The 127463-nt window shown below is 50.2% G+C and overlaps 4 protein-coding genes across 4 annotated transcripts; 2 read left to right on the top strand and 2 right to left on the bottom strand.

Annotated features, from left to right (window-relative positions):
• The first annotated feature begins 2873 nt into the window (after positions 1-2873).
• Adam8 (ADAM metallopeptidase domain 8) lies at positions 2874-15991 on the top strand. Its single transcript, XM_051145555.1, has 24 exons — positions 2874-2928; positions 3862-3965; positions 4963-5039; positions 5163-5241; positions 5326-5402; positions 5887-6070; positions 6294-6356; positions 6438-6506; positions 6710-6876; positions 7044-7125; positions 7386-7534; positions 7620-7797; positions 8093-8182; positions 8291-8480; positions 8567-8642; positions 8900-9065; positions 9433-9510; positions 9875-9968; positions 10461-10575; positions 11176-11335; positions 12339-12404; positions 12657-12707; positions 15154-15231; positions 15798-15991. The coding sequence occupies exons 1-24, from the start codon at positions 2889-2891 to the stop codon at positions 15846-15848; spliced, it is 2484 nt and encodes an 827-aa protein (XP_051001512.1). The 5' UTR covers positions 2874-2888; the 3' UTR covers positions 15849-15991.
• Positions 15992-16016: 25 nt separating this feature from the next.
• LOC127189044 (sperm flagellar protein 1-like) lies at positions 16017-25735 on the top strand. Its single transcript, XM_051145554.1, is given in 8 exon segments — positions 16017-16773; positions 17150-17261; positions 18271-18427; positions 18950-19108; positions 19443-19550; positions 19552-19571; positions 19654-19750; positions 24548-25735. Coding segments are annotated over 8 exon segments (930 nt in total). The 5' UTR covers positions 16017-16637; the 3' UTR covers positions 24689-25735.
• Positions 25736-58064: 32329 nt separating this feature from the next.
• Positions 58065-59308, bottom strand: Utf1 (undifferentiated embryonic cell transcription factor 1). The gene is made up of 2 exons (XM_051147016.1): positions 58708-59308; positions 58065-58598 (listed from the first exon to the last, which is right to left on the bottom strand). Exons 1-2 carry the CDS (start codon positions 59261-59263, stop codon positions 58138-58140), a joined length of 1017 nt encoding a protein of 338 aa, XP_051002973.1. The 5' UTR covers positions 59264-59308; the 3' UTR covers positions 58065-58137.
• A 1797-nt stretch (positions 59309-61105) lies between these two features.
• Kndc1 (kinase non-catalytic C-lobe domain containing 1) lies at positions 61106-114775 on the bottom strand. The gene is given in 31 exon segments (XM_051145553.1): positions 61106-62374; positions 64111-64268; positions 65239-65298; positions 65386-65508; positions 68888-69038; positions 69307-69389; positions 70007-70213; positions 70869-71048; positions 71156-71303; positions 71821-71934; positions 74252-74472; positions 74693-74790; positions 74874-74967; positions 79046-79213; positions 79215-79456; positions 80505-80590; positions 81739-81883; positions 82178-82791; positions 82870-83032; positions 83610-83703; positions 84276-84353; positions 85516-85674; positions 93646-93707; positions 93882-93953; positions 94848-94962; positions 98077-98813; positions 100003-100120; positions 100520-100666; positions 107243-107301; positions 108138-108336; positions 114166-114775. Coding segments are annotated over 31 exon segments (5229 nt in total). The 5' UTR covers positions 114268-114775; the 3' UTR covers positions 61106-62142.
• Positions 114776-127463: the final 12688 nt, after the last annotated feature.

The following is a 127463-nucleotide window of genomic DNA, read 5'->3' as shown; positions in this document are numbered from 1 at the left end:
TTCCCTTTTCTAAAGTGATACTATCTATCATGTGTGAAACTGACATAAGTCTAACCAGCACCTCACCTACATAAATGTTGAGTGTGTTGGAACACTTGTGTTTTGCAACGCTGGGGGTGGAAGTAGGTAGGTTCCTGGGGCTTACTGCCTTAGTCTAGATGAATCATGAGCTCCAATTTCAGTGAAAGACCCATCTATTTATTTACAAATAAATAAAAATTTAAAACAAGGTGGAGTGTAATAGAAGAAATTATCTGGTGTCAGTCTCTCACCTCCACATGCACATGCACACACACAAATATGTACATGTACTAAGAAAAAGAATAAAAATGGCCAGGCAGTGGTGGTGCATGCCTTTAATCCCAGTACTCGGGAGGCAGGCGGATCACTGTGAGTTCGAGGCCAGCCTGGTCTACAAAGAGTCCAGGACAGTCAGGGCTACACAGAGAAACCCTGTCTCGAAAAACAAAACAAAACAAGAATAAAAATGGAAGCTGTACCAGAGGAAGGTCTCCCCGGACTTAACTGCCTTTAAAATCCAGTCTGTACAAGGAGCAATATAATTAGAAGATGCCAAAGGAGGTGTGGCCTGGGGTTGGGACTGTTCTCTACATATTTTGGGGCTGCCTTTGTGTCCAGCACTAGGGGGCAGCATTATTCCAGACTGCAGACACCCTCATGTGGCCAGGGTGTACCCAGCCCTTCACCAAGAACCCTTAAGGGGTATCCTCTGAGAACCATCCTTGGAAACAGGGTAAGCTTCAAGCTGGAAGCTACTCTTGCCTGACCCAGAGGCTGGACGCCCTTTGTCTGTTAGATGCAGGTCTTGGCTTTTGAAATTACTCAGCCAAGTGGCTAACAGGTTTGGTTGTAGCTGCCTTGTCTCAGTGGCTTTCTGCTTTAGGCCTGGAGTAGACAATATGTCTATCCTTGATATGACACTCCCCTGCTCCAGGGAGGCCTGCTGCAGCTAAGCTGCCCTTCCTGTAAATAGATGTGACCTTTTCAGCCCCAGGTGGGCTTGGGGAGTGAGGAAGTGTTCGGAGGTTTGAGAACCAGAGGCAGATCTCTTGGTCATTGTCCTTGAGTAAATGATAAGACTGGATGGCCCAGTCAAGACTGACTAGCTAAGCAGAGCCCCCCTGGGGTGCTTGGTTCTTCAGCCACGTTTTGTTGAGGGTGTTTTGTTTTGTTTTGTTTTTCCTGGTCTGTAACATGTGCTGGCTTGCCTAAGTAAATGTCCTTCTGCCAACCCAGTGTTGTTAGAACACATGCCAGACAGAGCAGTGGAACTTACTGGCCTGTCTCCAGGAGCGCAGAAACCCATGCCTCTAGCCTTTGACTTGCAGCTCCGAGGTTTACGTGGAGCCCAACTCCAAACCCTCCAGAGCACCTGCTGGCTGAGGCTGGGAATAAGTTGCGTCTGTCTTGCATGATGATTTGAGTAGCCATCACTTCCAATGCATTTCTACCAGTGTAGGACTAAATTGTCCCCACTTGGTCCTGGCTTTTGATTATACTCTGTTTTCTCGCCTTCACTAGGCATGGTTGGGCTTAGAAGACAATGGTGTGTACTGGCAGCAGCTGTTGATTTTTGCCCTTGAGTAGATTAAGAACACATTGCCTTGAACCTTCACAGTCACCTAACTTGCAATCTAGGAGTATTTAAGATCCTATGCACGGGAAAATCAGCCTGTTGCCTATGGCAGCCTGGTGTCTGCTCTAGCCCTAAGCACTGTGGGCTGACGCCTCAGGTAGCAGTTTGGTGGTGAGATTCCCATGCCATTGCTACATGGTATGACCTTATCTCAATCACAAGGGCAGTGTATGACAGTATCATTTGTGCCCCCAACTTAATAGGTACAGTCCTCAAGATAGAATCCAAGACTCCAACCCGGCTAGTTTCCCTTTCTGCCTGAGCTGTCATTCTGGTAGTCTAGGGGTCACTTCTTCCTCATGGTGGGGTGGGTCTAACCGCATCTGTGCCCACAAGGATGTGTCGTAGAGGGGAACGTTACCACAAATGACAAACAGGCTTGACCACGTTCCCCAGAGTCCTGGGTTCCCACAGTAACAGACCTACCTGAAGAAGCTGTGAACCAGGCCATGGTAGGGGTGCTGAAAGCTCTGGCTCTGGGACAGCCCTACCCCTGGGACATGAAGAAAAGAATCCAGAACCATAGAAGAAGCCTGGTACATCCAGATCCCTTCTGTGACATTAGGATAAGACCTCAAAGGATCAGTCAGGCCCTATCACTAGGTGACTATAACTTGGTCACCGGGGCCTAGACACCCATCTTTCTGTGTTCCTCCCTGCATCTCTCTTCCTCAGAAGCCTGGTGGAACTGGGCAGGAGCTTTGAAAGTATCAGCTCCCACAGGCTGGTCCTGGGCCCACACTGCCCCTCCTTTCCTCTTTCGGTTGCCCAGGAAGACAAAGCCCCCCCCCCCAACCATCTGAAGTTTCAGGCTCACAAGTCACTTCCCCTCTAAAAGTCACCTTCCAGCTTGACTCCACCCAATTAGCACTCCCAAGCTCAGGCAGGGCTGGGAAGCGAGGCCACAGCTTAAGTTGGTCTATTTATCATTTCCAGCTCCCATTAATTTAGTTTAAAAATCATGGAAGAGAAAGTAGGAGATGCAAAGCACCCAAAGGCTGCTTGAGAGAGGCCTCGGTAACTCCAGACTGTTCTGGAGGGGGTTGCTGCCAGCAGGGTGCTGGTACAGAGGTGTACATGTTTTGCCCCGCCTTGCCCCACCCTGCCCCGCCCCGCAGCCCAGTGATTGGCCAGTCCTGATATTTAGGAAGGACTCTCAGAAGTACCAGACCAGTGCTCAAGTCGGAGTATTTTGTGGAACCTCTAGAGTCAGTGTGCCCAGGATCCTGTCATGCTTGGCCTTTGGCTACTCAGCATCCTATGGACACCAGGTAAGTGATGATTATTTGATTTCAAGGAACCCATTCAGAGTTTGGTGTCTGCCTAGTGGCCACTTAGCCTGGGCATGGAGAAAATAGGTAGATACAGAAAAGGTCAGCATTGAGATTTTTCAAAAGTGAAGTGTAAGAGAAGTTGGCTCCTGGGACTTTTCCCTTGAGCTAGTTACAGGAACCGTGACACCACTAGGTGTGGCACCCACAGGGCAGCTTTCCTGGCTGCTGTAGGAGGCCCACATAGCAAGGTTCATCTGTGAGTTTATGGGGGATGCAAAACCCTCTTGCTAGGCAGGGACAGAAGCCCAGAAGTGCAGTGGGTCCAGCTCCCTAGCAACATGGGGCCTTACCTCCTACTGGAAGGCTTGATTTTCCTCTGTCTTGGGATGCCCCTGGCTGGAGGGGTCTCTCCTCTTACCTCTCAGTCCTGGAACTCTGGGGTTAGGAAGCTGCACCTCTTGTCTATGCCAAAGAGGACAGTCCTTTGGGGGCAGTTGGTCTCTAAAACTGGACCTGCCTATAGAGGGTCTGTTGTTGGACAGGAAGTTTTCTGTTGGGAGAGAAAAGCCTGAGGGAGAGGGTGCTTTCTCCATCAATTACATATGAGCATGTAACTAAAGATGAGATCAGGTCAACTCTAGATGTCTGGCAAGCAGACCAAAGGGCCTCTATGTATTCTCCATGGCTAGGTCTTCCCCAGATAGGCACTGGGGAAGGGCAAGTAAATGGGAGGGGGAGGGTTCCTCTGGGTACTGTACCTGGTGGTGTTTTAGGCACAAAGCTCTTCTTACCGGGACCACAGGACTAGATCCTGTTGCTAGCACTGAGCTATGTAGTGATTTCCCAGATAAGAGAGATAACACTGGCTAGACACCGCTTCAGGTAGGGTGGTCCCCGCTGTGCCTCTGATCCCCTTTCTCTTTCCTGTAGCAGTAGCCTCTGGACCTCCTTTGCCCCACGTAGAACAGTATGAGATTGTATGGCCTCGGCGCCTAGCGGCATCCCGCTCCCGCAGAGCCCTGCCCTCCCACTCGGTGAGTCTCCCCATTAGCCTGGCCACATGACCTATTTCTGTAAAAGGCCCAGTAGACTCTAGGGGCTGCCCTGCACAGCTCAGGGACTTAAATCTGTCAGTGTTTCAGGGCATGACTGTAGTTCCTCCTTACTGAGCTTACCACTTCCTGCCTCCGGCTGCCACCCTGAACCAGAGCCTAGGGTCTCCAGGCTAGGCTCTAGGACCCACTCACTGCCTCGCTCCTTTCGAGACCACTGGCCCAGCCTGGAGAGGCCTCTCAATCAGCAGCTTGTGCTGCCCCAGGCCACTCCCTAGTTTCAGTTGGCAGTGGTTTATTAGATTAGCTAACAGCTGCTCACCCTACAGCTATGTGAATGCATTGAGCTTCTCTCAGCCTGGGATTTCCTGGGGGCTGGGAACAGAGAGTAGCCTGTAGACCTCCAGGAAGATTCCTGGCCCTGTCCTTGTTTGGATCTTCAGGAAACATCTCCGCTTGGGTTTTCCTCTTTCCTGCTGTATGCTGTCCCTAGGGCTAGCTGGTTGTACACGTGGTGTATGAGTGAAGGGTCATAAAGCGTGTAGCACACACCTGCCCTGAACCTTGAGATGGACACTATAGCCTGCTGTGAAAGAGTGGTACTGAGGGGGAGGGGTCTGTGCGCCTTGCCCACCCCCATGTTGCCCTGGATTTAGTGGCGATCTTACCACTCCTACCCTGCTTTCTCTGGAAAGGAGTGTCGTCATCATCAATCTTCATCACCATCATCATCACTATCATCCTTGTGAACGGATGAGGAAATGATTCTGGGGACCATGGAGTGCTATTGTTTTCTGCTTTATCTAGGAGAATGCTTTCCCTGTTCCTCCCAAACAGTTCAGCCTGGCCCCGGCCATCTACTTCCTTGCCTGAAACTAAGGAAACCCCAAGGTCTCCTAGGAAGGTTCTTCCGGGAGCTCTCTGCTATGCAAATTCCTGGCCTTAAGCTGAGGCCACTCACCCTTGAATTCTCACCCAGGGCCAGTACCCAGAGACTCTGAGCTATACTCTTGAGACCAGTGGGCACACTTTCATCTTGCACCTTCGGAAGAACAGGTAAGCAGTCCTTGGGTCCAGGAGGAAGTACAGGCTTCTGTGTGTCAGGATCCTGGCCCAGGTGCCCTGTGGTGGCTGCTCAGTGTGGGGTGGGACCAGGCAACTTCAATGGTTCTCTTCCAGGGACCTGTTGGCCTCAAGCTACATAGAGACCTACTCAGCAGCCAATGGCTCTGAGGTGACAGAACAGCTGCATGGGCAGGTATGGTACTAGGATGGCCTTCCCTAGGCCAGTGAGACCATGGCAGCAAGACCTATGACTGACCCTCCCTCCCTTTTTTTTCAGGACCACTGCCTTTACCAAGGCCATGTGGAAGGGTACCAGGGCTCAGCTGCCAGCCTTAGCACCTGTGCTGGCCTCAGGTATGTACAGCAGGAAGCAGGAAGTCTCCTTCTACAGAAAGATAAACTGAGGCAGTGAAAAAGGGCCTTGGCATGAGACTTTGAAAAAAAAAATGACACTGGGTGTGGTGACACACCCCTTTAATCCCAGCATTCAGAAGGCAGAGGCAGGAAGATCACTGTGAGTTCAAGGCCAGCCTGGTCTACAAAGTGAGTCTAGGACAGCCAAGGCTATACAGAGAAGCCCTGTCTTGGAAAAAAGGGGGGAAAAGTCTTTCCTGCTCTGTGTTTGAAGCGATTGGAGCTCTTGTTTAAGCTTAATTAGCAACTACAGGCCATACCACACCCATGTGTCTTCTTGCCTTCTGTACCTGCAAACCTGCTCATCTCCCACAAGGGTGGAAGGTGCCTGTTCTGGGGCAGTAAGCATGGAGCACCTGTCCTCCCAGACGTCAGTTAAGAACAAGCTGACCATATCCTCTGCTCACCTGCTTCTCCCCGTCAGGGGCTTTTTCCAAGTTGGATCCACTGTCCACTTGATTGAGCCCCTGGATGGTGAGGAAGAGGGGCAGCATGCAGTGTACCAGGCAAACCACCTGCAACAGAAGGCTGGGACCTGTGGGGTCGACGAGACCAGTCTGGATGACGGAGGGCCGAGGGCCTTAGAAATCTACAGGTCTCAGCCCAGGGTGAGCATCATCATCCCCTGCTGGTCAGGCCACAGACCCCATGCTTAGGCCTAAGCATGGCTATCTGTAGCCCTGAAGCAGGCCCCATGCCGGGTGGGTGGGCCTGGCTCAGCCCTGCAGCTACAGAGAAAGCCCACTACACTGGAGATATCTCCCAACATAGAGATGGGCTCTAGGGTAAGTTGGGGTCAAGGGCAAGAATGCTGACTGGCTTCTTTCCTAGAACTGGCTAATACCCAGAGAACCCCGCTATGTGGAGTTGTATGTGGTCACAGACAGCCAAGAGGTATGGGATGCAGGGGTTGAGCGGGCTGGATGACCTAGGATGAGGTTGCCAGGCCCCAGCCAAAAGGTCCTCTATTTCCAGTTCCAGATGGTGGGGAGCAGAGAGGCCGTGCGCCAGCGAGTGCTGGAGGTTGTAAACCACGTGGACAAGGTGGGTTGCCCCAGGGGTGCTGACACCTGAAGGGAAGGTACAGCTGTTTAAGGTGGGAAGGGCAAGATAGACAGTCAAGATGGGGGTTGGTTTGGTCGGGGGTTCTATACTGAGCTCAGGACCTTCCAGTGGCGAGATGCACATCATGCCCCTGTCCATCCCCACCCCTGGACTGACTCCAAGGGGCCTCTCATATTCTGCAGCTTTATCAGGAACTCAATTTCCGTGTGGTCCTGGTGGGCCTGGAGATCTGGACCACGGACAAGTTCTACATCAGCCGCTATGCCAATGTTACACTGGAGAACTTCTTATCCTGGAGGGAACAGAATTTGCTGGGGCAGCACTCACATGACAATGTACAACTTATCACGTGAGTGGGTGGGCACACCCATCCACCACAGTGTGACAGAGCCAAGCCCTAGAGATTTAGCCTCTATACAGCCTGGCCTCCAGAGCACGACACCTAAGCAGAGCTGTGCAGGGATGAAGCAGGGCCAGCAACCATGTCATGGGCATATATGTCATATCTGTTTCTAGGGGCATTGATTTCATTGGGACCACTGTTGGACTGGCTAAGGTGTCTGCTCTGTGTTCCCGGCACTCAGGAGCTGTGAACCAGGTAAAAGGAACTCTCACCCAAGTTTGCCAAACTGTATATATAGTACGGCCAAAAGTAGAGCCTGAATGTGGGGTAGAAAGTGTCGATCTAGGTCCCTAAGACACCAGGAAGCAGCCACCTCCTCTGGGGGATGGATTTGAAATCTGGTTTTATGTTAGGTTGTTAGCAGGAAGTAGCATCGTGCCTATGGGCACCTAGAGGTGGCAGAGGGCATGTGGGTAGATGGCAGTAGGATCGAACTAATGAGCTCATCCCCATAGGACCACACCAAACACTCCATTGGTGTAGCATCTACCATGGCCCACGAGCTGGGCCACAACCTGGGCATGAGCCATGATGAGAACGTTCCGGGCTGCTACTGTCCTGTGCCACTTGAGGGTGGTGGCTGCATCATGACTGGACGCTTTGGGTGAGCTCTCGCGGGGCACGCTAGGTGGGAAAGGACAAATTGGCATGAGGCTCTTCCTCCTAATGGTGACATCTCTTGCCCTTAGCTCCAAGTTCCCCAGGACATTCAGCAGGTGTAGCCAGGTTGACTTAGAGTCATTCGTGGTGAAGCCCCAGACAAGCTGCCTGAACAATGTCCCAGATGTCAACCGGTTCGTGGGTGGCCCTGTGTGTGGAAACCTATTTGTGGAGCGTGGAGAGGAGTGTGACTGTGGCACACCTCAGGTCTGTCTCACCCTAACCCTGCCCCTTGCTGGTCAGACTCACCATTAGTGTAGGGGCCTCAAGCCAAGGTCCTTTTGGTTAGGCTGGCCTCTCAGGCCTGGCATTGTTTGTATGCCTATACCACATGTGGCCCTTGGGATCACAAGCCGCTACATTTCCTTTTGAGCCCCTAATAACCTATAAGGGAGTTGGAGATAAATTGGCTGCTGCCTCTTGCCCAGAGAGCACCAAAACCCAATCTGCCCTGGAGCCAGGTCTGGCTAGGGTATAGCTGCTCAAACCATTGTCCTCCCAGGACTGTCAGAACCCTTGCTGCAATGCCACCACTTGCAAGCTGGCCAAGGGGGCAGAGTGTGCTTCCGGTGCCTGCTGTCATGAGTGCAAAGTAAGTTGGACTTCCCCCAGGATCTTCCCCAGCCAAACCCAGGGCAATAGGATACCTGTAAAGGCATTATGTGGGCCTGCTGCACAGTAAGCTTCTCTGTGGGACCAGGTGAAGCCAGCTGGTGAGCTATGTCGCCCCATGAAGGACAAATGTGACCTGGAGGAGTTCTGTGATGGCCAGAAGCCAGCATGTCCTGAAGATTCCTTCCAAGAGAATGGCACCCCCTGCCCAGGGGGCTACTGCTTTGATGGGAGCTGCCCCACACTGACACAGCAGTGCCAGCATCTGTGGGGGCCAGGTGAGGCAGACAGGAGCATAGAGGATGGGGGCCAACTTGTAGAGCGCCTGTTACCTAAGCCATGCTAACTTCTCCTGGCCCCACAGGCTCCCGGGCTGCATCAGACACCTGCTCTACTTTTACCATCCCTCAAGGCTGCAATGGCAGGATGCTCCCTGGCAGGTAAACATCAAGGCCAAACTGTTGGGTGCTGGATGTAGTACGTGTTCAATGGCAAGGCTGGTCCACAGAGACTTCCCCACAAAGGAGGCCTGGTCTGTGGGGCAGGTGGCTTTTCTGCAGTCTGGCCTGCATCAAGTCATCAGACTGAGACTGTCATCCTTGAGGAAGGAAAGGTCCTGGGACCATCACATGTAGCACCCAGGCCCCTGAGCACATGCCCAGGATACGCATGACCACAGACTACCCCCTGTCTGCAGGATCAACCGATGTGGGGTGCTGTACTGTGAGGGAGGCCAGAAACCCCTTGAACGTTCCTCCTGCACTTTCTCCTCCCACTATGGAATGTGCCAAGCTCTCCAAACGGACAGCAACACCGGCAGCTATGAGCTGGTACTCCCAGGCACCAAGTGTGAGGAGGGGAAGGTAAGCTGAGGAGCACTTGAAAGCCATCCGGGGCTGTGCCCATATGACTCTCTGATAAGGGCCTATACAGACAGTGTTGGCTGGGGAGGCAAGTGGAGACACCTTCCTGGAGACCACCATACCCAAAGTGTCTGCAGGGTCAGCCAGTCCAGTACCACTCTCACGGTTGAGGCGCATGCACACACACACACACACACACACGCGCGCGCGCGTGCACGCGCACACACACAGACACACACATAGACACACACACACATACACACGAGGGCATAGCTGTTCTGTAACCTGAGTTTAACTTTGGATTTGAGGATAGTAGGGTTGGGATTGGGTCTAGGCCAGCTACCCAAGAGCCCCTTCTACCTTCCAGGTTTGCATGAATGGACACTGCCAGAGCCTCCATGTATACAGATCTGAGAACTGCTCTGCAAAGTGCAACAACCATGGGGTATGTGTAGCCTCGGGCCGCAGGTCATGGCATACCCATTGTCTGGTGCCCTTGAGCTAGGTGGCTGCCACCTGTCTGATAGAACTTGTGACAGAGACCCCTGTGGGTATAGCAATGTGGGCTCTAACAAGCCTGTATCCTTCTAATGGAGGTATCAACAAGCCCTTTCTGAGGCTGAGGTAGGGCAGGTGCCCTCCACTGATCTTATGGCTGTTGGACAGTGTGGCCACTGGGGAGAACCCCTTATAAGCCCAAGACTGATGTATATGGGTACATGGAAGGGACCCTGTGTGTGCTGCAATGTGCCCTGCTGCCCTGTGGGGTACCTGTCCTTGAGGCCCAGCTTCACACCCCCCCTCCACAGGTATGCAACCACAAGAGGGAATGCCACTGCCACTCAGGCTGGGCCCCGCCCTACTGTGCACAGATGCTGGCAAATGTACCAGAAAAACAAATGGGTAAGGTCCTGAAGACCACAAGAGCTGGTATGTGTGGGTGCCAGCCCTGAGGGTGGTTAGGATCACATATCTCTACTTCCCAAAGGTGACGCAGGGTGGTGTCCTGTCCAAAACAAGGCTAGATAGCTTTGGCGCAGGCATCCAGGGCCACTCCCCAGAACCCCCACAGTGTCTTCCTTCCCAGTGGCCACTGAGCCTGCAGCTGTCCACAGCACCACAGCCTCGGGGAACTGGCTAGGCCTCAACAGTGACACTGTGGGGCTGGGACTCAGCACTACCACATCTCCTACCCCATTGCTGGAAAGCCAGAAGAGCTGCTGTAATGTACTGGACCCCCTGCTGGAGTCCTCAGGCACTCAACCATATATGGGATGTGGGACCCAGGTTGTGGTCAAGGGGGACTGAGAAGGCTGCATCTCCCAGGGGCCCTCCCTAACTCTTGATCGCGCTGGTACCCAGTCCTGGATGATCATGTGGCCATGTGTTCCATAGCATCTAGGAGCCTCCCAGTCAGTGTGACGGTGGTCTTGGTGATCCTGGCGGCTGTGATGGTCACCCTGGCAATTGTCATCATCTACCGAAGGCCCCAGAGACAAGTCCAAAAGAGGTGAGGACATGGTGGTTGCAACATATCTCCATGTGAGACACTTCTTGTACTCAGCACTTGAGAAATGGCTTTGCTGTTACTTAAGAAACAAAAATCATTGCTTCTGTCAGCAGGACCATGCAGAAAAGCACTCAAGGGGGGACTTGGGGTTCTCTGGGTATTGGACAGGCCTGGGTAGGAAGCTCAAGAAATCCCCAGGATCTCTGCTGCTTCTCTTCTTCCTCCTCTCCCTCCTCCTCCTTCGAGGCTGTAATGGGACAGTGTGGCAAAAAATAGGGGTATGATAAATCCAGAGTTGAGATAGCCTCCCCACCCCCAGCCATGGCCACATATGCCTCACTAGGTTCCATTGTGCCCTGCACCAAGGCCTTGACCCCTCAAGCTGATTGCCAAAGGACAGCTTTTCCCAAGTCCTCCAAGCACCGCCCTAGCACAGCTGTCAGGGGACTTGCTCCTTGTCCTCCTGTGCTCACACATGTGCCTGTGACTACAGCTTGTATCCTATGTGGCTTGCACCAGCTTGAATTGGGGAGCATACCCAGGAGTCCTGCATTCTCTGGCTGGAAGCGACTACACCATTGCTTGTCTCTTTTTCCCTAGGAGTGTGGCACCCAAGCCTACCACAGGGCTTTCGAACCCTCTATTCTACACTGGGGACAGCAGCCTGCCAGATAAGAACAGGCCTCCAGGCCCTCCAGAGATAGTTTCTACCAGCCAGCCCCCAAGACCCACAATGACACCAAAGAGGCCTCCTCCCGCAGTATGTACTGTCCTCTGTCAGGTTCATGGGGCCAAAGTGAGGGAACCTCAGGCTCTCCATCCCTCAACACCAGGGTGTGACCCATTAGGGACAGTGGAGGGACCCATTAGGGACAGTGAAGGGACCCAATAGGGACAGTGAAGGGACCCAATAGGGACAATGAAGGGACCCAATAGGGACAGTGAAGGGACCCATTAGGGACAGTGAAGGGACCCATTAGGGACAGTGAAGGGATCCATTAGGGACAGTGAAGGGATCTATTAGGGACAGTGAAGGGACCCAATAGGGACAGTGAAGGGACCCAATAGGGACAGTGAAGGGACCCATTAGGGACAGTGAAGGGACCCATTAGGGACAGTGAAGGGATCTATTAGGGACAGTGAAGGGACCCATTAGGGACAGTGAAGGGATCCATTAGGGACAGTGAAGGGACCCAATAGGGACAGTGAAGGGACCCAATAGGGACAGTGAAGGGACCCAATAGGGACAGTGAAGGGACCCAATAGGGACAGTGAAGGGATCCATTAGGGACAGTGAAGGGACCCAATAGGGACAGTGAAGGGACCCAATAGGGACAGTGAAGGGACCCAATAGGGACAGTGAAGGGATCCATTGGGACAGTGAAGGGACTCATTAGGAATAAGGAAGCCTTTTTATACAAATTGAGCCCTGCAGTAGCCTGGAGTCTCAGAGAAGTATTACAGTCACCCCAAGGGAGGGGGAGGGCTAAGTGAAGACCTGTCTCCTAAGGCTCTATATTTGGAGTTTGGACTTGAACTTAAGGGTTTGAGTGCTCTCAGACCTGAGCTGTGAGAAGAGAATGCCCCTTGCAACACCATAGCTGGGGAAAGGGTTGGGCCATGCAGCTAGCCTAGGGTCAGCAGGAAATATGGAGGATGCCCTTTGGGAAGTGTAAGAGCCTTGAGTCCTAAACCATGATGGGCATGCAACGGGGTCTTAGCATTGCTTCTTGGGCCCAGGCTCACATCTCTGTCCCCGGAAGCCCCCAGGTGCCGTGTCCAGCCCACCACTCCCAGTTCCTGTTTATGCCCAGAAGGTACCAGATCTGGTAAGTCTTGGGAAATAGCCATGTGTGTTCTGGGGACACGGAAAGCTCCTAAGAGGTGGTATGTGGTGGCTGACTCTGGGCCTGGAGCCCTAGGGAATCATGCTGTACAGGGAAAGTAACTTAGCCCTGCCTAGCTAGCATAGTCAATGGAACCCAAGGGTTTGTTTTCAGGAAGCCTGTGAGGGGGAAGGTGCTTCCCTAACCTGAACTGGTCCAGTCTGTGGATCCTGACTCAACTTTTTCCCCCAACAGCTTAGCCCTGTTCCACCCACCAAGCCCCTCCCAAAGCTGAAACCTAAGCAGGTAAGGGGGCAGCCTGAACTCTGAAGAGACCCTCTCCTCCTGCAAGCTGAGGCCCTTTGCTCCAGAGAGCAGCCATCCTACCCTTTCCCTTGGGGGAGGCTACAGGGATCTAGAAGGTCTCAAAATGCCACCGACAAAAGCTTTGAAGGCAGAGAGTCATTCCAGTTCTTTCTTCCCCAAGGTGTTGGAGTCCTTCCCAGCAGGGCTCCTCATCTTTAAGTGATGGACACCCCCTTTCTTAGCCCTAAAAGCGGGCTCCTACTTGTGAGAGCCTGAGGTGGCTGCTCTGGAGTCGTAGCTGGACTGGTAGAGACCCTGGGTATGTGCACATGGGGTTGCCTGTCCCAGCAAGCAGCAGGACAGGCTTGGACTGGCCCCTGAGCTCTGACACAGTCCTTAACTGAACAGGTCAGCTGCCCACTTAGTGCTGTTGACCATCCTCCTGGGCAGGCCTCTCTGCTTCTCTGAGGCAGGGCTAAGGGAGTTTTTGGTGAGCAAGTGAAGTCTGAGAAGGTCACAGAGTGGTGGGCTTTAGGGAAACCCCCAAGGGTAGCTTGTGTGTGACCTGGAGCGTGAGTTCTTGTTCCTTGTTCTGTTAGGCTCTTATCTGCTCCTCTGGGTACTTGTCACTTTCAGTGGGTTTCAGTCCACAGTTCTCAGTGCTAGTTTCGACATGAGAATTAGTTCAAGTTAGTTTGTCTACTTCTTATGTTTTGGTTGTAAGTGGATGTGGGTGGTACTTTTAGAAGGAATAGCATGGAGAGTACTGAAGACGGGATGGGGGTCTGAATATCTATGATTTCCCTACTGTGAGCTATCTTTGTACTGAATGAACTGATGCCTAGGGAAAGAAATGAACAAATGCCTGGGAGACGATCTGGAAACTCCTGAAACCCTACATCTCCAGAAACTTTGACACTTGACCTCTAATAGTTGTCACTGTGCTTGGCTATCACAATGTTACCTTTCTTCCTTTTTGTTTTCTTTATTTATTATTGTGTGTATGATGGGGGGGTGATGTATGCCATGGTGCATGTGTGGAGGTCAGAGGACCACTTTGTGAAGTTGACTTTTACTTGGGCTCTAGGGATAAGGCTCAGGTCATCCAGTTTGTGCTGCAAGCATCTTTCCTGGATGATCAATCTCAGTGGCCTTTGCTGATTATGATTTATTATTATTAGGGTGGAGTGTGTGTGTGTGTGTGTGTGTGTGTGTGTGTGTGGTGTGCAGCATGCCACAGCATGCAAGAGGATATCAGAGAACTTTATCGCATTGGCGCATTCCTTCCACTTTTTTTTTAAAAGATTTTATTTATTTATTTATTAGTTATACAGTACTCTGCCCCCATGTGTGTCTGCATGCCACACATGCTGTGAGCCACCATGTGGTTGCTGGGAATTGAACTCAGGACCTTTGGAAGAACAGCCAGTGTTCTTATCCTCTGAGCCATCCCTCCAGCCCCCCTTCCACTTTTACATATGTTGCAGAGATTGAACTCAAGTCACCATGCTTGCACTGGGGAGGCAGAGGCAGGTAGATCTCTGAGTTCGAGGCCAGCCTGGTCTACAGAGTGAGTCCAGGGCAACCAAGGCTACACAGAGAAACCCTGTCTCAAAAAACAAAAACAAAACAAAACAAAAAAACAACAATAAAAAAGGGGGACTGAAGAGATGGCCCAGCGGTTAAGAGCACCCTTTGCTCTTCCAGAGTATCCGGGTTCAATTCCCAGCACCTACATGGCAGCTTACAACTGTCTGTAACTCCAGTTCCAGATATGTATGCAGGCAAAACACCAATGAACACAAAATAAAAAATAAATAAATAAAAAGGAAAGGAAGAAAGAAAAGGAAGGAAGGAAAATAAAAAGGAAGGAGGAAAGAAAAGACAAATTCATCCAAGGAGCAGCTCTGACTGCGGAATGGGGCAGGGCCCAGGGATGGGGCAGGGCCCAGGGGTGGGGCAGGGCCCAGGGGTGGGGCAGGGCACAGGGATTTTCAGGCAAGGATTAAAAGAAGCTGGATGAGGAGGAAGGCCAAAATGTGCCTCACCCAGGAGGAAAGCTTAGCAGATAATGCTGAAACCCACCAAATGCCAGGTCTCCATCCTCTCTAGGAATATGGAAGTGCACAGAAATGTGTAGATGTGTGTTTCAGTAGTTATCCTTTTCTTCTGAGGTGCTGAAGACCCATGTTTTGAAAATTTAGGAACCCTCAGGGTAATGTGGGCTACTGGCAAGGCTGCAAGATGGGTTGGAACAGCTAGTGAAGAAGAGCAGCTCTGCCAGGTCTAGGCTTTAGCAGTTGAGTGGTGCAGCCATGGAGCTGTGTGAAAACAGAAGCCTTTGGGCCTAGTCTGGAGCTGAGAACAGCCTTAGGAGGACAGAGCTGATGCAGTGATTGGCCTACATAGGAGATACCCTCCATCAGCTGTATCTGGTTCCTCCCAGGTCAAGCCAACCTTTGCACCCCCGACACCACCAGCCAAGCCTGGCACTGGAGAGACCACCATGCCTGGAGTGACTCAGGTGAGCCCCACAGGAGGAGTCCATCTTTCAGGAATCTTCCTGCTGACTGTGCAGCACTGCTCTGGAGGGCGGGTGGGTGTTTGTGTCTTGTTAACGGCTAAGTTTTGGTGACATCTGAAAAGGAAATGGGCAAATGTTCAGGAACAGGTTTGATGTCTGCTTTATAATCTGCTGGATCTTTTTGGCACTTGCTGCTTTCGGGGCTATCAAGTTTCCCTCGTATGGCAAGTCTACACCATGTATGAGATGTTAGTACAGCCATGTTGTGTGGGCAGGGCCATTAATTCTATTGGAGGAAGTGAGGATTTAAATGTAAAGAACGTACATTGGAATAACCAGCTGTACTTCTTTTGTTGTTGTTTTGTTGTTTTTTGAGACAGGGTTTCTCTGTGTAGGCTTCACTGTCCTGGACTCGCTTTGTAGACCAGGCTGGCCTCGAACTCACAGAGATCCGCCTGCCTCTGCCTTCCTAAGTGCTGGGATTACGGGCGTGCGCCACAGCGCAGCTGTACCTCTTACAGCAAATCAGACGCTCTTTAACATCAATTGCCTTTTCTTCTTGGCAGGAAGCTGGTGGGCCAAAGGTTGCTCTGAAGGTCCCCATTCAGAAGAGGTGACCAGCTAGGGCACCTCAGGGCCATCGTAGGCTTGTGGAAGTTTGGAGATACCAGTGCCCCTATGGACATGCTCCTTCAGCAACAGCCCCCACTCAGACTGGACCTGCACACCGTTTCTACCTCAGGAATAATCTCTGCGGCTCTTGCTGTCCAGCGGCCCTCCTGAACCAGTGTCCTCTCACTGGCCTTGGCCAGCTTGGGCAATACAGTCTACAATCGCTATGCTAGGGCAGCGTCACCTACAGTGTACGTGGTCGTACCAGTCTTCTGGTGTGGGCAAGATGCTGAGCCTCCTCCCGGCAACCTCTGCACCCGCCCACACGCAGTGATCCCTCCCCAAGGCCGGGGCTGCTCTGTACAGTAACTATCTACAGCCCACGTTTGAGATTTAGGAAGGAAAAGCAGACGTTCTTGGGGATGTTCGGACAGGAGTCGCCGTCATTTCCGTGTTGGGACAGAATGGTTGCTGAAACTTCTACTAACACTGTTCATTAATAAAGATTCTAATTTATCAGTAGACTATAGACCACATTCTAAAGGGCAGTTTGTTTGTTTTTTTATTACACTAGACCAAGTTATTTCACCAACCTTCTCCCTTAATTTTAGCCTTCAGCCTTAGTTAAGCCCCGTCTCCTGACATGTAGGAAGACCAATCCTACCTGGGATCGAGGGCGGGCCGGGTCAGGTACGGGCCCCGCCCCTTCCGGATGTGTCTCGTCTCCCAGCAACCGTCCAAACTCACCAGCTTTCTTCCGCTGAGTTTCGCTGCTACAGATTCACTCTTTTACGATGCTCAGTGCTTCCAAGCGGAGCTCTTCTGCGCTCTCGCCAACGCCTGGGGATATTCACAACCTCTGCGCTTGGCTGGACCAGCTCCCACTCAGCCGCCCCAAGCGCCACCTGGCTCGGGACTTCAGTGATGGCGGTGCGAGGGAGGGAGAGGCGCTTTGGGACGAATGATGACAGCTCAGAGCTGAGGGCCGCCCTTGCGTCCAGCCCCCTAGTACGGGTGGGGGTGGGGGGGATGAGGCAGTTCTTGAGTCCAGACTCGTTCTGCTTAGGAAGGGTAGTTGCAGACACGACCTCCCGTGGCTCTCACGCTGTGTTAGCTCCTCAGACCATCCAACCACATGGTCTGTCTTGGAGGCTAGCTGCGGTACCGAGGGCTCTTGGGGAACAATCATGGTCTCCCCAGCACAAGCTCATGCCCTTCCCACTCCATTCCGCGCGCCTGTCGTGTGGTCAGGGGTACCAACTGCAACCGGGGTCTTAGCCAGCCAAATCCAATCGCATTCCCACAGTGCTGGTGGCCGAGATTGTGAAGCACTTCCGCCCTCGGCTGGTGGATTTGCACAGCTACGTCCCAGCCTGCAGTACAGACCAGAAGCTGAGCAATTGGAGCCTTCTCAACAGGCAAGGCCTGGGAGCTCAGCCCACCTAGGTTGACCCCAGGGATGCTCTCTCCAGCTTTGGATCTCTTACTGCTTTAACTGTGTCCTTGCCTACAGAACCCTATCACAACCAGGGCTCCTGGGGCTCCCTGGTAGGAGAGCTTACCAGTCAATGGAGGCACATTTCACTTCACCTCCCAAACTGTTCTCAAACAAGTCCCTACCTCTATGTTTGGTGTGATAAGTGATACCAAGAACAACCAGACAGGGTAGGGCAGACATGTTCGATGTAGTCAAATCAGTGAGGGCTCGAGGAAGTGACTGAGCAGAGCAAGGTGGGGAACATGGGTAGGCACCCAGGATGCTCTATGGGGGGTGGGGTTCAGAATCCTCAAGATTGGCTTAGATTGGATTAGGGGCATTGCAGGGCTGAGGCCTGGGCTTATATTTGAGAGGATCGAGATGGAAAGAAACCTCAAAGGGGACCGGGCAGTGGTGGCCCATGCCTTTAATCTCAGCAGAGGCAGGCGGATCGCTGTGAGTTTGAGGCCAGCCTGGTCTACAAAGTGAGTCCAGGACAGCCAAGGCTACACAGAGAAAGCCTGTCTCAAAAAGCCAAAAAAGAAAAAGAAGAAGAAGAAAGAAAAAGAAACCTCAAAGGGAGGTGATCTTGCCTGAGAGGGTCCAGCCGCAGATTTCAGGCATAGTGAGCTGTATCAACAGGACTTTCAGGGCACAGGGCAAGCACTCAGGAAGATGAGAACAAGTACAGAGAACATGACCTGGTATAGCAAGCGTTCTGTGATCTCCTGAGACCTAGGCTCACTAGGCCAGGGGTGAGATAGCCATGGGCCCCTAGGGCACACAGAGCACAAAGGAGCTCTTGGTATCCTCTCCTCTCTAAGAAAGCTCAATGTTGTCCGGTGGTTCGAAGGCATGGAGGACGGGACTGCAGGGAGGGCTTAAAGCCCAGCCCCTGGCGGTACTGCTTTGAGGCAGCACCCCCCCTCCCCACTACTCTCTCTTTTCAGGAAAGTCTTTCCCAAGCTGCACTTGTGTATCTCAGAAACTGACATCCAAAAGGTGGTCTCCAACAGGCCTGGAGTTATCGAGTCTATCCTGTGCGCACTGAGGGAGAAAGTGGAGACCAGCGCTGTTCGTGTACGCTCCGGCAGTGCAGCTGGAAGTGTCTGCACATCAATTCAGCCTGTAAGTCAGCTGTGTCTGTTGCCCTTTGCACACAGATAATCTGTGTGAAAATCAAAGAGAAATGAGTGTGCCTCTGGTCCAAAGTAAAATGAAGTCTGTGTGTGAGGCACAGTTGCCACTTAGACCCATCGAATTTTCCCGCCTCCTCACAGCTCCTTCCCAGCCTGAGCCACCTACCCTGGGCAGTGAAAACACTTACCGTATTTTTTGGACTATAAGACACACCTGACCATAAGATGCACCCAGTTCTTAGAGCAGTAAAACAAGAAAAACAGTAAAAACAGCAATTGGACAATAAGGCACACCCTAATCCCCCCATACACTTTTGGGGAGAAAGTGCATCCCATGGTCCAAAAAAATACATTAAGAGTTGTCTCTACTACAACTAGCTCAAGCCCTCCCCTCTCCTCTTCTCCAGTTTACCTACTGACCACACCCAGAATGGAAACCAGACGTGTTCAGCCCTGCTACACCTCACTTCCCAACTTCTGTACTTTGTAGGATCCAGGACACTCTGGTGTGGATGATATCCGACCTTGGGTGGGGCTTACCTCCCACCCACATCCCACCAGGATTCAAGATCCTAATGTGGATAATTGCAGCCTGTCAGAGCCCCTCTGGGACTCTGGTGGAGAAGAACACTACGTTCCTGAAAGCTGGGCCTGTGATGATCATGAGCTCACCAAAGAGAACAGGTATGCCCAGGTGCATCCTGGGCCCAGAGGGGCTGGTGGGCTTCTGAGGCACACTACTTAGAGTCCTGGCCACATTAATACCCAGAGAGCAACTATGCAAGAGGGAGCCTGTGAGCCCTGCAGGGAAGCCATTATTCAAACAGAAGCGCCGTTTCTGAGGTTTCCAGGGCTATGCAATAGGCCCTGATGCCAGGATAGGACCAAGTCCTTCCATGGTAACACCTGAGTCTGCTTTACCTGCTATGGACCATGTCCCCTCCCATCATCTATATGCACTGTCACTAGTGGGTACCCATCAGAAGCAAGATCCTGAGCTGATGGTGTCTATTTGTCATTCAGGCCTACAGAGCCCTCCAACCCCCTTCAGCCCGAAGACCCTTCAGAATCAAAGGGATTTGGAGAAAATGGGGCTGCTGTGCTCGCAGAGGGTGGACACTTATCTCTCAAATTGTCCCTGCCCGCCTCCTTACGATCCCTATCCTGGATTAAAGGTCAGTGTTTACCTTTCAGGGACCTAATTGAAGGGCTCTGGGGTGACCTGGCCAGCACCCAGCAGCAGCTGGAGGATAAGGAGCAAGCACTAGCTCTTCTGCAGGAGACAGTCAAGGTATGGTCCTGCTGGGCATCCCTTGCTGCCTAGCCCTTCTGCAGGAGACAGTCAAGGTATGGTCCTGCTGGGCATCCCTTGCTGCCTAGCCATTCTGCAGGAGACAGTCAAGGTATGGTCCTGCTGGGCATCCCTTGCTGCCTAGCCATTCTGCAGAAGACAGTCAAGGTATGGTCCTGCTGGGCATCCCTTGTTGCCTAGCCCTTATGCAGGAGACAGTCAAGGTATGGTCCTGCTGGGCATCCCTTGCTGCCTAGCCATTCTGCAGGAGACAGTCAAGGTATGGTCCTGCTGGGCATCCCTTGCTGCCTAGCCATTCTGAGCTGCAAGACAAAGATGCAGAGGGACCCACCGCCCCAGTTTCACACTCCTTGGCTGAGTTTCTGCAGAGCTGGCACTGACCCAGTGAAGGGTGTATGGGACGGGGGTGGGGGGGGGTGGGCGGTGGATGGGAGGGAAAGGGGCCGCAGCACCGGTCCCTGACCTGAGAGAATCAACATCCTTTGGATTATTTAGTGGCCTGGCAGTGGTAGCAAATGCCTTTAATCCCAGCAGAGGCAAGTGGGATCTTTGTGAGTTCAAGTCTAGCCTGGTCTTCAGAGCAACTTCTGGGATGGAAGGACAGGGGTACCCAGAGAAACCCTGTTTTGAAAAATGCCTGCTGTAGTGTCACACGCCTTTAATCCCAGCACTCAGAGAGGCAGAGGCAGGAGGATCACTGTGAGTTCAAAGCCAGCCTGGCCTCCAAATTGAGTCTAGTCTGTGGAGTATTTCAGTCCTTCTCAGAGGCAGAAAAGATATGGTGGACCCCTAATGTACTCATCACCTGCTTCCTTGGTCCTGTCTACACCAGACCCTAGGGCAGCCCAGGAGTACAGAATGGCAGTATGGACTGAGGCCCATCTCGGGGAGCAGATGCTGTGGGGACACCTGGAAAGTACATAGAATGAGATGCTGCCTGGACCACTAGCCTGAACTGGGTCTTGTGTTTCCCTCCCTCTCCAAAGGCCAGGGCCTTGGAAACAACCCCCTGGGGATCTTTGTGAACATTTAGATGTGCGGTGTATATCTAACTTTGGTGCACATCTGGCTCTATAAAACACACTTGGCTCTGCAGTGCACATCTGGCTCTATAGAACACACTTAGCTCTGCAGTGCACATCTGGCTCTATAGAACACACTTAGCTCTGCAGTGCACATCTGGCTCTATAGAACACACTTAGCTCTGCAGTGCACATCTGGCTCTATAGAACACACTTAGCTCTGCAGTGCACATCTGGCTCTATAGAACACACTTAGCTCTGCAGTGCACATTTGGCTCTGTGATGCATAGCTTATTCTGTAGTGCATATATGGTCCTGCAGTGCACACCTGGCTTTGTGTGCTAACGTCTGGTACTGCAGATGCATGTCTGGTTCTGTGGATGTACCCATGGCTCTGTGAGTACACAGTTGTGTCGTAAAAGCCTGGTTGTGTGGTACGTGCCTTGCTCTCTGATGTACGTTTGGTTCTGCAGGCACACACCTGCTCTTTCACCAGGAACTTCCAACACCTCTTACTATTTCTTTCCCCTCCCTGTATCCTGGGAGCACAAGGAGCTAAGACAATAGGGGAGGATGGACATTCTTGGCCAAGAGGCCTCAGAGTCTCAGGGGCTGCCGGAAATTGCATGCCATCTCAGTTCCTGAGTATGTACCCAAATCTTGATGAGTTATCCTCTTGTGAAAACAGGAAGGTGATGTTATATTACTGTGGCTTTGGACTTACAGGGAAGTAGTAGAAAGGAAGTAGTAAAGAGAATTGAAGCTGTTGCCGCCTCTGTGCACCCTGCTTGCCCACAGCGCAGCTCTCCCACTGTCGCCCTGGCTCAAATGCTGACCGAGGGAACAGTAACTCTTAATTGGAGACTCAGAGAAGAACAGACCAACTTGCCATTTAAGGGTTGACATTTAACTTGCCATTTAAGGACTGACACTCAACTTGCCACTTACGGATTGACTACCACTTGCAAATCGTCCCTAAGGGAGATACACAGCTTTGGAGTTGAAGAGTTGGAGTCTCTTCGTAGTCATGGGAGAACTGTCTGGTGATAGACGGGGTATAACAAGCCCATGGCTCAGCTGTGTGTGTTGGGCTCCATTGCTGGACCTAGGCACAGCGTCCCAGCTTTTCAGTTTGTCTATGAACGAAGAGTAGTGGGAAGGTGTGCAGAATACAGGCTTTATGCAGTGGCTGTGAACAGTGTCACACTCCTCGGGTCCAGGGAAGGGCCTTGTCTCTCATTGTCTGCTATGAGGCTGGCTCCTCACCCTGCCCCACACATGCCTTCCTTCACACTCCACGGGAATGAGACAGATCCAGTTTTTCTGCTCAAGGTGCATGGTGGAGTCTGGGTGTCTGGTGTGAGACAAGGTCTCAGAGGCCTTCAAACAGGCACAGAGGGACAACGGATGCCCCAGCTGATAGGTCTGTCACGCCACTGTGCCCAGGGCAGGGAGGGTCAGGCTGCTCTTTCTGAACGTTCATTTTTGTCTGTTCAGTTTCTTGAGGCTGAGTCTTGCTAAATAGCCAGAGTGGCCTTGGATTTTCAGTGACACCCCCTCCCCACCCGCACCCCGAGTCTCTGCCTCCCCACAAGTAGGATTACAGGTGTATGCCACCATCCCTAGTTTCCTTCACTTATTCTTTCTTATTTAATTTTTTTTAAAAACGATATGTAGCTGGGCAGGTGACACACGCCTTTAATTCCAGCATTCTAGAGGCAGAGGCAGGAGGATCTCTATGACTTCAAGGCCAGCTTGGTCTACATAGAAAGCTCCTGGACAGCCAGGAATACATAGAGAAACACAGTCCCCCCAAAATTTAAAATTTTGTGTATATATGGATTTGTGCACTTAAGTGCAGATACCCATGGAGGCCGGATGCATCCAATTGTCCAGGGGCTGGAGTTACGGGAGCTTCTGAGCTACCTGATGTGGGTGGTAGAGACCCAACTCTGGATTTCTCTAAGAGGTTACCAGTACACACTCACATATACACACACACACACAGACACACACTCACACACACACACTCACACACATACATACACAGACACATACACTCACATACACACACAGACACACACTCACACACAGACACACACTCACACACATACATACACAGACACACACACATACATACACATACTCACACACATACATACACAGACACACACTCACACACATACACACACAGACACACACTCACACATACATACATACACAGACACATACACACACATACATACACACACAGATACATACACACACATACATACACACAGACACACACTCACACACATACATACACAGACACACACTCACACACACATACATACACACACACAGACACATACACACACATACATACATACACACTTACATACACACACACACTCATACACACAGACACACACTCACACACATACATACACACACACACACACACACACACACAAACATATCCTTTTTTTAGACAGGGTCTCTCTACATAGCTCTGGCTGTCCTTAAACTCACTATATAGAGCAAGCTGGCCTCAAATTCAGAGATCCACCTGCCTCTGTCCCCACAAATACTGAGATTAAAAGTATACACCACCAAACCCAGCAAGAGTATGCACTCTTGGGGCTGAAGAGATGGCTCAGAGGTTAAGAGCACTGTCTATTCTTCTAGAGGTCCTGAGTTTAATTCCCAGCAACCACATGGTGGCTCAAAACCATCTATAATGAGATCTGGTGCCCTCTTCTGGCGTGTGTATTAATAAATAAATAAAATCTTAAAAAAAAAAAAAAAAAGAGATACTGCCTTCTTCAAAAAAATAATTTAAAAAAAGAGTATGCACTCTTTAATTTTTCAAGACAGGGTTTCTCTGTGTCACCCTGGCTGTCCTGGCACTCTTTGTAGACCAGGCTGCCTCAAACTCAGATATCTGCCTTCCTCTATCTCCTGAGTGCTCTGGTTAAAGGCGTGTGCTACTACCGTCTAGCGTAGAGTATGCACTCTTTTTTTTTTTTTTTTTTTTTGTTTTATGAGACAGGGTTTCTCTGTGTAGCCTTGGCTGTCCTGGACTCACTTTGTAGACCAGGGCTGGCCTCAAACTCACAGCGATCCACCTGCCTCTGCCTCCCGAGTGCTGGGATTACAGGCATTTGCCACCACGCCCAGCGAGTATGCACTCTTGACCTTAACCGCTGAGATATCTCCAGCCCCACTTCACTTATTCTTGAGTCATCAACTTTTGGATGTACGTGATGAACAGACAGTACAACAGCCACACACCTGTCAGCCGGCTGCTGGCTCTGCAAGTGTGCCCTGCATACCTGCCCAACTAGGTGCTGGGCTCACAGCAAAGAAGGCTCAGTCCCTGCCCTGCCACCCCCCACCCCACCCCCATGCCCTTGCCCCTGCCCCTACCTACCCTACATCTGGTCCTTCCAGGCTGAGAGGCTAGGAGAATCCCAGCAAGGAGCAGAAGAAGGAAACCCAGCCATCTGTGGCCTGACAATGTCTCTCCCCCCTACCCCGTGTCCCCCCTTCCCCCACCCCCCAACTCCTCAGGCTCATTGGCTGTAGAATCTTGCTCAAGAATCCTACTGTTTGTCTTTCCCAGTGGCCCCACAAAGGGCCTCTGGTGCTGCCCCCTCTGCCACAAGACCTGAGGTTGGACATTCATTCCTAGAGGATGGAGTTGCCCATGGTCTAACTGGCAGGTAAGGGGACTTCTCAGGAAACTTTCAGACTTGTGTGCTTTCTGAAGATTTTGCAGATGAAAGTGATGAGGTTGGAGCACCTGGTACAGCTGAAGGACCAACGGATCTGGGAGCTGATGAGATCTGGACCTGAGGAGCATCAGCTCTGGAGGGGCCCCCATCCAGAGTCATTCAGACCTGGACCCTGAGCCCAGCTGGAGCCTCTCCCTAATCGCACAGTCTCTGTGTGAGTGTAGGAACAGGTGTAGAGGCCAGAGCACCCTGGGACTGCAGACGAGTTTGGACAGATTTGCGTTTGATTCTCCCCATCCCCCAGTATTTTGTCATCATTACTGATTGCTGCATTTGTGAGGTCCTGGTATGTGTAGTGTCTCCGGGTCGCCTTCCACGGTAGGTGGAGACTGTAAACCATGTGGCCCCCCTGTGACAGCCACCCTGAAGTTTTCTAGAGATCCCACCGATGGGACCCCTGGAAGACTTGGCAGGCCTGAGCCTGCTGGACTTTTCCACTGCAGGGGGACACAAAGGGGAAGGTTTCAGGACGTGGCAAGAGGAAAGGCTGTAGGAGAGGATGCCGTACCCCTTCTACGGTGGTCTGGGTACATACTTTGCCCTGAAGATTTGGGGAGCCAGGTGGACCAGAATTCTGGGCCTGGATGGCCACAGCAAGTTGCACTGCTCTTTGGTTCCAAGACATGTCTGCTGCCTTTGGCCTCTGCGACATCACATTTCTGGACACCAACTCCATCGCAGTGGGGTGGGCATGCCCGGATGCTACTTAGCTGCTCTGCTCATCTATTCACAGTGGGACTTACATGGGGCTTCCTCCACTCCTCCATAGCTACCACTGTCCTTGGAACCAACTTTCTCTGTGCCTTTAGGCCATGGCTGGCCCCTGAAGGATCTCAGGAAGTAGTCTCAGAAACCTCAGACTGAGGTCACAGTTTTACAACTGCCCCCAGAGTTCCAGGCACAGTTTCCTTCCTGAGTCAGAGGCGCGTCATTAGCCGAAGGGCCCTACCACCCATTCCACTGAGTCACTTTTCAGAGCACTAGTCAGGGAGGCAGTGTCCGCTAGCTGGCTCTGTCAGCCTTGCTCATCTCTGGTCAGCTGATTGGGAAAACTCGATGCTTTGTTCCAAGCTGAGGCAGGGGACCTCCAGGAGAGTAGCCCCAATGTTCTTCCATTAGCCAAAGTACACTGCAGACAGAGGGGGACACCTCTGTTGCATGTGACATGTGACATGTATAGACGCCTAGTGTCCAAGAGGAAAATCTTCCTTAAAGTGCTGTAGTGCCTCTCAGATAGAGTTTCCACAGTACTAGATCTAAAGCCTTGCTTCTATCTCAGGGAGGCAGGAAGAACAGGGAAGGGCCAAGGTGCTCAGTCATCACAGGCCCAGACAGCTCTAGGCCTGGGCAGCCCTCCACACTCCCTCATGCAGTGATAGTTTCTCTGGGCCAGGTACACGCACATGTTTGCATGAGTAGACATTGTATCACACACAAACACTGTTGCATGCATGTGGAGGCTCTTTCTTTGATGACTAGGAAGACTAGCCCTGTCAGCATTATGCCTTGCAGGAAGGGAGGCCAGTGTTGTGGACTTTTGTGTTAAGTTTTCTGGGACAATGTGTGTGACTGTATATGTGACAGTGTGATACTGTGTATAACTATAGGTAACACTGTGTGACAATGTGCCTGATGCTGTGACAATGTATGATTACATATAACCACGTGTCATTTTGAGTGCATGCGGCAGCGTGTGGCTGTGTATCTGACTGTGTGGTACTTTGTGACTGTGACGCTGTGTGATTGTGTATGTGACCCTATGTTTGTACAATGTGATGGCCAGTAGAGGTGCCATGGTGATGGTAGCCTCAAGATGGATAGCAGGGTTACAGTCCAGGGGGCTGAGAAGCTGTGGCTTCCATGTTGGTAGGACAAGCAGTGTGCCCTGTGCTGTCTGCTCCTCCCTCGTCCAGCACTGCCTCCGGAGCCAACTGATAGGCTCTGGGGCAGAAAGAGTGTAACTGGAAAAACAGAAAAGAAGACTTCAGGGTAATCATGTCACTCCCTCAGGGCGGGACCCACTCAATCAATACTGGAGCCCGTGTTCTGCCAAGGAAAAACAGAGATAAACAAGTGGGGCTTAGGTAACTGGTGCCTCAGGTGTTTCATAGGCAAGCCCTGGCTTGCCTACCCAAAGCCCCGCTCCAGGAAGCACCCAGAGTAGAACAGGTGGGGCAGAGGCCTGACTCGAGCTGGAGTTTCCCCTGGCACGAGGAACTAGGATACCCGCTCCAAGGTGAGCTGAAAGAAGCCATGTAGTCATTCAAGAGCAGGAGGCAGGACCACAGTGGTGCCTTAGTGGTGCCACCCCCACGAGATGCTGAACCCCGGGCTACTGCGCCTGGGGGCTGGGGGCCATGCTGACGATTGTCTGGCTCCTGCTGGCTTTGCCTTGGAGCAGCAAAGACCAGGATTGAGAATTCTAGGGTTCCTCTTTTTCATCCCTGACCATGACATCATTTGACCGCCTCTTGTGAGCCAGTGTCCTCTCAGGAGCACCACCCATGCCATCTGTCCATATAGAGTCTCCACACAGGACTGTGTCTCAGCTTCATTTCCAGTTACTGTGACAACATACCCTGACAAAAAACAACCTAAAAGAGAAAAGAGTTTATTTCAACTGAGAGTCCAGGTTCTAGTCTGTCACAGCGGAGAAGTCACAGCAATAGAAGCGTAAGGGAGCTGGTCCTATTGCACCCGTAGTCAGACACAGAGAAAAGAATGCATGCATGCTTATGCTCAGCTTGCTTGCTTTATCATACAGTGCAGGACCCAAGCCCAGGGAATGGTCCCGCACACAGTGGGCAGATCTTCCCACCACAATTAATGTAACCAAGATAGTCTCACAGATGTGCCTTAGGCAACCCTTCATTGCTACTCTCTTCCCAAGTGATTCTAGACTGAAGCTGACAAAACTAACAGTTACAAACTACAATTCTGGAGGTGGGGAGGCTGGAGCTGCTCTAATTCAGCAGGCTGCTTGCCTCAGGGACAATGTTTGTGTGCTTATCTTCACTAGGGGCACCTGGTTTCTAAAAGCTGAGAAAGGAAGGGTGGGGGATGAGCTGAGGGCTTAGGGTGCCACCTGGAGGAGAATTGTGGGACTGCAAATACAGGAGTAACCCAGATTACAGAGCTGGGAGTCCCCTGAGGCCTTTATCCTAACCAAGGACAAACCTGATGGTGGTGACACAAGCCTTTAATCCCAGCACCTGAGAGGCAGAGGCAAGCAGATTTCTATAAATTCGAGGTCAGCCTTATCTATAGAGCAAGTTCCAGATAATAAATAGACCAAAAAAAAAAAAAAAAGAGGAGTTGAGGACAAATGAAGAATGGAGGCCCAGCCACCTCAGATTTACAAGGATCTTTAGAGAGAAAGCACGTTGCTGGCGTGACTCCAGGAAGGCTCCTGGGGCGGTCTCTGGCTTTTCTCTAGCTTTCATGATCCAACTGACTTTCTTACCTTGGTCTCAGGGTTTCTTGCCTCAGGGATCTGACATATTATGTCAAGACATCTTGACCCTGAAAATATTTGTTTTGAGACAGAGTCTCTTTGTAGCCCTGGCTGTTCTGGAACTCTCATGTAGACCAAGCTGGCCTCAAATTCACAGGGATCCATTTGCCTCTGCCTCCTGAGTGCTTGGAGTAAAGGCATGCAGCCTGCCCCTGAGCTCTTTAGAATTTAATGGTCGTTAAGAATGTCCTTCTGCACCCACATAAAGAAGTCCTCGAGCCGGGTGGTGGTGGCGCACGCCTTTAATTCCAGCACTTGGGAGGCAGAGTCAGACGGATCGCTGTGAGTTCGAGGCCAGCCTGGTCTACAAAGCAAGCGAGTCCAGGACAGCCAAGGCTACACAGAGAAACCCTGTCTCAAAAAACCAAAACAAACAAACAAACAAACAAACAAACAGAAAAACAGTCCTTGAAGGGCAGCTGAGGCCTACACCTCCCCAACCTGGGGCAGAGACACCTGATTTCCTCAAAACTAAATAGAAGTGGTTGCTGGCGGTCAGCCTGCAGTACTGTCTCCAAAACCCCTGGAAGTGAGGTCTGATGCTGTGGCCTGGCTCTTAGTGGCTGCATATGGAAACACCCAGTTTCAGCCCCTGTTCAGAGAAACTAGACTTTCTGGTGAGGTACAAAGAACCAGCTAATGTCCCCTCCCATTTAGTGGAAATATCTCCATGAACTTAGGACAGGAGCTAAGTCCATGAAAAGCTGGCTGTGTAGAGGGAGATGCGCTAAATGGAGCCACGGGACCCAGTCTGTAGCCCTGGCTGTTTGCTTTTTAAATTTTATTTTATAGTTGTTCCTACTATGCAATAAAAGTAATAGGGAAAAGACCAGAACAAATTAAGTGCCCATAGGATTCACTCTGGATTGGTGGTACACACTTGGAATCCTAGTTAGTACCTTTATTCCCCTGTTTTCTTAAATATGCTCTCAGCCGGGCATGGTGGCGCTAGTCTCCTAGCACTCGGGGGGGGGGGGGGGGGCAGAGACAGGTGGATCGCTGTGAGTACAAGGCCAACCTGGTCTACAAAAGCAAGTCCAGGACAGCCAGGACCATTACACAGAGAATCTCTGTCTCGAAAACCCAAAAACAAACCCAAAAACATTTAAATACAGTCTCATATAAACAAAGTTGGAAGCCGGGCGGTGGTGGCGCACGCCTTTAATCCCAGCACTCGGGAGGCAGAGGCAGGCGGATCGCTGTGAGTTCGAGGCCAGCCTGGTCTACAAAGTGAGTCCAGGATGGCCAAGGCTACACAGAGAAACCCTGTCTCGAAAAACCAAAAAAAAAAAAAAAAAAAAAAAAAAAAAAAAAAAAAAAAAAAAAAAAAAACAAAGTTGGTCTTGAACTTATAGAGATCCATCCACCTCTGTCTCTGAGTGCTAGAATTAATGGCCTGGGTGACAACACCAAGCTGTTCGTTTTCTGAGATAGGGTCTTGTTCTATAACTCTGACTGGCCCCAAACTTGAAGCAATCCTATTCAGATGGCCTCAGACTCCTGGCAGTTGTCCGGCTTCCTCCACCGGGCTGTTGAGATCATAATCATGAGTCACCATGTCTGTCTTAGAGACACTTCTGGGCGCTTTAGGGAGAACACACCACCGAGTCACCAACTCACTCCACTGTCCGTTCTTGGCTATTGTCTGTCTCCTTAGCTTCCCCTTCCTGCGTCACCCCTGCGGTTACAGTCAGTGCATTCTAGGGGTGTCAGCACTCGCTGAACACCTTTACAAGAAGGGACAAAACGGGAATGACACTTGCAGGACTTATCACACTCCCCCAAAGAGGACGACTTTCATGACAGCGGGGGGCACCCAGAACAGGAGTGAGCACACTTTCTGAAGTTGATCCTGACCAATCAGACAGACCCCTGGCCGGGCCAGAGTCACATTGCTCCACCAGCTATGCATGCCTAGCCCCTCTCTTGTTTCCCTTTTCTGTAGCATCTTAAAGCACCCACTTGTTCCTTGACGATGGACTTGGGTCACTAAACCCCAAGTTTTCTCTTATTCCCAATGTATCCACTCTGATGAAACCCCTTTCCCCACCCTTCACCACTCCCGGTCTCTTTGATTGGCATATTGGGGGAGTGGCTGAGCCGCTTCCAGGTTGCTTTGGTCCTTAACCTCCACTAGCCCTCAAGGACACACAAGGATGGAAATGAACTGCTGATAAACGCTTCTGTGCCCGAGCAGTGTCTGCAGAGACCTTGGGGCCCAGCTGAGGAACTTCCTCATTTGCAAATGAGGAAACAATTGCTCCCTAGGTCTACCAGGGTGACACCAGCAGGGTTTGCTTTAGACTGATGGATTGAAGGTGGTTAGCACATTTGCTGCTGACTGTTCAGCAAAGATCAGCCAACCTCCGGCTCAGGATGACCCCAAGAGGCCAATCTGGGCATCTCTCTTCCTTCCAAGAAGTTTGGTTTTCCCTCATTTCCCTCTTAATGTCCTCCCCTTCCTCTCTAGAAAGGACTTGAGGGCTCGTGTTGATGTTCACAATGACCATTTGCAAAGTCTTCTAGAGAGGGCACCAGCAATGTGGAGCCCCTCCAATGTGGACAAAGACACAAGCAATGCTGGGTCAGTCTCTGCTGGGCGTGCTCGTGAGGTGCGCATGATGCTTCAGTAACAACAAAGAAGCCAGTTCCGGTAGAGAAAGCCAGGAAGCCAGTGCTCTCCTCAACCCTAGACAAATGTGAAAAGCCCTCTAAGCACCCCGGAGTGCTCATGCGCTTGTGTGGCCTGCCTCCCTCCCAGCCCCCAAGGGAGAGTAATGAGCAAGAAATAGGATGAGAAACCTGCCTGCCTGAAAACAGGAACCTTAAAAGGGTGGGGTGACTGGGGTGTGGTCCACAGGTCCTGGGTGCTAGGAGAAGTAGGTATGGCATGACCGTGCTCTTTAATCACTGAGTTTATGGCTCTGCATGGGTTAACTATCCTGCAGCAATCTAAACAAGTTTTAGAGAAAAATAGCTGGGCAAAAGTTGTAAAATGCGAACTGATAGCCATTGCTGAAACAACCTGTTATCACGAGCTTTCCTTTAAAACCCACTTAAAGAGCTGGAGAAATGGCTGAGCAGTTAAGTGCTTGCAGAGGACCAGACTTCGATTTCAACAACCCATAACTGCCTGGAACTCCAACTCCAGGAGATCTGACACGTTTTTCTGCACTCTTCAAGTACATAATTAAAAATACTTTTAGAAATTCACTTAGATCTGGGTGTGGCATTACATTAAGACAAAAAACATCACTTAGAACCTGAAATGTTCATTTAAATTGCTCTAGGTTTTTTGTTTTGTTTTGCTTTGCTTTACTAGACGGTTTCTCTGTGTAGCCTTGGCTGTTTTAGACTCACTTTGTAGACCAGGCTGGCCTGAACTCACAGCGATCCACCTGCCTCTGCCTCCGGAGTGCTGAGATCAAAGGTGAGCACCGCCATTTTAGGTTAAGCTGGAGAATGTGCCAGCAGACCTAATACATACAATGTCATCAGAGGTAGAGGCTAGGGACAAATAGGGGAGCTTGTGGACAGCTTGTTTGAAGTGAGAGGTGTCTATGAGCGTGCCGTGCCCTGTGAGGGACCATGACCCAGAGTTACCCCTGAGGAGTTCTGATGCTGCTCGTAGTGTCTGAGGCTGTTCCGGTGGCCCCTCCCTCTGGGCTGCATCTCTCCATGGTAAACTCAGAGCAATGGTCAGCAGGACTTCCCCATGGGCATCCATGAAAGGCAGGTCACGTGTAGAAAGTGAGTGGAGACAGGGTGCTGAAGACATGGCTTAATCAGTAAAGTGCTTGCCACACATGCACAGAAATAGGAATGTGCATTCCCAGAACCTACATAAAAGCCCATCCCATGCCTGTAATCTCAGCTCTTTGTGGGGGGTGGGGGGCAGGGGGAATGACAAAGGGTAGCTATAGCAGGTAGACAGCTAGTCTAGCCTAATTGGCAAGTTCCAGGCTAGTAAGAACCCCTTCCTGTCAGGCATGGTGACACATGCCTGTAATCCCAGCACTCAGGAGGCAGAGGCAGGTGGGTCCCTATGAGTTCGAGGCCAGCCTGGTCTACAAAGCAAGTTGGGGGCAGCCAAGGCTACACAGAGAAGCCCTGTCTCGAAAAACAAAAACAACCAAAAAAAAAAAAAAAAAGGAATCCCTTTTCAAAAACTAAGATGAAAAACAATTGAGGTAGACAGCAAACACACACACAACACACACACACCCAGGGATTGTAGGAGCAGTATGGGGAAAAAGGTGTCCTAAACACAGGCTGGACAAAAACAAACCAACCAACAAACAAAAATTCAACACAGTTGAAACTAATCACCTCTTTTCTGTCCAATTCAGACTTTCCAAACTACTGCTCTGTTTTATAGTTAGGAAAGGTTAAAAATAATGGCTCCTTACAGGCCTGTGAGACAGCACCGCCCTGCTGTTGCTTGTTCATGTGTGTCTCCAAAATACATTTTCACAAACTGAAAAGGATATACGCATTTATAAAAGATAAAAGAGGCCGAGAGCATACTTGTAATCCCAGCACCCGGGAGGCAGGGGCAGGTGGATCTCTGTGAGTTCAAGGCCAGCCTGGTCTACAAAGCGAGTCCAAGACAGCCAGGCATACAAAGAGAGACCCTGTCTCGAAAAACCAAAAAACCGAACCAAAAGTTAAAGTTAAAATTAAAAAATAAGATAAAAGAGCCCTGGAGGAGCTGTGGGTGTGACCAAGTGAGGATGATGGTTGGTTGCTGCCTTACTGTGTCATCACACCCCCACCAGGAAAAATGGGGATCTTTGTTGACCACCCCTACTAACGACGTCACTTTGTCCCTTGAACTGGCTAAATGAAAGAAGGCTAGGTGGGGTAAAGACAGCAGGGTGGTCTGTGGGTGCGGGTCTCCACAGTGCCCCCTTATTCTGCAGATACCACCCAGGACAGCAGCCCCGGAATACAGCCTGGGCAGCAATGAAACGCCTTTGACCAACCTGGGATCCCAGAGCAGTGTGTGAGAATAGGCCACAGGCCAGACGGCAGCAGGACCCACCTGTGCCTGCCTTATGTGCTGTAGCTTGCCAGGGACAGCCAAACTCTCCCTGAACTCTGCCTGAAACTTAATGACTCTTTCTCATTCCATCACCCCTGTGTCCTGGTGCCCCCCCCCCATCCCCACCTCAAACCTTGGGCACCTGCTCCAGCCACCCCTTACCTCAGCCAGGTGTACTGCTTCATGGGCTTGGTCTTTCTATACAGTTCTGTCGTGCCTCCCAGACTTAGCTGTGGAGGGCTGAGGGGCAATGGAACCCTGGAACACCTTTCACCCTTACCCTGCCTGAAGCTGCCCAAGTCTTCTCATCATTTCCCTTACCCCAAATTTAACCCAGAGTCCCCATTCACTCATTGGCATGCATGGTCTCTCACTGGACAAATTCATACATGTGCATGCATGCAGCACCACCTTACATGTCCACTGGTCTCTGACACACTGAACGGCATGTGATCTTAGAGCTGGGGTCAACCTGGACCTGACCTGGAGATAGAGAACCTGTCTACTGAGGTCTATGCCTGCCCTTCGTTGTTCAAGCATCCTTGAGTCTAACAACAGGGGACCCAGACCATTCCTAGATTGTTCCAGATTCTGGAGGCACTCAGCCTTTCCAACCATACCAAGGCCCAGGGTAGGAGCCCCATTAGTGGCATGACCTGGGAGCTCCCTGATGAGATGACACCCTCAGCCCAGCCGGATCAAGCCAGGTGGCTTCTCCCTTGACCAAGGACTCCTGGAACACTCCAGAAGCTGGAGCCAGGAGCTATGGGCACCCTGACACTGGTACTTAACTGTTGCTCAGTTTCCTCCTAGCAAATGGTGAAGGGGCCAGAACTAGGGTCCACAGGCCCAGACAATACTGAGGGAGCCAGGCATGAGCCAGAGCCCAAGGAAGAAAGCGCCTGCCAAAGCCAACCTAGATTTCCTCTCTGTCTAGCTGGTCAAGGAAACAACGGTTTGGTAGGGCCTAAAGTGGTGACCCCTCCTGACCCTGGGGGGAGCTTAGTTTCCAAGAGCCTCCCAGGTTCCAGGAGTCAGTGGAAGTGACCAACGCTGAATGGAGTCCTGGGTCTGGATATTTTGAGTTTGGTGTCCAGATCCATGTGGATAGAAAAGAAGTCAACCAAGCCAGGCACGGGGCAATACTCAGGGAGGCAGAGGCAGGCGGATCTCAAGTCCAGCCTGGTCTGCAAAGTCCAGGACAGCCAAGGCTACACAGAGAAAGCCTGTCTTGAAAAACCAAACACAAGCCGGGCGTGGTGGCGCACGCCTTTAATCCCAGCACTCGGGAGGCAGAGGCAGGCGGATCGCTGTGAGTTCGAGGCCGGCCTGGTTTACAAAGTGAGTCCAGGATGGCAAGGCTACACAGAGAAACCCTGTCTCGAAAAACCAAAAAAAAAAAAAAAAAAAAAAAAAAAAAAGAAAGAAAAGAAAAGAAAAGAAAAACCAAAACCAACAACAACAACAACAGTATGGGACTGGCATGTGTTTACATAAGTGTCTTTGTGTGTACATGTGAGCGGCATGCAAATGTGTGTGCGTGTGCTATATTCCTGGGTACATGTATAATGTGTGTCTTTGTGGATGGCATGCATGTGCATTTGTGTCCTCAGGTGTCTCAGGTGCTTCTGGCTTCTGACCAGGTGCACCAGGGTCCTCTGAGGTGGGCAGGCAAGTGAGCAAGCACTCTGGACAAGACAATCACAGTTCTTTTAGAATGGAACTTGGAAAACTATTTGCTTGGTGGCCTTGGAGGGCCCAGCGGGAGTTCCCACGGACCAGACCGAGTGTTCCTGATTTGTTGGCGTGGGCAGGGGAGAGGGAAAGAAACAAGAAGAAGCTGAGATTATTTCTGTGGAGGGAGTGGTAGGCTCAGCCTTGAAATGTAGCCCTGGGGCAGGGACCAACTCCACCCAAAGCCCAGGGCCATCTGTGCTACACCTACCCCCACCCCAACCTCCAGGGCCAGGAGCAGCGTGAGCATCACTGGCCCTGAGGGTTCCCTATAGTGCCCTTACCTTTCCCAGCTGAGTGGCTATCCAAATCTGACTCGTGGCCTCAAGTCCACATCCTCTCTGTCAACTGGGCTATGGCCACTAAATTTAGCTGGTGAAAATTCAGAATACCCACTTGAATTCAAAATTCAGATGAATGGATAAATTTCCATTTTAGTATCCTAGAATGGGAAGTACTTATCCTAAGAAACTGTCCATATTGCTTTCCAGGATCAGGCCTACGCCATAATGACATGGCTAAATGCACCAAAAAGGTTAGGGGCTATCAGTACATACAGGAGCAGCTGGGCCTGAGAAGGCTCAGTTAAAAGCACTTACCGCAAGGCCGGGCGGTGGTGGCACATGCCTTTTAATCCCAGCACTTGGGAGGCAGAGGCAGGCAGATCACTGTGAGTTCGAAGCCAACCTGGTGTACAAAGTGAGTCCAGGGGAGCTACACAAACCCTGTCTCAAAAAAACAAAAAAAAAAAAAAAAAAAAGCACTTGCTGCTCTTGAGGACACAGGATTGATTTCTGGTACCCATATGGTGGTTCGCAACCATCTGTAACTCCAGTTCCAGGAGATCCAATACCCTCTTCTGACCCCCAGTGGACACCAGGAACACACACGGTACACATATGTAGATGCAGGGGAAACACTCAAGGTTCTTTTTAAGTGGGAGCAGTTATGATGTCTTCCTCCAGAAAACGGAGGACTGAAATCAGGCAGCACAACAAGTACACGTGCTTCTTCTGTGGCAAAACCAAGGTGAAAAGATGGGCCGTTGGCACCCGGTGGTTGGCACCTGGCAGTGCGGTTCCTGCATGAAAACAGTTTATGGTGCGGTGCGGCCTGGACTTACAATGCCACTTCTGTTGTCACAGTCAAGTCTCCAGTCAGAAGACAGGAGGAATAAAAAGCCCTGGAGAAGCGTTACCATCTGACACATCCATAGCCCGCAGTAAATGGGCCAATTTATATAACAGAAAGGAAAAAGAAAACACTTGTCCACGTTTTCCAAGATTCACATCTGACCATGGCTCCCAAATGTGCCCCGTGTAGCCACGTGGCGGTGGTAATCCCAGCACTCGGGAAGCCAGCCTGCTCTACAAAGTGAGTCCAGGACAGCCAGTGCTACACAGAAAAACCCTGTCAGGAAAAACCCAACCTAAACCAAAATAAAATATATCAAAACAAAACAACCCAAAGGTGCCCCATGCTTGAGTGTGTGTGTGTGTTCTTCCTCTATCACCCTTGGCCTTGCTCCCTTGAGATGATTTCTCATGAAACCTGAAGTTAGATGTGTTTCCGCTAGGCTGGCTGGCCAGAGAGTTGACCAGAGGATCTGCTTGTCTCTGCCAATTCTGGGATTGCAGGAGCATGCACCTATGCCTGTTTTTTTTTTTTTTTTTGTTTGTTTGTTTGTTTGTTTTTTGTTTTTGATAGGTACTGAGGATTTGAACTCGTGTCCTCTTGCATCCGCAGCAGCTGTTTTTACTCACTGGGCCCTCTCCCTAATCTGCCCCATGTTTATTTGGTAAGGCCTCACAGGATCAGCTGTTAAGCTGTCTCAAAATGGGGACACCATCCTCACTTTGCTGGGCAGCTTCCATTATATTTTTACTTTGTTTTGAGATGTTTGCAGATGGTGTGACCCACAAACCTACAGGGCTGGGGTTCGGTGGTAGGATCTTGGCCTCACATGTGTGGTGGCCCTAGGTTCAACCCCTGTAATGCCCAAGCAAACAAACCTCTCTCAAGTTCACTATGCTGGGATTTGACAAATGCATGTGGCTGTGAGTAACACCACCTCTTGGGACACAGCTTCCTGGGCAGCTGATGATCCCGTGTGATGCATGTCCCTCTTTTCATGGCTTCCATCCTCCCTGTGGGCTGGGGAGTGGGGTGCTGTTTGACGTCATTCTTGCTTAGGTTTTGGGAGACCAGTGACTTCAAGTGCTCCTGGGCCACACACCTTGGGTAAAATTGCCAGGCTACTGGATGCAGCAAGTTTACAAGACTCCTGGGAGGTAGGGAGGTGGCTGTGTCATTTCCAGCACTTATTTTGGTGGGTGGGGACACTGAGGCCAGAAGAGATGGCTGAATAACACTGCTGAGGGGAGCTACTGTTGTGTGGTACAGCTGACAGCCAGCCTAGCCTGTCCTGGGAGTGAAATGCTGTCGCTCCCAGGATGTTACTCTCCAGGAGGGAGGGCAGGCATGTTGGGGTACAGGGCATGCTGGTATGTGCTGTATGGAGAGGGGACTGGGACCCCATAGGACATGCTATAGTGTGAGGCATACTGGTGTGTGGGACATGTTGGTTTGTGGGGGCATACTAGGGCATGGGAATGTTGGCCTGTGGGACATTTAGGGCTTTGTGGCATGTTGGTCCATGAGGCACACTTGAATTTGGAAAATTTTGGGCTGTGCCATTTGCTGGGGTATGGAGCCTTTTGAGTCATAGGGCATACTGGCTTGGGGGTCGTGTTAGTTTACCAGACATGCTACTGTGAAAGGTATGTCGGAGTGCAGGACAGACGGGAGGAGGAGTTCAACCTTACACGTGGCTAGTGCAGGAATAGAGGTCTCCACAGAGGTAGGGCTAATGTAAGCCCTTTCTTTCCTTGGGAACCGCGGTTAGGGAGTCCAACAAGGTTAAGGAGGGACTGCTTTGGAGACTGAAGACTGGTTCTGTGTGAAGACAGCTGCAGCTCCCCTCTGCCCCACCCCCACGCTCCGAAGGGCACAGAATGGAAGGAGTAAGTAAGTGAGCCTGCCTGAAGGCCACTGCTTATCGTTGGAGTTCCGTGCCAAGCACGTCCTCCTGATCCACAAGGATACTTTCTGTCTCCTGAGCAGAGGGAGGCAACCTCATGCGTGCTAGCACAGGGGCCACCCTGGGGGATACACACAGTGCCCTTGGTGGCAGGATCTGCTGATGTGAACAGTGAGGTCTTACTGGGGCTCAGGTCTGGCTTGCCATGAGGGATGGCAAGATGGTTGTGTCTAGAACATCCCTTTTGCCTTCAGGCCCTTTCTCCATGCCACTGCAGATCTCAGGCTGAGGCCCATGGGCAGGTGGGAGCTGGGCTCTGTAGGCAGTGGGACTACCCTAGGGGGTCCTGACACCCTGTTCATAGGTTTAGGGCTCACTCAAAGTACTGGAATGCCATGGAAGAACTTGGCAAAGAGATAGTTGTGGTGTGCCTTTACTATTGGACAGCCAGTCCTTCAAAGGGACTGAAACTCCAGAGGTCACAGGACCTTTTGTAAGTCATGGCCAGGAAAGTCAGGCTCAAACTAAAATTTTCCTTTTTAACCCCCTGGCTCCTCAGTGAAATTAGCACTACATATAGACCCCCTAATGTCTGTGACTCCCTAAAGCCCGTGGGAAACATACTGGGTCCACTAAGTAGCTAACCCCTATCCTCCCCAGGGTCAGCTGAAGGGCCAGGCTGAGAGGAGGACAGTGCCTCATATACTTTTAGAGGGACAGCTGTTTCCACACCAGGCCTCAGTCCACCTCTCCTGCTGTGAGGCCCTTTTGGGTTTTTGTTTGTTTGTTTGGGTTTTTTTGTTTTTGTTTTTGTTTTTTTGTTTTTGTTTTTGTTTTTGTTTTTTGAGACAGGGTTTCTCTGTGTAGCCTTGGCCATCCTGGACTCACTTTGTAGACCAGTCTGGCCTCGAACTCACAGTGATCCGCCTGCCTCTGCCTCCTGAGTGCTGGGATTAAAGGTGTGCGCCACCATGCCCAGTTTTTGGTTTTGGTTTCTTCTTCTTCTTCTTCTTCTTCTTCTTCTTCTTCTTCTTCTCTTCTTCTTCTTCTTCTTCTTCTTCTTCTTCTTCTTCTCTTCTTCTTCTTCTCTTTTTCTTCTTCTTCTTCTTCTTCTTCTTCTCCTTCTTCTTCTTCTTCTCCTTCTCCTTCTTCTTCTTTTGTTGTTTTGAGACAGTTTCTCTATGTTATCTTGGTGGTCCTGGACTCACTTTATAGACCAGGCTGGCCTTGAACTCACAGCAATTGGCCTGCCTCTGCCTCCCCCCAACTCCTGGGATTAAAGGCATGCACCACCAAGTCCAGCTTTGTTTTTGGTTTTTCAAGACAGGTTTTCTCTGTGTAGCCTTGGCTGTCCTAGATTTACTTTGTAGACCAGGCTGGCCTCGAACTCACAGAGTTTTGGGATTATAGGCATATGCCCTTGGGCCTGGCCCCTTCTGGGTTTTTATATTGCCTTATTATTACCAAGTATTCTTTTTATAATCTGGAAGAGGGGAGAAGGAACAGAAAAGCAAGGCACAGAGCAGAGTTAGAGGGTGGTCCAGGACTGGCCTCACCCAGTACCTCATCTGTTCCTCATCCTCTCTCAGTCTCTGTCCACTCAGTCTCAGCCTCTCATGCCCCAATCTCCCCCTTTCTTCCATTTCTCTTGCAAATGTGAGGCCGAGGCCACAGCCCAAGGTTGGGGACAACACTGTAGCTGCCAGAGGGAGGCAGCTTTCAGGATGTTGTGCCAGGTGGGAGGCATAAGGGCATGGGGACCTCTGTCGGCCTCAGGCCCGGGAAGTTGGTTCTCTGTTTTAGGCCCACAAACATTTGAAAGTGGGGTTCTTCCTGCCTAGTGTCTCTGAGAACACTCCCTCCAACCTAGGGGACTCAGAAATGTGTCTGAGTCTGGGCACGGTGGCATATGCCTTTAATGAAAGCGCTCAGGGTGGAGGACAGAGGTACATGGATCTCTATGAGTTTCAGGATAGCCTGGCCTATATAGTGACTTCCAAATAGATCTGTCTGTGTAGTGTGTGTGTGTGTGTGTGAATGTGAACTCTTGGGGCTGTACCCCCTTCTCTGTGGAACAGCTCTCCACCAGGACAGGATCCTGATGTTCTCAGCCTAGGCCTCATGGGGTCCAGTCTGCCAGGCATAGCAGGCCTGTAGCAGCATGCCACCTCCGTGTTCCAGCCATTTTTCTTTATATTGTCTAACAGCCAGTACTCACCATTCTTACGACCAAAAGCTCAGCTCCATGGGCAGGAGGCAGGAGACGGCTCTCAGAGAGGTACAGTCTGCAGATCCTGTCACCTTCAGAATCCCGAGAGCCTCTTAAGCCCCAGCTCCTATGTCCAGGTCCGGCAGGTCTCCTGTGCTCATGCCCTATGCTACCAGGCAGGGGTCTGAGATGCGTCCTAGGCATTGTCAGGAAAGCCCTGGGCTATTGGTCCTCCCTGAATTATCTTGTATGTGCCTGTTACCAGGGGTCCTGTCCTTGCCCACTGCCCTAGGTCAGAGCCTGCTCTCTTCCCAGATGAGCTGTTTGTGAGGCACCTTTGACTCACGGTTACAGACCAAGCCTTAGTCCTGGCCGACCTCAGGCAAGGTAGTATGGCCTCCCACTGAATATTATGGTCACTTGGCACGTGGTCTTGATAGCCCCTAGGCCTGGCTAATACTGACCAGTTAATACTCACACATTGTGAGCTGAGCTGCCCAACCTGGGTGAGGAATGGTGTGTCTGGGTGTCTGCTACACTTGGGCTGTGGCTCTGCAGAGAGGAGAGAGCTTGAGGCTGGCACACACAGGGGCCATGAATGGAAATGCAGAGACCTCAGCCTTGCTTCCTAGCAGCTTCTGACTGTCCACATTCTGGGGAGGTGCCTGCTCAGGCCTAGTCCATGAGACCCTAGGGCATGAGCTTTCTGTGAGGTCTCCGTGTGGTTATCCTTGGGTCTTGGATGTCTCTAAAGAGCCCTTTCTATGCTGGCTATGATTTCTTACTCCTGAAAACTTGTAACCATGTCCTCCACATCCCACTGGGGGTTTGGGGAAAGAAGCGAGTCCCCCCAGCATGCCCCCTCCCCCGTGTCAGCTCCGTATCACAGAGAACACTTCCTGGGGTTTGGGTTCCTGGCCAACAGCCACCTGACCCACTGTATAGAAGCCACTAGAGGTCCAGGTGGGGGCTTTCTGGGGGCTTCCCAGGGGCAGGAGTGGGATTACAGCTCTCAGCTAAGTAGAAGGCAGTTATGAGACATTGTCTTATAGACCTCAGCCTGGCACTTGGCAAAGTCTAGCCTTGGGGCTACAGAAGCACCCGGAGAGACACAGCTTTCACTGAGCTGGGCAGGTCCTGGAGGAGGAAGGAGTGCCCATCTCCCCGGACAAGCAGTTCTCCTCTGTCTGCATTTCCTGGGCCCCTGACGCAAGCAAGAGATAAAGGTGCTGAGGGGCAACTGGCCAGGACTGGCCCTATCCCAGTTCCTGGGCCAGCAGCCCCCTGCCCTGGGAGCCCCCACTGCCAAAAGACCTGCTTGTTCACAGCAGGTCTTTGTGCCCCGGCCTCGTGAGTGCGGGGGTGGGACGGGGTCCTTGGCACAGAGCAGCTCTCTGACCACATGAGACTGCACTGGCCAAGGTCTCAGCCATGCATAAATGGGGTGCCCCGGGTTGCAAGTGGCAGGACTCCACTGAGCGGCAGCCAAGTCCTCCACCAGATTCCCAAACTCTGCACGGCTCTCAGGCCACTAAGGACCCAGTACCCTGGCAGTATGGACCCAGGTAAGGTCGGTTTGCCTCCGGGGACTGCATCCTGGGCTTAGCTGTGCTCTCTTTTATCACACCCACAGGAAGGCAGCACCTGCCAGTCCCTAGCTTAAGTTCTCAGCTTTTCCTGGTTGTCTTTTGCAGGGGACTGACCCTTCTGGTGGCTGCTGCTGCTGGCAAGTATCACAGAATGACTGGCCCAGACTTGCTGGCTGTTCCTTTTTCCTATGCATATACTTCTTTGTGGATCTAGTCTAAAGAGGTATAGCGCATGGGAAAATGGAGCAGTGAGATCTTCCCCACCAGAACAGCATCTTCAGCACCTGCTTCTTGACCAGGCGACTTCTGCTTCCCTCCCACTGGACCCGGGGCTGGGACTCTTCCCTGTCCACTCCTGGGTCCTGTAAGAGAAGAAGAGTCGCACTGCCTTTCCCGTGTCTTCCAGAGGACAGTGCTGGCCCTATGCAAGCCGATCGATCGTAGGGACCAGCTGGGACAGATGTTAGGAGGGAGGACTCGCGCCGGGGTGGGGGAGCGCTGGGGCTAATCCAACTAATCCAGAAGGTGCCAGAACTGAGGCAGATGTGTCTGTGTTTGTCCTTGACCAATCCTGGATTCTGGAGACCTTAGAGGTGGTGGATGGGCTCAGGACTCGATCTTTGAAATTTTCTTTACAGGTGTGAAATCAGTGTGTGAACACATTCTCACGCTGGTGGGTGGCCTTGAGTCTGATGTTGGAGGCGATACAAGGGCCAGCTGGGGGATCTGAGTCCAATCTGTGTAGTTTGTCACCATTGTTACACTTTTATAATGATGGGTGTGGTTTTTGTAGAGAAGCTGAGCACTCAGTGGCAGAGTGCTTGACATTGGTGAGTGAGGTCTTGGGTTTGGTTTTCAGAACTGAGGGAAAATGCAAGTCAGGAAAGCTGACAAAAATAAAGTGTTCAGACTAAGCTGTTCTGCTGTATTGTGCTTTGTCCTCATGACTGTGGTCTAGTGTGTGTGTGCGGGGTGGGGTGTGTGGAAGGGGGGCATCAATATCACCTGGTGCCACATTGAAAGCGTTGTGTCGAGGGAGGGATATCGAAGGTATCACACGGGGGTATTACAATTGGAGGCCTTGCCACAAGGGAAGGACATCACAAATACCACACTGGGACTCGGCACATGGGAGTGTCACACTAGGCGAGGTACACCACACTGGGGGGATAAACATTGGTAGTGTCACATTGAGGGAGTCACACTGGATGATGTCACATTGGTATGAGGGATACTGGGGAGGGGGGCGGGTGCCACATCAAGGGATGGGGCATCAAGAGATCAGACTGGGAGGGCTGATCAAAATGTACAAACATGGGGGCTAGAGATGTGTGGCTCAGTGGTTAAGAGCGCCGCCTGCTCTTCCAGAGGTCCTGAGTTCAATTCCCAGCAACCACATGGTGCCTCAAAACCCATCTATAATGTGATCTGATGCCCTCTTCTGCAGATAAAGCACTCATAGACAATAAATAAATCTTTTTTTTTAAAATGTACAAACATGAGGCAATGAGGACTCTCAGGTTCCTTGGTAGGGCTTGGGGGCCTACACAGGTTTGTTTACCTTTTAGAGGGCCTGACTCTTGGGACAGTAGAACCCAGGATTGAGAAACTTAAAGGACAGGGTGTTTGTTTTTTTTTAATATTTGTTTATTCACTTTATATCCCGATTGTACTCTCTCCTCCTCTCCTCTCCCATCTCTCCCTCTTGCCCCCTTCCCTAATCCTCAGAAAAGGGGACCCCCCCACCCACCAACCCACCCCAGCACATCAAGTCACATCAGGAGTGAATGTATCCTCTTCCCCTGTGGCCTGGCAAAAAACCCCCACCAGGGGGAAGTGATGAAAAAGCTGGCAACAGAGTTCATCTCAGAAACAGCTCCCGCTCCTCTTACTAGAGGTCCCACATGAAGCCAGAGCTGCCCATCGGCTACAACTGTGTAGCGGGCCTACATCCGGTCAATGAATGGTCCATGGTGCATCAGCCTTCATAAGCCCCTCTGGGCCCTGGTTAGTTGGCACTGTTGGTCTTTTTGTGTAGCTCCTGTCCCCTCCAAATCCTTCTATCCCCATACCCCCACTTTTCTACAAGACTCCCCACACTTCACCCAATGTTTGTCTGTGAGTCTCAGCATCCGTTTCTATCCGCTACTGGGTAGAGCCTCTCAGAGGACAGCTTTGCTAGGCTCCAGTCTACAAGCATAGCAGAGTATTGTTAACGTCAGTGGGCTCAATGCAGGATCTTGATGAAGGAGGAACATAGGCCTTTGTGAGCTGAGCTGCCAAGGGCCATTAAAGTTTGAGCTCCTGGCCTTAGAGGGTGGGGAACCTTCATCCTGTTAGTGCCTCCATCCCCACCTCCCACAACTACCCCATGATGCACCTCACCTTAACCTCCTGAATTGTCACCAGTAGGCACCTCCCTTCATGGTCTACTGCCTGAATATGGGGAAGGGAAAGAAGAAAGGACACGCTAAAGGGCTTCCTGACAGGAAAATTCCTTTTCTTCCCACCCAATAGGATGGAGAAGTTAGGGCGTGGGGTCGGGGCAGGGCTGCTAGGAAAGCTCTGGGTATAGTGACATAGGAAGGGAGCAGTGTCAGGATCCTGCCTGCCTATGGGAACACTGCAGATCTGGGGAGACCGTGGGCTCCATAGCGCAAAGAGAATGTGGGTCAAACCCTGGGTCTACCAAAGCCAAGCAATCGGCTAAAGAATTAGCAAGGGAAGAACCGTGAGACACAAAAACAGGCCAGAAGCCTATAGGAGCCACTGTGTCCCAGCAGTGACCCCCTGGCCAGTGACTGCTTCTTCTTCTTCTTCTTCTTCTTCTTCTTCTTCTTCTTCTTCTTCTTCTTCTTCTTCTTTGGTTTTTCGAGACAGGGTTTCTCTGTGTAGCCTTGGCCATCCTGGACTCACTTTGTAGACCAGGCTGGCCTCGAACTCACAGCGATCCGCCTGCCTCTGCCTCCCGAGTGCTGGGATTAAAGGCAAGTGCCACTACACCCGGCTGTGACTGCTCCTTTGTGGAGCCTCTGAACTGATAGCCACAGCCTCCCCAAGAACTCAACGTCTGCACGTCGCTGCACGCTTGGAGCCTTCTGGGTCCTCTAGGCTCAGCTGTAGTCTCTGGGGTGGTCTGATAGGAAGAACAGATAGCTTAAGCTTGTTGGGCCATGAGGTGCCCGACTTGCAAGTCCTCACCTACTGAGGGAAGGGTGTGGGAGCTATGGCGGCACACAGGGCTGAGTCCTTGGCTGATCCAATAAGCAAACTGTAAAACATGGACAGCGTTCCCATTGCCTATAGTCAGCTATCTCTAGGCTCCTGCACAGTCACTGTACATCTCAGTGCAGATTTGATATAAAGCCTTGGGTTCGTTGTCAACATTCCCACATACAAACACCATAAAAGGAAAACTAGGCCAGGGGTGGTAGCGCACCCCTTTAATCCCAGCACTGGGGAGGCAGAGGCAGGCCGATCGCTGTGAGTTTGAGGCCAGCCTGGTCTACAAAGTGAGTCTAGGATAGCCAAGGCTACACAGAGAAACCCTGTGTGTGTGTGTCGGGGGGGGGGGGGGAAGGGGGACGTGTAGGGAAGATTAGCTGCCCCGCTGTCCAAGGTTGGCTTGCTGAGAACTGCTTAGAACAGGCTCGTATTTCCTTTTTCACTGTAACTTGGGGTATGTGTTGGCGGCGGGGCTCACAGAGGTTAACCTCACCTTCCTGAAGACTGAACAGGGTCCTGGGAATGGGTATGCCTTGCTGCATGCTCCAGTAACTCACATGCCAGTTGCTCACGTGCAACCCTCAGTAGAGGACTGGCAAAGGAAGTTCGCCTCAGACCGGTGCACACTAGCACAGGTTGGTATCACATACCTTCCTGCAGGAAGCTGCTGGTCCTTGGCGACTGTGCTCAAGGGAAGCTGCTGGAAGGTCCTGTCAGCTCCTCCTGCAGATGAAGGCCTGGCTCAGGAAGACTCATACGAAAGACTTGGTCAAGGCAGCCTCAGGTCCTCTGTGTATCCTCTACTCTGGAAAAGCTGCTGAGGGCTGTTCTCTGCAGCAGGCGCCATCATGGCCATTGGCTAGGACCGTCTGTCAGTGGGCCAGAAACACAAGTCCAAGCTGATAAACGTAATACCTCCCTTTCCTTCCATGGCCCTTTCTTACCTGCAAGGCTGATACTTTTTTTTTTCCAAAATAATTTTTTTTTTATTAATTTATTCTTGTTACATCTCAAGATACTTTTTATTTTTAGTAGGAAAACCAGTTTTGTAACACTTTATTATTATTTTTTTAATTATTTATTGTTTTGGGGTTTTTTGTTTTTGTTTTTTTCCATTTTTGAGACAGGGTTTCTCTGTATAATAGCCGTGGCTGTCCTGGAACTCTCTTTGTAGACCAGACTAGCCTCGAACTCACACAGATTCACCTGCCTCTGCCTCCAGGAGTGCTGGGATTAAAGGTTTGTGCCATTATGGGTGGCTTTGCCAACACTTTCTAATGAAATAAATTTTCCTTGCAGATTATGGTAAAAGGCTTCATACATAAGCCTGGTGTGGTGACACATACCTTTAATTCCAGAACTCAGAAGGAAGATCTCTGTGAGTTCTAGGCCAGCCTGGTGTTCTACATAGTAAGTCCTAGGACAGCCAGAACTACATAGAGAAATCAATTCTCAAAAAAAAAAAAAAAAAAAAAACAAAAACAAAAACAAAAACAAAAACACCCAAAACAACAACAAGAGAGTTTTACACACAACAAGCCCACACCTGGCTTTTGAATCTATATACTTACCTATTACTTTCCAAATTCACCCTTTCAGTGCCTTTAAGTTAGAGAATAGCTTAATTACAGCACTGAGGAGGCAGAGGCAGGCGAATCTCTGAGATCTCTGGCCTACAGAGAACAGCCAGAGCTACACAGAGAAATCCTGTCTCGGAAAAACAAACAAACAAAACCCCACACTTCTTCAGCTGACCTGGGTGTGGTGGTGCATGCCTTTGATCTCACTACTGAGATCAGCCTGGTCTACAGATGGAAGTTCCAGGATAGTCAGGGATACACAGAAACCCCTGTCTTGAGGATGGAGAGATGGCTTAGTGGTTAAGGGCACTGGCTGTCCTTCCAGAGGACCAGAGTTCAATTCCCAGCACCCACATGGCAGTTCATAACTGGGGATTTGACACCCTCATACAGACATAACAACAATGCATAAATAAATAAAATCAAGCTAAGCATGGTGCACACACCTTTAATCTCAGCGGAGGCAAGCAGATCTCTGTGAGTTCAAGGCCAGCTTGGTCTACTAAGTGAGTCCAGGACAGCCAGAGCTCTTGTTAAAGAGAAGCCCTGTCTCAAAAAACCAGGGGGGGGGGGGAGGAACATGTACCAGGCATGACTTGTGAACTCTGCCAGTGAGAGGCTGCAGAACAAAGCGCTTCCTCAGTTGTCACTGGCATAGCACACAAATTCCAGGGATCCACAGACAAAGCTGATGACAGTCAGTGAACCTGGCTGCCAGGCCCAGGGAAATAGTATGTCAGAGATTATCCTGGAAGCACATGCAGAGGCCAGAGGACTTGACACACTTGACAGAAACCCCAGGAGGAGTCAGAAGGCGTAGTGGCTGTGAATCACAGTCCCCGGTGGGAGACAGGGAGAAAACTAAGGGTATATGTTGAAGGCCCCAGAAGATGCATTCAGCGGGGAGTCCTGAGTTTGGCCTGTGTTTCACTTTATGATGTTTACCTGCTGAAATAAACAAAACCAGAGCAAGAGTGAGAGCCCACACCAGCTCAGCCTGATGCTGGTCTGCTCACTCGCACCTCTGACAATTATGTGTCACTGGCCAGCTTCATCTATTCTAGGAAAGCCAGGAATGGATGGTGCTGAAATACACCCTCCAAAGTACTATGCCTGTGGAGGTTGGGGGTGGGTGGGTGAGCGGCAATAGTGTAAGGCTCCTGGTTCAATTCTGAGGAGGAGGGAACACTGGATCCACATGGCTTAAATGCTGTACACACAAGGCATATTTCCGAACTCAGAAGGGCTACAATGGTTTGGGGCCTGCAGGCCAGTGAAGAGGGATGGAGTGGCCAAAATGCCAAATTCTCATCAGCTGCCCATCCCTAGCTCAGCATCGCACGCAGTGCCAGCAACCAGTCAGCAAGTGGGAAACCTCCCTTGGCTTCCCAGTTCTCGCTTGAAGCAGAGTCCAGAAATCCTTGGCTCAGATGACCAAGGAGCTGAAGATTCAGAAGCATCCTCAAGGAGTTTTGTTTAATGCGTCTACAGTGCTCTTCCTAGGTACACAGACAGGGCTCAGAAGCATCTGCAGTTCAGGCACCCGTTGCGGAATCTGTCATTGTACCCACTGCTGATTCAGGAGTGACTGTGCTGTTGCCATCACCTGCTTTTTCAGTACAAGAGCAAATCAGGGCAACTGTTTTAAAAAAATGCTGCTTTGCTTTTTGTTTGTTTGTTTGTGGAGACAGAGTTTCTCTGTGTAGCCTTGGCTGTCCTGGATTCACTTGGCTGTCCTGGAACTCACAGTAATCCTGCCCCCTCTTGCTGGGATTTACAGGCGTGCACCATCACGCCTGGCTCAGAATGCCGCAATTCTATACATGTTGTTAAGGACTTGAAACCACCAAGAAAATAAACGTTTGCTGCTGCTAAGGGCTCCGGGCTCCACGGTATCTGCTTCTGTCATGTCACCACAGTCCCTGTCAGGTTCTGTGTGACTCAGGTTGGTCTGGAAGGCTGCTAGGGAAAGCTGGTAATTTGTTGTTTCCCAGTTTTTATTCTACGGCTGGTAGAAACCTAGTGCTGGGGCTGGCTCACTGGTTGCTCATCCAGAGGTCCTGAATTCAATTCTCAGCAACCACATGGTGGCTCACGACCATCTGAAATAAGATCTGGTGCCCTCTTCTGGTGTGCAGGCACAACACTGTATACATAATAAATACATCTTAAGAGGAGAGAAGCTCTGTGCTGGTACTATAATGTTCTGAAGCAGGTGCACTTTAGTAATAATGGCTTGAGACAAGGTCTCACTATGTAGCCCACACTGGCTCTGAACTCAAGGCAATCCTTTTGCCACCGTCTCTTGAATATTGGGGTCCTAGGTGTTCATCTCCACAGGTGGTTCAGACTGCACATTTTATGACAGGACTCTAACATTTGTAAGTCATTTCATTTCTTTGTGTGTGTGGTTTGTTTGGGTTTTAGTTTTCCTTTCCTTTTTTTTAAGATTTATTTTTATTTATTATTATCTATGCAGTGTTTTGCCTGCATGTACACCTGCAGGTCATTAGAGGGCATCAGATCACGTTATAGATGGCTGTGAGCCACCACGTGGTTGCTGGGAATTGAACTCAGGACCTCTGGAGGAACAGTCAGTGCACTGAACCTCTGAGCCATCTCTCCAGCCTAGTTTTGGTTTTCTTAGGCAGGGTTTCTCTGTGTAGCCCTGGCTGTCCTAGAACTCACTTTAAGCCAGGCTGGCCTCAAACTCAGAGATCCACCTGCCCTGCCTCCTAAGTGCGAGGATTAAAAGCATGTGGCACCACTGTCCAGCTATTTGGATTATTTTGTGTGCTTGAGTATTTTGCTTACATGTGTATGCACCACATGAGTACCTATAGGTAGTCATGAGCCAACATGTGGGTGCTAGGAACCGAACCCAGGTCATCCACAAGAAGAGCAAATGCTCTTAACTGCTGAACCATCTCTCCAGCCCCTCTCTCACTTTCTTTCTTTCTTTCTTTCTTTCCTTCTTCCTTGTGTGTGTTTCAAACATGGTTTCTCTATGTAGCTTTGGCTGTCCTGGAACTTACACTGTAGATTATGTTGGCCTTGAACTCAGAGATCTGCCTGTCTCTGCCTCCCAAATGCTGAGATTAAAGGTGTATGTCACCATTGCCCAGTTTCTTTTTCCAAATTTATTTATTTATTTAGTATTTTTATGTTTTGTTTTTGTTTTTTTAATATTTATTTATTATGTATATAGTATTCTGCCTGCAACGCCGGATCACATTATAGATGGTTGTGAGCCACCATGTGGTTGCTGGGAATTGAACTCAGGATCTTTGGAAGAGCAGCCAGTGCTCTTAACCTCTGAGCCATCTCTCCAGCCTTGTTTTTGTTTTTTGTTTTTGAGGCAGGATTTCTCTGTGTAATAGCCCTGGCTGTCCTGGTACTCTCTTTGTAGAGTAGGCTGACCTTGAACTCAGTTCCACCAGCTTCAGCCTCCCAAGTGCTGGGGTTAAAGGTGTGCTCTACCATGCCAAGCTCTTTTTCCAATTAATAATAATAATAAATTACGGGCTGGGCATGGTGGCACTTGGGAGGCAGAGATAGGCGGATTGCTGTGAGTTCAAGGCCAGCCTGGTCTACAGAGTGAGTCTAGGACAGCCAAGGCTACACAGAGAAACGCTGCTTGGAAAAAAGAAAGAAAGAAAGAAGAAAAACAAACAAACAAACAATAAATAAATTTGTAAAAAAATTATTTGTTTGTTTGTTTGTTTGTTTGTTTGTTTTGGAGGAGGAGCTGGCACATTCCTGTAGAGGTCAGAAGACAATTTGAGGGAGGTGGTTCTTAGGACCCAAGGATCCAAGTCAAGTGGTCAGGATTGGAGGCAAGCACTGCACCTCCTGAGGCGTGCACCACCACGCCTGGCTTTGTTTTGGTTTTTTTCAAGACAGGGTTTCTCTGTGTGACCTTGGCTGTCCCAGACTTTGTAGACCACGCTGGCCTCGAACTCACAGAGATCCATGTGCCTCTGCTTCCTGAGTGCTGGGGATTACAGGCGAGCGCCACCGAGGCCAGCTTGTGAAGGTTTTGTTCTGGCTACCGACAGCACCTTCGTCTAGTTCCCTGTAGTCACCTAGAGGGTCCAGGCTCAGAGTTAGCAGACAGAAAGAGATGGGAAAGCTGTGCTTTCAGGGAACTAACAACTGAAAATAGGAAGAAATTGGGGAGAAAACACCCATAAGAAAGCACAGATACAAACTGGGAGTGGTGGCGCATGCCTTTAATTCCAGCACTCAGGAGGCAGAGGCAGTTGGATCGTTGTGAGTTCGAGGCCAGCCTGGTCTACAAAGCAAGTCTAGGACAGTCAAGGCTACACAGAGAAACCCTGTCTCAAAGAAGAACGAAAGAAAAAACAAAGAAAAGAAAAGAAGGAAAGGAAGCACAGATACAAAGCCACACATGGTCCATGCTGGCAATCCCAGAAGGCAGGACGCTGTAGATGAGGGACTACTTCAAGTTCCAAGCCAGGCTGGGTTATCTAGGAAGACTTTGTCTCAGAAACACACACACACACACACAAAACCTGAGAAACTGTAAAATTGTAAAATACAAGATGCTTGTTCGCTTGCCCAGCCTTGCTCGCCTCTCCCAGTTCTCGTTAATGCTAACTTCAAAAGTTCCACCCTGGTTCCCAGAATAGTTACATGTAAGTTTCCATATATCAGATTTCCCCAACGGCTTTCAGTAACCGCTCTAGAGACCCACACCCAAGCCCCCACAAAGAGCTTCCCAATGCCAGATGTCCTAATGTCCATATGGTCTAACTTGATCAGCAACCCCACCTGCTTTGTGGTTTTAGCCTTTAAAAACTAGCCTGTAACAGCTACTTGGGGTCCTTCACCTCCCGAGTGCTGAGGGACCCTGACACATCAACAATTGGGACTTCTGATGTGTCAGTAATAAATTTTACCTATGCCTCCAGCCTGTGTGACTTGAGTGGTCTCTCACGGCGACCCCCTTCCTGAATTGGACTCCAGGGTCCAACAAAACAAAACAAAACTGAGCTGGCAGGGTGGACCAGACGGTGAACTGGTTTGCCACACGAACTTGGGAGACCTGAGCTCCATCCTTAAACCCAAGAGAAGGAGAGAACCCTCTCCATAAAGCTGTGCTCTCACTTCCACATGGTGCTGTGCATGGCATGCATTCTTGCACAGACTCATAATTCGAGAAATCGTGGTTTGATTGTTTTGGGCTGAGGACGTAACTCGGACGGTAGAATGCTTACCTAGCACACTTAAGGCCCTGGATTTGATCCTCAGCACCACCAAAACCAGGCATCACCGAAGGCACACATCAAGGAATACGAGCTTGGAAATGGAGGAGACAGTGCTGTTGTCCCTTAAGAGGGTGGAGCTGCTCCTCCCCCAACTCCAGCCTCTTGGCTGTTCAGGAAAGACTAGTCCATTCCTTAAGTAAGCAGAGGCTTTAACAAATGAAATTTAAAGTCACCGACGCTGAAACTTACCTGTTGCGTTTCTTCATTTTTAATTGTCGGTGGTCTCCAGGCCCTGCACAGCCCCTTCCTCAAGGTTTTGCCCGCCTAACCTCCCATCTGCAGAGACACACACTTTCTCCCTCAAAAGTTTTAAGTGTGTGTGGGGGGGGGGGTGGTCTCGGGGCTTAAGCGAAGTCGCCCCGGCTCTCTCCTGCAGCTACACCCTTTTCTGCACTCAGAGGTAGTCCCGGACATCTCTCCCTTTCATCTTCTTGCTTCCTACGCCCTTCTAGGGAATGCGCCCTGTAAGGAAACTTGTGAACCGCCGTAGGCACCATCACCAGGCCCATGAAGAAGCAGCCCCAGCCCTCCTCCAAGAAAGACGCACTGGCTCCGGGGAGCCTAGCTGCTAAAGGGGAGCGAGCGAGCGGCCCGTTCAAGTGCTGTCCGGGACCAAAAAGACTTTCCTGCCTCTCTCACACCAGGGGCCCTAGGCCCAGCCAGCTTAACCCTTTACTCACGTGACCAGCTCCGCCTTCCTACACTCTACCCGCCTCCCCCCAAGACTCTCTTCCTCCACCCTTTTCCTACTGACCCTCTACGTCCTACGGTCCCTGTGCGCTCTCCAAGTCTTCCTTATCCTTTACCCCAACCCTGCAGGCTGTTTGCGCTCCTAGTGGAGAGCAGAAGGGGTGAGTGTAGGGGTTGTGTGGACGTCACCATGTTCTAACTGGGCCAGCCTCGGGAGAGAGCCCCCGTAAACGGAGTTTTCCAAAGGTTGAGACCTAGTTAGTGTTCATCTAAAGAGAGGATGCCCTCCGTCCGAGCCTCTGAATCCTTCCGGGGTGGGGCTGCACCCTGGGCAGAGTACTTTTCCCAGTAGGGTTAGGAAGGAGCCTGCAGAAGCCCACCGCCTACGGTTTCACCAGAGCTGTCAGGAGGACTCGGTGCGGAAGGGAATATCTGAATTTAGGGCTAAGTTTGAAAAATCGTCCCCCATCCACACTTGGAAGCTGCGGGGAGAGAGAGGAGGCAGGTTCTCAGCAGGGGAGTAACTCCGAAGCCTGGGGGAGGAAGCCTACAGTTGTGCATTTTGAGCTGTGTAATGCTCACAGTGGGCACTTAGCCCCCTGCTGGAACTCTTAAGATTAGAGCGCCACCTCCCGGGAGGGGACCTGTTTCCGCCTTGTATCAGGCTTGGCCACGGTCACCAGCTGTGACAATGCTAAGAAAGCCTTGACTGTTAGCTCTGTCCTGGCTGGCCCCAGACATCCAAGCACCTTGCCAACCCCTCTTAAGGCTGGTGCTTTGTGGGGCCCTGGTTGCCGCCCCTCCAGGGCGCCCTCATGATCCTTGCCGTATGACCTTAGAGTGTGTGACTTCCAGGATGGCATGGTCATGCCTCTCATAGAACAGAGACAGTCAATAGGCATCAGTCGTTTAGAATGGACTCATAGGCTGACGGTAGGGGCCTCTTGGCTCTTCAGATACTCCCAAGAGATGTAAGTAACAAGAGTGAATGCCACAGGTGAATTTGGTCCTTAAAGGCTGGGAAGGAGGTCTGGTACTCTTTCGGCTTCTCTTCCTCTTCCTCTTCCTCCTCCTCAATCCCTACTTCCTAATCCTCCTTCTCTTTCTTCTTCCCCTTCTCCTTTTCCTTCTCCTCCTCCTCCTTTTCCTCCTCCCCCTTCTGTGGTAGAGGGACTAGAACCTACTGGAACAAATTTAAATCTAAAGGTGCAGGAAGAACAGCTAGGAATAGAACTATCACCCCCGAGGCACCTGTGGGTAGTGCCTTGAATTAAAGAAAATAAAAAATTCTGTTCTGGCTTGGTTTGGTGGTACACACCTACAGTCATCACCCTGGAGGCAGAGGCAGGCAGATTTCTTTGAGTTCAAGGCCAGTCTAGTCTACATAGTGAGTTCAAGTACAACCTGGACTACACCTTTTTGTGTAGATATTTGATCCCATCTCAAAATAAAATTCAGTTCTGTGGTTATACTGGCCACATTACAAGTTCTAGAACATTCTGAAGTCTCAGGAATGCTGCTCAGCACTGCATGGTGAAGGGTACTGGATTTACCATTGCTCTGAGAAAGCCAGACACACCAAAGATTAAGAGATAGTATGGGCCAGGCATGGTGGCGCACACCTTTAATCCCAGTACTAGGGAGGCAGAGGCAGTTAGATCACTGTGAGTTCAAGGCCAGCCTGATCTACAAAGCAAGCCCAAGACAGCCAAGGCTACACAGAGAAACCCTGTCTCGGGGGGGGGGGCAGGGGGTAGAGACAACATGGTTTTTGTTTTGTTTTGTTGTTTGTTTGTTGTTGTTTTGTTTTTTGCTGGTTTGGTTTGGTTTGGTTTTTTGAGACAGGGTTTCTCTGTGCATGTAGCCTTAGCTGTCCTGGACTCACTTTGTAGACCAGGCTGGCCTCGAACTCACAGAGATCTACTTGTCTCTGCCTCCCGAGTGCTGGGATTAAAGGCAGTGCACCACTGTGCTCAGTTTATTTGTTTTTCAAGACAGGGTTTTTCTGTGTAGCTTCTGTAGACCAGGCTGGTCTCAGACTAACAGAGATCCACCCATCTCGGCCTGCTGAGTACTAGGATTAAAGGCATGCACCACCACGTCCAGCTTGAGATGAAACATTCTCAAACATAATAAGGTTCAAGATCTCATCTTGACAACAAATGACATAGATGATGAGCAGCCAGTGGGTACAGGCCACCATGAGAAAAGCAAATTCGCTTTAAGTCTAGGCAACATATGCCAGGAGAGGGTCACGCAAAGGGGCATGGTGCCCTTGGGGTAGAGGGATCTGTGTGGTCAGGAAACCAGAGTGACCAGCTATGAGCTGGGACACAGGAAGTACCACAGAGAAGCCAAAGCATGGGGTCAGAGAGGGAGATAGAACTTGGGCCTCATGAGATGCCTCGCCAACCCTGCAGGCCTTGCATGAACAACTGTGTAGATAACTGAACACTGGGGAGAAATACTACAACCAATAAATAGGGGTCAATCAGGCACAGAGGTACTAAGCAGGGTAAAACTCTGTTAGGTTGGCATGGGCATCATAGTACAGGCACAGTGCATGCAGTTCAGCTTGAGCAGGAAGGAACTAAGGAGACTCTTTTTCATTCAACAGAAAACTCCCAAGGAGGAGCAACTGCTCACATGTGTGTGACCGCCTGAAATCAGGCTGCCAGCCGAGGAAAAGATTGTGGTGTCCAAGGCCTGGGGAAAGCTGAGAGCTGGCATGGCTATTCTATGTTACAAATAGAAGATGAAACTGTGTGTGTGGTGGCGCACGTCTTTAATCCCAGCACTCAGGAAGCAGAGGCAGGCGGATCTCTGTGAGTTCGAGGCCAGCCTGGTCTACAAAGCGAGTCTAGGACAGCCAAGGCTACACAGAGAGACCCTGTCTTGAAAAACCAAAATAGCCAAAAAACCACCACCACCACCACCACAACAACAACAACAACAAAAAACAAATACAAACAGACAAAAAAAGACAAAGCTGAATTACTTAGGCACAGAGATGATGCTGAGAAATGCCAGCAGGTAACCAAGAATAAAACAGCCCCACAGTGGGCATGGAGGTCAGCAAGACCAGCCAGGGACTGATAGGACAGCTTCAGGATGTTGGAATGAGAGCTGTGGGGAAGAGGGAGTTCCCATACCCTCTAAGTCATACAGAGAGGAAACACAGGGTTTCCAAAAACACAGAATGTGCTTGTTCTTTTGCCGATGTGTTAGGTTAAAATTCAGTGTCTTGAGCCGGGCGTGGTGGCGCACGCCTTTAGTCCCAGCACTCGGGAGGCAGAGGCAGGCAGATCGCTGTGAGTTCAAGGCCAGCCTGGTCTACAAAGTGAGTCCAGGATGGCCAAGGCTACACAGAGAAACCCTGTCTCGAAAAACCAAAAAAAATAAAAAAATAAAAAAATAATTCAGAAAAACATGGGCAGACCAAGCATTAATTCAGACAGATGAGAACCAGGAAACGGGAGGAAATTATGACCTTGAAATTGTAAAGGATTTATTTATGTATTGGTGGTGTTAGGGCTTCAGCTGAGGGCTCTGTGCATACAATAGCTATGTATATCATTTACATTTGCTAAATTTTTAGGAATAGAGATAGAGACACAGTTCCACCATTGAACCTTGTCCAGTGTGGGCAAGGCCTTACATCTTCTTGTCATTACAGAAACAAGACAAAAAACGACAAACAAACCACCACCTCCACCAAAAACCCAGCCAAATCAAAAACCATAATAAAAATCCATAGAGCCATCTACTCGTGGGAGAAAGAAGCCCAAACTTAAACTCCTGTCTTTAAGAAAAAGAAGCCGGGTTTGGTGGTGCACGCCTTTAATCCCAGCACTCGGGAGGCAGAGGCAGGCGGATCGCTGTGAGTTCGAGGCCAGCATGGTCTACAAAGCGAGTCCAGGAAAGCCAAGGCTACACAGAGAAACTCTGTCTCAAAAAAAAAAAAAAAAAAAAAAAAAAAAAAAAAAAAAAAGATTTAAGAAACCATTGGAGGCCAGGGCGTGATGGCACATGCCTTTAATCCCAGCACAGAGGCAGAGGCAGGTGAGTTCCAGAACAGTCAAGGCTACCCAGAGAAACCCGTCTCAAAACCCATAAAGAAGCCATTGGGTAGAGTGGGTGGTTCACACCGTTGCTACCAATGCTCAAGAGGCAGATCTCTGACAGGTCAGCCTGGTAAACACAGGAATTCAAGGCCAGAACTGCATAGTGAGATCCTGTTTCAAAACAAAAACCCAGAAACCAGGGCAGGTTAACTAAAATATTCTGTATAGCCTTGGCTGTCCTGGACTTGCTTTGTAAACCAGGCTGGCCTCGAACTCACAGCAACCCACCTGCCTCTTCCTCCCGAGTGCTAGGATTAAATGCGTGGGCCACCACTCGCCCGGCTTTTTTTTCCTCTTTTCTTTTCTTTTGAGTCTGGGTTTCTCTGTGTAAGCCTTAGCTGTCTGTCCTGGATTTCACTCTGTACACTGGCCTCAGACTCAAAAGATCCAACTGCCTCTGCCTCCTGAGTGCTGGGATTAAAGGCGTGCACCACCACCACCACCCACCGGCTAAGAGAAATAAGAGCTGAAGAGGCACCTGGACTGTACCTGAGTCCCCACCCCCACCTCCCGTGCCCTCATCCTGTGGTTCTGAACTCCCAGGTGTCTGCTGGTGAGGCATTTTCAGTATGAGCTCAACCAGGACTTTTAGAGAGTTAAGGGATTCTCACTGTAGAATGGGGTCCTCCCCAAGTTTGTCTCTCACACGAGGGGCCCCAGTATCTCGCTGGAGACCCACTCCAGCACAAAGGTCTACCTCAAGTCTTTAGGAGGGGGCGGAGTTGTAGCCACCTGGGCAAATTCCTCAGGACTCCCCTTAAACAAAAGTGCACCAGTCCTTGGGTTAGCAGTGTGGCCGGATGGGCCCAGAATTTGTAAAGCGGAGCCACAGCCAGAGCAGGCATTGTTATGCTAGTTAAGCGCAGGCAGCCGCATCCTCTCCTCTAGGTGCGCACCCAGGCCCTCCCCCCACCGACTCTAGTCCCCGACGGCCTTGGAATTTCAACTTTGAAAATTCTAGCAGGAAACCCAAGTCCTTTGGAGTTGGTACCCAGGTCCCAGCCGAGCCTCTCTCTACAGACCGGACACCGCCAGGACAATCTTTCTGGGAGCTGTGCTCTCGACTATTCCCGCACCCAAGGACCGGAGTACCGTCTGACACACAAGATAGATATAGATTTGAACTTTTAGGGATGCCCTACTCCCTACAAGCTTCTACAGTATGAAGCTTGGAGAGCGAGCCTTCAATTTCTTGCCCCTATCTCGTCATCCATGTCCCTGTCCAGCCAGCCGTTCAGCTTCTCTCAACTGCAGTCTAAATGCTCCTAGTGGGCGGGGTCCCGTCCAAGCCTTCACCGAAACTGCGGGGCGTGGGTTTGCATCTCGAGAGTCTTTTAGCCTCTACCCCGCAGGGGTCCATTCCTACCTAGACGGGGAACCCGAACTTACTCACAAGATTAAGTAGAAAACACAATCTTTATTTTAATAAAAACCTAGGTTTGGGGGTGGGAATGGGGACAGTAACTGGGGTCAAGGTAGGGCTGGAAGTCGGCTCTGGAAGGGAAGACTGGTAACTAACAAAGCTTTATTGACGCAGGTCCCCAAGGATGCCCCGCTCGGAGGCCGCACTGCCCAGAATGAACCCCACTGCCAGGGAAACGGTTTGGTCGAAAGAACCTCGCAGGTGCTCCACGTGCTGGTTCAGGGTCGACAGCTGGTCGCGCAGAGGGCCCAGAACTGTCGAGATGTCGCCCAAGTGCGTCAAGGTCTGCAGCAATGCGGTGTTCAGCGACTGGGGAGCAACCTGCGGGGTCGCACGGTCTTGGGAAAGACCAGGAGGGTCAGTCGGGTCCTCCGAGTCGTGGTCGAGGGTTGGCCGCGGGGAGGATCCGAGGGCACGGCTCTGCTCAGGAGCCAGAGTGTCGAAGACTGTGGGAGCTGGGGAGCTGGTAATGCGGCGGGCACCCGCAGATTTCGTAGTGGAGGAGCTAAATCTGAGCGCGGAAGCAGGGTCGGCGTCCCCCGCAGCCTGCTGAAGCGCAGCCCCTAGGAGAGAAGCGCGTGGTCCAGCTCGTAGTCCGTGAGAAGTCCCACCTCTGGGGTCCGCCCCTCCCCGGGTGACCCAGGCCATTCCTGCCCGCATGGCTGCGCTTACCTGGCTCAACCGGTGTAGGTACCGATGCTAAAGCCGCTAGGGTCGAGCGGCCGCGACGCTGAGGACGTCCGGGTCCAGTAGAGCGACGGCGGACCCGTGGCTGCCCATCGTCGCCCAGTAGCCCCATGAGCTCGCGGATCTGGTCGTCGTAGGGCCCGGACGGCTGACCCTGGGAATCTCGGAGTTTGTCTTTGAGGAACTTGTAGCGGCGGCGGCATTGGGCGGGAGTGCGCCGAACTTGCTGACGGGCCAGTGCGGCCGACACGCGACGGTAGGTGGGCAGAGCCTGCCGGCGGTCTAGCAGTAATGAGCGCCACATGGCCGGCTGTAGCAGCGTGCCAAGAAGTAGCTCCGTCTCTCGGGCACTCCAGGGCGTGCGCTGCGCCGAGCCCGGGGACACGGGAGCCTTGGGCGAGCCGGGTTCCGCCATCGCGCTCGGAGTGGCGAAGGCATCAGACGTAGTCACCTGGATGTCCCCGGCCGGCCGTAGCTCGGCGTCGGGGCTAGCTGGTGACGGCGGAGAAAACAGGGTCGGCCTCCGAGGACGAAGCAGCATCCCGGAGCCAGATGGAGGTGCTCGTATTCCAAGGCGTGGCCTCACCAGAGAGGAGCGATACTCCAGAGACGCCCACACACGCTCTAAGGACCCCGAGCCGCCCTCTGCGTCTGAACCGGATCGATACGACCCACCCATCGTATAGCTTCCCCGCACCTCTTCGCCCCGCCCCTCTCTTGTTCCTTTTGCCCTGTACTTTGCCTTTTCTAGCCCTCTCTTTTCTAGCCCTTTCCTTAGGGACCCAGGCTCTGAGAACACAGTTTTGCCCTGCTGCACAAAGCAGAATGTGTAAAAAAATTTTTTTTTAATTAAAAAACATATAATTAGGCCAGGCGTAGTGGCACACACCTTTAATCCCAGCACTAGGGAGGCAGAGGCAGGCGGATTGCTTTGAGTTCAAGGCCAGCCCAGGACAACTAAGGCTACACACACACACACACACACACACACACACACACACACACACACACAAGACAGGGTGAAAAGGACAAGTAGGAGGAGTCAGCTAGTTGTTTGTTTTTGCATTAGCTACTGTTTCATCACTGACTTGTGACTAGGGACTTAAACAAAGGCCAAGGACTACCAGTTGTGTCCCTCATGACTGGGGCAAGCCATACCAAGCCTAGCTGCTTGGGACAGCATTCTGAGTTACAGCCTGTGTTTTCAGTCTTCATCACTTGGTTCAAGCCCCATGTGAGGGTATGTAGTGGCTCTAGGGCTAGGCAGCTGGTGGCAGTGGCATCTTTGTCCAATCTTGAGTTTACTCTAAGCATGATGGTCTTAGGGCGGTTAAACTCCATCTTCTTGCATGACAGGGTGTTGAGGACCAGGCTCCTGGCTCAGCACAGGGCCTGGACCTGTGAGGTGAGGTTCAGTGAGCCTTGAGGACAACTGGCGAGCAGTCTCAGTGGATGGCCAAGAGAACCAGCCAGCTCTGTCCTGTCCACAGGCTGATCAGTGGAACCTGGTTGGGGTGGACAGGTTAGAGCATGGCACCCCTCCTATTGCTGCAATAGAAGAATGTGCTGTGGTCATGGGAAGTCTTGGTTTTGGAAAGGACAGCTGAAATTAGAGTTAAGTCTGCCAGACCCGGTCCCCGTGACAATGAGGATGAGCCGGTCATGCAGAATGTGGTGTGATCTGGAAGTTTAGCTTTCAGTCCTAGGCTGGGCTTCCTTGCTTTTGCAGCCCTTGGAGATCACGGGTGCAAGGTGCCCTCGCCCAGTCAAGAAGGACTAACTTTAGCTTCAGAGTGGGTGATGCTTTTGAAACATACAAAATGGTCCATTATGGCAGTAGCTTGGTAGAAATGACTTTATTTAGAAATCTGTACCTTGTGACATCAGGGCGCCATGCAAACAGTGCTGAAGCCAAAAGCCTGTTCACTTCCCCACGCAATAAGTCAGCACCATTGGAATGCTGGTTTGCGCTGGACACCTCCTGCACTAGATAGATACAAAATCTGAAAATGTAGGCGTTGATCAACGGAACATAAGCCTTATAGAAAAGTCCCCAAACAGTGAGTTAGTTGCATGTGTGTGCCAGGACCCCCAGTCCCACTTACATCCAGTGTAAGCAGGGTCTGGTGTCTCCAGCAAATTCATGTGAGGAAACACATCTCAGCATTAAAAATCCAGCATTTGGTCACAAGTCACAGCTTCCTAGAAACACCACTAGCTGCTTCACTACAAAATCCCTACTTCTAAAATACACAACAGTCTTGGTCTTGTGGCAGGCAGGGCTTGGGTGGCTGCCAGTTACCAAAGGTATCTGACCAAGCGTTTCCCTCATCATATTCCTAACCCTCCTGGTTAGACGATCCCATCCCACTGAACCAAAGGCCAGCACCAGCTATTGAGGATCCAAGAATCAAAGCGTCTGATGCCACTGAGACAGCAAGCTTCACTCACATCTTTGTCTTAAAGCGCTGGTGGTGTGCAGAGCTGAGGGAACACAGTGGATAGGTGTGCGCATGCGCAGCTGCTGAAGGCTGATAGGCAGCCGCCCTTGGGGAGGGGTGGGGGCGGGGGGAGCGGCGAGCCACATGGCAGTAAAGGGATTTTGCTCCCAGAGGCCCCAGGAAGGCGAACCTGCATTGGTGCTGCTTTAGTGTGCAGTGTTCTATCTCTTTTTCCATGGGGCAGAGCCTTTGCCCAGCATCACTGTCAACTGCAGCTGTTCTAAGCTGGGGGCAGGGGCAGTGGGGGAGGGTCTACTGCTGAGGCAGACGGCCCAGCTTGGACAAAGGCTGTTTCTCCCACTTTCTGGGAGCTGGGGCGGGAGGAGTGTGTGGGAGGGGCTTGGCAGGATAGGCTGAGAATGGGGTGGGAGTATAAACCTGGCCAAGACAGGTTGCTAGAAACCTTGGGCTCCAGTGGAAGGTTCCAGACCTTTTGGAGCTACTGAGTGCAAAAGACAGTTTTGGTCCTTCTTGCTGAGTAGAAACAAAAATACCAGGTCAGCAAGCAGCTAAGTTTGGGCTCTTTTAGAGTCAGGTGTGGGTGTGGGTGTGGTTTTAGAGAGGTCAATGAAAAATAGGTAGGTGGGAACCCCAGGTCTACGGGAAGATCTGAAGGCCCTGGGGGATAGCTGAATCTAGTCCCTTTTCATTTTTAAATTCTAGCCTAAACGGGCCCCATTGAATGCTGTGCACACCCAGCCTTGGGGATAGGGCTAGGTTGGCTCAGCCCTCCTGTGCATGGCCTCAGGCTAGTTAGTCCCTTGCAGCTTCCACTTCTGTTCAGGGAAATCAAAACTTGTCTTCTCCAGGGCACTCGGTGGGTCTGAGCATTGGCCAGCAGCCTCAGGGGTTCCTTCCAGAAGACCCATAGTCCTTGATCTGTTCCCATTTGGAGTCTACAACCTGGTGAAGCCCCTGGCTACTGGAACGTGGCTTTCATTCTCCTCAGTTTGTCTTGGATCTTTCTGGAGTGCTTTTCGCCTGGGATCTGGTGGAAGTTGGCCCTGTTATCTGCTGCTAGGATGGAAATATCAGCCCCGCTGAAACGGGCAATTCTTTGCTTGAGGTGCGCCTGTAGCTTAGGGTCAGGGCTGAATGTGTACGGGTTCTCCTGGAACGCGTGCACCTGGCTGGCCACCTTGGCGATGTTTCTTTTGTGGGGGGAAAGAAAAGGTTCGTTAGTTTGCGCAGGTCACAGGGAAGCCACGCCCCTTGGCCCAAAATGTCTTCTCTGAATGGCTCAAACCTTTCCCAAAGTGCAGCACCAAAGGGGTGGGTGTTCTGTACTCATTCACAAGAGCGTGCTTTATGACTGAGGTCCCCCCACCCTTCATGAATATTCATTGAAAACCAGTGTCAGGTTTCTTCAGTTGAAGTTTTCTTCTTCTTCTTCTTCTTCTTTTTTTTTTTTTTTCTTTTGATTTTTCAAGATAGGGTTTCTCTGTGTAGCTTTGGCTATCCTGGACTCACTTTTGTAGAACAGGATGGCCTCCTACTCACAGAGATCCTCCTGCCTCTGTCTGGGATTAAAGAATGTACCACCACGCCCAGCCAGTTAAGGTTTTCAATATGGAAAAATGAACAAAGCCTCCCAAACCCATGCTGATTGCTTTAATTCTGTTTGGGGCTTCTGGCTCTGTGTACTGGGGGAACTCTGTTAACACACAGGCAGACTCACCTCTGGTGGGCACCGGGCACTGAGGAACGCAGAAGCGTTTACTCCTGCTTGGAGAATACTAGACCTGCAGGCTGGCCTGTCCACCTGAGCTTGGGAACAGTGCATTCATTGCTTTTGTTTTTTTAAAGGACAGTCATGTCTGTGCATACACTAAGCTGTGAAGCGTGGACAAGGGTTCTTCACCCACTTTTGTGGCATTACCTCCACGGTTTAATTTCCTTTTTGCCGACATAGCTTTCATTTCTACTGCAATAAGCATGCACTTCTAGTGAATTTTTGTTATTGTTGTTATTATTATTATTATGTTTTTTAACTTGGTGGCTATCTAAAAGGGGATTTTAGGGCTGGCTAGATGACTCAGTTGGTAAAGTCCTTGCTGTGCAATCATGGGAACCTGAGTTGATGCCTAGTATTTATGAAAATAAAAATGCCAGATGCCCAGGGCATGGTGGCACACGTCTGTAATCCCAGCACTCGGGAGGCAGAGGCAGGCAGATCTCTATGAGTTTGAGGCCAGCTGGTCTACAAAGTGGGTGGAGGACAGCCAAGGTTACACAGAGAAACCCTGTCTCAAAAAACAAAACAAAACAAATCAAACCTGCCAGATGCGATGGCAAGCACTTGTAATCTTAGTACAGGCGAGACGGAGCTATTTAGTACCCTGGGTCTTGCTGGCCAGCCAACCTAGTCTACAGAGAGCCTCAGGTCTCAGTGAAAACAAGGTGAACAGCTCCGGAGGAATCACACCTAAGGTTGGCCTTGGGCCCCACATTCATATATGCACGCAGAGGCGCGAGCACACGCACACACATGGGGCACGGTGCTGGGGGGCGGTGGTCTTTCACTGGGCAGGTTGTCACCGCTGTTCACAAGCTCTCCTGGGCCTCACCTACCTAGCAAGACCATTCTCTTCTGTCACGGTTGGACAATGAGAGGAGACAGGAGGGTGGGAGGTGAGAAGATACGAAACCTATTCATAGGCTGGGGCCACGTGATGGCCCTGGGCAGAGGAGGCCAAAGAAGATGTAAGGAGCAGAGACCAGAGGGGACGTGTCCTTGAGTGTGCTCGCCTGTAGAGCCACCTGGACTGGGTGCTGGCCCCCTTACCTCTGCTGGCTTTATCTGTGGGCTCCTTTGGCAGTAGTGAAGGCCCCTCCCCTCAGCTTGCTTCACTTGTGGGCTCTGCTAGGCAGGCTGGAGTCCCCTTACCTCAGCTTACTCCACCTATGGGCTCCATTAGTCATGGTGAAGCCTCCTGTCTCTAGCTGCTGGATGTGCATGGCCAGCAGGTGGGCAGAGGGGAGGGTAGGCTGGGCCCGGAAGCGCCGTCCTTCCATCAGACACAGGCTGTCGCTCTTCAGGAATACCTGGGGTAGGGGTGGGGGTGGGGAATCAGTCAGGGGAGGGAAGTGTCTTCCTGGGGCATGAGGGTTGCCTAATATGTCGCTGAACATTCAATCCGAAATGAACCCGAGGTTTCTGGACTGCAGGTCCAAAGCCCAAACGTAGTAAGCTTGCTGCCACAGAACACCGACAGCCACAGAAAGCTTTTGCTGCTCAAACAGCCAACTCCTTACTCCTTACTCCCTTACCCTTCCCAGATGGCGTCTGCGTGAGCTACTGCGGGCCCTGAGCATATGTTTTGTTTTGTTTTGTTTATGGTTTATTGAGACAGGGTTTCTCTGTGTAGCGATCCGCCTGCCTCTGCCTCCCGAGTGCTGGGATTAAAGGCGTGCACCACCACACCCGGCTAACCTGAGCGAATATACATCAGTTCTCTCCTTCTGATCCTTGGAAGGTGAGGCTGGGCTTTGAGCTCAGGCACAGCATAGGCTGTCTACTCTGGGGTGCCTGCCTCGGGCTAATGTCTGTGAGGCCCCTGCTGCCTCACCAGGAAATGTACAGTCATCTGTGTTTCTTGCTTGCCAACTCACGAAGCCACCTCTGTGCCATTAGAACAGGCCTCCCACTTGCCCTGGACCAGGATCAGTCTGTAGACCTGAATCCCTTCTCAAGAGCACCTGCACCTTAGGCTGGGAAGTCAGACCAGTCAGGCCAGGTGAAAGCAAGCAGATTCTTTGCTCTGCAGATCTGTGGGATCTCACTATGTAGCTCTGGCCTAGAACTTGCTATGTAGACCAGGCTGGCTTTGAATTCACAAAAATCTGTTTGCTTCTGTTTCTTGAGTTCTGGGATTATAGATGTGTGCCACAGTGCCCTGCCTGTGTGTTCGGGATTCTCTGATATGAACCTGTTATGAGCCTCCCCCCCCCCCCCCCCCGCAGGCTGTAAGGAACAAGTTATTCAGGGGAACCTCTGCAAGGAACTGATACAAACCTCCACAGCTTTCAGCTCTTCCATGACCTCAGCAATCTTCGCGGGGAGGATTCTCCAGGCCTGAGATGGAAGCACAGGTGAGAACCTTGGGGCCCTGTGTGCTTGCCCTTACCCTTAGCCCCCTGAGTTCCACGTGGCGTGACGCACAGGGGACTGCCTCACGGCCAGGTGCTCCAGACCTCCCAGGATCTGCATGGCTGTTGCAAAGTTCCTCTGTTCATAGCAAGATTTTGCAATCAGCAGGAATTTGGACAGCAAATTCACCTGCAGCTGAAACGAGAGAAGGATGCTCAGTGTCTTTAAAGACAAACAGGAAGGGTGCAGCTCAGGGGTAGAGTGCTGTGCAAGCATGCATAAGGCAGGAAGCTTGGACCACAGCACCGACACAGCAAGAGCAGACAGAAAAGAGGAAGAAGCAGAACAACTGAGGCCTGTTGAAATAACCCATCCTCAAGGCATAGAGCCCCACGACTGAGTTATTTGTTCAAAAAGAAAGTGGCAGGGCTTGCCTGTGAGTAGCTTGGGGTGTCATGTGTAAAAGCTTTTTTTTTTTTGAGACAGGGTTTCTCTGTGTAGCCTTGGCTGTCCTAGACTTGCTTTGTAGACCCGGCTGGCCTCGAACTCACAGCGATCCACCTGCCTCTGCCTCCCGAGTGCTGGGATTAAAGACGTGCACCACCATGCCTGGCCACAGCGATCTTCTTACCTCTTCCTCCCAAGTGTTAGGATTAAAAGCCTATACCACCATACCCAGCTCTTGACACATTTTAACATCACACACGATACTCATAGCATCTTAGATTATGGCAAGCCTTCTGTTCCCGTGTCCTGGCAGAAGTGTGGATGGTGAATTTGTACAGCTAGTGTGGGTCTCAGGCTGAGGGAGCCCTGATCTCTGGGTTGGAGCTGTCTTTATGGGAACTGTAATTCTGGTGGTGATGGTTGCCCACCAAGGTCTGAGGCCTCCACCTTTCCTGCAGAAGAAGAACACGCTGCATTGCATAGACAGAGCCTTTACATCCCAATGTTTAATCAATCCTTCTGTTTGTCTGTGTGGGAAGGAACCCACTTGATCCCACCTTGTACCGACCTAGGGGAATAAATTAGAGCTCTGTGTAACAGTGTAACAGTGTCTGCACCTTCAGGACAGGGAGGACTCTGCCTTGAGAAGCTGTGGATACTGTATCTTCTTTGGTAGGAACCTGGAAGGAGGTACTGACCTGAGGCAGGGGATTGTCCCTGTGCTGGTTAGGTTTTTGTCAACTCGATACAAACTGTAGTCATCTGAGGAGGAAACTTCAATTGAGAATATGGCTCCACAATATTGGGTCGTGGGCCAGCCTGCAGAGCATTTTCTCAATTAATGATTGGGGGGTAGGGAGGCCCAGCCCACTATGGGCAGTGTCACGCATGCACTGGTGGTCCTGGGTTCTGTAAGAAAGCAGGCTGAGCAAACCAGTAAGCAGCACCTCCATGGGCCCTGCCTCAGGTCCCGCCTCCAGCTTCCTGCCCTGTTTGAGTTCTTGTCATAGCTCCTTCAGTTATGAACAGTGAAAGGAAGTATAAGCTAAGCAAACCCCTTTCTCCCCAACTTGCTTTTTGGTCATGATATTTTATCCCAGCAGCAATAGAAATGCTAACTAACACAGTCCCTTTTCAGCTCCAGGTCTTGTGCGTGAGCAAGCTGTGTTATCCCCAGTCTAGCTCAAGGCACGTAGGACTTAAGGGAGAACTGGGACTGGGCCCACAAAAGCTGGACCTTTCCCTTTGCTCAGATACTGAGCAAAGTCTTAGAAGTCCTCAAGCCTACTGAGAGCCTGCAGTGTGGGATCTGCAAGGGAGGAATTGTGGCCCTCAGTTTATTCAGGAAGATCACTGCCTTAGTGCAAGCAGGGCAGCTCAGGGTGGCAAAAGCCATGCCATGAATAGACTCAGGCAAAGATGAGACAAGACGACATGGTGATGGGTACGTATTGTGACTGGACAGGGGATGAGGGAATATGTGTGAGAGAAACGGAAAGGAGCATGGACACAGGTGGGGAATAGCTGTGTGTGAGGAATTTTGTACATAGGGCGCTCTGTGTGAGAAGAATTGTGGGGCTGGAGAGGTGGCTCAGCCATTAAAGGCTAGGCTCCCAAGCAGAAATATGAGAGGAATTTTGTGTTTGGGAGTCTGTGGGTGTGAAGGGCTATCTTGAAGGAATGCTTGAGTGTCAGGGACTGCGGTGGACTGTGAGGTGTGTGAGGAACTAAGTGAGAGAATGTGTGGGAGTGAGAGGAGTTTTGGTGTGAGAGGCTGTGCAGTGTGGGTGAAGGAGCATGCATGAGGATGACGTGTGTGACGTGAGAGACGATGAAGTCGATGGTTAATCCGACTGTTGACCTGATTGGACTGGGAAACACCCCGCGTAGGGAAGCGCAGTTCTATGTTTTGGATTCCACCGTTAGATTATGAGGGCGCTAGTCTAATGAATGGTTTATTCCATCAATAGAGGGAACTGGGGAAGGATGGGTGTGATTGAAGAGGTGGGTCTGAACGGGCACGTATCTTGTTCTGGCCCCTTGTCACCTCTGCCTTACGTCTTCTCCATCATGCGGTCCTTACCACGATAGACTGCAATCTCTGGAGCGATACACAAAACAAATCGCTCCTCCTCCTGACTTACATAAGCCAGGCATTCTCTTGTAGCTACAAGAAAGCTGGTGGCTGTGCGAAGGGCAGTGCATAAGCGACTGTGAGTGTGTGAGGGTCTGTGTCCATGTCGGATGGTGTGTGTTCCGTGTGATTAGTTGCAGAGGGCTAGGTATATGGCCTGTGTGTGAGAGGGGCTGTGTCCACGAGTCGGTTTCTTTCTCTTTCTCACCATGTGTGACTGTATTTTTTGTTGTTGTTGTTTTTTGTTTTTGGAGACAGGGTTTCTCTGTGTAGCCTTGGCTGTCCTGGAACTTGCTCTGTAGTCCAGGCTGGCCTCGAACTCACGGAGATCTGCCTGCCTCTGCCTCCCAAGTGCTGGGAATAAAGGTGTGTGCCACCACTGCCTGGAGTGTGACTATCTTGGGGGCGGGTTGTACATGTGAGGTCCTGTGTATGAAGGACTGAGTGAGTGACTGTGTATATAAGAGATGGTGTTCAGTGTCCTGATAGAGGTTTCTTTTTTCTTTTTTTTCTTTCTTTCTTTCTTTCTTTTTTTTTTTTTTTTAATGTTTTTTGTTTTGTTTTGTTTTTTGAGACAATGTTTCTCCATGTAGCCCTGGCTGTCCTAGACTCACTTTGTAGACCAGGCTGGTCTCAAACTCTAGGAGATCTGCCTACCTCTACCTCCTGAGTGCTGGGATTAAAGGCATGCGCCACCATGCCTGGCTTTGGTGGTTTCACACATCCTGCTTTCCAAGTGGTCCATAGATCTGGACGATGCCTGGTAGGAAGAGGGCACAAGCTGGGCTGTAACTATCATGCACTCAGCCTGGGATGTGTCTGTAGACATTAGTACCCACTTCACTGTTGGCATTTGCCTTGGGTTGACTATGGCACTGAGACACAAAGCATGGATTCCCTGCACGCAGAAAAGGCATTGACCATCACCTCACAGGGGCACTGCTGTGCAGAATCCCATAGTCATTTTGACCTCAGAGCCATGGAGGTGCCTACCTTGGAGGTATGACTGGTCACAATTTCAGCAGCTACCCAGGTACTGACGTCATCTGCGTTTCTTAAGAGCTGAAGCAGATACTTGTCCTGGACATAATTGGGTAGGAATAGACTGCAGGTTTTGGCGGAAAGAGACTCAGAAGAGCTGGCTCTGCACAAAAAAAAAAAAAAAAAAAAATGCATGTCTCCTGGGGGTATGAGAATGTTGAGAATGTGTCCTGACAAGCCCTGGGATTGTGGGGCCTCTCTGCAGAGTGAGAGGAGGTCAAGGCATCCTTCCCACAGGATAAGAACCAAGTGTCTCCTTCACCCAGGAGCACTCACAGAGCCAATAGGGTAATCTTCTCCACCCTCCAGACCCTCCCACCAACGTTCCAAACTAAGGATTCCCAGGCCCACTCTCAGGAGTAGACACTCACTTGGGAATGGCTGCACTTTTGTCCATGACACCTAGGGCACGTGAATTCAGGAAGTGGACAGGGTGGCACTTTTGAAACAATTCCTGTAGGATACACAGAAGCAGACGGTCAGCCCGCTGTTCCCAAGGGCCTGATGGCCAAGGCAGTGTCCCAAAGAGTGCTTCCGTATTTTGAAGCCATTTGTGCAACCATAGATCAACCTGCCAAGCGTGTTGTGGATAGACTGCTAGAGCTTTCTATGTGCAGGTCACCTCAGGGCTTGTTGGCTAGGTGTAATGATAGAGGCAAGGATCATCCTGTGCTGTCACCCGGTTCATGACATTGGGTTACAGGATGGTGAAGACTTCGCTAGGACCTGTTGGTCTCTGGGCTAGGAGCGGGAACAGAGGGAGCTGTTGATCAGTGCTCAGGGCTTGGTAAGGACATAAGAAACTATATCGGCAGGGGATGCTCGGGGCATGGTGCTCTGGGTGCCCTGTGCAGCCGGAGAGGAGAATCCTGCTGGGCTGGGGCTCCCCGCTTTAAAGACAGAACTTGTGCACCCAGCAACCAGGCCCCACTGCTCACCGTCCATCTTCTGTCCCTCTTATAAAGTGTCTGCTGAGGTTTCATAAGCATCAGAGCATCCCTGGGCACACCCTATGACATTAGCAGCTGACTCAAATGTAGCAGCAGTCTGAGTCCCCCAGCTCCCACGCACCTGCTGTAGGAGAGTCAGCTGAGTGAAGAGCTGGTTGGTGCTGTACTCTGTCAAGAAGCAAGGGCCCTTCTCACTGGCTTTGGCATAGGGGCCATAGAAGTCTTCGAAGAAGCAGGGCTTAGGCAGGGCTGACGCAATGGTGTATTGGCGCTCCTTATGGTGTGGCAGCACTAGCCCATTGCCCCGGGGCAGCCTCCAGGAGAAGCTCTGGAAAAAAAAAAAAAAAAAAAAAAAAAAAAAAGACAGGTGCCCCCCTCCAGGTTGAGTGGGCCAGGCCAGGCCAGGATGGGGCAGAGTGAGAATAGGCTGGTCCAACCTAGGACTCTTCAGACGGGCTCAGGTAGAGCCAGAGAGCAAATGCCTTCCCTCCAGGCCTGCTGACAGGATACCTGTCCTGCTCACATGAGCGGATCACCCATGTGCACTGCTCAGATTTAGAGCTATGTCCATATACTGGTGGAAAGACCATTCATTGACCCCAGTGGATTCTTCCACTCAGTGCTCTGCCCTGGGGATCAGGAATGTGAGTTCAGGGAGTCACAGAAGGACCCTGGCTAGGAGAGTTTTAACCCTGCCAGTCCATGGCTTTCCTTCCACAGAGCAGGAAATGCCAGCCCAGCAGGGAAGAGCCTGGGTCGCGAATAAGCAGCACTTATGTGCACATGAGTGTGTGTGTGTACACACATCTATATGTGCATTTGTCTATGTATGTGCAAGTGTATGTCTGCATGGGCATGTGTAGGCACCTCTTGTTTCTGCATGTGTATATATGTGCACGTGCATGCATGTGTATATGTGTCCATGCTATGTCTTCTAGGATGCATTCCTGTCTAGAGAAACCCTCCACAGGACAGGTCCCCACCTTCCGGGAGATGCCATCCTCTGAGAACCTCTTGCAGAGAGCGTTAAAGGGTCTGGTGTCCTCCTCTGTCTCCTTCGGATCCTCTAGGTCTGCACCTCGAGAGGAACTGTCTGTCCTCCGCTCAGTGCCCACCTCCAAGAGGCCCAGCAGGTGCTCAGCAGTGCCATCTAGGGGCAGGATCTAGGCAGAAGCATGGGGTGTCACTTTTGCTTCTGGGACAGGGCAGTGTTTTTTTTGTCTCTGCCAGAGCCCAGAAGGCTGACCAGGTTGGCCAGTGCAGCAGTCACCTTGGAAGAGATGAAGTCCTCAAGCTGTCCCAGAAGCCCCGCGTTCCTTATGAAGTCCACGGTGTAGCAGTCTTCCACCCAGGCCTGCAGGACGCAGAGGCTTCGCCTGTAGATCTTGGTAAAGGTCGAGGTAGGATCCTGGTGAGCCCTGGAGGCAGATGGCAAGCCTCAGCACAGGCCCCAACTGGGCATGTGCAGGGTAAGGAGTTCAGGGGGAGTCCAAGTGATGACAGGCCAGGTGAGGGTGGACAGAGAACACCTCTCAAGCTCACCACCCGCCTCTTTAGTCCCCAATCTGGTGTTCTTCCTAACCAATCAGATGGCTTGGGTGCCCCGTGGAAAGAAGCTACAGTCACAGGCCTCTTCTTACTTGGACTATCCTTGCCAAGCTGGTGAGCTTGGCTTTCTCTTGTCTTCTTGCTTGGGCCTCAACTACCCCCTGTTTTCTTTGTGGAAGCAGTGTTCTTCCCCAACCTAGCACAAAGACTCTAGCTGTCCTCCCCTGCTGCGTTCTTTTACCCATGATTCTTCAGTTCCTCCATCTTGCCCTGATCTTTCCCAAGGACACTTCTTCTGTGCCCCACCCCTGTCAGAGCCCTTTACAGGCTAAATAAAGTGCCCAGGATCCCTCCCCTGTTGGTCAGGAGCCCATGCATTGGTGGTACCTGGATAGGGTGCTGCTGATGCGGTCGAGGAGGAAGTGCAGAAAGTCGTGCGGTGTGCAGAAGTACCGGAAAGTGTAGAGAAACTGCTGGACGTAGCCCTCGAGGAAAGCATCACTGAGGGTAGAATATGGGAATTGGGCCTTGAGCCTAGGCCAGCTGGGACCCTCCCTGAAACCTGGCCCTGTAGTGAGCGAGTGTCCTCGAGTGAGTGAGTGACCATGCCTGTGTGTTCGAAGGGCAGCTTCTCAGTGTGTGTGTGTGTATGTGTGTGTGTGTGTTGGGGGATTGTCACACCTCATTGAACATACCTACCCAGAGCAGGAGCTCCCCAGAAAGCCTCATGCAAGGGACACTAACAGGAGCCCTAAATGTGTGACTTTTTGACAATATGGGGAGTATGACGGCTAATAACTACAGAGGTGAGGGCTCTTGCACAGATGAGTTCCACGGTGAAAGACATTATATTGACGATCAAGGAAGCTTGGTTACTGGTCTACCTCTGTGAGTCTCACCTAGACACTGATAGCCATATCTCAACCCAGGGACTAAGCAATCCCCTGTCCAGCCTGTCTTGTAGAGGCCGTGCCTGTGGACTACTCAGAGTTGAAAAAAAAAAAAAAAAAAAAACCCAAACCTTTGTGGGTGCTTATTTCAACAAGGAGATGCTGACCTCCACTGCTATCTGTTTAAACATGCACCACAGACCATAAACATACACGCCCCAAACCACATAGTATTACCATCCCCCGAATTATCCCACATATTTTCACATCCACCAGACAATACCTCCACCTACTCTAAAGGGAGAGTCTTTAAACTGAGGATGCTCCAAAGAAAGCTTATTATGAGCAAGTAAACAACTCAGAAGTCTCAGGAAGTCCCTGAAACTTACCAGCTAGACAAAAGCCTCTCCTTCCCTACGCTATGTAAGTAGTAAGGACTGCTAAGGAGACTCAGACCTGCTGAGCTGCCTGGAAGAGGCTATGACCACCTTTATGGAAGAGACACTCCCTGACCAACTGTGATGCATGAAAAAGGAGACTGACCTCCAAGTCGTGCAGTGAGCTCCAAGGTTCCAGCGTTCACGATTAGTCACCCATGCTTGGGTGGCTTTCAGTGATACATCTGCCCTGGTGTCATCCATGCTTCTGTAACCCCCTTACCCACATTCCTATATGTAACCCCCAATAAACTCATTGTTTTACCAAGATGGACTTGGGTGATATTGTCACTTCCGTCTATCATTGGTTCCCTATCTGGGGTGAGTAAATGTTTATTCATGTCTTCCCAGGTATAGTGTCCCACACCACCAGCACATGCTTCAGATAGGTCACATCACACAGTACTCCCATGCATATTCACATATTATATGCATCACACAATACTGACAACATGCTTCATATATGTATACATAAGCACATGACATGCATACAATACACATTATAGTCACCCCACTAATACACACCCTGCACACACACACAACTACACACACCATATTATATTTCCACAGCATACTACACCCATGTACATCACATGTGCAGTACATATCATACCACCTATCACCTCAAAACGCCACACACATGCACGTCCACTACACATTCACCCATCAAGTGTATCCCAGGAGCTTGGGCTTCTATAGAGGGAAGTTTGTTTCCTAACTGTTTTCCCAAAGCCACTTGCTCATCAGAGCTGAAGTTGTTAGCCTCCTGCTCAAAGATGACAATGACAACGGCCTTTCTGGCTGCAGACCTAGGCATAGGACTGGCCATCGAGCTTGAATTCTCTAAAGACAAGGCAAGGATGGAGCTCTATGGGGCAGAGGGAGGCATGGCAAACAGTGCTGGAGGGAGAAGGGAAGGGGGGGAATGAAATTCCGGTTCCCATGTCCCACAAAGAGCCCTGTGAGTGCAGGTCAGTAGCACAGGGCGGGGTGGGGGTGGGGGTGAGTTTGAGGACTCTTCCTGACCTAGGGGAAAGCACTGCAGCACTTGGTTGTCAGGCTATCACCGGAGCAGTGTTCACACCCAGAGAGATGGAGGGCATAGAAATACTACACATAGTGCTCTGTGCCCCTTAGGACATGCTTTCCTTGGTGATTTGGATCCAGATGGTATCTTGGTGCCTCCTGTAGACAGTATGTTAACCCTGCAGCCTGCCCCAGGAGCCCCCGCAGTGCTACCTGGCCACATCCTGTGACCCAGTCCCAGGACCAGAGGTGGGGTGGGGGGATGTCTCATGGGGACTGTGACAGACTGCTGGGGCTAGCAGTGCGGCCATGCAGGAGGTGGTAGCTGGCATATGTCCGACTAAGTTCTAACAAGTCTCTAGCTGCACAACCCATGTCAGACAGAGCTTTCCTTGTTTTTCTCCCCTTTGTTTTCAAATCTGTGCCCTAGGGTCAGAGAGTCCTTCTGGGGCCCCCCCGACACACCTGGAGTAGAGGTAGGCCATGAGTCCCAGTGGTGTGCCAGCCTGTAGGATGCGAGCCTTCTTCTGCCGGCCGCTGCATGGGTGCTTGTTGACATTATAGAAGATGAGGGAAGAGGACTCATCCAGAGGGCTGAAATCCAGTGTGTCGCAGGGGGCTGCTGCGATGTTCACAATCACTGGCAGATCACAGGGCTCCAGCCCCCAGCGCTCTGCATACATGACCTGTGTGGGAAAGGAAGTGAATTACGGCTGACCACCGGGTGCATGCGTGTCTATGGGTCACTTTGCTACTGACCCAGCCAGGAACGCCAGGGTTTCTCAGTACTTTGAACCCCGTGCGCATGATCTAATGTGTCTTGATCCATAGACCGACTGAAGGAACCCCATCTGAGGGCTGGCACTCATTCAGGAAGCAGGGTGGGCGGGACAGAAGGCTACTTGCCTGGAGGTACTTCTTGACCAGACCCAGGAAATGCACCTTGGACTTCATTTCTTCTAGCTGTCCTCGCAGTTTAGACAGCATGGTCCTTACCTCAGAGCCTGTGGGCAGAGCAGAGGCAGCCTATGGTTGCCAGGAGCCACAAAACAGCTCATTGTGGCGGGAAGCTTAGCTGCACTGTTACCTTTGTTGCGTTTTTCCTTCTGTAAGAGTTTCTGGTAAAACTTGAGGGTCTTCCTGTAGTTTCTTTTCTCTATCATGAGCTGCTGCTCCAGCTCCTAAGGGGAAGCACAGCATGTGAAGCCAGAGCAACCATGGCCTCAGCTACCACTTTGTCTTCTGTTCGGGATGCAGGCACGGAAGGCAAATGTGGCCCGAGTGGCCACAGGAAGGACAAGTGTGTTCCAGGGCTGGAGCCATTTGGTTGGCGTAAGAAGGACAAGGAAAAAGAATAAGGGAGTGGGGCTGGAGAGATGGCTCAGTGGTTAAGAGCACCGCCTGTTCTTCCAAAGGTCCTGAGTTCAATTCCCAGCAACCACATGGTGGTTCACAACCATCTATAATGTGATCTAATGCCCTCTTCTGACCTGCAGGTGTACATGCAGACAGAACACTGTATAAATAATAAATAAATAAATGTTAAAAAAAAAAAAAAAAGAAAAAAGAATGAGGGAGCACATCAGGAGTGGGCTCCTGGGGTTGACCTTGAAACCAGCACCTGATCCCTCAAGGATGCCAGACCCCAGTGCTCATGGCTGCCTGCCAAGAGGGAAAGTACGGTGAAGATCCTTATGCCCCATCTCCGTAGGGCAGCAGTTCTCAACCTGTGGGTCATGACTCCAATTGGGATTGCACAGCAGACACCCTGCATATCAGATATTTAAATCACAATGCATAGCAGTAGTGAAGTTACAGTTATAAAGTAGCAATGACATAATTTTATGGGTGGGGGGCACCACAGCATGAAGAACTGTATTAAAAGGTCACAGTGTCAGGGAGATTGAGAGGTGCTGCCCTAGGGCCTACCTGGATTCCTGAGACTTGGCCAAGTCTTAGAGTATGTCTGTCTCCTGGGGTATCCATCCCCTCACCCACCAGCTTGGTCCTACCTGGCTGCTTCTGGAGAGTTCTCTAAACTCTAACCCAGAAGGGCCAGGGCCAAGCCCCTTTGTGGCTTGTCTGCTCTTGGGGATCATCTGAAGACTCAGGGTCTACAGAGACAGAAGCTTATTCGGTCAGGAGAGGCAGACCCCATATGTGCAGCCCAAAAGGCCCCTCTACTCTCTTCAGCCTCCCTGGCCAGTACTGGGCTCAGGGTAGGCTGCCTTCCTTCTCTGGCCATAGGGAGCCCCCTCTCCAGGGCCCTCACCTTGTGAGGGGGACACTCAGGTGACAGTATGGACAGAGGACTTGGATATGAGGTTGCCACGGCCCTGCACTTCATGGGAACAAGTGGTAGCTCTGATGTTTGCTGTCTGTCTGGACACAGGCTGATTATTTCTAAAGTCAGTGCATCTGGCCGTGCTGTGGGGAGAGACGGGGAAATCTACTCCAGGGCTGAGTACCTTCCCAAAATGGTTCCCTTCTGTTTGTTAGCAGCTTTTTTTTCTTTCCTCTTCCAGACAGGGCCTCATTATGTCCCTTAGGGTGGTGTGCAACTTACTCTCTAGTCTATCATCTGCTTGAACTTACAGTCTTCCTGTCTTGGCCTCCCTGTGCTGGGATCACAGGTGTGCACCACATGCTTGGCTGGGCCACTGTCTGCCTGCCCCCTTCCCTTCCCTTCCCTTCCCTTCCCTTCCCTTCCCTTCCCTTCCCTTCCCTTCCCTTCCCTCCCTCCCTCTCTCCCTCCCTTCTTTCTTTCCCCCCTCTCTCCCTCTATCCCTTCCTTTTTACATTTTATTTTAGTTTACTTTTCCAGCAGTACGTCTACCATGCCAGGGAAGGTTTGGTGGCAAGGGTAGGATGTAGCTGGTCATATCACGTCCACAGACAGGAAGCCAACAGGGATAAGCGCAGTGTCCTTCTCTGTAAGTTAAGCTTAAAGGAGTCTAGCAATGTGAGTTTCTTCCATGTGCAGGTGAACCCCCAAATCTTGCTTTAGAAACCTACTAGCTGGACTGTGGAGGTTGACTGGGCAGCATGACAGGGTTTACCTCAGCTCTTCCTGGCGACTGTGCTGCCCAGTCTCTGAGCAGCTGTGGGAAGCCTGGAGCTTCAGCAAAATGAAACCACTCTGTGGTCTCACTGTGAGGGCAGGACTCTTAGGATCTCTGGGTCCTGCCCCAGCTCACTGCGGATAAGAGTGTGAGGCCACTCAGCCACTCAGCCACTCAGCCAGGGCTCACCCTCACCTTGTAAATGGTGTGAATCCACAGGGGGGGGGGGGAGACCCGGAGAAAACGGATTTGAATTATACAAGGTCTCCATTCATGGCCAGTATGTGATTTAAAAAAAAAAAAACCAGCTAGATGCTTCTTCAGCTGTCCCAAACTGCTGGGACAGTGCTTTCCCATTGTCAGGTCCCAGAGGAGAGTCTAGGCTCTGGCACCATTCATCTTGGCTTCAGATCTGGTTTCCACCAGATAGGCAGCCAGCCACTTTCTCCTTATGGGAAGGGAATCAGAGCCAGGCTTGGGAGGCACCATGAACTACCTGCTAGGGCTATGCACTGAGCTCCCCACACAGATTAGTAAAGCTAACTAAAATGAAAATATCAATTCCTCAGGCACATGGGCCACTGTTGGAGCGGTCAACAGCTACCAGTGGCTGGTGTCCCTCCTGTGGACTGCACATATCTAGGACATCTGGTCAATGAGGGGCTATGAAGATTCAGAGCAGGCAGGTGAGCTGTGGTCCAGGCTGTGACCAGCTCTCTGTTGGTCTGAGTGGAGCCTGATGTCTGAGGCTCTCCACAGCTGTCTACTATCCACTGTCCACTCTTGTTATCCTGGTACCCTGCTGGGGATCGTTTGCAAGCACTGAGGCATTAGGGAACATGAGGAGGCTCCTATGAACTCACTAAAGTTGGTGTCAATAACCTTGGGTTGTATTTAGTTTTGGCATTTGTCAGCACCACTTTGTTTGATACTGAATGGCAATCAGATTATTTGAGGACTGCCTTAAGTGACTTCAAAGAAGTATACATGACCTAAAATTCATGCTAAGTATAGGGTGGTGGAGAAGAAAAGACAAGTGTTGCTCTTCTCGTGACACTCATACCCTGGGAGATGCCCAGGCTGACTCGGTTACAAGATCTAAATTAAGTAGTGTGTGTGGGCATAAGTTCAGCTTCTGCCTGTGACCAGATCTGATCCTGAATTTGTTATAAAAATTAGAAGTATTGGTTCCTTGGAGGGGGAAAAAAAAAAGAATGATTTGAGGAGTAATTTAATCAGTAGAGCTACTAGGTTTAGTAGTGGATAAAGGCTGATGGATATGGATCGGAGATATATACATACATACATACACACATATACACAGACACACACACACACACACACACACACATGCAGAAGGAAACAGAGTCACTAGAAACTACAGACAGAAAGAAGACAAAGATGAAACTGAACCACAGCACCAAAAGCAAGGCCTATTTGCTGAGCAGGAGAAGCAAGGCCTAGGATGAGGCCAGAATGCTGGGATGGCAGAACTGCCTGTTTGAAGTGTGGAGATGCCTGCCGAGATGCACGTATGTCATACACAGCCATGCTCAGGCCTCTGGACTCTGCTTCCTCCTCCCAGCAATGGGCCTGCCTCCAGCAGCCCCTCCAAAGCTGGGAGTTCTTTTGTACACTACGCTGGCCAGCCTTGGCTGCTAAAGTTAGGACTCCTTTCCTCCTATTGAGCTTTGGGTTTTGCCTCGTGCTACCTGCCAGAGAAACCGTTGCTAGTCCACACTGACCCCAAGTCCAGCCTGAACTTGCTGCAGGCATGATACTTGTGGTGTTCTCTCTCCTCTAGCACCAAGACGCCATTGGGAAGAGATTGCTGGACCTGCAGCCATCTGCAGCCGACTTAACTCAACCCGTACTGAGCTCACAGTGATCCCTGAGCACTGTCATTTGGGAGCCACAGACACAGCTAATGGGAAAGAGAAGCCACTCCCAACTTCCCAGCTGTGGGAACATGTCCCCACAGTGTAGAAGAACCTCTAACATAGGATAAAGGAAGTTGAGCCACCAGAATGGTAGCATACTGAGAACGAACACAGCCTGGGGAGGGTGTTCTCAGAGTACTGTCATCAGGCTTAGATGGCCTGCATGCCTCGCCTGAGCAAAAGCATCATTGCCATTGGTGCTGCTAAGGCCACTGATGCCCTCCCAATCTGCCAGTGGGTGGATTCCCTGGACTCACTGGACTCTGGCCTTCCAGTTCTGTGTGCCCATTAGCCTTCTGCCTCTCCAGATCCTTCACGTAGTTGTAGACGTCAGCTCCAAAGCAGTCAGCTTCATAGAAGGCACTGGACCAGCCGGGGCTGCAGTTCTGGAAATCAGCCGCACCTGGGGACACAGCTGGACCACCCATCCTCAGACCTAGCCAGCTGGGCCACTGTGTCTGAGGCAGTGCTGGTTGCCTCCTGGCTTAGGCCTGGCTGTCCATCCACTTCAGCCTCCGGTTGCTGCTCTCTTGTGGCTTTTATTGACTTCTGAGATCGAAATCCAACCTCGAAATTTCCCTGAGAGAGCGTGTCAGAGTCTATATCTGATAGCGCTGTGGGCGAGCAGGGCCCCCCACTGCCCCAAGTCGTGGCTTGCTTCTCCTTGCCTTGAAGGAAAGATAATGGTCAGTGGGTGGCACTTTCACCTCCACCTTCAGCTGTGGAGGAAACCCAAACACCCTCATGAAGGATCCTGGCTAGCCATGGCTGTTGCACTAGGTGGAACTGAAAGGGGACTTGGGGGCACACTGAGGTGCTTGTGAAGAGACAGGCATAGCCAGGACCAGCTCCCCCAGGCACTCACCCTACTTCAAACTTCTCTGGGACCTGGACTCTTCTTTTCTCTCCCAGAACTGATCCCAGCCAGGACCTGTTCTCTCTGGCCCCATCTGCTCTTCTGGAGCACTTGACGATCAAACCTAGCTCAGTCATACACACACATTCCACATACAGACCTGTAAAGGTACTTGGAATTCATTCAACACCAGAAGCTTCTCTCTGTGCCAGCAGCCTTCTGGCTCCTTGGCCATCAGGAGCCAGACTTCGTGCCCAAGACATGATCACCTGCTCTTTGATTTACTTAAGTACGGATGAAGCTACTACCATGATCTTATCATAGTCAGTAGACAGACCCAGGTGATCACAGCCCTACACTCATCCCTAGAGACCCCCACATGGCTGGCTGGCCTCTTTTCCTTAAAGCGCGTGCTGAGGTTTTTGTATTTTTGTTTTTGGACACAAGGTCTCTCTATTTAGTCCTAGCTGTCCTAGAGCTTATTATGTAGACCAGGCTGGCCTCGAACTCACAGAGATCATCTTGCCTCTGCCTTCCGAGTGCTGGGATTAAAGGCGTGTACCACCAGGCTCAGCTTTTTGAGTTTTAAGTTGATGTGGGCTTCAGGCTCACAATCTGAAAAGCCAGCTCTGGTATTTAAGTGGCTTCTACTTTCAGAGGAGACATGAAGAACCAACATCACTTGGCTAATGACAGGATGGGAAACTGTCCCCTGGTAGCCTGTGCCCTAATGTCTGTGCGTCTTAGATGTCTCCTGGCACAGGGCTGTCCTTGACAACAGAAGCCTTCCTGCAGCTGTCCAGGGGACCCCACTGAGAATAAATCTTGCCTGACCTCATGATGCAGGCTATGTCTCTTACCGAGTCCGTGCAATGAGGGCCTTTTGCCGGACACTGAGCATCTGCTGGGGGAATGTTCTGGCTGGGATCCAGGCTCCTCGGAAGTACTGGCAATGAGAACATCAATCAACACCCCCACCACTCCCTCCCCACCCTCTCCCACACACATTAGGATGAGGCCTGGGACCTGTGCAGAGAGGTCCCAGCATGGAGCATCACTTGAGCACTTTGGGTAGGATGGGACCCTGTCATCTCGCCAGTGTCAGAGCGCCCCCAGGTAGTGGTTCTACAGTGCCCCACTTGAAAGAGGTGGGTGTAATAAAGAGACCCTGCTCAGAGCTGTGGAAATGCTGTTGGGTTGGGTGCAGGATAGGCAAAGTGTACTTGTCTGTAGTTATTTGATTTTGGTTTTTAAACAATATGGCCATGGCTGACCTGGAACTCAATATGTAAACCATACTGGCCTTAAAAGATGCTAATACTCCTGTCTCTGTCTTCCAAGTACTAGAATTACAAATATATACTACCATGCCTGTCTGCCTATTGCAATTTTTGGGGGGCGGGTGCTTTGAGACAGGGTTTCTTTGTGTAGCAGTCCTGGCCTCACTTTTGTAGACCAGGCTGGCCTCGAACTCATAGCAATCTGCCTGCCTCTGCCTTCCAAGTGCTGGGATTAAAGGCGTGTGCCACCACGCCTGCTGCCTATTATAATTGTTACTGTTAAAAGGTAGAGTTGCAGCCGGGTGTGGTGGCTCACGCCTTTAATCCTAGCACTCAGGAGGCAGAGGCAGGTGGATCACTGTGAGTTTGAAGCCATTCAGGTCTACAAAGCGAGTCCAGGACAGCCAAGGCTAACACAGAGAGACTCTGTCTCGAAAAACCAAAAAACCAAAAAACCAAACCAAACCAAACCAAAAAAGGTAGATCTTCAGGCGGGCATGGTGGCATACACCTTTAATCTCAGCACTTGAGAAGCAAAGGCAGGCGGATCACTGTGAGTTTAAGGCTAGCCTGATCTACAAAATGAGTCCAGGACAGCCAAGGTTAACACAAAGAGACCCTGTCGGGGGGGGGGGGGGGCAGTAGAACTGCCAGTCACGTGGCTCCTCCCCTTCCTGTGCCTGTCCCCCAAGCAGCAACAATCACCAGCAGCACTATGGAGCTGCCCCAGCCTGTGCTGGGGCTGCCAGAGGGAATGAAAGTGGCTTGGTCTACCCAGAGCTCTGGAAGGGGAAGCCTGGGCCCAGATGCTTACCTTTCGGATGGTGAGGCTGGCCCATTGACCACCTTGAAGAGGCTCTTCAGCAACTGCTCGTCCCAGTACAGGTCACAGAACTTCTCAGATATGGCACCACAGAAGGTGGCAAAGGTGAGGTCTTTCAAGGCATAAATATACTCCCCTGGTTTACAAAGGATGGGGCAATCAGGTTACCCACGGGAGGCCTTCTAGTCCCCTTGCACTGGGTCACTGGGAGGTGGTCTCAGGGCTTCAGGGGTGGAAGGGTATGGACTCCAAAGCTCTCTACCTGCATGAAGTAAGCTGGAAGCTGCCCTTGTTTGTCCTGACTGACCTCAGCAGGACAGATGTGTGGACCCTTGCGTCCCCTTCATATGAATGCTCCCTGGACTGGGTCTGCCTCCCTCCACCTCTCCCTTGCCTTGGGCTTCCAGGGTGGCCCCTGTGGCTTTCATACCCATGATTAGCGCCTCTAGCCCGTTGTCCATGTAGCCATCGAAGGCAAATTCCTCCTGGATGAGGCGCATGGCTTCCTGCAGTGAGGGGCAGGCTGTCATCTTGGGCGGGGATGAGGCATCCACACTGGATGGACAGAGCTTGCGGTCTGCTGGCCGAGGCTTCTCGGGATGACCATCTTGGCCCCTAGGGCTGCCTATACTTGCAGCAGCCTTGCCCCTGGGTGGCTTACATGGGTGATGAGGGCCTTGGCTGGCTGAGGTGGACCCTGGGGGCAGGGCAGTGCCTAGTGGTCCCTGACCTTCTGGCCTGTGCTCAGGGGGCAGGGAAGAAGTGAGAGAGCTGGGTGTCCCTGATGCTCCTTTCTGCTGGGTGGTCAGAGCAGGGGCATGCAGGCAGGAGCACTCCTTGGCTGAGCTCTGGGGCACTGAGTCACCAGCAGGGTCTGGAGTTGCTCCCCGTAGCTCTGGAGCAGGTGGCAGCTGGTCAGATGTCATCAGGTCAATGTCCTCAACAAGCTCCTGGACTGCCTGTTTTCTTGTTCCCTCCCTGTCCAACTGGGTACTTCCCTCCTCTGGCTTCTCATTTGACTCTGAGGACAAAATAAGCTGGTCTCTGTTGAGAGAGATGAAAACTCAGGAGGGTGGCCCCCTGTGCCTGGGGCCGCTGGAAGCTGGGAGCAGGGACACTTACCTGACAACACCTGTGTCCTGAGCCAGGACGATGGGCTTAAAGTACGTGGCCTCAGAGGTGAAGGCTGCTGGCAGTTCGTAGGCTTCTTTGCAGCAGGGGGGTAGACCAGGCACAGGCCCTGGGACAGCGACAAGCTTGGTATCATTGCTGACCTGCAGGAAGCCTAGGGACAGCAGGTAGTTGGGGGACAGGAGAAGGAGCAGCGGGAGGGGCGGTCAACAGATACCTTTGAATGACCCCCACACTTAAGGTCCCACAGGTGGGCACCATAGATGCCCCAGACTGTTCTATGTCAAGCTTAGCCCAGGGGCCTAAAGGTGTGTGTGTGACAGTGCCTTGGGAAGAGCTATTGTGAGGAGACAGAGCCATTAGCCAGGAGGCTGAGACGCTGCTAAGGTGTGTGTGTGTGTGTGTGTGTGTGTGTGTGTGTGTGTGTGTGTGTGTTCTCCCTGGAGAGAGAAGCCAGACAGTAGGAGGACTGGCTTACAGACGATGATGTGGACTGGCAAAGGAAGGTTAGGACTGGCTGCACAGAGCACACCTGCAGGTGGCAGAGTCCTCAGTGAGGGAAGGACAAGGCTCAGGCCAAGGACAGATCACATGCTTTGACCTAATCATCCTGCCGTATGGGTAAAATGTGCTGCAAGTGTCCACTGAGGGCAGATTTAGGATGAAGGATGGGGTCAGCTGTGGTTAAGGCGTCCCGGGGACGATGAGAAGGCAGGCTTGGGTAGACCCACCTGGACTGCTCTCAGGAGCAGGTGCCACGGGAGGTTTCAGTTCAACCACTGAGAAAGTATTTTGGAGACCAATGGTCTCTTCCTCTGGGTGAACCTGGGGTGGAAGGTCATAAGTGGTCAGTTAGGGCCAACTGGGGCTGAGGAGGTATAGTATGGCTGTGCGTTCTACAGCCACCAGACACAGCTTCCAGATCTTTCTGTGGTTTGGGAGAGCAGGCACACTGAGACTCAGAGCCATGGAGGCCCTTTCTGTGAAGCCATGATGGGTTTCTAGGGGACGTGATGATTGTGGAGACCCAATCCCCAAAGCCTGCCAGACACCCCAGTGTCCCTGCCCACTATTACCCATAGTCCTCAGGGTGGGACCCCCCATCTTCTGGATCCTTCACCCAGCTAGAGGTTAGCAGGTTCCCATGTAAAGGTTGCAGTGTGTGTGTGTGTGTGTGTGTGGTGGGGGCACAAAAAGGGCAGTCTTCCAGGATGAAGTGCCTGCACTGTCAGTGGCTGGCAGCACCCCTAAGCAGAGGCTGCTGGGAACGCAGCTAGCCACTGCCTCTTTCCTAAATTCCCAGTAAGTCTACCATGCAGCAGGAGACAAGCAGGGTGCCATGGGTGCAAGTGGCATCATGAAGGAGTCCTTGTGAATTTTGGGGAGCATCGTCTTGCCTTGCAGGTGGATGCCCTCAGGTGGGCTAGAATCTTGCTGCTGTCCATGCCTCGCTGAAGGAGGTAGCTGCTGCACACCTGAAATGAAGGAGACATCCCTCCAGGCCAGTCCCACAGAGCAGAGCAGCCATCAGCTCTGCTGAGCCCGCCCCACTTCTGATATTCCAGGCATGGTTTGTGACTGAGACACTTGTGCTTTTCTGCATAATCTTGGTCCTGGGCAGCCTGGTGGGAGGCAGAGGCAGGCAGATCGCTGTGAGTTTGAGGCCAGCCTGGTCTACAAAGCGAGTCCAGGATAGCAAAGCTACACAGAGAAACCCTGTCTCAAAAAAACAAAAAACAAAACAAAACAAAAAAGATGTGGCAATTCTTTTTTCCCCCCTCCTTTTCTTTTTTTTAAAATTAGATGAGGAGTTTATTAAATGAGCATGGAGAGAGAAGGAAAGGGGGAGGAGGGATACCCCAGAGAGAGAGAGAGACAGAGACAGAGACAGAGAGATAGAGAGAGAGATGAATAAAGAGAGAGGTAGGAGAGAGAGCCAGGAAGAGGATTTGGCCTTTTATAATCTTGGATAGGGCCACACCCCTATGGCAGGCAGGCAATGACATCACAGGTAGGCAGACTGAAGTGGAATCCTAACATTCCTCCCTTTTCCTCTAATTAAAAAATGAGGACCGTTGGAATGTTTTTTTTTTTTTTTTTGGAAGGGGGGAGGTTGGTGTTTTTGAGACAAGGTTTCTTTGTGTAGCCTTGGCTGTCTTGGACTCACTTTGTAGACCAGGCTGGCCTCGAACTCCCAAGTGCCTCCCAAGTGCCTCCCAAGTGCTGGGATTAAAGGAGTGCGCCCCCAATGCCAGGCTACTTGGATTGTTTTTATGTAAGGCAAGTTGAAATATATAAATGTAGGTTCATTGGAAGTAGCCTTTGGCTGCCATGTGAGGGGAAGTGGGGGGGAGATGAGGGGGAGGGAGATGAGAGAGGGGAGGGGGGTGGGGGGTGAAGCAATAGCACCAAAATGTCCAGATTATATAGTGAAGGAGAAGGGAAAGCTCTATCCTGAAGGTTCAGGGGAGAGGCAAGTATGTCAGCCATGTCCTTAACATGCTTCAACATAGAGGAATTCTGTAGTAAACTGTGCTTAACATTAACTTCAGTGTCAAAGGCCATGGTGATGAACTCCCGACTGTCCCCGCCCCCAACCCTTGAGGCTGTGACTAGGCCAGACCATGGTGCAGTTACCTTGATGGCCTCAGCTGCAGACGGCCGCTCCGAGGCATGGCGTCTGGCCATGTCCAGAAGGAGTGTTTTGAGCCTGCGTGGTAGGGCCAGTTTGTGGTCTCGGGGTACGCTGAACTTGGCTGCTGTCCACAGAACTGCAGCCACACAGTACACAGAGGCCTGGATGGTGGGGAGACAGAGGAGAAGGCGGTAGTAAGAGTGGGACAGAGGAGATCACCCCAAGGTACAGTCCCTCGGGTCAGTAGCCTGCCCAGTGCCTGGGGCCCCACCTTGGCTAGATTTGTAGAGACCAGAATCACAGCCCGGGAGGTGTACAGGTTTAACAGAGCCAGGCCCCTCCCCATCCTGTTTGGGTTTTAGACACTGCAAAAGACCCCAGCAGGACTTGCTGTCTCCTTCCTCATGAGGACAAAAACTCAAAGAGTTTGAGAACCAGGCTGGAGAGATGGCTCAGAGGTTAAGAGCCCTGATTGCCCCTCCAGAGGCCCTGAGTTCAATTCCCAGCAACCATAGGGTGGCTCACAACCATCTATAATATAATCTAATGCCGTCCTCTGGTGTGCAGGTATACATGCAGGCAGAGCACTGTATACATAAAAATAAGTAAATCTTAAAAAAAAAGAAAAGAAAAAAAAAAAGAAAAAAGTGTTTTGAGAACCAGTTGCTCATGTACCACCCAGAACCTGCCCAGCTGGGATTCCCTCCCAACTAACAGTGTGCTACCAGATGGTTACCAGCTGGCTGTCTGAGTAAATAACCCTGTGTGTTCACAGGGCAGTCAACTTGCATCTCTGGTAGATGGGTACACAACATAGGGTTTAAGGTGCTCTCTGTCAAGCCCGTGGCCCACACTAAATGCTCTTCTTAGTTTTTGCTCAACTGCATCATCTGTAGCAGTCTTGTTCATGTTCCTCACTTGCACCTGGGATACTTTCTTTGATTTTTTTGTTTGTTTGTTTGTTTGTTTTTTGTTTTTCGAGACAGGGTTCCTCTGTGTAGCCTTGGCTGTCCTAGACTCACTTTGTAGACCAGGCTGGCCTCGAACTCACATCGATCCACCTGCCTCTGCCTCTGCCTCCTGAGTGCTGGGATTAAAGGCATGTGCCACCGTGGCTGGCATTTTCTTTGATCTTAGTGTGTAAGATCAAAGCAAAGCACAATAATTGATCATGACCTGCACCTTTAATCTCGGCATTTTGGAGGTGGAGGCAGATAGACCTCAGAGAGTCAAGGCCAGCCTGGGCTACCTTATTTTCAAAAGAATCAGACAAAAACAAAACTCTGGGTGGAGGAAGATTACTTTTTCAAGGTCCTGGGTCACACAGTGTGGCGTACGTTTTGCTAACTGGGGGGTTTTTTTTGTTTTGTTTTTCTTTTTCTTTCTTTGTTTTTGTTTTGTTTTTTTTTTGAGACAGGGTTTCTCTGCAGCCTTGGCAGACCAGGCTAGCCTCAAACTCACAGGGATCTACCTGCATCTGCCTCCTGGAGTGCTGGGATTACAGGCGTGCACCACTGCACTTGGATTTGCTAAGTGATTATTGGTCAGTTTTACCATTGCTGTGACCAACACCTGAGAAAAACAAGGCAGAGGCACGTTATACACCTCTGAGCTCACTCACGTCCCAGGGTCGCCTCTGCAGCTTAGGTTCTATTCTCACAGCGTTACACATCATCAGAGGATGGCCTGATTCTGACTTGCTCTCCTTTGTGTCTCCAGGGCCCTTGTAACTCTTGCGCTCTCAGTAAAAACAGCATGTGGATGATGCCAGGGATGCCTTCAGCTGGAGCCCAACTCACTTGGACCATGCCTGTAGTGATCTCTGAGTGTCCAAAAGGTTGAGTGCAGCAAAATGAATTCCAGAAAAAAAAATGTTTTCAAGGCTCATCATTGCGAGCAGGTCACCCTGGAACACGTTTTACAGGAAAAGTCCTACAAAAGCCTTTACAGTTGATTTGTGTGGGTGGATTCTCTCTGATTCTAGAGATTCCTTCCACCAGGCATGCTACCCACTGACTCAGCTCAAAGCCTTTGGCAGCTTCTTCTTCTTCTTCTTCTTCTTCTTCTTCTTCTTCTTCTTCTTCTTCTTCTTCTCTCTCTTCTTCTCTTTTCTTCTTCTCTTCGTCTCCTCTCTTCTTCTTCTTTCTTTCTTCTTTCTTTCTTTCTTCTTCTTCTTCTTCTTTCTTCTTCTTTTCTTCGTCTTCTCTTCTCTTCTTCCTCCTCCTCCTCCTCCTCCTCCTCCTCCTCCTCTTCCTCCTCCTTTTCTGGTTTTCCTTTTTTTCTTTCTTTTTCGGTTTTTCAAGACAGGGTCTCTCTGGGTAGCCTTGGCTGTCCTGGACTCTTTCTGCAGACCAGGCTGGCCTCGAACTCACAGCAACCCATCTGCCTCTGCCTCCGAGTGCCAGGATTAAAGGCGTGCACCACCACACCCGGCTCCTTTTCTGTTTTTTTCGAGACGGGGGTTCTCTGTGTAGCCCAGGCTGTTCTAGATTCCCTTTGTAGACCAGGCTCACAGAGATCCGCCTGCCTCTGCCTCCGAGGGCTGGGATAACAGGCGTGTGCCACCATGCCCGGCCTTGTTTGGCTCCTTTTGAATGGTGTAATCTCTTCAGCAATCTCTTTCCTTGGCCCCAGCTTTTCAGATGCTTCTATTAAGGGGAAATGTCTCAAACCTTTCCACTCTACTTTTTGATCTCTGTAGATTCTAGCTACCAGCACTCAGCAATAATCATGCTGCAACCTAAACAATAGGGTGTCTTCAAGTTTTCTCCACAAAAGTAATTCGTCCATTACTTCTGTGGTGGTTTGCACAGGTTTGCCCCGCATAGATTCATGTGTTTGAATGCTTGGTCATAGGGAGTGGCACTATGAGGAGGTGTGGTCTTATTGAAGTAGGTGTGGCATTGGAGGAAGTGCTTCACTGTGCAGGCAGGCTTCTATGCTCTGGCTCCGCCCAGTGGGGAGTCTAGTCTCCTGGCTGCCTTTCGATCAAACTCTCAGCTTCTCCAGCACCACATCTGCCTGCATGATGTTTCCCGCCATGATAATAAGACTCTGATAAAAACTGTAAGCCTGCCACATGAAATGTTTTCCTTTATAAGAGTTGCCTTCAGGCGGTAAACTTTAAACCCCTTCGCAGATCTAGCCAACGGTCAGAACATTCTCTACAGTTGAGTGGAGAGTGGGGTATGACTTTCTCACGTACTCTGGTGCCTCACATTTGACCATGTCCCCTGGAGGGGGAGACCTGGTGGTACTCAGAGGAAGGATAGCAGGTTACCAAGAAGAGACTTGATACCCTATGAGAATATACAGGGGAGGTAATCCCCCTCAGGAACAGTCCATAGGGGAGGGGAATAAGGGGAAAATGAGGGGGGAGGGAGGAATGGGAGGATACAAGGGATGGGATAACCATTGAGATGTAACAAGAATAAATAAAACAAAAAACAAACAAACAAAAAAATGTTCAAAAAATTTTAAGTAAGAACAAGAATATAATTGATATTTTTTAAAAATTAAAGATCCTTGGGTAAATAGAACAGACAACCTAATTTTAATGTGTGTATATGAATTTTTGTTGAGGAAATAAAAAATCCATGTATACCACAAAAAAAAAAAAAAAAAAGTTGCCTTGCCGGGCCTAGCGGCACACGTCTTTAATCCCAGCAATCTGGGAGGCAGCCTGGTCTACAAAGGGAGTCCAGGACAGCCAAGGCTACACAGAGAAAACCCTGTCCAAAAAAAAAAAATAAGGGCTGGAGAGATGGCTTAGAGGTTAAGAGCACCATCTGCTCTTCCGAAGGTCCCGAGTTCAATTCCCAGAAACCACATGGTGGTTTACAACCACCTGTAATGAGATCTGGTGCCTTCTTGTGGTGGGCAGGCACACGTGTGGGCAGACTACTGTGTAAATAATAAATAAATCTTTTTTTTTTTTTTTTTTTTTTGAGACAGGGTTCTCTGTGTAGCCTTGCCATCCTGGACTCACTTGTAGACCAGGCTGGCCTCGAACTCACGCGATCCGCCTGCCTCTGCCTCCCGAGTGCTGGGATTAAAGGCGCACGCCACCACGCCCGGCTTATAATAAATAAATCTTAAAAAAAAAAAAAAAAAGAATCACCTTGGTCATGATGTCTCTTCACAGCATAAAACCCTAAGACAACTTCTAAATTCAGTCTTATCAAAGTTATTAGAATATACACTATAAATTATTTGCCAGAATGGAATACAAGTGGCTTCCAATCCAATTCCCAATAAGGTTCTCTTTCCACTTGAAACCATATGCCCCCAGTCTTTTCTAGTTGAATTTCTTTTCTTTTCTTTCTTTCTTTCTTTCTTTCTTTCTTTCTTTCTTTCTTTTTTTTTTTTTGGTTTTTCGAGAACAGGGTTCTCTGTGTAGCCTTGGCCATCCTGGACTCACTTTGTAGACCAGGCTGGCCTCGAACTCACAGCGATCCGCCTGCCTCTGCCTCTCGAGTGCTGGGATTAAAGGCGTGTGCCACCACGCCCGACTGTTGCATGCATTTCTATTAGCATTTTTAACTTTCTTTTTTTTCTGAAATTCACTCTGTAGACCAGGCTGGCCTTGGGCTCAGAGATCTCACTGTCTCTGCCTGTCTCTGAGTTTAAAAGCCAGTGTCACTACTGCCAGGCTAGCTTTTTAAAATGAACTTTCACTAGAATTGCCCTTTGAGCTCTGCTTGTAGCTTTCTAGAAGCCTCTAGTATGCTTTGTTCACTTTCCCAGGCATTCAGAGCACTCACCCCACATCTCAGGCACCAGAGTGGCTTTTGTAGTTTATTTCTTAAATTTTATGTGTATGGGTTTTGTTGTTTTTGCCTGTGCACAGTGAGAGTGCAGTGCCCTGGGAGACCAGAAGAGGATGTCAGATCTCCTTGGACTAGAGTTACAAATACCTGTGAGCTGCCATGAGGGTGCTGGGGATGGAACCCGGGTCCACTAGGAGAGCGGTCAGTTGCTCTTAACCTGAGACATCTCTCCAGCCTGCACCAGTTTGTTTGTGTTCTCAAGAGAGGGTTTCTCTGTGTAGCCCCTGAACTCACAGAGTGCTAGGATTAAAGGTGTGTGCCACAATCACTGGCCTTTAAGTGGATGGGGCATGCGTACAGGTCAGAGGACAACTTATGGAGATCTGTCCTCTTTTCTCATGTAGGTCCCCGGTACAGAACTCAAGTTGTCAGCTCAACTGCACGCACTGAGGAAGTTTCCTGTATTTCTACTTTTCCTGAGTTTTTTTTATTTTAAAAAGAAAATTATAAATGATTGTTGAATTTTGTTTTTGGCATTAATATAATCTGATTTTTCTCTTTTGTTTTGTTTTGTTTGGTTTGGTTTTTCGAGACAGGGTTTCTCTGTGTAGCCTTGGCCATCCTGGACTCACTTTGTAGACCAGGCTGGCCTCGAACTCACAGCGATCCGCCTGCCTCTGCCTCCCGAGTACTGGGACTAAAGGCGTGCGCCACCACGCCCGGCTGATTTTTCTCCTTTGTTCAGTTAATACATTATATTACACAAAATTTCTTTCTTTCTTTCTTTTTTTTTCAAGACAAGATTTCTCTGTGTAGCATTGGCTGTCCTGGACTTGATTTGTAGACCAAACTGGCCTCAAACCCACAGAGATCTGCCTGGCTCTGCCGTCCAGAGTGCTGGGATTACAGGTGTGTGCCACCACACCTGACCTGTACTGAGTTTCAAGTATTGAAAAAGACTGGTTTCAAATATCCCTGGAAGAAATCCTGCTTTTTCAGTGTAAGATTGTTTTCACGTACTGCTGAATTTTGTGTATATTCCAAGAGTTCTGTTTTCATATTTATGATAGAGAAACATTTGTACTCTGTCCAATTTGAGTATCAGGGTGAAATGAAATTTTTTTTCAAGACAGGGTTTCTCTGTGCAGCCTTGGCTGTCCCAGACTCACTCTATAGACTTAGGTTGGCCTTGAACTCCAAACCCCTAGCTCCAAAAATATTTACATTAAGAATAGCCAAATTAAAGCCGGGCGTGGTGGCGCACGCCTTTAATCCCAGCACTCGGGAGGCAGAGGCAGGCGGATCACTGTGAGTTCGAGGCCAGCCTGGTCTACAAAGTGAGTCCAGGATGGCCAAGGCTACACAGAGAAACCCTGTCTCGAAAAACCAAAAAAAAAAAAAAAAAAAAAAAAAAAAAAAAAAAAGAATAGCCAAATTATAGTTAGGAAGTAACAATGAAAATAAATTTGTGAAGCCGGGCGTGGTGGCGCACGCCTTTAGTCCCAGCACTCGGGAGGCAGAGGCAGGTGGATTGCTGTGAGTTCGAGGCCAGTCTGGTCTACAAAGCGAGTCCAGGACAGCCAAGGCTACATAGAGAAACCCTGTCTCGAAAACCAAACCAAACCAAAAAAAAAAAGAAAATAAATTTGTGGTTGGGGATCAACACAACATGAGGAACTGTGCTGAGAATCACTGTGCTAGAGTCTTGGAATTGTTAAATATAAGTCATTTGATAGGTATGGGCCATTACAAAGACCTGTTTCATGTTGGGTGAGCTGTGGCGTTTGTGTCCATCTCACCCAAGCCTCTGAATACACAGGGAAGCTGCTTGGGGTGTCTCTGGCCACTCTGGTGACTGCAATTGCCCCTTTGCCGTTTTTGGTTTTAGTGCTATCTTCTCATTTCTCTCGCCCCCAGTTTCCTTCTGCCTCACCTGGTCCTGTTTCCACAGCATCTTTACTGGGCTGTTTACTGGGGCTGCTTGCACAGTGGACCAGTGTCAACACCCTAGGAGTCTGCATCCTGTTGGCCTCACCCACTGTTGTATTTCCTCCACAGACATTTATAACCAAATGAAGCTGTTATCCAACACTCTGGAACTGTTACAGGGGGAGCCACCTGCTGTGGCTGCTGGGAGGGGGGAGGGGGGAAAACCTCCTACACTCCCTCAAGAGCAGCTCACGTTCTGTAACATTCTTTGTTTGCCTTTGTTTTCTTTCTTCTGAGACAGGGATTCTCTGTGTAACCTTGGCTCTCCAGGATTCACTTTGTAGAACAGGTTGGCATTGAACTCACAGAGATCTGCCTGTCTCCCTGAGTGTTGGAAGTGCTGGGATTACAGGCATGTGCCACTGCACCTGGGCTTCCAGACTAGTCTTTATATTTAAAAAAAAAAAAAAAAAAAAAAAAAAAAGGCCGGGCGTGGTTGCGCACGCCTTTAATCCCAACAGAGGCTGGGGAATCTGTGGGTTCAAGGACAGCCTGGTCTACAAAGCAAGTCCAGGACAGCTAAGGCTAACACAGAGAAACCCTGTCTCGAAAAACCATAAATGAACACAAATAAATAGCAAAAACCAAAAATCCCAAAACCTTATTACTATTGTGTGTGTATGAGTGCATGCCGCAGTGGACAGAGGACGTCAGTTCTCAGAGGACATCTCCGAGGTGTCAGTTTTTCAACAGAATCTCTGTGTTCTAGGGCTTGAATTCAGACAGTTAGGTTTACTCAGCCAGTCCTGGGAGGCCCCTCAGCCAGCATCAGCAGCCAAGACCAGTGCACCTCTGTGGCTCTCAGGGTCTCAGTTCTCAGCCTGCCAAAGGGCCCCGTGTGCATTGTGCAAACACAAGGAGCCAAGGAGCAGCCAGGCCATCTGAAGTCACCTTGCTCCTTCCTGGTCCACTGGCTAGAAAGCCTGACCTGCGGGAGGCTCTCTTTGCTTGTGCCTGAGGGTCCAGCGCATGAGATTGAAAAACCTCTCGGTTTGCTCTGCACTGTCCAGTATCACTTTGCTCCTTCATTTCTTCAGCCCCACCCCCATGGCCCCGCCCCCACGGCCCCAGCCTATATGACCTGGCCCCGGCCTTACTAACTGAATCAAGAGGATCAGCTAAGCTGGTTCCTAGGCTGGCAGTTGCCCTATATTCTGAGTGTAATTGTTAATTTGAGTCAACGTTTATAAAAGCCTATTAGCCTGTTAGTGGCGGAAGGGTCTAGGCCCTTGAACTGGAGTGTGTCCCTCCCGGGGGTACCAAGGCACACTCCTGACTCATGGAGGACAGCAGTGAGACATGGATGCTCCCACTAGGATCATCTGGCCCGTGACTGGCAGAGGGTGCAGACAGCGAGAGAGGTGAAATGGTTACCTTCTCTGTTACCAGCTTCTCTTCTGACACCTCAGGAGCCAGGAAGAGTGAGTTGTAGGAGCCTAGAAGAGCAAACACAGTTTGGTTTTCCTTCCAACCTTAGGCGGCTCTGGTTCTCCCGCCGCAGCGCCTCCCCCGCCCCCGCTCCTCCCCCATTCCCCCTCAGCACCCTCCCGCTCCCCCCCACTCCCCCTCAGCCACCCCCCACGCCCCTCCCCAGGGTTACCCATGTGTACCATTGGCAGGGGGTGGTCCAAAGAACACAGTCCCATCCTCAGCTACCAGCACGTTGTCCAGGCACAGGTGGGCTGCAACAGAGCAGAAGCAAGGATGCAGCTGTGTGTTGACAGCTCCCTCACCAGCATCAGAGGACTCCAGGCCACACAGAGACACCAGAGAGACCTGTCAACACTGGTCAGGCACTGGGCATGGTGGTGCACACCTGTAATACCAGCACTCTGGGAGGCAGAGGCAGGAGGATCTCTGTGAGTTCAAGGCCAGCCTGGTCTACAAAGCGAGTCCAGAACAGCCAGGGCTACACAGAAAAACCCTGTCTTGGGGAAAAAAAAAAAAAAAAAAAGACTAGTCAGGCACTAGAGGGCTGGCTCTTCCATCCAGCAGTTGCCTGGGAACACTGTTGGGGTATCACCCTCATTAAGTTAAGAATAAACAGGAGGATAGGGACAACACTGCTCAGCCACTGGGAATGACTGCGTGAGGGAGGTTGGGCTCTTGGAATTCTTCAGACTCATGGCTGAGAGGCAGCTTAATAGCAGATAGTCCTTGGGCAATATTTCTCTGAGGATGACAGCCTGGTCTCCTCCGATGCTGCCTTCATTACTTCCCCATGGTACTTTGAGAGCAGAGATGAACTTGCTCATTTATCTGGCTATCCATCAGGCTTAAACATACGAGGGTCACAAACTAGTGTAACATCCTGGGCCCTTCCCCCACCTCCCAAGCCAAGGTTTCACTCCCTGGTGGCAGTACCACTCCTTTAAGGGCAGGAGGTGTCATTGGCGCTGGGACCATATTGAGGGCAATTGTCTCCACTGTCCCTCTTTGTGCCAAGACCCAGGTGCTCTTCCCCTGGGGTAAATGTGGCCCACTGCCTCTGGCTCACAGCACTGACTTTGCCACTCCTGTTTCTCCCTCCCCAGCTTTTGGTCCCAGGGCTCAGGCAGAGCAGGGTGCCCCATCACCTGGGTGCTCCGTGTGTGTCTGTAGAGTGCTGAGGCAGGAGAGGCACAAAGCCCACAACTCGTACTCCTTGAAGGGCCGGCCTAGCTTAGACAGAAGGTCCTGCAAGGACAGGCTCTGTGGGAGAGAAGAGTCATAAGAATGCTCTGTCTAGCCGGGCATGGTGGCGCACGCCTTTAATCCCAGCACTCGGGAGGCAGAGGCAGGCGGATCGCTGTGAGTTCGAGGCCAGCCTGGTCTACAAAGTGAGTCCAGGATGGCCAAGGCTACACAGCGAAACCCTGTCTTGAAAAACCAAAAAAAAAAAAAAAAAAAGAATGCTCTGTCTACTTGGTGCCAAGGAAACACAGAGAGTGACAGGTGACTAGTGCCTCAGTTTCCACATGCAGTGTCCCCCCTATGCAAGGGACTGGAGAAGTTCTTCAAATTAACAATGAGTGTGGCTGAGTGCATGGAGAAACTGGAGTCCTCACCCATGAAATGGTAGGGCTGCCATGGGGAAAATGGTAGTTCCTCAGAGAAGGTACAGAACATTATATAAGATCCAACAGGGCTCAAGAGAGATGGCTCAGAGGTTAAGAGCACTGGCTGTTTTTCCAGAGATCCTGAGTTCAGTTCCCAGCAACCACATGGTGGCTCACAGCCATCTATGGTGAGATCTGGTGCCCTCTTCTGGCTTGCAGGTGTACAGGCAGGCAGAATACTATATGAATAATAAATAAATAAATCTTTAAAAAGATCCAAGTTTCATTTCTGGGTGTCCCTTAAGACCTGAGAGTGGACAGTTGTCCATCCAGGCTCAAGGCCTTTCATCATTCACCAGATCCAAAAAGGGGAACCAGCTCAAACATCCATGGATAGATGAAGTGAATAAAGTAATGTGGCTCAGGGGCTGGAGAGATGGCTGAGTGGTTAAGATCATTTGATGCTCTTGTAAAGGACCTGAGTTCAGTTCCCAGCACCAAAACAGCAGCTCGCAGCCACCTGTAACTCCAGTTCCAGGGAATTCAGTGCCCTCTTCCTGGCTTCTGTGGGCACCAGGCATGCACATGGTGCATGGTCACACATGGAGGCAAAATATCCATACACATAAATTAAAATAAAGGTTAAAAAAACAGAAGAAATGTGGTCTATCCATGGGACAGAGTATTACAGTTTTGTTCAAGCTTTAAAAGGAAGAGCGGGGCTGGGTGTGGTGGTGTACGCCTTTAATCCCAGCACTTGGAAGGTAAAGGCAGGACGATCACTGTGAGTTTGAGGTCAGCCTGGTCTACAAAGCGAGTCCAGGACAGCCAAGGCCACACAGAGAGACCCTGTCTCAAAAAAACCAAAAATAAATAAATAAGTAAATAAAATAAAAGGAAGAGTACTTTTACTTCCATGTGCTCGTGTGTTAAAATATGTAGTGTGAAACTTAATGTTTTAACTATTTCTAAGGATATGGAGGAGGACAATAAGAACACTTAGGAGCCGGGTGTGGTGGCACACACCTGTCATCCCAGCTTTTGAGAGAGAGGTGGTGGCAGGAAGACCAAGAACTCAGACTCGTTCTTGGCTCCATAGTGAGTTCCAAGACTGTTTGGGCACCATGAGACAAGAGGTAAAAAGAAGAGGAGGGGACACTACAGTGTTGACTATTGATGAGTCTTGAGGATATTATGCTGAGACAAGCTAGACAATAGAACAGAAGCTTTTTGATTTCATACACTAGGTTGTATCTGTAAAGGCAAAAAAAAAAAAAAAAAAAAAGTATAGCAGATGGTGAGGCTGTGGAGAGGGATGGGGGTGGGGGGGGTGCATCAGTGTTTGCGGGAGGCAGAACTCAGGTGCAGAAAATGTAAAATCTCTGGAGATAGCAGCATGTGAATGTTCTTAAGACACTGGGCTAAGGACATTTAGATGTAGTTAAAATGGCAAATGGTTGTGTTTATGTGTGTTTTAACCCATCTTCAAATGAAAAGAACTAATGGGCCTAGGAGAGAGTTCCTGCCTGTGGAGGCCACCTGAAGCTCTGAGAACAAGGTCCCCATAGAAGTGCACATGTTCACGGAAGCTTTCAGAGCCTATCCCTTCACTTGAGATGCTATCTGCTGGGCCTGTGCACAGAAGGGTTGACATGTTAGACAAATCAGTTCTGCGGCTCTTTGTTCACGAGCTCATCTGTACTGCTTTTGGTGGTACAGGTGAGAGAAAAGAGCCTTGGATCTGAGGTGAGGGCTCCCAGCTCTGGGCCTTCCTTATGTAGGAGTCTGAGGTTTGGAGAGTCCTGGGCATTCTCTATCTGAGGCAGGTTGACCAGATGGCTAAGGTGAAAGCCAGACTCACTGGTCTGCTCTGCTCTGTTCCAAGCTAAAGGCCTCAACTCTCCTCTTCAGCAGTGCATTCCCCCACCCACAGGCTACCCAGCCACTCATGCCTCTCCTTATCCATCTAGAAAGCGGTGTTGTGAGGTGGCTGTGCCCTGTGAGGAAATCCTGAGGTGGTGGCTGACAACCTGTGTGTATCCCAGGCTGACAATGCAGACCATCTGCATCACTGACCCTACACACACCAGATGTCTTTTTAAGTCACCACACTTTGCATGGGAACTCTTGAAGCTCTCACCAATGTGTGGATGACAATATATACCATAGAACCACCTGCCTCACGCCCTCTCCTTGGGAGCAACAGACGGTGGCGGGAAACAGGGCTGATGGTAGATAGCAGCAGGTTGATACTTAGGTAGATGGATGAATAATACTAGGTCACTGGCTCAGGTGTCCTTACTCTGAGAAACACAGGGACACAGAGCTTTGAGGAACCCATTGACCAGCCAAGGGGAAACACATTTAGTGTGTACTGTATCTTGTCTGTAGACCTATGCACTAGAATTGCATCCCAGTGTCAAGTATGAATCTTATGGAACCTATTCTGAAGTGAGGCTTGGACAGTGATTGGGCCCCTAAATTAGCACTACTAGGAGCTATCTATTTGACAGGGATGGGTGGGGGTTGAGGAGACTGGTGTTTTCTAGGCTCTCCAGAGGTAAACTTGCACATCTAGAAAGGCCACAGGGAACCCATGCCTGGGGGGTGACATCCAGTATCTTCCCCAATTTGAATTTGAAGTGCCCTTCAAAAGAACTGCTAACCATTGGCGAAGAGTGAAGGCAGGAAAGGGCAGAGCAGGCCCTGTGTGAGCTATGCATGAAGGCTAAAGAGACAGACTTTCAGCGGCTCCTTCATCACATACCTGTTCTGTGGCTGCACTTCCCAGCTGTCTGGATCCTTCTGGAAATCCCTCTTCACTCCTAGGTATTTGGCCTTCATGGTCTGAATCCCTGGGGTCTACAGGGCAGGGCAAAGGTTTGTGTTCCACAGGTCCCTGGCTAGAAGATGAAGCCTCCAGCTGTCCCGAGGCTCCCGGACTCCTATGTGGATTACGGCCCGCACCTGGTGCCATATCCAGCTCGATTCCAGGCTCCTGCTCTGGCCAAAGTCTGCTTTTGGACTGTGCCTTGAAGCCAGAAAGGCCATTTTTCCCTTCCAGGAAGAGCTTCTTGGAGTCTGGGGGGAAGAACTCAGATATGGTCAGCTGGTTTCTTGAGCTGGTCAGTGATAGGCAGAGAGTGCTGGCCTCTGGGCTTTCCTGCAGTAGCCTGGGAAACGTCTGAGCTTTTTTTAGTCGGCTTCTCCTGAGGATGTCTCTGTCCAGCTCGCCCAGGGGGCACCTGGCATCCAGGACAAGGCTGGCCAGCCCTTCCTGTCCAGGGCTTTCACCATTTCTCATAGGGGCTGACAGCAGGGGTTTGGGGGAAGAGGCTCTGGGCCGATGACTGGCCTCCTGCTCTGCATCTGTGGAGGCAGGAGGCTGGAGTAGGCCCCTTGGGGAGGACAGTGCCTCTGGATCAGTGCTGAGGTCCCCAGGCATCTTCTTGGGGCCCACATTTCTTGGAGCAGGTCTTCCCCTCCATGTGTTCTCGCTGAGGTCTGAGCAGAAGGTACAGAATGGTTATTACAGGGAAGCTTGGGACAGGAGAGCCACCTCTAGCCTTGTCACACTCATCACCACAGACTCCCTCCCCAGTGTCTCACAAGGCAGGCTTACCTGTCCTGCACCCCTAGATCCCCACTGTTCCCTTAGCATAGGCCCCAGATGTCCCTTAGGCTCTAGAGTCACATAACTCAGCCAATTAAAGTCTCTGAATGGAAGCTTCTGGGTCTCCCTCTTGGCTGAGCTTCCCAGAGGATCAGCCCTTGCCCATCTAATTACTTTATCCCAAAGCTCCTCATTTTTCCATTATGATTATTACACACAAGCCACTCCCCAGGGGGAGAAATGGAATCTGGTAGCAGTCATAGGGCACACAGTCTTTTACACACACTGGCATGCAGCACGGCCTTGCACACACGCTATGGCACATGGCCTTGCACGTACACACCATGGCGCGCACTTTTGCACACATACCACAGCAACTCTGCTGCCTGCTTTACTCAGTATTTTGTCTATGGCTTTGCACTCAGAAGTCAGCCTCCACTGTTGCTGGGGTGATGCTGGCTGTCACCAGGGCTGCAGCGTCACAAATAGTGCTGCTTGCTAGTCAGGGAGGACCCTCCAGCCACACTGAGGCTCTGGGTGGCTGTGGAGGCCAATGTGGTAACTTCCAGATGCACAGCAACAGCTCTGCATGCAGAGGCGAGTACGCCAGACAAGGCTAGCTGGAGTCACTGAGCCTGAATTTGAAAATTCCAGTGTGTGCCCAGCATGCACATGTGTGGGTGTATGTGGTATGCACTTGAATGTGGATATGTAGACCAGCGTGCCTACTTACCCTGGAGTGTGTAGTATAAACAGGCATTTGTGTATTTGTATATGCACTGATTAAACATGTGAGTGTGTTTGCATGGGATACACATGTGCTGGCTTTGAACAAAGTGTGTGAGTGTGGTATTTATATGGTGTATGAGGACACATGAACATGAGTAAGGGTGCATGTTTCTACATGTGCATATGGGTGTGCATTCTTCTGTGCAGAGTGCCTCAGTGTACACATATGAATGTGTATGTATGTATGCATGTATACATGCATAGGCATGCACATGTAGGTGACATATGAATGTGTATGTATGTATGCATGTATACATGCATAGGCATGCACGTGTAGGTGATGACACTTACCCTGGAACGCTCCGAAGGACTCGATGGAGAGCACCCGCCTTCCAATGGCGGAGAGACTGCGGCACAGGCGGCATGAGGACACAGGCTGCAGCTTCTCCTCGCATAGTGCTATGATGCTCTGCAGGCGCCAGGGTGCCTCTCAGGTGTGCAGCTCACCAAGATGGAGGCCTAGCCTCCTGAGACCCACCCAACTGCACAGCTCTGGGATGGTACCCATCATCCCCAGACCAGGCCACCTGCTTCCACATGCACTTTCAGGTAAAAAAAAAAAAAAAAAAAAAAAAAAAAAAAAAAGCAAGGCGTACATCCTGGTAGAAAAGGAAGACACTGTTTTGACCCTGATAACTTTCATTACGAAATGTATAGCCAAAAAAAAAAAAAAAAAAAAAAAAAAAAGGCCTCTGTTTCAACAGAATGCAATGCCTCTGGGTTCTAGCCAAGGAACCCCAGTGAGGTTTCAGGGTCTGTGCTGCCTGTACCAACCAGTGTGTTCATGCAACATGCATGCCCAGCTTACCTCCAGGTCCGGCCGGTCCCTGGGATCTTCTGCCTGCATCTGGCTCAGCAGTCCCTCTAGGTCTGGGCTCATCCTGGGCTCCAGCTCCAGCTCTGCCACGTACTCCAGGGCAGCCTTCAGGGTGGCCCCCAGGGAGTAGATGTGAGCCTGTGGTGCCAAGGAGTGTTAGTGCCTGCTCTGCAAGGGGCTGCTTCCCCCTGCCAAGACTCAGGACCGAGCAGACCAGCATGTCTGTCGGCCATGTTGATTCAGTGTGCTGCCCCCTGGATCTGCTGCGGAAGGCATGGAATCCTATCCTCCTCAGCAGCCTATTTTGCTTTAGGCGTAATTCACAAGCAGGATGTGAGCAGGAGGAAAGATGAGTTGTCTTTTGTTTTGAAAGTGCACAGGGTCCTGTGCATGGGAGAGCCAGGGCAGGCTCCACACAAGGCTGGGATACTAGGCACTAGGCAGGCGAAAGGCCTCCATGGGGTGGGGTAGGGAAAGCCGGTGTTAATTGAGAAGGGCTCCCTCCCTTTGCTTTCAATCTGTTTGCAAAATGAAATAGCTGTGTGTAGTCAGAATCTTTTCTTATTTTTACTTTTAAATCACCAATAACCATCTATATTTAAGGAGCACAGTGAGATGTCTCAATGCCTGTTCATTGTGTTATGCTACTTGATTTTCGTATTTCTGAAAAACCCTGCTGTCTTAATCATGGGAATTCCTGTGGGGTTTTGTTGCTCTTATAAATGGCACACTTAAATTTCTAGCTTGAAACTATTGATACAAAGGAAGCCGTTCATTTGGGTCTGTGTGTTGTTTTCATACACTGGAAGTCGTGTGTGTGTGTGTGTGTGTGTGTGTGTGTGTGTGTGTGTGTGTGTGTGTTTTGTTGTTGTTTTTCGAGACAGGGGTTCTTTGTGTAGCCTTGGCTGTTCTGGACTCACTCAGTAGACCAAGCTGGCCTCGAATACCTTGGAAGTCTTTTGTTATTGTTGGCCCAGGTCTTACCTGCAGCCGTCCTGGATTCACCCCATGCTATGTCCACTCTGCATACAGCCACTGTCTGCTGCACTCTCAGCCAGTGCTGGGACCCTGACTGACCCTTGTCACAGACAAACAGTACCTTTCCAGGTCTAATCATCCCCTTATATTCTATAAGAGGAACACGGGCAAGGAGAGGGGACTGCAGGCCTGCCCTTTCCTGTCCAGTATCAGTCTACTTGTCCTTTAATTTGGTGCTCACTCACCACGCTGACACCTCCCCAGATCCTTGGACCCCTTGAACTCATCTATCCGTCTGGAGCCCGAGGTCTACCTGCTGGCAGAGGCCTCCAGCCAGCCCCTTGATGGAGCCTTAGTTCTTTCCTTTTTTTAAAAAAAGTATATTTTATTGATTTATTCATATTACATCTCAATTGTTATCCTATCTCTTGTATCCTCCCATTCCTCCCTCCCTCCCAATTTCCCCTTACTCCCCTCCCCTATGACTGTGACTGAGGGGGACCTCCTCCCCCTGTAGATGCCCGATGGAGCCTCATTTCATGTCAGCCTTGCTCACAGGTCCCTGATTCATCATGGCTTCCCATCATCATGGCCATCTGTGTGAACTGTAGTCTCAAGCAAATGATAGGTAACAGGGCTGAGGCCATCCTGGCTGGTACCACAGGAGCCCACCAGAGTGACAAGGGCAAGAACAACCTGTGTATGTAGAGGAGGGAACATTGCAGAGGCGGAGTGGGGTGTGGGGGAGAAGGGGGGCCATTGTTAACTTCTGGAAGCTAGTCAGCCTGTGGGGGTTTTGGACAAGGGGGCTCACCATACTCAGTTCTGAGAAGACTGTCTACAACAAGCCCAGGAGATTCTAGAGCCAGTGTTGGGGAGTTGGTCTCGGTAGCAAAAGAGGAAGGTGTGTGTGTGCATGTGTGTGTGTGTGTGCGTGTGTATGTGTGTGTCTAGATGGTGTTTGGAACACAGGAGGAGGTCTGGGGTAGATGAGCTGGTGTTAGAAGGTTCCAGAAAGGGTGTACCTGAGCCAGAGAGACACTGTCTAGGACACGCTTGGATCCTGCGCTTCTGTCCTTGTTTCTATCATCTAAACTGCTGAGGGCTTCTGGCAAGCCCCACAAAGGCCTCCAGAGTCAAACCAACCTGGGGCAGAGCCAAGACCCTGTGCCCCATGGTTCTAGGGCCATACGTCCTAGAGTGGACATGGGAACACTTCCTGATGTACACAGTCTCTCCATAATTAGGTTAAGGTAGGAAGGACCGAGTGTTCTATGTGTAGAACATAGGAAAGTCACTGATCATCCAGGGAACTGAAGAAGCTCAGAGACCAGGAACCCCTCTTTGAGGTACATCCCCCACCCCATTTCCACCCTGGCTAACCACTCTGGTGTACTGCAATCAACCCACCGGAAATATCCTCCCTACAGAGCTCTTCCCCCTGGAGAGCAGAGGGTCCTCTCTGGCTCTGTGGCCACATGCTCTGCAACTGTGGGAACACACTGCCCTCTACAGGAAGAGCCCCATTCACCTTTTCCTAGAGGCTGATTTCAATGCATTTTGATGGGTACTAGGGTAAGTAAATAAATCAAACAGAATGACTGCCACAGAAGATCCAGACAAATGGATGAATGAGCCGGAGCTGCATGGAAAATGCTAGGTCCTGATCAAGGAACACAAGGATTCAAAGAACAAAGGAAACCTGAGCATGCTGTACCCAGCAGGTATGGGGGGGGGGTGGAGGGCACACTTCCGGTGCCTCAGCACATCAGCTAAGAAAGCCAAAGGAAAAAAAAGACAAAGATGTGTTAAAAAAAAAGTCCCAGCGTGTTTAGAAATAAGAAACAATGATAAGGAATGAATGCTTCCCAGTGACTATGCACTCATGACAGTTCTCACAATTCGGGGCACAGGAGCCAGCCTCCACCAGCCCTGCTGAGACCAGCCACAGGAAGCTGAAAAGGATGATATCAGCATCCCTGTTCTGTGTGGTTGGACAGCCACCCTGGGTGTAGTGGTGCCAGTTTCTCATTGTGAGGGCTCCACTGGGATACTGACTGCAGAGAGCTCAGCTTTTGAAAAGTTATGGGGCCGAGTACTTGTTACGCGCGTGCCTTCTGTGTACATGTCTGCATAAAAGGCGAACCCAACCTATTCACATAACAGAATAATTCGTGTACTGAACTAAAGAAGAAGAAGAGAAGAAGAAGAAGAAGAAGAAGAAGAAGAAGAAGAAGAAGAAGAAAGAAGAAGAAGAGAAGAAGAAGAAGAAGAAGACGACCCAGAAGGAAACATGGCATGGCAAAGCTCACATGCTGTGGGAGATTCACAGCTGGAAATACCGACTCTAAGAAGATGACCATGAATGAGTTTCTCCCTGAAGTGACAACAAAAAAAAAAAAAAAAAAAAAAAAAAAGAACAGCATTGAACTCAAAGCAAACAAAAGAAAAGAGAGAATAAGAAACAGGAACCCATATCAAAGAACACACAGAGAAGTCCCCCTCCCCCACCAAAGGACCAGAAGATGCAGAGAGCGCTCTGAGAGAACTAACGAGATAAATGGCCCCTGGGTAGACTGACAGGAGAAAGAGAGAAAGCAAGGAAGAGTGGCCCAGTGCATGCAAACAGGAAATCTGCAGACACCATAGAGAGGCAAAAGGCATCACCTCAGCCCGTTAGGTACATGTTTCTTCTGCTGTAGTTAAAAAAAGAAAGTGAGGGGTGGGGGGTGGGGGGACCCAAACCTTTCATAGCACAAACAAGGTCAGTGTTGTAACTATTAAAAATTGATGGTACTTAAAAATCATTCACAAAGGAAGCCAATGCCCTTTTCAACAAGTCCTCCCAGACTTGCAAGGCATAGAGCATTCTATTCTTGTACAAACAGAGCAAAGAGACAAGCTCACAGCAATCCTGAAACCAGTGATGGTCAAAAACATTTGTAGGGTAGAAAAGTACCAGCTGTCTATAAAACTCTGGAAGAGCCCTAGTAAGTATGCATCTGTCAAACTCAACAATGCCTAGGAGAGATCTGACACTTGGCTAGCTTGGGTTTTCCTAGGTGGGAAAGGGTGATAATTCTAGGACATAAAAAATGTCCACATTGGGGCTGGAGAGATGGCTCAGCAGTTAAGAGCACTGGCTCCTCTCCCAGACGTCTTGAGTTCAATTCCCAGCAACCACACGGTGGCTCACAACCATCTATAATGAGATCTGATTCCTTTTTCTGACATGCATGAAAACAGAGCACTCATAGTCATAAAATAAATAAATAAATCTTTAACACCTCCCCCCAAATTCAAGAATAAATAAATGACTGATAATCAGATTTCTTTAAAAAAAATTGTCCACATTAACATCTCAGTGAGGCAAATTATGTGATCATTTTGAGAGGACAAGAGATACTTCATAATCAGAACAGATAGGAACTCATGTGGCCAAGGCCAGTGCCATCCAGGTGGTTAGGTCATGGTAACCAGTTCCCCAGGCAGGAGGGATGATCTCTGCACTCCCACTGTAGACTGGATGCTGCACTCACTGAGGGTTGGAAGGGAAACAAACTTTGCCCCTGGAACAGGAGGAGACAATAGGAAACACTGCTGGTGATCTGATCAGCTTAAAGACGAGAAAATGAAAAGAACCTCTGAGTTGTTAGAGACAGTAGCAAGATTCTGCAGGATGGTTTGATAGGAAAGTGGATACAGTTAACAAAGGGACAACAGGAAACTGAAAGTAAAACCAGAACTAAACCATTGTTTCTCAGGATGGATTCAGAACCTGATTTCTTTTCTTTTGTTTGGAGACAGGGTCTCACGCTGTAGCTCTGGCTCTCCTGGAACTCACTACGTAGACCAGGTTGGCATGAGCCACCATGCCTGACCTGATAAGTTGTTACCAGTAAATATAATACAAGATATCCAAGACCCCAACTGTAACAGCTTTAAACTATTCCTAGGAGATGACAAGAGAGACCACAACGGGCTGAGAATACAGCATAGACCATTGTGGTGCTTGCCGAGCATACTCTGTGGTGCATGCTTGGAATCCTGACACTGGGGAGGTGGAGGCAGGAGGATCATAAGTTCAAGGTCATCTTTGGATATATTGAGTTTTTGAGTTTGAGGCCAACCTGGATTACTTGAGATCCTGTCTTAAGACTAAAAAGGAGATGTAGAAGGAGGGAAAGGAGGAGAAGGAGGAGGGAGAGGGGGAAGAAAAGCCAAAGTGAGTTCGAGGCCAGCCTGGTCTACAAATCCATTCCAGGACAGCCAACCCTGTCTCGAAAAAAAACAACAACGAGAGAGAGAGAGAGAGAGAGAGAGGAGGAGAGAGACGAGGAGAGATAGCGAGAGAGAGAGAGAGAGAGAGAGAGAGTGAGAGAGAGAGAGAGAGAGAGAGAGAGAATAGGATTGGAGCTCACACAAGAGTGAATAACCATGCAGCAGAGTGGCATGGACATCTGGAAGCTGAGGGCCTTTGCCTGGATCCTGATGAATGGTAGTTTCATATAAACCACAGCTAGCTAATAAACAGAACTGGGAAAATGGCCAGAAAAAGATGAAATTGTAACTCATGCTATGGTATCATTGTATATCGGGACATTATATTATAGCATTAGTGTGTATTGGAACACCACCTTGTACACTGAGAACATTCAACTTTGGTTTGCCAACCACAGATTAGTGAAGCTAAGGAAACCAGCTTCTGATGGGCTCCATGTAAAGACTAGAACTTTGAAACTCTTGGTGGAGAACGGCAGTGAACTTGACACAAGCTGGAGTCTCTGAAAGGAGGGGAACTCAATGGAGAAAATGCCTCCATGAGCTCTGGCTGTAGGGCAGTTTCCTAAGTAATGATTGAAGGGGGAGGACCCGGCCCATCGTGGGTGGTGCCACCCCTGGTGGTTCTGCAAGGAAGCAGGCTGAGAAAGCCATAAAGTGCAAGCCAGTAAGAAGCACCCCTCCACAGCCAATGCATCAGCTCCTGCCTCTAGGTTCCTGCCGTTTGAGTTCCTGTCTTGACTCCCTTCAGTGACAGACTATGATGTGGAAGTGTAGGCCAAATAATCTGTTCCTAAGTTGCTTGGGTCATGGCATTTTGTCAGAGCAATAGTAACCCTAACTAAGACACCAGAGCAATGTGTTAAGACCCCATTTCAGACAAAACAAAACAAAGAAACTCTCTCTCTCAGTGGACACCGCGGGCATCAGATCTCCTGGAATTGGAGTTAAGCACAGTCTGAGCCACTGTGTGGGAGCTAGGAACTGAACTCGGGTCCTCCTCAAGAACAGCCAGTGCTTTTAATCACTGAGCCATCTCTCCACCCCCTCATTAATTTATTTGTTCCTTTTACATCCCAGTCACAATCCCTCTCCCATCTCTCCTCCTAGTCCCACCCTCCTCAGGCATTTCTTTTCCCCACCTCAGGCATTTCTTAAGGGTGGTGAATGCCCATAGCTTTTTCTGGTTCCTTCCACAAGTCACTGGTGAGTCTGAGAGGCTGTCTGATTTGACCTTACAATAAGTAAACTTAATACCAACCCTGACAGAGATGTCCAAGACCACCCCTGAACACCCACATGTCTTCTAGTAGCCACCAGGATGAAATGGGGCCCCTGAAGGGAGACTCTACTGGGGACAGTTTACTACATCAAGGCCACAGGATTATGGTAACAAAGGTAACCCCAAAGATGAAGAGGGCAAGGCTTGTTGAATCACTGCTTACTAGTACTTACCTCAAAGGTGTTTCCAGTCAGGTCAAATTCTGGGGGTACAAAGGCACCCTCGGGGTCATCTTGGAGAAGAAAAGAGAAGGCATTCTGATCTTGCCCTTTGGTGAAGAAAGTACCCCACCTCCCAGAGCTCAGACCCTAGGAGCCTCCTAGGACAGCCAGGCAGAGAACACATCCCATGGAACCTCTGTCCCGTTGCTCAGGCTGATTGCCCTAAGGAAGGTTGCAAGCCTCCAAGGCAACAATACACCACACTTGGACCATAAAAGTTAGTGGAAGAAGAAAAGAAATTTGTTTGGATTTTTTAAAAAGAAGTTTTTCAGGACAGGGCTTCTCTGTGTAGCTTTGGCTGTCCTGGACTCACTTTGTAGACCAGGTTGGCCTCGAACTCACAGAGACCTGCCTGCCTCTGCCTCCTGAGTGCTGGGATCATAGCTGTGCTCCACCATGCCTGGCTCTTGTTTGGATTCTTGAAGCTGGCCTCCTAACTTGAGAGACCCAAACTTTCCTGGCAAAAGCTCGAATGGGTAGTCAGCCTACCTGGCCAGTTAAGTGTGACCTTGAGGTCCCCGGCATCTACTTCCTGCAGGCCAGGAGTGCCAGCCTAAGGAAGACAGTGACCTAGGCATCCTCTTATGATGCCCAAATAGAGTTCAGAATCATGGCTGAGCACTTCTCTGGCTCTCTGAGGGGACGTATGGCAGTCTTGGGCTTACAGGGGCCATTCAAACTCAATACCCATCTTCCTTTCTCTCTCTGTGCTGCCTTGAACAGAGGATCCCATCAGATTCCCAACGTAACCCAGGGCTTGTGTCCTCATCCACTTGGTGCTCACATCCAACCTCAAGTGTTGCACTGGGTATCCCCCACCCCTCCCGTGTTCCCCACGCTTCCTCACCACTGAGCTGCTCCATGAAGCACACGTTTCCACTGGTGTTGAAGGCGAGGGTGTCAGGTGTGATGCACAGGGTCTGGAAGATGGCTGCATGGGCGACACTCCGCATGGACAGGCTGCATTCTAGGCAAACGGCCCAGGCCTCCTGCTCACTGAGGCCTCTGTCCCTCAGGGAGAGAATGTCAGCCAGAGACACATTTTCCTGCCAAGACAGGCTTGGTGTGAGCCCACAGAGGGCTGCCCCAGGAAGGACCTAGTACTATGTGATGAAAACAACGCTTCAGGGAAACAGATGACTCGTGGTGGCGCTTCATTTACAGTCAGGAAACGGGTTTTAGGCCAGGCCCTTTTTTAGACAGAGCCATCCTGTTGTTCCTTGAATGTCATAATCGTGGAACCTTTGATGAAACTAGCTGTGAGCTGCTCAGAAGAAGCCCATACCTCCATACATACCTGTCTCCACATACACACACTCACGCTTAGTACAAACACTTCCATACAATGATACATACCACTATACACATCTGGACTCACAAGCACAGCCACAGTTGCCCACACATGTTCACACACACTTGGACTCATTCGTATTAGATCTCTTAGACTGCAAGGTTCTTGCTTGGCTGCTCTCAGGTCCCTGTCATCTCTGTGTTCATGTGTTTGTGTACCACCCACTGACATGTGTGCCTGGGAGTTTCTTTGGGAACATGGCTGGGGGCTGGTGTTGGCAAGGATATGGATACCCCTTGTCCGGGATAGTGGGGTGACGAAGAAGGGTCATAGCCTTGGCTTCTCCAGCTGTGGCTGTGGCCCCAGGACATGGGCTGCTCAAGTTACAGGCGAACGGCAGTCCTTAATGTCTCTGCTTCTAGCTGACACTGTAAGGCACCCTCATGAGCAGCGATTGCAGATGAAAAGACAGAATGCTTAAGCCAACCAAGCAAGCAACCAACCAAATGGATGAAGTCAAGAGCAGGAATCTCAAGAGACTGGCCTGAGCCTTTAGGTTCTGTGTGGGTGTCAGAGCCCGCATATGCACAAGCCATTTCATTCTTGGAGTGCAAAGTAGGGCTTGGTGAGGTCACATTCCCTGACCTATTCCTGTGACAGAAGCTTCCTGATTGTTAAGCACTTTTTCTACCCGGGGCTTTAGCCTGTGGTTTCTTTGTAGTACCAAGGACTCCTTAGAATTCAGGAGAACCGAAGCCCCTACTGATGCCCACTGGCCCTGGCTGAAGACACACACACACACACACACACACACACACACACACCCCAAACGTACACCACCCCACCACCCCTTCACACAGGAATATGCCTGCACACTGTACAACATGCTTGTACATACATGTTCATACAATCCCACACAACATGCTTTGTACATACACATTTATGCCACCCTACGCAGACACAAAAAAGTGAGGTAGTATGCAACCCTGTGGGACCCTGTGGGGCTGTGCCATGTAGGAGAAATGAAGCCAGCTCACGACGTGAGTCTGAGTCAGTCCCAGTCCCACGGCAGGGCCTGCTGGCTCCCCACTGCTGCTGCTCACGCTGGCCAGCAGGCCTGCCTGCTCACAGCCATCACAGGATGTGCCGCCAGCAGAAGGCAACCCTGCCAGACATGCTGCTTGGCCATCCTGCAGCCTACATCACTGCCTCCTACTTAGGTCTGGTAGGAAGATGCTCCTGACAGTGGGGAGCCTGGTCAGACCTCAGAGCCGCTGAAGACCTATAGTCCCCAGTGTCAATTTGTGGTAGGGGGACATGACTTGGGGAAGCAGGAGCCCAGGGTTATTTGTATGATTCTAGGACGAATGCCATGGGCCCTGAGTCATTGCTTCTGGCCGTGGCCAAAGCCTTCTCCAATGACAGGATTATTAGCCCTTCCATACATGACAACCTCAAGTCAGAGTCAGCTTTCATAGCTGCAGACCTTGCCGATGTTGCACACTGAGTGCTAAGGGACCCCAGGCCTGAGTTCTGGGCTCTGGGGCCATCTGCCTCTTGGATCTACGTCTGCTCCAGTTTTGCCAGGTAGGAGAAAGGACTGTCTTTTGTCCAAATCAGTACCACCAGAGGTGGGGGGGGGGGCAGGGAAAGGCTTTGGCTAAAGGACTGGGGACAAGGATGACAGACCAGGAGAGACTCAGATGTCACTCGCTAGCCACCCAAACTCAGTCTATTCTCCCTCCATTCCAGTAGATCCTCTTGGTCACCCCTGGAGATAGGAGCTTACCCTGTGTGTGTCTTCACTGGCTTCCTCAACAGGTTGGAGATAGGTAGCCCGGTTTATCTGGCACAGAGCTCAGCTCCCAGTGCAGTATGTTCAGCCTGCCACAGGGCTCTGACTTTGGCTCCACAAGGAATCGTGTCTAGGAGCTATTACAGATCTGCTGTGAGCCCATGAGTAGTAAACAGCTCACTCCTATAGATGTGGGTCTGTATGGTGTTCCCATGCCAAGACCCTACATGGGTCTCATGCAGCCCCAGGTATTGTGAGCACCAGGCTTGTAGTCTCCTATAGCTCGTGCCAGCATGTCCTGATCTCCAGCCAAGTCTGTGGCTCCATTTGCCCTATATAGGCTCAGGTCCTTGGTGGGTGATAAGTCCCTTCACAGTCCAGCCTGGCCCTCACCAGCCTTGTCAGGGTGGTGCTTAAGGGTGTGGGAGTGGGCATCACCTATGTAATTTCCCTGCTGGCAAGAAGATCAGTCTTCTGCTTGCTGTGTGATGGTACAAAGTCAACTTGATCCTGGCTGGAAAGAGTGAGACTCTGGGGGGATTGGGGGCCATGCTCTGGGGAGAGACACTTCAGCTGATGCCTGAGCTTCAGAGGGCAAGCCCTTATCTGGTTACTGCAGGGTGCTCTGCTTAAGGGCTTATGTGCATTTAAGAGCTTTCCTTCCTCTAGACAGACTTGGAGCTGGGTTATAGGGACTCTAGGGGTCAGCATGCACATTTCAAGTACATTTATAGCCAATTAACTTTTCAGCTTATCCTAACAGGACCTGCCAACAAACTGATGCTGGCAGCATTTGTTGGCAGTCTCAGTTTATGAGCAGCCAAACCCCAGCAGGGAGGCAGGAGCTTGCAAGGTGCTCTGTGGGCTGTGTCTGCCCTCAAGTGCCCACCTTGCTGGCTCAGGGTTCCTGGCTGGTTTTAGGCTGCCTTCTGCTCAGAGTCTGTTTCAAAACATACTATATGGACCTTAAGGGCACAGTGAGAAAAACCTCTTTCTAACGGGAGAACTTCTGCTGTGGGTCCCTGTTTATCTTCAGTCCTCAAGGCCAGCCCAACACACGGAGGTTCTGAGAGGCTTTCCTTGGCTTGGGAACAGTTAAGAACTCTCTGCTGATTCAATGGTGCCATCTTCATCAACAAACCAGTACTGCTCTGTATTCCTGAAGACCAGTTTCATCACCCACCTCTTGCCCAGCACTGCTGGACCCTCAACCACAGCTACTTGGTGCATGCCAGCCTTTCCAGCAGCTATGGTTCCACCTAGATCCAGCCTTACTATTTTGTCTCTGACTCTATTTTCCATGTCCAGAAAGACTGATGTTCCATGTTGAATCCAGGAAAGGCCATCTCCTCCAAGAAGTCCACCTTACATAATTTTTGGTCAGAGCATCTCTACTGTGCATCCAGGGTCTTCTTGTTGTTTCAGTCTAAGAGATCAGGGGACACAGCGTGGCTTCAGCCTCCACCACCTAGTGGGGCAAGCTGGTCCATTCATGGTGAGTTCCAAGTGTCCAGTGGGCTTTCTCATAGGTACATGGCCTACTCATGTGCTGTTTCCCTGGAGAAATTACTGAGATGCAGGTGCTGGTCTCTTCATCACAAGAAAATGCCAAGATGTTTTCTGACAGGCATTTTTCACTCCCACCACAGGGGAAGGGCCTGTTCACACATACCAGGTCCGGTGTCATCTGTGGCAGTCACCGAAAGGCGTTCAGCAAGCATGTTTAGCTCTCTACCAGTTAGCATGGGGTTAGACAGCATGTTCCCAAGCCATTTGGATTTTCTTGAGGCCATGAGAGGGTAGACATATTCACGGGCTCCTGGGGCTCTGCAGGGCTCTGTTTCTTGGTTGTAGTGCAGAGAATTCCGATGTCCTATATGCTTTACGTAGCCTGGATTTGGCCTCACCTCACCTGCCCAAGCACCGCCATTGCATGTGTCACACTGACCACAAGGGATTCTCCAGGATAGAGCTGCAGGACAGGTGGCAACCTAACTCTTTGCCACCTTACTCTGGACGGCTTTCAAATGCAGCCAGATACTGAAGGCTGTGCCAGGGACAGAGTCGTGTGACCCGTGCCACTGATGAACATGAATTTAAAAACCTTAATGGGGACTATGTTGACTGCAGGAAGCCTAAAATCTAATTTCAGGTGTATTCTTAGACATGAGACTCAACACATTGGCTTGAGGCCAGGCCAGGCAGACTCTTCTCCTATTTTAGAGACTAAGTTGTTGTTCAGTTTCCTTGAGGCACTGGGTGTTGAATCCAAAGCCTTGTGTGTGTTAGGCAAGCACCCTACACTTGCCCTCTTTACCAGCCCCCTCTCGTTTATAGGAATTAAAGTAGCATTCTTGCTCAGGTAAGGGACTCTCCTGAACTTCCCACTGAATGCCGTTCAAAGGGGGGAATTCCAGTTCACACAAAGGAAGCATCACAGTGTGAGGATGGATATCTCATGCATTGTGTATATGAAAACTCCCTAACCCAGAGGGACCAAGGACATTGCTAATGCAGACGGTGTCAGGACATGGCAGACAGAGCGTACTCTGGGTGCAAGACTCAGCTTCAACCTGTGGATTTGGGTGCTATTGATGGAATGGTACCACTGCCTCAAATGCCAGGTTCAGGGTGAGCCCTCCAAGCTCAGTGGCTGATACAAAAGGGCACAGAGATTCTCAGATCTGCTTCTAGTGGTGACCAGGAGCTGAGGCTCCCACGGACACCCTAGGACATGTCCTGTCCTCCAGCACTTCTGAAAGCCTTGTGCCCAGGGCACCCTTTCTTTTTCATCAAAGCCAGGAGATGTCCAAAGGTTTATTTATTCTCTAGCCTCTCCTCTCTGCAGCCTTAAATTGCACCAAATCCAGGCCACTTGGGGTGGGGGTGGGGGAGCACCAACCCCAGCACTACTCAGAGGGCCCTGGAGGTGGGGCAGGCAGAAGCAATGGACTTTTTTTATTTTTTATTTTTTTTATTTAATCCTTTCAGAGCCCACTCCTCCAGGGAAGGGGAATATAAGAGCTGCCAGGGCTAAACAGGCTTATGCTTCAGGATGGTTCTGGTCAACTACTCTTACCAGCTTGCCAGAGCAGCTGCAAAGGCTAGTCTCTAGCATCAGTGCATCTAAGGGGCTAAAGGGTGACAGACCGGTCCCAGGGACTCCAGAGCCTGGCTTGGGAGGATTTCCCCAAAGATTTGGTAATCTCAGGGAGGTCAAGATGCCTCCCGGAATATATATATATTTGGTTGCTTGTCATGCTTTTCCAAAGCATGGGGTTTATGTATGACCATTGTCTGGGGGTCTGGGGGCAGGGCACCTAGCTTCTCCAACCAGGAGGGGCTCTGTGGAGCCCAAGTCAGTTTTGGACTAGAAGCTCTCAGGGGACTTGGGGGAGGGAGGTTTCTCAGAGCAGGAAGCACCCTCAGTGCTGGGAAGGGGTCTCCTCATCCCCAAGCACATCTGCTTCAGCACCTAGCCAGATGTGGAGGTCAGGGTTGTCCCTATTGTCCCTACTTGCCAGGATCAGCCCCCCACCCCCCCAGTCTGTTCAAGGATTAAAACCAAGAGCCCACTCACTCCTCCAGCAGCCAACTTTGCAGGGACAGTCTCATTGCTGTCCCATATAGCATTCCAGCTGTTCTGTGGCGGGTGGGGCTGAGGGCAAGAACCCTTAGCTGTCGATACCCTAGGGGGGCCAGAATCTATGCAGCAGGAATCTATGTGCTCTCTCTCTTCCTTTTCCCCACCCCTTCTCAGGGGCAGGTGGGCTTCTGGGACGGGCTCACCTCATCCTCCGGCAGAGTGGGGAGCGGCTCGAAGTCGTAGAAGTCCAAGTCCTTGCCATCTTCCTCATAGAAGCCCCGAGAGGTTGGGTCCATGGCCTGCATCTTGGCGCTCAGAAGGGCCTGCGCGCAGATTGGAACTCCGACCCTGGACAACGCTCCGGTCTGGGATCCCTTCTCCAGCAGCTTTCTTCTGGGTCAGATCCCTTGTCTGGAGGGTCCTTTTCCGGGCAGATCCCCTCTAAGCTGGCCGCCGCCTGTGAGCCTGCCCGGCTGAGCTGGGCACCGCCAGCTACGCGCGCCCGGCCGCCATGGCAACGCGCCCGCTGCCTGCCGCAGTGTCGCCAAACGGTAGCGCGGGGACGCCTGGGGCGGGGCCGGGGGTGGCGCCCTGAGGGCCGTGGTCACTGGCGGGCCGGGGAGACTTTGGGCTCCGCAGATGTCTCCAACTACGTCAGCCTCCGGGGTGCACCCTGCGCCTGCCTGCGCTGTCCGTGACAGTTCGGGGCGGAGCCACTCCGCGCAGCGGCCGCCCGGGGGGTCTGCACCCACCTGAGCGCCCAGAGGGTAGTAGGGCTGAGGCCACCTAGACCAGACCTGGTCCCAGGACTCTGGCAGTTCCCGCCCTACTAAGCCCAGGGGCGGGGTTGCTGCAGTCACCTCCAGTGTAGGTACTAGGTTCTTCTTGGCTGGACCCGGTAATGGGCGGGGGAGTCAGATGTTCATACCAAGCACAGCAAAGGACTAGATAGCTCTCTCAAACTTGGCAAAGGGCAGGCATGGATTCCCTTCCATAGGCGAGTGCTTTGGTTTCTGACAGTCTCCACAACCTTAGTAAGCAGAACTATGGACCACAGCTCCCGAAGAACACTACACGTCAGATTGATCCCTGGTGGCCCTATCTGAGCCTAGGTCCGGCCAGGCACAATAGCAGACACGTTATTACGTGCTTCATGCCAAGTCCAAGGCTACAGGGCAGGTAGGGATACTAATTCTCAACAGCCTGACCTTAAGGCTTCCAATTGCTGGCCATTCATGAGCTTGTAGCCAGAGCAGGGGATGGAGGGTGCTGGGAACTTGAGTTGGAGAAAAGACATCTCACAGGTGTGCTGCCCTGGCCAGCTCACTCCTCGGACACCGTTTGGGGTCAGAAGGAGGGCAAATGTAGCCATCGGACCCTGTTCCAACCCCTGGGATCTAGCTGCAGCAGCCTGTCCCGGGAGTCTAAATAAATGTGCCTCAGCCTTCTGCTTTGGGCTGGGAAGCTGCCTCCTTCCTTTGGTCAAGCTTTGGAGCTTCTCACCCACCCTTTCCTCCAGCCTGTGCGGCCCTAGCTGGTGCTCTCCTAGCCTGTGCTCCACCCAGCCTGTACACTCCCCAGCCTGTTCTTCAATGTGCTCCCTCCAGCCTGTGCTCCCCACAACATGTGCTCTCAAGCTGGGCTCCTCTATAGCCCATGCAGCCTTCAGTCTGCTCTCCCCGAGCCTGTGCTCCCCAAATTTGTGCTGCCCAAGCTTAGGCTTCCCAGTCTGTGTTCTTGCCACGTCGTCATTGTCCTCGGTGCTCCCTGCAGCTTAGTGCTTCCCTCCAGTTCACACTCTTCCCACCTGTACTCCCTAAGCCTGTGCACCTCACGGCGGGTGCTCCCCAGCTTGTGCTCTCCATTTCCCATGAATCCTTGCTCTCTTGAGGAACCTAGGTAGGTGATATGACCAGAAAGAGCAGGCTCCAGGGCCCGGTGTTGGCCAAGACTTTGTCAGGTGGCTTCACAGCTGTTCTTGAGCCCTAGGTTTAAGGAAAAGATCCAACATTAACTGGAAGGGGCAGAGATAACCAAGACTTAGGGGGTGACCACACTACACAATGGCTGGCTCTTTACGACACACCATCAACTTCATGAAAGAAAGTGTATCCAGCTTGGGTGATGTTTGAATACAGAGGCGGGCTCAGTTTTTGCCACAGCAGGGGAAATCTGCTTACCAGGCCCTTTCTTTTTAAGTTGGGTAACACCGTGGCTCCTTCATAGGCCTGGGGTGTGAACGCAATGAGGGATGAGGAGGTGACTTTGGATGGCTTGGGCCTTTGGATGTTTTCCCTTTAACCTACTCGCTACTTTCCTGAAAGTTTGTGATGTTCAGCCCCTATCAGCTGGTTTCATTAGTCCCACTGGATATCTGCCCACATGTGTGCATTCACAGTGAGCTTTACTGCAAGGGAAGGAAACGGTGTTGGGCCCTGATTCTTGGTACTTTGCACATGGTAGGTCCCTTACTAAGGTTGTGTGAGGGCATGAGTGCTGGAGGGCAGAGCAAGCTTAGGATGGGCACTCCCCATTCTCAGCTGCTGAGAGCAGCACAGATGGTGCTCGGCTGTCTGAGAGGCCCCTAGAGCTTCACCCCAGGAACAGAGCACAGGGATGGCTTCCCCTTGTGGCTCCCTGCTCATGCAGTGTGCCTAACATATGCTTGGCGTTTTCCTCCTTGGGCTTATCCCAGGCAGTCAGAACTCTGTAAAAGGGATGACTGTACCATCAGGCCCTTGGTCCAAGCCACTTGCTGGCAGCTGCTTGCTTCCTCTTTTGCCTGGCCAGCTTACTCTTTATGTAACCTCCCACCCTTTCCTGCTAGACTGTCCTGCCTCATGGAGGGCTCTGCCCACGGCTGTTCTGGCCTGAGGGTTGCCTCCTCCTGATCTAACCCTCTACTAGGTACCTGGGACCTTGGCCTCTTCTTCAGAGATCTTACTCCATATTGGTCATATTCAGACATGATCAGGATTTGTTTCGTTTCCCCCGACCCCATCTCTTCACAGCACAAATACTGCCTTTGCTTCGTGGCCAGTGTTCAGCTTGAGGAGCGACGCGCGGTGACAGGAGGAATAGGAGTTTCAAAGCTTGGCTCACCGTTTTTCCGGTAGGGATTTTGACAAGTTGCCAAATCACATGTACATTTTGAAGCCAATATTTAATTTTTTAAAAATAAAAATGCAAAGAATATAATCTCTGGTGTGAGGTAAATATTGATATTCTGTAACAAAACTGTTAGTCATCCTTATAAACATATGCAAGAATCTAAATTCCAAAGAAGCTTTGATACCCTCCATCAATTATAAAAAAACAAAAACCTACAATCACACTCTTCTCCAGTCAGAACTCTCCTGACATCTTTTCTCTGGGCTCATTTCAGGCATCTAGTTTTTCCCAGAATGTGATCTTACTGTCATGTTTCTATTCCTAATTTTTTTTATTGATACCTTATCATAATTTGCTGACTCCCTTTGCATTTTCATTTTGGTTTTCAGTGACCCATATTTACGATCTATTAGCCATAGATTGCTAGCTGGCTTCTGTGCACACCCTGCATCTATTCCTCTACGGCCCCTGAGGAAAGGATACACACAAGGACAGAAGTTTCCTGTTCAGCCACTCGCGCTAGCGCTCGCCCTGAAGCAAGCCTGAAGGAGGACGTTATGAAGAACCTGGTGTGATTTCTCACAACAGCAGGCTTGGAGTCTATGTCCCTATGAGGACCTGTGTTAAGAAGCCACTCACAGGAAAGCAAGGGCTGGGTGGACAGGAAGCTGAGCATTCCCACTCAGGCATGCTCATCAGGTGCACACACCTGTCCTCCGTGTTTCTGCTTCTCTGTGTTGTATCCACCATAAGCTGAAGTCAGCATCCATTGCATTTTCATCTGCCCACTTTACTTTTCCTCTGTGCATATTGGAATCTTACTGTGGACACATCAGTGAGGGGCCTTTCTCAAGTTATGTTGTCAGTGTATTGATGATTCACTCACTATAGTCTCTGAATTGGATTCAGAGGCACGGACACATCAGTTGAGGGCACCGGATGGGCTCTAGACTTCAGGGTGTGTGAGCAAACATTTGGGAGCTATCTTTTTGTTTGTTTCTCATTGCACATGTGCACTTGCTTTGGGTGAGTCTACATTTATGAGCTGACAGCTCACCATGACACATGTATTACGTTTCATAATCCCTCTCTCCCAAGAATGTCTGATGGATTGGGCATAATTTGGAATAGTTCTTTGCTGTCAGCTCTCCCATTCTGATTTTGTTGAGTCATGTGTGTGCTGTGTGTCTAGTGCTACATTTTGCTAATTTCCATTGGCATTTTTGTCTGTCAAACAGCATGATGCTGTCCAGACACAAAACTCACTCCTCCTCCTTATGTTTCTTAAAAGAATGTCTTGGCCAGGGGCTGGGTAGATGGCTCAGCCAGTAAGAGAACTTTTGCAGAGGACCTGGGTTTGGTTCCCAGCATTCACACTGGCCAGCACAATCACATGGAACTTCAGTTCCGCGGGGATTTTCTGCCCTCTCCTGGCTCTTACAGACACAGCACAGGTTCAGAACACTTAAATATACACAGTACACAAAACAAAACAAAAAATTCTTTGGCCACACTTACAGATTCAGAATTAGCTACATAGTTTAGAAACATGGGACACTATTGTTGCAGTGGATCTGATTGCCTACAAATCTTCCTTAAAAAACAAACAAACAAACAAACAAAAAAAACGACGAATCATCATTGTTGTGCTGTGTGCTCATGATGGTGTCTGTAGCTTGCATGCTATGGCAATGTGGAAGTCAGAGAGACTTTGTAGACTTGGTCTGCTCCTTCCACCTTTATGTGGGTTTCAGAGATCACACTCAGGTTGCCAGTCCAGGGCAGCAGGTGGTTTTACTCACTGAACCCTCTCAGCAGCCCTCACTTTTGTTTTTTTTTTTTTGGTTTTTTGAGACAGGGTTTCTCTGTGTAGCCTTGGCTGTCCTGGACTCACTTGTAGACCAGGCTGGCCTCGAACTCACAGCGATCCGCCTGCCTCTGCCTCCCGAGTGCTGGGATTAAAGGCGTGCGCCACCACCACCCGGCTTTTTTTTTTTTTTTTAAACAGGATCTCACCACACAGTCTTGGCTGTCCTGGAACTCATGTAGGTCAAGCTACCCTTGATCTCATGGAAATCCACCTGCCCTCTTCCTTTTTAGTTCTGGGGTTAAAGGCACATGATGCCTCGACAGGCTGTACATTTTTATTAGTCTTCTGCCTTAGGAACATGCATGTCTGCCTGTGTGTTCAGAGTCTCTCTATATCCTTTTGAGTGCGTTTTGTAGATTTCTGTGAAGCGATTTGTGTGTCTTTGACTACTTTTATTGCTTACTATTTTTATTTGTTATTTTGTGGTATTATTGTAAATGGGATCCTTGTTACAAAACAAAACAGAACACAAAACAAAACTTTAAGTGGATGCCTAACAAAAGCGAGGCCCTGGGATTGATCCACAGTACTAGAAAAAGAAGCAAAATATGTTTTGACCTTGTGGCTAGCAACTTTGGGAACCTTACTTTTTTTTTTTTGGACATGGTTTTTCTGTGTGGCCTCAACTATCCTGGAACTTGCTCTGTAGGCCAAGCTGGCCTCAAACTCAGAGTTATATCTGCCCCTGACCCCCAGTGCTGGGACTAAAGATGTGTACTGCCATCCCTGGCTGCCAAGCCTGTTTATTAACTTTGTTCTGTAGATTGCCCCGACTTCCTATGCAGGCAACTGTATTATCAGAGAACAGGAAGTTTTCAGTTCTTCGCTCGTAATCCTCATCATGTGTCTCTTTCTCTGCAGTTCCTGCCAAGACCTCCTGTGCAATAATCAAAGAGGAGAGGTAATAGTAGTCTCTGTTGAGTTCCCAGAGTGAAAGTAGACACAATTTCTATTTTTCCAGCAAGAATGATTTTATTGTGGAGTTACAGAAACTCCATTCAGCTGTTTAAGTTCCTGTCTACCACTGATTTGCTTAATGCATTAAAAAAAAGTTTATTTATTTTCATTTTCTGTGTATGAGTGTTTTGTCTGCATGTGTTTTTAGTGTACCACACATATGCCTGGAGCTTACAGAGGCCAGAAGAGGTTGTCAGATTCCGTAGAACTGGAGTTAGACACAGTTGTGAACTGCTCTGTGGGTGCTGGGAATTGAACCTGGGTCCTCTGGAAGAGCAGCCAGTACTCTGAATTCCTGAGCCATCTCTCCAGCACTCACTAATGCATTTAAAAATCAAAGACATTGAATTTCATCAGTGTGCGCTTTGTGCCTATTAAGATGATTATGTTTTCTCCCTTGTTCTGTTAATGTTTGGGGTTATACTGACAAATGCTTGCTGTTAAGCTAATTATATATGTTTGGAATAAATCCATATGATTAGGATACGTTATCTTTCCCAATACTGCTGGTCTTGGTTGAATAATGTTTTGTGTAGGCTTTCTGTACTTGTTTTTGTTGGCCTATATTTTTATATTTTTATAATGTCCTTGTCATATTTAATTAGAAGATTGTGCTTACTCATGAGTGGTTGGATGGATTCCTTCTTTTTCTGTTCTTTGGAAAAGTTCTTGTAAACTCATATTATTTCCATCTTTAATAGTTGGTAGAATTCTTTGATGAAGCCATCTGGACACTTGGACTAAGACACTATTTTCCTTAATGAGAAAGTTTCAAATTATGGAGTCATTTCTTGAAAAGTTATAAATTGTTAAACTGTTTTTGTATTTTCTTAAGATAATTTTGTTATATTCTTTCCTAGGAATTCTTCTGTTTTATTCAGTTGTTTAAACTTGTTGGTATATGGTTATATGTACTATGCATTCTCTGGGTCTCTGGCCCCTTCTCTTTCATATGTAGGGTCTGTAGTGATAGCCCCTGTGACCCTTGGCATCTATAGCTTGTGATTTAAAACATTTTTTCCTTTTTGTTTTTATTTTTTATTTTTTGTCCTTTTCAAGATAGGGTTTCTCTTTGTAGCCTTGGCTGTCCTGGACTTGCTTTGTAGCCCAGGTTGACCTTGAACTCACAGACATTTGCCTGCCTCTGCTGTCTGAGTGCTGGGATTAACAACATGCACCACCACACCTGGCTTGCTTCTCTCTTGATCAGATTTGCCAGAGTTATTTTAATTAACCAATTAATTAATTTTTCCAAGTCTGAGTTTTACTAAGTAGCCCCAGATGTCCTGGAACTCACTATGTAGACCAGGCTAGCCTCAAACTCAAAGAGATCTGCCTGCTTCTTTTTCCTGAGTGCTAGGATTAAAGGCATGTGACAACATACCCAGCTTTATTAGTAATTTAAAAAACCTACATAACATATATTTAGTTTTCTACTTTTTACTCTTCTTTATTATTTAATTTACCCTATTTTGAATAATTGTCATCTTAGAAATCTTTAAAAATAAAACTATATTTTGTTTATGTGAATGTGTGTACCTGACTGTATGTGAACCATGTATATACGGGTGCCTGTAGAAGCCGGGAAAGCATGTTGGAACCCCCAGGACCAGAGTTATAGGCAGTGTTGTGAGCTACCTACAGTGGGATCCAAATCCAGGTCCTCTGACTTTAGCCCTTATTTTTATAAATTCTTGAGGTGGGTACATAAATTACACATTATAGTCTCTCCCTCTCCTGTCTTCCTCTCCTGTCCCTCTCTTCCTTCCTTCCTCCTTTCTTTTCTTCATGGTCGCAAAACTTACCATGGTAAAACTGCCTGGAGCACAGTTCTACCATGACAAGTCTTGACGTATTACCTTGTCATTGTTATTTTACTGAAATATGTTCTACATTTTCCAAACATATGTTTTCTGCTTATTTCAGTGTTAATGACATCTAACTTAAATGCTTTGTATTAGGGAATTACTTGAAGGTGGGCATGCCTATAATCTCAGAATCTCTGAGACTTAAAGGCAGGAAGATCAGGAGTTCAAGGTTAGTCTTGGCTACATAATGAGTTTAAAGACAATCTGAGACATATAAGACTCTATTTTAAAGCAATGTTCTAAAAAATTAAAAATAATTTATTTTTACTTACGTGTGTGCATGTGTGTCTGATTGTATGTGATACCTGTATATGCAGGTATATAAGAGAGAAAAAGCCAGAGGGAGAGTGAGAATCAGAGAATATCTGAAACTTTGGTTACAGCTCGAAATTTGCTACAGTTTGGTATGTGATTTTTTGTATGTCAGTAGTTCAGTCTTAACTGATCACAGCTGACTTTAGTCCTTCCGTTCCCTTCTCTTCTCTCTCTTCTCCTTTCTCCTCTCCTCTCTTCTTCTTCCCCCCTTCCCTTCTTTCTTTCTTAAAAAAAAAAAAAACTTATTTATGGGCTGGAGAGATGGTTCAGAGGTTAAGAGCACTGCCTGCTCTTCCAGAGGTCCTGAGTTTGATTCCCAGCAACCACATGGCATCTCACAACCATCTATAATGAGATCGGGTGGCCTCTTCTGGTGTGTAAGAGTTACACGCAGGCAAGACTGCATAATAAGTCAATCTTTAAAAAAATATTTATTTAAAAAATTTTATATGTATGAGTGTTTGTTTGCCTGCATACTATTTGTGTGCCTGGTGCCAAGGAAGCCAGAAAAGAGTGTCAGCCAGGCGGTGGTGGCACACTCTTTTAATCCTAGTACTTGCGGCGGGGGGTGGTGGGGTGGAGCAGAGGTAGGCGGATCACTGTGAGTTCGAGGCCAGCCTGGTCTGCAAAGCTAGTCCAGGACAGCCAAGGCTACACAGAGAAACCCTGTTTCAAAAAACCAAAAAAAGAAATTATTTTATGTGTATGAATATTTTGCCTGCATGTATGTTATGTATGTGTACAACCTGTGTGTCTGGTGCCCATGGAGGTCAAAGAGGGTGTCAGGTCCCCTGGAACTGGAGTTACACAGCTGTGAACGCCATATAAGTGCTGGGAACTGAGCCTAGCTCCTCCTGCAACAGCAACAAGTGCTCTTAACCACCGAGCCATTTCCCCAGCAGCATCATTCTTTAATTATTAATCCTTCTACATCCTTCTACTTATATCTTTTATCAACAGTTATGGTGATTTCCTAAGAACAGCCCCCATAGGCTCATATAGTTGAATGCTTGGTCTTCAGGCAATGGCAGAACTTGATGGGGATTAGTAGGTGTGGCCATGTTGGAGTAGGTGTGATCTTATTGGAAGGACTGTGTCACTTTGAGGTTCCAAAAGCCCAAGCCAGGCCCAGTGATTCTCTCTTCTTGCTGCCTGTGGATTCAGATAAAGAATTCTTAGCTACTTCTCCAGCGCCATGTCGGCCTGCATGCCACCATGCATCCTGCCATGAGGACAATGGACTAAATCTCTGAAACTATACGCCAGCCCCAATGAAATGCTTTCCTTTATAAGAATTTGCTTGTTCATGGTGTCTCTTCACAGCAACAGAACGCTGAGTAAGACAAGAGGGGATGAAGGTGTTGATAAAGGTATAAGCACAACTCGGCGTGACTGTTTCTGCGCTTCAGTTGCAGCATTATTTCCATTTAAATTAAATACATATTCTAATTGTGAATATATTTGTCCTGGACTACTGATGCTAACTTGTCTTGGTGCTACCCTTGACCCACCCTGGGGCTCAAGCCCAGCGCTTCCACTGAGCATTGGAGAGGCCAGAACATACTCTGGAGAATCATGGAACACTTAGTCCATTTCCCCACTCAAGTCGAGATTGTCCTCTGTAGATGTCCCCAGATGTCACTGTGAGTTGCTCCCGGACCAGGCTTGAAGAAGACCAGAAGGACAATGTGTCCTTGTTCCGGCTGACCAGAGGCACAGGGATGTGCCATCTCCCCCAGAGGCCTATGTCTCAGCTGATTATTTTTTGCCACAAAGACATTTCCTGGCAGCTAATCCATGGTGGCTGCATGCTGGGGTTGGAGACACACTCTGACTCTGTGGCTTTTTTTTTTTTTTTTTTTTTTTTTTTTTTTTGGTGTCTTCTTGGCCTTCTGGGAAGAAGTTCATGGCTAGGTAGCTGTGGGCTTCCTCTGGGTAATGTTTATGTGTGAGTTTTGATACATCATCCTTCGTGCCAAGAGAAGCTGGGCTGACACTTGAGTGGGCTGTTTCCTCCATGGTATCCTAGGTGAAGCTTGGACCTTTACGAACAACACTCACCTCCAACTCTTTTCTTTCCAGAACTGGGGTCTTCAGGTGGTATCCACACGGTTTTCCAGACTCTGCCAAGAGAGGTGTATAACAATTCGTATTCAATTGGATCCTAGGAATTTCTGTGCAGTCTGGCTGCTCTATCTCTCACCCCACATGTCTGTGTGTATGTATATGTCCCTGCCATGTGGCGGGAGATGCTATATCTGAGGACATACTGGGTGGGTGGCCTGTTATCTAGTGCAGCAGTGGAAAAGAGTGGATTCAGTAGGCTGCTAGGCTTAAGTGTCACTATAAGACCAGGGAAACCTGAGCAGGCCCAAGGGCCAGGTCTCAAAAATTTTACTCTTGGTCTTGATTCTGTTTCCATGGTGATCATTCTGCAAAGAAATGACCGTAATCCTGGGGTTACTACCAGAATCTCGAATGCTTGAGCCAAGGTGTGGTCTTCTGCTCACTCCTCTCCATCCCTTGCTTCCTGGTGCCACGATAGTTTTTATAGTTATAGAGATAAGTGACACACCTGACACTGAATGTGGGTAAATTGTGCAGTGTGATAGGTAGGCTGCACCACCATAAGGAGGGAGAGGTTCACCCCCAGATTCCCAGTGTCCTTTGCAGCCAAGACCAGCCCTCTCTGTAAGCCCCTCCCCCCAGTTTTCTGGAGGGATGGGTTTCTGTGTGGAGCAGAGGGTGGAGTTGGAGCTAATGCTCCTGGAGGATGGGGTATGGAGTGCATGTGGGATGGATGTGGGTGGTAGGCAGCAACAGTAGCAGAAGACAAGAGTGAGTTCAGCCACCTGTCTTTGCTGGCTTTGCCCGCCCTCAAGAGGGCTTCTCTTGTTAGCTTCATCTTCTGCAGCCCACATCTCCTCCCAGGACAGGGGAACTGCTGAGGGCACCTGTGGTCTTGGGCCACCAGATGACTCAGGACACTAGGCCATGCCTGCTACAGAACCTGATTTCGATCGACCTTGCTGGAGGAAATTTTGACCTGGTCAGAGTTGAGCCTCTTTACTTCTAATCCTGGTGACAAGCACACCGAGTGCACTCTGGTGACTCCAGGCACCTGCTCTGAGGCCTCACTCTCTGCTCACCCTGAGCGTTCTGAGTTGAACTGTTTCTTTCCATCACTATGTTGGTCCTGACTGTCATCTTCCCTCCCAGCCTGTGATAAGTGACATTGGGTAGATCTCTAACAAGACCGTCGGACGCAGGCCAGTGGGCTGGCCTAACTCCGTCGCCCAAACTGTAACGGTATATCATGTTCTGGTTTAGAAGCCCTCTCCCTCATCTGCCTCCCGCCCTGGGCCACCTCCCTGAAATAGCTTTTTGTCTCAGGTTCCCTCTGTAGACACAGACTGTGGAATTCAGCATAAATCAAGAGATGTCCCTCACAGTGATGCAGATGATGACGATTCAGAGAGCCCAGGGCTCAGCTCCCCAAGGCCCTGGCTGTACTCCCTGTGTCCCACAATACACAAGTTATACAGTACTCAACCTATCCCACAGTGCCTAGGAGTTTCCTTGAATACACTAGTGGAGAATACTCACCATCCCTGGGTGATGGTGACTGGAAAGTTCCATTCTGATGGTGACCCTTATTATCCTGCAGTGTGCAGGCCACACTTTCCTTGCCTTGCCAGCATCCTCCATGAACACTTCTCCATAGCAACCCACTAGAATGCCTCTCTTTCTGGGAGTCTTGGTACATAAGGGATATGTTCCTGGGACACGGCCAGGAGTCCTCTTTAAACCAAGATGCAGGCATGAAGACTCCTCCAGCTCTCCCTGGTGAGTCAGCTCTTTCCACCCTCCCTTCCCAGGCAGGTAGATCTGGTCTGAGGACAGGCCAAGGACATCTACTGCCAGGGAAGGGCCTGCCACCTTCTGGGTGTCTTGCAGTTGTGTCATTGCTGTGGCTTCGGTGGGTATGCTTAAAAGTCATGTGCCAAAGGCTTGTTTCCCAAGGCGCTATGCACATTTAGGAGGGGTCTTTGAGGGTACGAGAAGCCTTTAAGCTATTGGACAGGCTTTTGAGAGGGACTGTGGGTCGCATGTCCTTTTTTCCTGGTGTGATCTATGCGGCCTGCTCTTCCAACGTGCCTGGTGCCACCATCCGGTATCCCCACCATGGACCCAAAGCCACGGTCTCCTGGTCCTGGACTGGATCCTCCAAACCTCAAGTCAAACCAAGCTTTCCCCCTCTGATTCAGTTGTCTTACAAGTCCTTGTCTTGTTGGAATACCCATGGGAGCTGATTCATGGCTGACAGCTGTGCCTCCCTTGGAGGGGCCATGGCTGGTTATGCCTGAGGCTTGAATTGTGGAGACAGAAATGTGGCATCACAATTGTGTTGATATATTTGTGTGGAATTAAATCATGTAGACTCAGTTTAAAGGGGACTTAACATCAGTGCTCTAAGCACACACATCAGTAGTGGGTGAGGAGTCAACCAGGGGTCCACTGGGACATCCCTGGACCGAGGCATCCACCGCTTGTCTGGGTCTTGGCAAATGGAAAGAATGTGGTGTGTAGCCACAGAAGGCCTGGATGGTAATTCCAGAGTAGTGGGAATTGGTATCCGGGAACTAGCTCTGTTTGAACCCCCTGTTTGGGATCACAGAAGCCATCCTAAAGAGGAGAGGGATGAAGAATGGTCCTCTGGCTGATCCTCGCTGCAGCCTGACTGGCTCGCTGTGAAAGCATCACTCACTAGTGCTGGCTCTAGGGACTTACTTCTCTCTCATGTTGGAACTTCAGGACCTTCTTGCTCTATCCATCTTCTTGGATAACTGAAGTGCTCAGGGGACTACTCATTTGTCCCAGAGACCAGCCTCTGCCTAAGCCATGTGTCCAGTGTTTCTCCTGTCTTTTTTCTCTCTAGTCTCTGTCCTTACCTTCCTGTGCACACCATGTGCTGCAGAAGCAGAGTTGGGCTCTGTTGCAGTCAAAGGACTCCAAACACTCTGCTTTATAGGCTACATTCATTGGTCCCAGTTGTAATAATAACAGATGACATTTTGGAGGGTAGTTAATCATCCTCAGATATTTATGATAGTAAATAAATATATTTATAATAGCAAATAAACCACTGGCTTCAGAAGTAAATTCTAACAACACCGTGGAGGAGTAAGTGTGATGGAGGTTGTAGTCCTTGCAGATGGATTTGCTGATCTCAGAGTCTACTGTAGGCTGAGGCCTGCAGCATCTACCTGGAAACACTGAGAGTTAGGGGACGGTGGTAGTTTTGGCAGACTGCCTGTAGCATCGCCACCATTAGGGACATCTCTGCCAGGCACTATAAGAAATCTCCTGCAGGAGAATC

Source organism: Acomys russatus, chromosome 5 (assembly GCF_903995435.1).
Source record: "Acomys russatus chromosome 5, mAcoRus1.1, whole genome shotgun sequence".
NCBI lineage: Eukaryota > Metazoa > Chordata > Mammalia > Rodentia > Muridae > Acomys > Acomys russatus.
The sequence above is the reverse complement of the archived record's forward strand: the minus strand, read 5'-3'. Positions and strand labels throughout refer to the sequence as shown.

Bases quoted from the DNA above. Each gene is read 5' to 3' on its own strand.
- Adam8 (XM_051145555.1), top strand. From the start codon at position 2,889: ATGCTTGGCCTTTGGCTACTCAGCATCCTATGGACACCAG. The intron at 3,966-4,962 runs GTGAGTCTCCCC...ATTCTCACCCAG, and splicing joins GAGCCCTGCCCTCCCACTCG to GGCCAGTACCCAGAGACTCT. The intron at 6,507-6,709 runs GTGGGTTGCCCC...CATATTCTGCAG, and splicing joins TTGTAAACCACGTGGACAAG to CTTTATCAGGAACTCAATTT.
- Utf1 (XM_051147016.1), bottom strand. From the start codon at position 59,263: ATGCTGCTTCGTCCTCGGAGGCCGACCCTGTTTTCTCCGCCGTCACCA. The intron at 58,599-58,707 runs GTAAGCGCAGCC...CTTCTCTCCTAG, and splicing joins ACCTACACCGGTTGAGCCAG to GGGCTGCGCTTCAGCAGGCT.